General features: G+C 44.4%; 2 protein-coding genes across 3 annotated transcripts; both read right to left on the reverse strand.

Moving 5' to 3' along the window:
* Positions 1–1,198: 1,198 nt before the first annotated feature.
* On the reverse strand, positions 1,199–9,230 carry POLR2M (RNA polymerase II subunit M). Its single transcript, XM_087821265.1, has 4 exons — positions 9,045–9,230; positions 6,729–7,367; positions 4,139–4,343; positions 1,199–2,414 (listed from the first exon to the last, which is right to left on the reverse strand). Exons 1-4 carry the CDS (start codon positions 9,155–9,157, stop codon positions 2,268–2,270), a joined length of 1,104 nt encoding a protein of 367 aa, XP_087677391.1. The 5' UTR covers positions 9,158–9,230; the 3' UTR covers positions 1,199–2,267.
* Positions 9,231–23,049: 13,819 nt separating this feature from the next.
* MYZAP (myocardial zonula adherens protein) lies at positions 23,050–106,790 on the reverse strand. Of its 2 annotated transcripts, XM_087821254.1 has the most exons (13): positions 106,692–106,790; positions 94,936–95,022; positions 80,748–80,903; positions 77,063–77,155; positions 74,408–74,521; positions 71,247–71,399; positions 69,411–69,536; positions 68,155–68,283; positions 65,195–65,274; positions 63,387–63,492; positions 41,969–42,052; positions 32,130–32,233; positions 23,050–24,010 (listed from the first exon to the last, which is right to left on the reverse strand). In XM_087821254.1, the coding sequence occupies exons 1-13, from the start codon at positions 106,764–106,766 to the stop codon at positions 23,911–23,913; spliced, it is 1,407 nt and encodes a 468-aa protein (XP_087677380.1). In that variant the 5' UTR covers positions 106,767–106,790; the 3' UTR covers positions 23,050–23,910. The 2 variants fall into 2 exon arrangements, with proteins under 2 accessions (XP_087677380.1, XP_087677385.1); XM_087821259.1 differs by lacking the exons at positions 23,050–24,010; positions 32,130–32,233; positions 41,969–42,052 and adding an exon at positions 53,703–56,570.
* Between the last annotated feature and the right edge of the window lie 32,003 nt (positions 106,791–138,793).

Raw genomic sequence — 138,793 nt, forward strand, 5'->3', positions numbered from 1 at the left:
AAAAGTACTAGAAGAAATAAGGATGAATATGTATCTATCTTTGGGGTGAGGAAGGCATGCTCAAGCTCACCTACCTGCAAAGGTAGAATCCTAAAAACTTCTACATCGAAACACCATGAACTATATTAAAAGGCAAGTAACACACTAAAACAGTAACAAAAGATGGGCATCTTCATTTATAAAGAACGTATAAATCAATATATCACAAACTCTCCAAGAGAATATAGGATATGAATTTGCAATCCCCAAAAGAATGTATATAATGGTAAATAAATATGAAAAAAACCACTCAACCTTCATTAAGTAATCAAAGAAACACCAATTTTACAGGTAATCCTTTTCTGCAACTATTCAATTTGCAAATATTTGAAACAGCTATTTTCAATTCTGGTTGTTTGATATATTGCTAGTGGGAATGTGATAGGACACAATCTTTCTGATGAGTGATATACATCAAGATTCTCAAAAACTTACCTTTCACCTAGCAATTTCACTTCTAGAAAATGATCTTCTGGAAATAAGTCATTTTGTACAGATGTGATTCTTTTAAGATGTTGATAGCATCATTTACAGTTACATTATAATTAACAAACTGTTAAACACTAAGTTGATTTTAAGTTATAGTTCACCCATAAAATGCAGTATTCTGCAGCTATCTAAAATGCAAATCTCTTAATATGGAAAAATGTTTACAATATATAGAACAGACAATGAGTTAATGTATAGTATGACTGCACAATTGAAAATATAAATGGATAGCTATGCATAGAAAAAATATGCAAAAGTACATATATCCAAGTATTCACAGAAGCTCTCTCTGGGTAGTAGAATTACGGGGATTGTGTGTGTATGAATGTGAACCCTTCCACATTACCCAACTTTCCAGACATAACATATATCATTCCATTCTATAATAAAAGAACATCAAAATTTTATGTTGTGAAATCATTCACTATGAGTTTTAAAAACTGAAAATAATGAAACTGTTAGCTCAATAGTTTTAATTTGCTTTTCTGCGGGGGATGGGGGATGGAAAGCAGAAGCTGCACCTGGAAGTGCACAATACAGAACTGAGCCCTTCCTCTCCAGAAAATACATCTGACCTAAATGTATTTTCCATAAAATTACATATATGAAAAGTCTCTTTTAAAGTAAATTTAATTAAGCACCAGTAAAACATCACCCTTAATATTTTAAGTAGCTCTAATTAATATTTTATTCTTGCTTTCAACACTGTGTAAAAGCTCCAACATATTTAAGAAATCTTTGACAACGTAAGAGTTAATTTTTTCTGGAGACAATCATATAACCCTATAAACATGTATATATAGATTGAGGTTTCTGTAGCCTACGTATGTATGCTTCTTTGGGGGGGAAATGTATTGACGATAATTCAACTGTAGCTTAAAAACAAAAAAACTGGTTTTCTTACCAAACTGAATCTATCATCTGCTAAGAGCAATGAACTCAAGTCAGGTCAAACATAAAAACATCTACTCCCTTCACTTTCATCAGTCACTTAGGCTTTCCTGTATTTCATGTTACTCTGGGCAAAGCTGGTCATTTAGAAAGACCATCCACCCTCCAGTAACAACTAAAATAAGTAGTTATACACAATCTTGGACTGAGCAGGTTGGCATCCCTAACCCCCATGTTGTTCAAGGGTCAACTGTACTCCTTATTTGAAACCAGAAGATAGATAACATCCTTCCAAGGGAAGACAGAGGAAACAAACATTTAAGCATTTTTTGTGTCTGCCTAGGTATTTCACATCCAATACCTCAATAACCCAGGCAAACATGCATAAAATTCTTTAGACCGCTCCCTTCATTACTCAAAAGAAGAGGGAACTAGATCTTCCTAATTCATTTTAGGTGATGCCTGGGACAACTAAATATTTCACTGAAAGGGATGTAATAAATGCTACTTGATACAGGTAAAAAGAAGGGAAAAAAGCAATCACCTGCTTTCATTTGGCTTAGAGAAAAAAATGTGCTCTACTATATACTAAAATATCAGACAACACATAACATACTGCAAAACTTTAATACAATGTGGTTAAACACAATATTCAAATATTAAACTTTTCCAGTACATGAAAGTTATCTTCTGAAAGACGAACTATTTTTATAGCTACCGTTGTGTAACTTTATAAAATTCTTTCCCTCCACGTCTGACACTGATCTTGATACTTGTTAGAAAGTCTGATGTTAAGAAAAGGACATCTAAACAGGCAGAGAGTCAGGAGAGTATCCCAATGCCCATCTTCAGAATTCACCATCAGAGGACTGATCGTCATCTTCATCCCTTACTTCTCGGTATTTCCTCGAAGTCTCCCCTTCTGGATTATAGCTCTGCATTTTAATATTCAGTCTTTCAGCTAATTTCTGTGCTGCGAGCTTGGCTTGCATCTCCTTTAAAATAAAACGCAAGCAAAAAGTTACACACTCACATCTTTTCCCTACAATTTTTCAACGGGAAGTCATTTAAACAGAATTGGAAATAAAGGGGCATGCCACTGCACTTAGTGCTCTCCAGCAATGTAACCAGCCTGACAGCTGCGTCTACACAGACACAACAGGGCTATGCTGTGAGAGCTATCAGCCTGCTACAGCTGTAGTTACAGATGTCCATTAGTAAAGTGCATGGAACTATCCCACCTCTTCACGAGAAACTGAGTAACCAGCTCAGCACTACAAACAGTTATAAACATGGATATATTTTTAAGTATGTGGGCACACACGTGTGTATATACAAATTCACAGAATAATACAAGCTACCAAATGTCAAAAATCACTAATGCTGTGCTGATTCTCCAACTGACAATCATCTTTCCTAGATTAAATCATGGCTTCTAGGCTTATGAGTTATATTTCAATGCCACAATGAAAATCAAAAGATTAATACTAAAACGCTATCTTTCTCCAAATAAAGCCCCATGGAAATTACTATGCAGCAAAATGTCCAAATAAATTCCAGATATTGGGAATGTGCTTATACACACTGCAGGATACAACCGCCGACTGATGGTAGGTGCCAACTTCTTTAGGTCCATCCCCTCAGGTCATGAACATTATGGAAAAGTAGGACTGAAGTGGGAGCTGCTACTACTACTACTCTGCCAAGAAAGTCAACTTCAAACTGTAGGGTGCAATTCAACTTAAAAATGTCTTAGAACAGGCATTTTAGACCATACGGACCATTTAAAAAGCAATTCTTCAATGTTACTGTTGTAAGTAGGCAATAATTTTAATGCACTGAGAGGAAGAAAAAATGGTTTTAAAAAGGAGTGCCTTAAAAATGCCAACCGAGGCCAACTGAGCTTTTATTAAAAGCCAAGGCAGAACAGTAGAATGGTTTTGTATGAACTGGTGCGTAAGACCTGATAAAAATCTAACAGCAATATTAGAAAGTTAGGGTGTTGTTTTCCTGGAGGCTCAAATCATTACTAAATGTAACAAACCCTTTCTTTTCTCACTGTGGTTCTCACACATACTTTCTTCCATCTCGTTATTCTGTACACAAATTGTCAATATACATGTTTAAGGTTCTATGTAGAACATACAAATGTTTGAAGACAGTCCTATGCAAACTCAATTAAGTCACTATAAGTTGGCGATTCTTCTCTCTTCACAAGGGCCTGCAGATTAGATTTTTAAGCTTAGTGTCCAATTGTCCGTTGGCAACGAAACACTGTTCCCCCTCTCCTTTTATGCTCTCCCATGTACTGCAGGAGATGGGAACCAGAAACCACATTTCCATTTCTCTTTGCAAGGTTCTCGGTTAGATTCCAACACTGAGAAGCTCTCGCATGGGTTTTACAAGGTAGAAGACACCAGAAGTGATACTACTACTATCCTACCAGCATGGGCTTTCAGAGATGTGAAATTTTGCAGTGGTCTCCTCGCATTTCCTGGAGAATACCAGTTTGATATTGCAGGTAGCTGTGATCATCTCCAGCTGCTGCCTGCAGTTCTAGCAACTTCATGACTCTGAAAACACATCTGAGAGCTAATGGCATCCACCAGCCATTTCTCTAGCACCTAATCACTTCTGTTAAATCCCATCTTCCTGAAATAAATTCTGACTTATGTAAGCAGCATCCAACACACAGACAGGAAACAACCCTCTTCAATACCTCATAACTCTGTTGCTGTTGTTGCTGAAGTGCCAAAGATTCTTCTATGGAGAGCAGCTGTGTAGGCATATGGTGTAGTGGCAGCAGCCGAGCTGCTGTGATGTCATCAAGATGCTGCTTATCCCTGCGCCGCCTTTCCTCTGAGGAAACAGGAGGGCCTCTTCTCTGCTCATGACCAGATGAGTCATTCTGTTGTGATGGTAGCCTGAAGGAGGGAAAACTTACGTTATGCCATCTTTCTATAGACGTACATCCACCACACTCGCACACACAAAAGTGGCCTTCAACTGTAGCTCTTTGCCCTTTCCTTCTCTCTTCAAACCTTATACTTTAACTGAAGCTACCTTTTCATTCAAAAAACATTTGCAAAGGGGCTTACTATGTATTAGAGAGAAATAAACTTGTCAACTGTTTCAGTGCAATACAGGGTGAGGCAAAAGTAGGTTTACATGTTGTGAGTACACAAAAGTTTCTTCTTGTATTATTAATTATTGTACTATTTTCCATACAAACAACTGCAAACCTACTTTTGCCCCACCCATATTATATCACAGGTACCATGATTCACATCTATACTTGGTACATGGGAACATGAAGAAGGAAATGGCCAGTTCTAATGGGAGACAGGGAGGTTGTCAGAAAAGCTTCAAGGTGAAATCTGAGGAGTCCTGGAATAGTGCTCTCCAAGTAAGTGAGGGAGGAGGGCATCCCAGCTGGGAGTGAGAGGCACATGGCTACAGCACACAGGAAGTGCAAGAGGGAGAGAGTAGAGAAAAGGTAGACAAGCCTGGGAAGCAGGCTGGGTCCAGACCACAGTGAAGAGCTCTATTCTATGTAACAGGTTCCGATGTGCATTTTACAAATTTTACTCTCGCAGCAGTGGACAAGATGAACTGGTAAAGAGTTAAGACTGGAGACTGGAACAGACCATAGTTATAGCCCAAGAGAGAGAGGAAGAAGGCAAGAGTGATTAGCGACAAAGGTCAAGGAAATACATTACGCAGGTCTTCATGGCTAGACGATAAGGAGATGAGGAAAAAGGAAGACACCTTGGGGGAAATGAGGTGACACTAATAACTTAGAGAATATGGAAAAGGTCAGTTGGGGAAGAAAGGAGTTCCACTTTCCACATGATAAGCCTGAAGTGCCATGAACACCTGCATAGGTCACATTTCATAAATAACTGGCAGTGTAAATCTGAAGTTCTAGAAAGACCTGAGCTAGAGGTAGATGAAGGGCAGCCTCTGGCATCCAGGTAGTAATGGAGCCAGAAGATATAGGAGGCCAAGGGAAGAGCAAAACAGAAGCCAAAGACACTACCTTTCCCACTTTGCAACCTCCACGCTGCTGCTCATTCTCCCCTCAATCCTCATCGGCCTATGGCCTGCTAACTAGCAAGGTGCAGCCTTTCCTGACCTGCTCTAACTACAGGGGAGCTTTCTTTTCAATTTCCTTAACACTTGGTAGCCCTCACTGCTATTCCCTTCCCCACTCCCACTTCCAGCTGAATGGCCCTAATACAAAACTAGGATCAGGGTATTATTCTCTGTTGTATTTACTGACTAGATTATGCTTCTGGTTTCCTGTCTTCCCAGCAGTGAGGAAAGACACTTCTTTGCACACAAGATGAGAGTTAACTTAACAAAAGATTACTTTTTATTCCTAACTAAAAATTAATGTAACATTAATCCTGGTTTTCTGGATGAAAGAAATAAAATGTTTTGAGGTTAAATTGGGGTAGGATTAAACTTTAAAGTCTCTTTATAATAATAAAAATGGTTTTAGGTATTTTTAACTAGAGGTCTTCAGTTTTTCAAAGATAGGCAATAGTGGTTAGACTTTGTATCTGATAATGCTACATCCTTGTAAATCTAGACTGGTACCAGCGGCTATTCCCAGATTTGAATGTCACATTTGCATACAAGTAATAGTCTTTTCTCTTCAAAGAGCTTTTCTTTCTCTGGAAAGCTCAGAAACAAAACTAGGAAAAGGAATTTAGAAGCAGGGTTAGTTTGCCCCTCCTGCCCTCCCTAATCTGTTTTCACTTTTTTTTTTAACCCCTCCTCAGCTTCCTTCCCCTAAAGTTGTTACAGTTTAATGTTCTTTCAAGTGTGCAAGCCTTGGGTCCTCGCCTAGATCCTAAACTCTTTGATGAGCAGAATCTTTACTTCTGTGTCCCCATTGCTACATCCAGTGAACACACACATATTTTTTGCTGAGAAAGTCTATCAGCTCCTGCAATTGCTTTTTCTTTGGCTGACAGTCTAATCAAAGGGGGAGCTGTATACCAGAAAATGGTTCTGAAAAAAATGTCATAATAAATTCTGCTTATTATGAAAAACTGGCTAAGTATCCTCAATCTTAACACTCCATCTGCTATTTAAAATGTTTTCAATTATTTGGATAAAATATTAAAGTATTTTTCAACATGAATCCTCCGCTCCAGCCAGGCCAGTCTGTTTCCACAATACGCTCATTCCTAACTACAAGTAGTTCTCACTGAAAGTCCACTGAACTTAAAGCATTCTCCCAATTTTGGGGGTTTAACAAATATTATGTTCCTGTGACAGGTGTTTCCACGGATACTTACACATTGGTTTTAAATTTACGTGGTGGGGGCACTGGGTTTTTGGCTCGCATGTCTAGCACTTCCATGTAATGAGGTTTCTTCTGTGTCCCACTATGAAGGCCTGTCAAGTTCTCAGTCCTCATGTTTTCTTCTGTGCGTTGTTCATCTGGGTCTGCAATTGTGATCCTTTGTAACCTATCAACAAACAGGTTGTCGGAGCTGCTAGAATTATCTTCTGCTTGACCTGACACAAGATGCTGAGGGAGACGCTCACTGGCTTCAGGTGAAGAAGGCAGACTGGCTCTGCTGGTGGAAGCTGGGTACTTGTTCACTGTGTGCCCAACCTGGGAAGCCTCTTCATCACTTCTGTGACTAGAATGTACAAGTCCCTGTTGGGAGGTTGTTTTAGATGATGTGATGTTATCTACACAATAGCCAGGAACTAGTGATGAAGTATCAAGTATCTGGTCAGAATTCTGAGCCTTATCTGCGTCCACGTCAACTGCAATTGCTTTTTGCTTTAGCTTATAGTCTAAACTAACAGGATGAAACAGTTCACTTTTTCCTCTAACTTCTTCACATTCTGCAATGGCAGCTCTCAGTTTGGCAACAGAGTCTAAAACTTTTTTACCGTTGTCGGGCAATCTGCAAATGAATTTTCTGTCAAATGGAAAAGACATGAATACATTAGAGCCATGTTTTTAAACTTGAGATATAAAGACAAAGCCTTATTTTCAAAAAAAATCAATCTTTAAGTTAAAAATCTGACTTCCAACTGCCCCAAAGCAGGACTGTAATTACCCAAATACCCCCAAACAAGGGGATCCAGAGAGAATAGGGAATATGCGTCATGTGTCTCATCTAATTAGAATTTCAGCAAAAGTATTTTAAGTACCTAATACTTATATAAGATTTTCCAAAAATCAACAGTTTTTAAAGTATGATCTCCAAGACCTTCCTGGGCAGGGAGGTGGATGGGTCTGCAAGGCCAAAGTATTTCCATAATGCTAAGACACTACTTGCCATTTTCACTCTCATTTTCTCACATGAGTACACTGGAGTCTTCCAAAAGCCACAGGATATGTGATTACCATTGTTCTGCTGGCTAATAGAATGTGTGAGCTTATGTATTCTTGTGTTTTAAAGATTTCTCACTTGTAATTTCTAATACATTGACAAATATCAATAGATATAACACATAAAACAAGAGCCCTTCAGGATACTTAATAAGTCTTAAGAGTAGAAAGGGGTCCGTCCTGAGACCAAAAAGTTAATTTGCTGCTATAGATTAAAAACCCATTCTCACAAGGTCAAAATACTTGTGTCTACTAAGAAGCTCCCAAGGGATCATTTGTCCCTTTTGCTGACGGTTTCTTTTCTGATTCCCCTTGTGTTAGCCATACAATAAATGGGGAGGGAAGGTTACATCTCAGGCCCTATATTATCTCTGACACTACATTCATTCCCATAATTTCCACTATTAACATCCCCTCCAGGTGAGATTCCTGTATTTTCCTAGCTTTCTCCTTTCTTGAGCCTCCTGACCACTTCTCCAGCTCTTAACTCTAACTCTCCGGTCAACTAGGCTCCCCTAATTAAAAACCACCTCGGGTCTATTCCACTCCCCGTTTGCCTACTTTTATTAATGGCTCTCCAGACAGGCTACAAACCTCAGCCATCTCAGTCAACTACCTATTCAAGTTATTTCAAGCCCAATGTCGTTTCCCCAACCCCCTTTCCAGCTCACTTTCTTACAACCTCCTTCTTGGGAACCTCTACTGTCTTCAGCCTCTTATTCCTTCAAAGCACCCTGCACCAAGCTAATTGAGGCTCCCTTTTAAAATCGAGTTCAATATACCTTGCTAAAATCCACTAAGTCCACCAACTCAGTGAGGCTCAAACTTTCTCTGCCTAAAAAGCCCTTCTTTATATCCCACTCTTTATATCCCAGGGTTCCTGTAGAAACAGAATCTAGAGGTGAAATTGGCAAGATGTTTGGGGCACGGTTTAGGGTAGGGTTGGGCAGGGGGTGGAAAACAAAAGGATTTAGGTACAAACCCTCATTTTTAGCGAGTAAAGAAAACCAACGCGGCTGAGGAGGAGCTGCCACGCTCCGCCGCGGTTCCGCGCCCGAGCCAAGCCCGCGGGCGGCAGCGCCGGGCCAGGACGGGCGGGCTTGCGGCTATAGGCCGACCGCTCGCCCACGGGGCAGGACCGCAGCTGCCTGAGGCAAGGTCACCTTCCAGGCGACGGCACGGGGGTGGGGAAGGGAGGGACGCGTCCCAGGCCGCCCGAACCGAAAGAGTCGGGCGGTGACTCGGAGGGACCCAAGCTTACTCGTTGCGCAAAAGTCTCTCCTGGCGCTTCAACATCTCCCGCAGCTCCGCCAAACTCCGCTGCCCCAAGTCCTCGGGAGCTTGCGGCTCGAAGCCGCGGGGCAGCGAGGACATTCTGCGGGGGCTGAAGCTGGCGAGGCGGCGGGCACTCGTCTTCCTCGGCAGCCTCCGCTGCTAGCGCCGGATCCGCGGCCGGCGGGGACTCCGGGGCACTAGCGGGAGTCGCCATTTTCCCGGAAGGACAGGTCTTATTCGAGCCGAATCGAGCTTTATTGAAACGCCGGAAACAAACACAGACAAGGAGAAGGGGGTGTCGGGAGGAGCTCGTAGGGGCGGAAGTGACGGAGGGTGACGTCACTCCTGGCTGGGCGCGGGTTCACACGGTTTGTCACGTCTCTGTGCAGCGGCACTTTAGCTGTCGATTCAAAAAGTGTTTACGCCGTGCCCCCGTCACCCCAACAGCCCCTGCGGTTGTGGAGCTTACGGAGTGGTGAGGGGGCAGACGTTAATCAGGTAACAGTAAGACAATGTAGTGGTAAGGTGGGTGTGGGCGCCGGGGAAGGTGCGAACTGTAAGTCGAAACCTGAGTGGAGCCCGCCGTCGGTGAGGTTGGGGAATGTGCAGGACAGGGCTTGGGCCGCCCTGGCCGATGGTGTGGAGTCCTCAGATGTTAAAAACTGGAAGGATCCTTCGAGACCATCAGCTTTTCTTAATGGGACTCTGGCATGTGGACCATTTGCGGCCCTGCCTCTGGCATTGCGTGTCTGGCTTGAGAGCCTCTCTCTGACGATTTCAGGTTTGGCCTATAGAAAAACAGACGCAAACACCAAAGTAAATATTCCAGTGTGCTTTCAAACTCAGATGACCAGCTGCTCTTTCTACAACACCAATTTGAAAATCCTCTTCGCTTTATGCCTATTTCCAAAATGTTTAGAATTGCTGAAAGGTGTTTTGTTTTGTTTTAAGGCTGTTGAAAAAAGGAAGGCAGCATAATAAGCTAGTTCTTACCCTGCCTTTTTTTTTTTTTTTAATATATCTTTATTGATTTCAGAGAGAGGAAGGGAGAGGGAGAGAGAGCTGAAACAGTGATGAGAGTCGTCATCGATCGCTGCCTCCTGCACGCCCTTACCCTATCTTTATAGTTCAGCTACCAGAGCTATACCCCAAAGGAAAGAGTAGAAAGTATGCAAGAATCACAATAAATATCAATTGGGAGGGTTGAACGCCCCCATAATTTCCAACACGGCCTCTCAACTTTTTGAAACGGAAATTTTAACTTTCTCAATCCTATGTAAGGTGCTACAATAAACACAGCAATTCCCTCCTAATCAGAAGCACTAGGTAAAATCTGAAGCTACTCTGGGGAGCATAGTTGAAGCCACTTCTGTGTCCTCCCACACTCGTGCATTCTGATCAGATTAACTGATGTATCAAATTCTCAACATAAGCCTGCTTTCAAGGACTTTAATAGCCTGCTCTTGTCCTAGCTAAATAAGAAATACTTGAGTAAAACCCTTAGTTCAAGTAGTTGTCCCCAGGCAAGCTAATCCAAAACCTCCTTCATCTTCTGCCTGGGCTGCAGCTGAGGCCTTTATTACTCCACAGTAGTGAACCCCTTCTTCTGACCCTGGACCACAGGTGTGCTCAAGGCAAGGATACCTTTCTGTCAAGCCTCAGAATTTTGCCGCCAGCTGTTTCACTCTTGTGAAAGGCTGTCCCTTTTCCCCTAGCCCATTATAAATCTTAGCTCAAGTTTCACCTCCTCCCTAGATTATTACAACCCAAACTTCTCTCTTTTGAGCATAACTACAGCACTTAGTTGAGTCAGAACCTCACTACATGAAGCATGTTATACTTCTCCAGTTGTGTTATGCATGGTGATTTCTTTATCCTTTCTAATAAAATTGTAAAGTCAGGAAATTCTGTAAGGGGCTATGTTTGTACTTTCTGTCTCCCTAATGCATATTGATTCAATTTCCCTCTCATTTTTCTTTCTGCCTTTCCACCATATATCTCTTCCTCTTAATGAAATGCCCCATTCATATATACAAGTTTAAGCTTTTTATGTAAGTATTAACCATAATGACTGTGGAGATATTTTCTGTGGCATGGGATGGAATCTTTTATACAATCTGGCTTAGGACTTCAAGATGTCATAATAAATATCTGAATTCGTAACAACACCCATACACAAACTTTCTAGTTCTAGGTTTTGCATATATAATGATGAATGAGATAAGTTTCCTGCCACACTCAAACTTGCGTTCTGTCAGATAGTATAAATGCCAAACAGAGATTTAATCAGGTGATGTGATAAGGAGTGACTGAGGTTGGTTTTTCTTAGGAGGTAATTTATAAGCTGAGAGCTGAATGACAAGAAGCAATTAGCCATGGAAAAATCTGACATAAAAGCATCCCAAGTAGAGAGAAGAGCAACTACTAAGGCTCTATAAGGAAGAAGAGCTCAGCATGTCCAAATAGCAAACAAATAAAAGGACAGGGCTAGATGTTGCAGGCCTTTGTAGACAAGGATATGGAGATTAAATTTTATTCCAAAAGAAAAGGGAAGCCATCTGTCACTGGCAGCCTCTACGATAACCCCACCAGTCCTGCCCTGGTGTAATCCCCTCCCACTGAATATGGGCTGGACTTACTGATGTGCTTCTAACAAAGATAATATGGTCAAAGGGATACAAGTGGTAAAAGTGATGGAGTGTCACTTCAATTAGATTATAAAACATTTAAACAGACATTTCACCAAAGATGTACATATAAAAGTACACAAGAGGGGACCAATGTTATTAGCCATTAGGAAAATGCAAATTAGAAACAGTGAGATCCTACTACACAACTATCACAACGTCTGAAATTAGACTGACCATACCAAGTGTTGGAGAGGATGTGCAGCAAGTAGAAGTCTTAGTACACTGCTAATGTGAATGCAAAGCAGCACAGCCACTTTTGAAAACAGTTTGGTAGTTTCTTAAAAGCTGCCATATGACCCAGCCATTCCTCAGCTAGGTTTTTGCCCAGGAGAAATGAAAGTATGTCCATACGAATACTTGTACATAAAAGTTGATAGCAACTTCATTTGGAATAGCCCCAAATTGGAAAGAACTCAGTGTCCATCACTGGGTGAATGATAAATCATGGTGTGCCCAAATGATTGAATACTATAGTAAATGCAACTTCGGTGCATCTCAGTGATACTCAGTGAAAGAAGCCAGAAAAAAAAAAAAAAAAAAAGTACATACTGTATGATTCCATTGATATAAAATTCTAAAAAATGCAAACTAATCTGTAGTGACTGAAAGCAGGTCAGTGGTTGCCTAGGAATGAGGGGTGGCAGGGAAAGGCTGGAAGGAAGGATTACCAAGGGGCAGGAGGAAACTTTTTGGGATGATGGGAATGTTTATTGTTTTGATGAGTCACAACTTAGCTCACTGTACACTTAAAGTATGTCCAGTGTACAGCGTGTCAGTTATACCCCCAATAAAGTTGTTAAAAGTGCCCCTCTTCCTTTTTCAGAGATTAGCTACCTCAGAGCCTTAGCTATACTCTCTGCACCAAGGAGCAGTTTTTAGTCTTTTTCCTCCTCGCTGCATCTGACCCTATTGACCACTTTCTCTTTGAAATTCTCTCCTACCATAAAAATTTTGTTACCTATTTTTCCAGGATTCTCAACTCTGGAGTTTTTGTTCTGGGACTAAAATTAGAATCAGGGTAAGGGCCTGACCACCTGGCTCTCCCAATGATTTCTTAGGTTCTACTTGTCCAAAACTGAACTTATATTTTCCTCCTCCAACCCACTCTTCCTTTTAAAATTCCCACTGTTTAATGGCATTGCCATTCACCTAGTTGCCCTAACCAGAAACTGGGTTTTCATACCTATTCTTTTTCCCTCAACCCAACTGATCATGAAATCCTGCAGCCTAAACACCTTCGTCTCTGTATACTCTCCCTCTTGCCAACCTTTCAGCACCTCCCCATACACCCATCGCTGCCTCCATTGTCTCTGTCCAAGCCCTTGAGTGAACTACTATAATAGCTCCTAAAAGATCTCCCTACCTGTAGCCAAAGCTGCCCTGTTCCTCTGCTGTCAGATAGTTTTTTTTGCTTAAACCTAATTTTGCTTCCTTCACTTGAAATACTGACATGGAAAACACCAATATCAATGTAGCAGAGACTGTAAGTGTTCAATTCCACACTTGTTGGGCCTTTCAGCACACAGAGATGGTCTTGCCATCACGTTGGGAGTAATGGAAGGTGGGTGGGGGGTACTGCAAGGGGCCAGGCAGAAGCATGCCCAGTCTCTCTGCCTAGAACTGACCATAGTGGCAGTGCTTATGTGGCCATCGTGGCAGCGGTTTGTGAGGCAAGTATAAATAAAATATTTAACCCACCACCTGCCAAGTGGCAGGAACTTGGGCAGCAGAATGATGGTTAGTGGGAGGTTAGACCCAAAAGAGAATTTAAAGGAGTGGATAGTCAGATATGGAAATCAGACAAGGTCATTAGAAACAGTGATCACCAACAAAAGAGCCTGTGATGGTTAATTTTATGTGTTGACTTGCCTACGTCACAGTGCCCAGATATTTGGTCAAACATTATTCTAGATGTTTCTGTGAAGGTATTTTTTGGTTGAGATTAACATTCAAATCAGTAGACTGCAAGTAAAGCAGATTGCCCTCCATAATGTGAGTGGGCCTCGTCCAATCAATTAAGCCTTTGCCAGAACAAAGACTGACTTCCCCTGAGCAAGAAGGAATTCTACCAGCAGATACCCTTCAGACTGGAACTGTAACAGTGGTTCTTCCCTGGGTCTCCAGCCTGCTGGCCTACCTTGAGGTGATAATCACATGAACCAATTCCTCAAAATGAGAGATTCATTTTACAGAGTCCAATAGCATTAATCTGTTAGGAAAATCAAGGCTTGATTGATGCCTGGACCTCAGGGTGAGAGAGTTGACCAGGAGAGGGAAGGCTAGTTTTTGCTCTGCCCCCTGCTATGTGCTCAGCACGTGGAGCAGAGATGGGAACCGAGGGTCACAAACAAATTCAAAGGAAATTCTATTTTCTTTCCTGTTGTTGTTTTTTAAGCATCCATTTGGGAATGGAACATGCTGAACTTTCAAACAAACCATAGCAGCCATGGCTAATAAAAAATTAATAAAGAATGGTAAACCTAAGACTTTATTGAACAATAATAGTTGACATCTGCATACCATTTACCAAACCTCCTCCCAGTCACTCCCCAAAATGCTTTCTCAGTAGAGCGCTGAGGACTATGCCCATGTCACAGAGGGAGAGACACGTGCTGGGACCTGCTGACCCCTCCATCTATGGGTCGGTCTTGCCCTGCTGCCTCTTCTGTCTGTCCCTCAGCCCAGAACTACACAGTAACTGAGGAGCCCTGGCCAGTTAGGGAAGAGAAAGTAAGGGAGGTAACAGGGAGCTGGAACTAGGTATAAAAAATGGGGCAAGAAAAGGAAAAAGAGGGAGACAAAGTGGAAGGGGCAGTAAGAGGGATAATGTTTCTCTGCACAGGGATCAGAAACAAAGCTTCGTAGGCAGCTTTGTGCTGAGGAATTCACAGATAAATTCTTCATTTCCCTTCCAGCCCTAAAACTCTATACTTCTACAAAATGCCACATTTCCCCTCTTTGTATTTCACTGCAATCCCACTGCAACAAAAGGTTTTCCTCAGCTACCCAAGGGCTTAGGCTGTAAAGAGCGTGTACTCCACACTAAAAGTAAATTCTTGCATTAGTTATCCAAACTGTTTGAAATGAGGGACCAAATCTTCAGCTCCTATCTCCCTCTTTATCAGCAAATAGTAATTTAAAGCCATTTACCGGAGCTGTGGTTCCCAGCTGACAGGCTGTGGCCTAGTAAAATTAATCCTGACAGAAGAGCCTTGCAGCTTTCTCCAAGCACATTCAGGCAGCGGGTTTATGAACAGGATGGACAGACGGCCCATCCCAGAGGGCTGGGGGGAGGAAGCGCGTGAAAATGGCCGCCTACGTCTTTGTTTGCTCAGCTGCTTGGAAAAACTAAGACTGAGGGAAATGGGATTAATCAAGAGGGCAGTTGCCCATGGAAAAAAAAATAGGAAGACTGGTGAGAAAATCCCAGCCAAATAAGGTTCAAGTTGAAGGGAGAGAATTTTTTTCCTCTTCAGACTTTCACGTGGTGGTGGTTTGGTGTCAAATCTCCCATTTCAGGCCAACGCAGTGTTTTGTGATCTTTTTGATAGTGTGGGAAGAGATCATTTAGAAGAAAAAAAAAGTATTAAATGTTTGATTCTCTAAAATTACATGTTATTTTATTTTTAAATTAGATATGTGACTGTGATTAAATAACATCTCTATGCTTTTTAAAAATTGTGATTGATTTTTAGAGAGAGAGGAAGGGAGAAGAAGAGAGAGAAACATCAATGCGAGAAGGAAGCATCCATCCGCTGCCTCCTGCACGCCCCCCACTGGGGACTGAGCCCAAAACCCAGGCATGTGCCCTGACCGGGAATCGAACCAGCAACCTTTCAGTGCATGGATGACACTCAACCAACTGAGCCACACGGGCCAGGTCCTATGATTTTTCATATGAATAAACTCACAAGCCAGGAAAAAAAAGTCCGTGAAAGATCACACATATCTTTGGTACAGGTGATACAGACATTGTAGCTGAGGCTCCTCCTCTCAGTTTAGGAGACAGAATCTTGAACAAGATTTAAACTATCTTCTCCCCTTGATTTATTTCACTTCCCTTTGACATATTGGCTGAAATTCCACCAATAAGATGATTTGGCCAACAAGGATCTTCCTTTGAGACCACAGATCCTTCTAGCAGGGCTGTGGCCTATCAGTCATTTACACATGAGTGTGAATTTGTCCCAAATGGCTTTCTCACAAAAGCCTAGCTGAGGTAATAACTTACACTAGAAGAGTGAAATTTGATAGGTGGGAAAGGGAGAAAATGGAATTAATTTTGAGCAATCAGAGAGGAAGATAGACCAGAGAGAGTATTACAGCAGTGAGTTTAGGATAGCAGCAAGACCCCAGAATACTTTCTTGCCAGGATTTGGAAAATATGTAGGGCAGGCAAAATGGAAGGATGTCAAAACCGACTTAGAATTGGTTCAAATTCCATACTAGAAAGCAGAGCCTTCTATATGTAAATGGGCTTCATCTAAGATTTTTCATAAGATATCCAGGACATTGTATATCACAAGTCTGGTTATAAGAATTATTTCATTAATAAAATACTCTCAGATAAATATGCCTATACTTTTGTGTTTGAGGAAAGATGCTTTCACGTACATTTGTCAGAAAACAGAAAAAGAGAGCAAGAGAGGCAATTTGCAAAGTCGCTAAAGGGTGAGATTTCATGATTTCCTTTCCTTTCCAATTTCATCAGGGAGGGAGGGAGGAGTTGTGCCTTTGGTGCAGGGAAAGAAGAACCTGGTCTCTGGGACAATGTCAGCACACCACACATCTCACCTTTTGGAGTATGATGTACATCAGAGGCCATGAAATAAAGAAACTGGTGATCAGCAGCAGGATGAAGCTAGAGAAAACTGACTACTCGTCTCCTCTCACTAGACCTGGCCAGAATCAAGTGTCTAGTCCCCTTTAACTCCCTGCCTTGCATGAAAAACCACCAAAGCTCTGAAAAGCCTCAGCTAGGAGAAATAGGAAAGGACAAGCAAGGGTCCCCATAACATATAGTCAGAGGAATTCTTCAGAAAAAGAGTCCTTCTTGATTTTCTTCCCAGAAGTATGGAGGAGAGAACAGCCAGGCGTAGTGCAAAGGGCAATAATGGTGTTCCAGACCAGAAAATGAAGGGGTGCTGGTGATATCCGTCAACCCCCAGCTATGTTTTTTGGGGGAAAGGGGTTTGCATACCACTAACTTTGTGGCCAATTAACTTTTCTGGGCCTCAGTTTCCTCCTGTTTAAAATGAGGATATTGAACCAGACAGACTCCAAGATGCCTTTCAACACTTAAATTATATGATTCTAGGATGATTAATGTTATAATACATTCTTTGGCAACATCTGCATCTATTTAAGCTCATAAATGTTGAGAAGAAATATTTGGTATGTGGTAAACCAGGAAGCAGGTAGCTCCCTTTAAATAAATACTCATCCAACACTGATGATGTTTCAGGCTTTATCAACCTCTGCTCGACTCCCACAGTTGCCCATATCTTATGAGACTGGATAATGTTTTCCATCACCTAGAATTCTTGGGCTTAATTTAATTTTTATATCTAATGGATGACAGCTCAGAGTAATTTAAGATTGTTTATAGGGTTTTTAAAAAACTGAAGTTGTCAAAATAGCAGAAGACAAGCAAACTGTAATTAATGATGTGGGAGGAACATCGTTTCAAGCAGGCTGGAGGAAAAGGTGGTTGGAAGAAATAAGTATTTTCTTTATAACTCACAAAAAGAAAAGCAGTGCAAAATTATGAATTCGAGTGACTTTAAGATGGGCATGTACTTCAATCTGGGTGAGCGTCTGCCTCCCTCCAGCCACTCAGCCTTCATTATCCTATTCCAGACCCTCCCCACCTTTCTGCCGGCTTCCTGGGCACCAGGGCATTGGGGTTTGGGAATGTGGTGCAAGTATAAATGAAAACTTTTGCCCAACTCTTTCTTTTCCTGAGAGGCTACTATTTATACCACAAAAACTTCCTACATCACTAGCAGAAGATATATACTGGTTACGGAAAGTGTTCTTTACTTCTAAATCTCAATTTCTTCCTAAGACTTCTGCGTTTTAAGAATCCCCACAGATGTTTCTCAGATAAGTCATAGATTTAATATTCCCTCATATTATAAACTTTATTGATACTACAGGGTTTTGTTTTTATTTTTGTTTTTCCCCCCTGGAATCAAGTGTAAAAACTGAATTTTAATTCAAAAGAACAGTGTGGCGTGGCTCAGCAGTTGAGCATTGACCTAGGATCCAGGAGCACAGTTTGATTCCTGGTCAGGGCACATGCCCAGGCTGCCGGCTCGATCCCCAGTAGGGGGCGTGCAGGAGGCAGCTGATCAATGATTCTCTCATCATTGATGTTTCTCTCTCTCCCCCTCTCCCTTCCTCTCTCTGAAATCAATAAAGACGTATTTTTTAAAAAAAGAACTGCCTTTCTTCAGTGGTAGATGGGGACCAGTTTTCTTATTTTATAGTTCAGACTAGTAAGTTCTCTAGTCAAAGCATCCTATTATTTTGAACAATTCCTAAAGAACTGTTTGTGAGCATCTCAAACAAAACATAGGCATTGTTTACAAAGCTTGATATAACATTTTTATCTATAACAAAAGCCATTTTTAAAGGTCAAAGAAAATTACAGATTTTTATGATCAGTGCGGACATATTAGCATCTTTACAACAACATTTTCTACTCTAAATTCATATTGGAGATTTTGTAAGGAAAAAAGGTTAACTTGAGATGACCCTTAATTTCATTCCCTTCAGCCCCCCAAAAATGTTTAAATAAATTGAGGGTATAATAAAGACCTCTTATTTCAGGGTTGGGCCACAAAGTGACCAGTTAAGTTTTTTTCTGGCCAAATGTGTTTTGTTTAGGAGGTGGCGAGTTAAGAGGAAAGGGGAGAATTAAAATATTTGCAAGATGTCATTAATCTGCAGCAAGAGCCTAGAGTTGTTGTTTTTTTCCCCCCTTCATTTCAGAACTAATCCAGCTTTCTGTTATTTGGCTCAGAAAAGTCTTAAATCTGTAACAAGAGAGTAACTTCCTGTTCTCAAGAGTAAGGCTGCCAAAGAAAACATTTACAAGAAAAGTCCCAGGGCCAAAAAATTGCCTACTAATTATTTCTCAACCCCCCCTTCCCACCCCTAATTCAGGAAGGTGAATGCTGTAAATGCTGTATGTTAAAACTCGAAAGTATGTATTGAAAAATTAAGAGAAAACCCCCAAGAACTGTTTGCCATTTATTTATATTTTATTGCATCCAAATTACATCAGTTTTATGGCCCTTGGGCACACATTAATGTTTCTTATAAATTTTGTTCGGAATTCCACAAAGATTATACTGTACCTTTATCAAAATACATTATGGAAGTTTTTACCTGGTACCTTCCCAACTGAAGAACAGAGGAGTAGCTCCTGATTTCAGGAGCGGACCTAGTACTGCCAGCAAGGCCATGGAGCTGCTACGAGCTGGCCTGACACTCACAGCAAGGTCTTGGTGTTCTCCTTGGTGACCTATCTATTCAGTGCCATCTCACTCAAAATCCCAGCAGCCCTTTTGTGGAAACTGACAGACTGTAAAATCCATATGGAAATGCAAAGGACCTAGAATAGCCAAAACGGCTTTGAAGGAGAAGAGCCAAGTAGGAGACTCCCCTGGCTTATGATAAAGCTGCAGTAATCAAGACAGTGGGGTATTGGTGTCAAGATAGGCAACTTTATCAATAGAACAAAATAGAGTACAGAAATTGAATCACGCCTGTACGGCCAATTGACTTTCTACAATGGGACAAGGGCAGTTCCGTGGAAAACGGGTAGACTTTTCAACAAATGGTGCTAAAACAATTGCATATCCATATCTGAAAAAACTTCTTTCATTTATACTTCTCATCATGAATTAGTCATCTAATCCTGCCCAATCAAATTACCCCCAAATTTAGCAGCATCTATCTCTAGACTCTTTGCCCCTGGTCTCTCTTTCCAGAAATGCATTTCCAGCCTCCCTGATGGTCTTTTCCTTCCCTGACAAAGTCAAATGAGTTATTCTCAAATTTGTATATGAGGAAAAGGAGACTATTTAATCTCCCTTTTATCCAGCCACCAGCCACATTTCCCCCATACTTTCCTTCTGCACAACCCAAGTCTCTAATATGTGTCCAATAAGAGGGAATCCTTGGGTTTGCAAATATTCATGGTGCAACACCTCCTTCCCAGCAATTACTAGTAGTAATAGCAGGTATTGATTATTGGCATGCTTCTGATAAGGTGCTGGAAAATGTTTCCATGCTGTTTCGTGTGACGTGCACAGCAAGGCTATGTGGGTCTATGTGAGGGAGAAGGGGTGCAATTCCATTTACTTCCTAGGCAAAGCTGCTTGCTGGGGCACTGAGCTTCAGAGAGCTGAAGTGACTTGACCAAGGGGGTAGGTATTGCGATTCAGTGGCAGCCCAGGGACCAACTCCAGGCTTCCTACCTGTGTTCTGCAGTCAGAAAGGCTTTGAGTTGAGTTTCAGCTCTTTGAGTTTCAATTGCCTTATCTACAAAATGGTGGTGACATTTTCCACACAGAGCCATTTGTAGAGATTCAGTGCATGTATGCTGTGCTATCTCAGCAATCGTGGTCTCCTTTACTTCCCCCAGCCAGGGCACTTTCTGGATTCCTTCTCCTTTGTAGATTTCTTCATGCTCATCGAGGTTTGGAATGATCCTCTCCAAATTATGTGTGTCCTTTATGGGAAACCCCCCAAGGCCCTTACATCACTGGAGAGACAGAAAATGGATATGAGGATCAATCATTAGCTGAAAGAGTAGAAAAGAGGGGGCAGAGAATGGGTATCCCTAGGATACAGAGGCAGCCAAAGGTCAGGAGGAGCCCGACACATTGGGACAGGTTTTGGAGATGACAGGGTCTTGAGGTGACCTTTGTTTTCCTAGAACCTGACAGGAAGCACCTGGCAGGCAGCACCTGGCAGGCAGCACCTAGCATGTGCTGGTTGACCTGAACTGGGCCTCCAACTCTGGATGTCAAGAAAGCACCATGGTCTGATATAGCCTGAGCTCCCCACCCCTTGCCCTGAGCACCACCCTGAAGTTTCTAGAGCAGACAGACAGCCTTTGCTGGGGAGAAAATGGGTGCCAAGAGTAGACATACAGACCAGCTCAGGGTCATCCTTCGTTAGTGTGCCATCTAATGGGGGACCATGTCACATCACCCAACTCCAGGCACTTCCCAAATGTTGTTCTCTCCCTGTCTAGCTCTGAAATCTGCCCTCTGGGGCAGTTTCACTCAGATTCAAACCCCATTTTAGGCACATAGCCTAAAATTTCTGTCTTGTGGCTGGCTCTTGCTCTGGCTCACCAAGCAGCAGGCCCTCTCTGATTCCAGGATCCTGGGAGACACCTGCTCCTTCTGAGCCCAGTCTTGTTTCCTGTCAGCTGCCCAGGCACTCACTGGGCCATGGGGACACCTACAGGCCTGCAGATCACACCTGCAGTCCCTGAGGTCAGGTATCCAAAGGCAATATCCTGAAGGAACTTTTTTCACTGCCTGTTTGGGGTATGTGCATGTCTGCCCAAAACAAGCAACTTTATACACTCCTTCATTTCTCATTCCCAATGTTGGCCAAGGGGTCAGGAAACCACACTCTCATCCTGTTGGTGAGCATTTCAATGGATTCAAATTTCCAAAGGCCAAATTGGACCATGTGCACCAAAAGACTTAAAAGCACATAACTTTTGACCCAGCAATTCCTTTTCTAGGAATTTATCCTGAGAAAATAATTAGGCAAGTGTAAAGAGATGGTTCATCAGAATTGTTCAAAAGGAGTAACGATAATCTTCAAAATTCCAACAATACGGAATGGGTCGAGTGAATCATAGAACATCAGTAAAATGGAATCCAACTAATGATAAGAAACAGTGGTGTAGATATATATAATTATCATAATAAATAAAAGTAGTCACAAAAATATATAATGATAATAGGCAGCATTTATTGAGTGCTTACTGTACACCAAGCACTAGTCTAAGAACTTCACAGATATTAACTTGCTTAATCTCCACACCAACCGCAGTTAGGAAAGACCGTCACTGTCCCCATTTTACAGGGGCTTGAAGGGATTCTGTGACCTGCCCAAGGCACACACTAAGTGACTAAGCGCAACAGACTCCAGATTGTGAGTTCAATCCCCTGCTGGGACACATACAGGGGGCAGCCAATTGATGTTTCTCTCTCTCTAAAAAAAATCAATAAACATATACTTGGGTGAGAATAAAAAATTTTAAAAAGCCTCAGATAGAGACCACCTTTAATGCTTTAGAATGAGCCATGGTATTCTTTGAATATAAAATTACTCACTAAATTTTTCCCTTTTTTTCCTTCTTGTTTTAGGAAAGAGAGAGGAGGGGATGTGGTGGTGCCCACGGATCAGCTTTCATTTCTGCCTTGCTCCCATTGAAACTGACATTCTTTATGCCATTGCATTTCATTTAGAAATAGCTTCCAGACCAGCTTCTCTAGAGGCCTAGGGACCCTCTGCCACTCTGAGTCCAGCTTCTCATTCCTGTTCCCTTTGTCCAAACGCTTCTTTTTTGGGGTTTGCCCAGGGCCTGGTTTCTCACTGCTAGAACACCCCCATGAGTGAGAGGAACCAGGAGGCAGCAGAGCCTTGAAACAAACGTGCAGAATGAAGCAATCACTCCTGCGCTCAGTGCTCACTTGGCCCCTGCCTCTGCACGAACACCTCATTTGGCACTCCCATCACCCTACCAGGTAGGTGTGATTTTTTGGGTTCTTAAAAGACGAAACTGACATTCAGAGAGCTTTGATGACTTGCCCAAGGTCCTACAATCATAATTTAAACACAAGTTTGGCTTCAAAATACACATTTTCCTTTTTATACTATCCCGGCTCATGGGAATTTACCCAACTGAGTTGCTTTGCGTGGTTTCTTTGGTGCTTTCTTTTTTTGAAGTGGGGAAGTAAGGGCAGAGGGGATTGGACAAAAGGAAGGGTGACTTTTTAAAGTAAAAACTACTTTTGTATTTTATAACTTTTGTATTTTATCTTATTCTTTTCAGAGGAGAGTTAACTAGTTAAATTTCAGAGTTTAAAAATACACACACATACACACACACACACACCCTATCTTATGGTATATAAATGCTTCTATGGATTATGCTGATTGAAAGATCACCGTGCCCTGACCTTGACACTCACTCCAGAGTCTGATTCCACTCTCTACCCCTTGTACACGGTCATGGGTGAAACACAGAGACAGCATCAGTAGAACAAAATATATGGCATTTATTAAACTTATGTGACACCGGTTATTATAATATCAAAGTAGAGCATGCATGAACAAATTACTCATTCGTTTAACAAAAACACCGATCAATACTGAAAACTTGAAATGATTAAATTTCCACAACATACAAAATTCTCTTTCAGTTAAAGTGAGAAAGAAAAAGAGAAAAAAAAAAAATCACAGGTTGAATAAATACAGTGATTTCAGCTGGCTCCACAGAGGCATAAGGCACAAAGGAAACCAAGGGATCAGCAATTTGGAATGAAGCGTGCCTGCCCACACGAGGACCATCTCCAGTGGTGCCCGCAACCCTGCGCACAGCCTGGGCCCCGCGAGGAGACAGCCCCCGCGCTGGACGCCCTCCCTCCCAGGGACAAGCCCGGGCAGCCAGGCCCCGCGGACAGGCCTCTCTGTAGCGGAGAGCGCTGCCTCTAATACTTTATGGGTAAACAAAACCTTCATGCGGTAACAAATGGTCCTGGCGTGAATAACATGAAATTTCAAACGAATGCCCTTCTTCCTCCCAACTGAAGTCTTGTGAAACAAAATAAATTGTGAGGGAATTCTTCTGACAGGACGTCAGCGCGCACGGGAAACCGGCGACGGCCCAGGACAGCGGCGCTGCTGCTTCGGCGTCTGAAACAGGACCCTGTAAACCTCTCTCCTGCCCTCCCCCTCCGCCTCCACTTCCCTTCACGGGTTAAGAAATGGATCAGAACCGCAGCAATTTCCATTCTGGCTTAACCTGCGTATATGAAGAAGCCACAGGCGCCCTTCCCAGGCTTCAGGCTGCGGCTTCCAGGGCATCTGTCCATCTGAAGGGTGCACGGCCCTGAGCGCCTAAGTCACAGTCTTCTTCATGGTTAACTCCAGGACCCGGGCGTACGGGGCATAGCTCCTGGAAGGCATGGCAGAGACTTCACGGGTCCGATTTGCTTCTCTGAGAAACGAGAAAAGGCAGGTCAGGGAGATGAAGCAAAACTCTCTATGCTCTTGGGTCAGTCAACTGTAGGAAATGGCTTTTCAACACTTAAAATAGACTATAATAATGCAGTTGAATATTTCATTTAAATGTTGCAAAAGGGACCATTATTTGTAGCAAATTTTAAAGGTTTAGCACGTGCAAGGCATCGATGATTCAGAAAAATATAAAACATGCACTGAAGGAACTCATAATTTGGTGGGGAAAAGATATATATAAAGATTTTTAATATGATGTATTGGGCTCTACTATAATAGAGACACAAAGAGCTGTGCTGGATAGTCTCCACTGGCCCATTCAGATCTACTCTTCCCCTTCTCCCCTCACTCTGAGCCCTGGGAAGCTGCCCTGAAGGCCAGCATCAGTGGTCTCCCTCACCCTTTAGCTTCCAGTTGGTTTTGAGTAGTAGTAGGAGATGAGAAAACAGAAGGCCAGAAAGGTCAGGACATTTGTTCCCTCCCAGCCAGGTGGCAGGTGGCAGTTGGCTATACTTCTCTGGCAAAGACCACAGGTACAGTCCTACCCTCTGTCTCTTCCACCAGCTTTCACCCCTGCCTCTTCAGGTCCAGACTCTGCCACTGTCCCTTATTTATTTCCCTTAAAGCTGCCCAAATCTTTACAAATAGTCCCTTTTCATTTAAGTCTCTTCAATATTCCCTTCCAGCAAGAACACTGAGAAATACAATTAATATATTATGGGCAAACTGAGGGCAGAACAAGCTAGCGTCAATAGGAGGGCATCTGGAAATTTGCACAGGGAAGGTGAATCTTGAAGGATTCTCAGGCATTCCTCAAGTGGGCAAGGAGGAGATGGGAATTCCAGGCAGAAGAAACTGTGTGCGCCAAGGCAAAGAAGGGTGAACACAAAGGCCGCAGGTGTGGAAAGGAGCCACACTTGGTTCAGCTGGAGCAAAGGCTTTATGATGGAAAGTGGCCAAAGACGAGACACAGTGGAGAAGGGCCCTTTGTACTCTGCTAGGGAGTTCAGAAGGGGACAGGGAATCGCTAAAGGCTTTTAAGGGGGTTGGAGGGAATGATATGCTCACATTTTTATTCCAGCAAGATACCTTGGTACTGCTGTGGGTTGGCCACTGAGGGGTCAGTCTGGAGGCAGAAGGTTAGTTAGGAGATTTTTGCTATGTAGGAGGTGATCTAGAGAATGAATTCTAACAGCACTGGAGGTAAAGGAGCAAGGAAAAGTTAGGGAGATATTTGGGAAGTAGAATTAATAGGATTTAGTGACAAAGATAGAGACATATTTCATTTTTTCCTCCTGGATACATAATACAACTATATTTCCCAGCCTCCCTTACAATCCAGTGGGCCATGTGACTAAATGAGCAGAAATCATTTGCAGTTGACCCTTGAAGAACATGGGTTTGAACTGCGCAAGTCCACTCATATGAGGATTACACAGATTTTTCAATCTGCATATAAGTGGGCCCACATAGTTCATACCCGTGTTCTTCAAGGGTCAATGGTATTTTCAGTCTGCGGTTGGAAATCCATGTAACCTAAGGGCCTACTTGTTAACACTCAGATTTTTTACTGTGTGTGGGTTGGTGTCCCTAATTCCTGCTTTATTCAATAGTCAAGTGTAAAAACCTTCTACATAATTCTACATAATTCTCTATGAGTTCTCTCTTTCCTTTCATGCAGAAGATACAGTGGAGGACCCAGGAACATTCCAAAGCCCAGGCAGAGTCACTAGATTGGAGACTCCTGGGTTCCTGAATGACTGTGTGGAGCAAAGCCCATGCTAACCTGCCTTGGACTGTGGTAAGAAATCAATCTTTACTGTGCTCACCCCCCAAGATCTCTAAGTTGTTTGTTACAGCAGCTACATTCTTTATCCTGACTGTTGCAGTGACCAACTGTGTATATGACACATAAAGCTAACTCCCTTTCCCCTAACTTCCTATGTCCAATTACTCGCCAAGTGGTATGGAATCTACCTCCTACCTGACTGTTTTGCCATCTCTCTTCTCTATTCCCTCTGCCACTGCCTTAGTTCAGACTCTTCATAATTTATCTTTGAATATTGGAATAGTATCCTAAATGGTCTCCCTGACTCCAATGTTGGCAAAGACTTCCCCCTCCCCGAATTCACTATCCATTTTGCTATCAAGGACATCTTCCTAAAAAGACAATCAGAGCATATCACTGTTGTTAAAACTCTCCAAAAGTCATCCCATTACTTCCTGGGTGAAGTCCAGCTCCTCTGCCTGGTCTAAAGGTCGTCCCCCATCTCCTGTTTTACCTCTTGGCTGGCCTTGGAAACCAGCACGCAATCCTCATCATTCCCTGCGCTGCTGCGCACCTCTCTGCTGTTCTCACGCTGTGCCCTCCACCTGGACTGCTTCCCTAATCAAATCGATCTGATGAATTCCTGCCTGTATTTCAAGGCTCAAACCAAGCATCACTCCCATATGACAATTTCCCCGACTCCCCACACCAGTGATAGAAATGACCCTTCCTTTCTTTATCCGCTCACTGTTTCCTTGAGCAGTGGCACTCCATCTCCTGCTTCCCAAAGATTCACTTTTGCTAAACTTTCCCATCACTAACACCTCCCATTACCCTGCAGTGATTTTCAATTAAAGAGACAGCTTCTTAATGGGGTCTGTTAGAAGCTTGGGGGAATTTTAAACTTCACATGTCTCTCCCCAATTGATTCAATATGTCCTTTCCATGCCCTCCACCTTACCTTCCCCAGAACACCTAGAAAATGACTGTCACTCAGGCTTCAGACACACGACTGGAAGAACCCCATTACACCCACTGGTCTATGCATTTGTCTCCTCTGCTGGATTTAATTACTTAAAGGGTGAAAAACTGTATCTCACTCATCTTCATGACCCCAGAAGCTCACTTGGGCCAGGCACAGTGCCCTCACTCCGCATACAGATGACAGAGGAAACCAGAGGATGAAGGACGTTGAAAAGTGGTCAGAGTGTCACCTGCCACACAGAGGAAGTCACAGGATCTGGCAACTCAGGGGTCCTCAGTGACCTCACCAGGCAGTTCAGTGGAGTGCCAGGGGCAAAAGCCAAATGGCAATTTCTGCCAACTACTGTGAAAATTCCACAAAATACAAATAGTCTCCGGTGACAATACCCTAAAAGCCCATAAAGCGCAGAAATATTTATGAAGGTGGACCTTCTAGGTTTCAAAAACAGGCTCTTATATCCCAACCAGAAAGAAGTGAGGTATTTTATTTAGTTGATCACTAGGAAACAATAAGATTTCAAGAACACAAATAATTTTTCAACCACATGATTGAAATTCGACCATTTTGTTTAACACATTAAGGCTATTGTCAACCTTTTACAAATCCATAAAGGGGTCTTTCCCCTGGGGGAAATGACAGCAGAATCAGCAACTAAAGCTTTGACAAAAGCTACTTTGTGTTCTGGTCTCTGCAACAGAAATCTGAAAATGTAGGCATTTTAAAGTGCTTACTATGTGCTCGGCACTTATGACCACAGGGAATATTTTTCGTTAAATTGTACCTATTAAGACATAATTTATGAGTTTGCTGGAAACCAGGTTTTACTCGGGGCGGGAGAAAGAAGGCTCCTTCTTTTGTTTGTTTTTTGTTGGTTTCCACTTTTCTCTGTGAACTAAGGTTAGCTGACCTGAAATTGCTTTCAGTGGCTTTAATGAATATACATCAAACCTTTCAAATAAAGCTGTTCAATCTTATTTTAAAGATAGTTTAAAAGGCCCTGAAATCCCAGTGAGTACCTTCTCACCTCTTCCCCTTCTTGCTCTACTAAGAGATCCTTGCTCTCCAGGAATTTGTGTAATGCAGAGATTAGGGGAAGGTGGGGAAGGACCTGAAGAGGAGAACCTGGAGGCAGAGAGATGCTATGATTCGATGAGACAGATGACACTAACCTCAAGCAGGTTGGTGGCAGTGGGAAGAGAAAGGTATGAAGCAAGTCGTGAAAGGAAAAGAGCACTGCGTGAGTGAGTCTCAAAGGTGACTGCAGTAGATAGAGTTTAGGTAACTGGGAAAACAGTGGCAGCAAAGGCAAAATATGAAAATGTGGTTACTGTGCTGGGGACGTTCTGTCTCTCACTTCAGCAAGCTTCTGAGGGAATTACTATCAAAATCCTGCTATTCTGGGTGAGAAAACTGACTTGCAAAGAGGTTAGGAATTTTCCCAACCAAAGCTATAGATGGAGCAAGAGGAGGCATATCCAGGATCCAAACCCAGATCTAACTTCCAGCCAGTGTCCAGCCACTACTAAGAGAAACTGACTGATGAAAAATGACCGGCTCTGTGAAGGATCGGGCGGGTGTGAAGATCAAGCAGACACCAGCTGGGAGTGCCCAGCAGGCAGCCAGAAGTGAGGACTTGTGTGCAAGACACAGAGATTCAACTACCTGAAGGCTCAGCCACGGGGAGGCAAGAGGTAAAGTGAGACTGGATGCCACCTTCGTAGAAACTACTGTGGCCAAGATAGAGCCAGGAGCAGTTCCCACAGTGAGATCTTGTAAGGAAAGGGGGAGCCATCCAAGAAGATGAAGGGCAGGCCAGGGAAGTAGGAGAGAACCAAGAGAGCAAAGTCCTACCAGGGTAAGAAGCAGACATTCTTCTGCATAAGAACTGCCAAGTGCTACCGAAGGATGGCTCCAAGCAACAAATATTAAGTGCCTATTGCGTGCAAAGTACTAGTCTAAGTCCAGAGAGACTGCAATTAATGAAAGGGATCAAAACCCCTGCCCTCATGAAGCTTACAGAGAGATAATAAACACAAAGGTGTGAAATATAAGCAAGGAATGTTTTTCCAAGTCCTTTATTAAATAAATTATATTATCATGCAGATCAGCTGCCTAGGTCCCCACTTAGTGTATATCTTTCATTCATTCAGCCAACAAATGTGTTTTGAGCATGAAATAAATGTTGGACCAAGGGATGGCAGCCTAGGGTCCCCTGTCCACAGGCTGCCAGGTGTTGGCAGGAACGGGGGAAATGTGTGTGTTGGGGGGGGGGCGCTAATAAAGGGGGCTTGATGGCTCTATAAGTAAAGAAAAGGCTGATTTCAAATTTTTTCAGCAGTACATACATATAGAGCAGCTCTAATAGACCAATGCCATTAGCTGCAGCACAGCGTTCAACCTTTGCAGGTGTAAGGAGAAATGAGTTGTAGGTACTAGGCTGCTCTGCCCGGTGTCTGAGACATTCTGGGACCACACTGATGTCTCAGCTGACAGAACCGCATCGACCACTGGGCCTGTCTAGAGGCTTTCAGACCACTGACAGCTTAATTGAAGACCTCAATGCATACTATAGCACTACACACTTGATTAAGCTATTAATACATTTAACAAAAGCACTAATAGCCACCAATAAAAATTAAGTTAAATAAATTGTCTTAGCACGCACAAATTCATTTATATTTGAGAGTGTCTTACATGTAGTCAGAGTTTTTGCTCAGTTAATAGTAATAATAACTATTATTCTTTAAGCTCTTAACTTCAGTCTAGTCACCATGCTAAATACTTTATACACATTTTCACGTGTATACACGTACCTCATAGCGACCCTATGAGATTTGATACTGCTATCTTCACTCCCATTTTAAGGTTGAAATAATTGAGGCTTAGGAGAGATTACGTAGGTTGCCCAAGCAGTGCTCAGCTGACGGCTGGCTGGGCAGGGCACCCCTGCAGCCCGAGGTCCCCACCTGGACCACACTGCTGACTTCTTTGTGGAAGAAGGACAGGAAGCGAGAACAAACCCTTCTGCATCATTGAGGCTTAATACTTTCACTGCTCTAAAACACTGGAAGAGCCTGTTTTTAAAATGTTCTGGAAAACACCATGGAATCTTGTATTGGTTAGACGCGAGTTTGAGGTTCAAGTAAGAACCAGGAATTTTGTTGGAACATACACAACACAATTTAGTAGCTCTATTTATTATTTTTAAACCACAAATGTACCACACCAGGACTCAGGAGGCCTGGTTCTAATCCTGGCTGTGTGGCTTCCAGTCAATCACTTTATCTCTCTGGGCCCGATTTTGGTATTTATAAAACATGGGATTAAGCTAGACCAGGGGCTTCCAATTTGTTTTGATCATGAACTTGTTATTCAAACAAAATCTTACTTAGAATCCAACATATAAAACACACTAAAAGCGGAGTTCTTCTCAGATTATTTTCCTTTGGTGATGGTGCACGGGGGTCCCCAACAGGCCAGCTCCTTGCTAACACCCTGGCCCCAGAGCCCTAGCACACAGCACAGTGGTTCCAAGAAGCACAGGTGGAAAACTACTGCCCCAAGTTATCTCTAAAAGGCCCCGTGGTCCTCGCCACCCGGACTGGCATGGCGCCTGTCACATAGTAGGCACTTAATAAATATTTGTGAGGAAACGAATGAAATATTATTCTGCCTTGTCGGAAATGTGGATATGTAGTTTTCATTTCCTCTGCTGATTGACCTAGGTAGTTAAAGTGCTAAGATGGATCCTGGGGGAGAGCAAACGTTACATTTATGGAAAAGCTGCTTTTAGATACTAAAGTGGCTTCCAAGTTCACCGTGGCCATAAGTTAAGGGTCTGTCAGCACTTCCATTATGAAAACCGCTTTGTGGTTTCATAACTTCACCGTAAAAGTTTGCTTCAGGCTATCCTTCGGCATACAAATTGAAAGCCGTATTTTAAGCCAAAATGTGGGAACTAGAAAACAAACAACTGATTGGTTTCAGACATAGTTTTGTACTGGTCCTAGCCAAACAAGATTTATTATGTGGGCAATTAGAGTGGATTAAGCCACTTGGTTCTTAAAAAATAAAAAGGAGGGAAATACCCTAACTATATTTCAAAAAGAGTCCCTGGATATGATCAATCATTCCTTTTGGCTATATATATTTTTTAATTTTTTACTAATTTATTGATTTGAGAGCGAGAGAAGAAGAGAGAGAGAGAGGGAGACAGAAACATCTATTTGTTGTTCCACTTATTTATGCATTCATTGGTTTATCTGTGTATGTGCCCCTACCGGGATCGAACCCACAACCTTGGCATATTGAGACGATGCTCTAACCAACTGAGCTACTTGGCTAGGGCACTTTTGGCTCTATTTTAATCATGTACTTTGTACCCCGCAAGGATGAGATCTGGAGTCTATTTACATATTCTTTCCCCCCTTTTTAATTTATTTTTTTAAACATGTTCTATTAATCATATCAGAATGATGAAATTGCCTTGTTTTTACCATAAAGCTAGCAATTAAATGAGAACAACGTGACTTTGGTTACCTAAATCACAGACCACATGTCATCAGCATCCTTCTTATAAACTTCTTGTATGTCCTCTTTGGGCCAAGCACAGTTTTGGGCACCTAGAGCTGGTGGGCTAGACACTGGTTGCCAGGCTCGAACCTTGCTAGGGGGAGACCCAGGCACGCGTGTGCGGAGCCCAGCATGGAGCGCGCCGGTCCCCTGGCTCAGAAACGCAGCTGGGCGCAGCAGGTGCGGTGACGGCGGACCCGCTCATGACCCAAGCACGCCACTTATGAGTCTCCTTCAGCGCTTGACAACCCCGCTATGGGCTGGGGAGCAGATGAATTCTGTTTAAGATTTAGGCTTCCCCTCCTCTGCATAACTGCGAAGCACCTCACAGGCCCTCTCACACTGCTGTGAAATGACTGCCAAATATCTGTCCCCCCTTCCAGGCTGCACCCTGGGACAGGACCTAAATCTCACTGTGCTCCGGCCTGTCTGGCACAGGGAAGGTACTCAGGAGATGTCTGAGAAAGGAAAGAAAGAGGGGGGGGAGGGGAGGGGAGGGGAGGGGAGGGGAGGGGAGGGGAGGGGAGGGAGCCATGCCCTCCCTGACAGGGCTGGTGTCTCTGAGGCGGCTTCCCAGGTCCCTCCTTCACCTCCCCTCCGCCTGCACAATGCCCCCGTCCCACAGAAACCAGTCAGATGCTTCAGCAGCCACCACTTATCTTTGCAGAAATATTTTTGATAGAAAAAATGCAATTCTCATCATAACAGCCCAGGAAAGTATTTTCTTAAGTCAAACAAGAATTTGAGTCAGAAAAACAGGAAATTCCTAAATACCTGGGTAGAAGATCACAGCCCACTCCGACCTCTCTGGTTTCCACTTCAGGTTTGGGCTGCGTTTCTGTTAAATAATAATCCAACTTGCTCTGTAGCTCATTATTCTAGAGATGAGGGAAAAAAGTGTTTTTAGTAAAGGTATGTTTCCCCACAAACAAACATGATATCATTTACATGTGTTATCAGATCTTCCCCGCGACATGGACACCCATCACAATGCAATTACTGATCACCTCTTACACAGCAGGGATTGAAGAAATACACTTAAGGAATCCTTGCAGATAGATTTCCATGCATGTACATACATATGTATCCAATTTTACATTAATGGAAACAAACAAAATATACTGATCTATCATAAATCTGTTTTTCACTTAACAATTTGTTGTGAATGCCTTTCCACATTTATTAGTTTGCTTTTTTATGTCAACAAACTCTGTTAATGCATTCATAGCATTCCATCGTATAGATGTACATTATTTATTTAACTAGTCTCTTATTGATGGGAATTTAGATATTTAATGCATTTTTTGCAATTATAAATAAGGTACAGCTCAGCTTTTAATACTCCCTTATTAAACTATAAAATGAGTAAGTCTATTAATTTAATTTAATGGGAAATACCTCTATAACTTAATAATTAGTATTTCATAGGTGTGGAAAATTCAGAATCTCAAACATATAAAATAGAACAAGCTCTTTGGGATTAAAATTAGCATTCTAATTATTTTTGTTTTCAGGCCAGGGCCAAACATTACGTAGGTTGATGATCACATGCTCAGAAACTGGAAATTTGCCCCATGGGGGAAATGAAGGAGAAAGGAGAAAAAAAGCTGAGGATATTGGAATGAAAACAGCTGAAGTGATGGTGCCTAAAATCTAAAGGGTACAAACATACACAAAAAATTCAGAAAGAAGTTAACAGTGGCCATCTCTGTATATTGAGGTTTTTGGATGTTTATTTAAAAGTTCTACATATTTTTCTATAATGCTAGACTAACTTTTCATGAGGCAATGACCATATCTATCTTACTGGTTATATCCTCAGAGCATGGCATGTAAGAGATGCAAGATAAATGTTTATTGAATAAAAAAATGTGTAAATGCTTTCAGACTGAGCATATTATTTGCATAACTAGAAAAAACATTACATTTGTCTTTTCTTCTCTTTAAGTTGGAGCTGAAGCTGGGGCTCTATTCTAAGGCACTAGATAGCACATAAAAGTTTAAAAGTTCTATGAAATAGAGGCTCACTTGTCTGAAAGAACGAATGTGGGTTACAGCTCAGTAGCTCCTGCTCTGAATGGGCGCTGCCAGGAGCACAGCAGCAGCCCTGGTACAAACTCATGTCCTGCAGGATATGAAGCACTATGAATTCTTTCTAATAAGTGGGAAATGGTGTAAAGGAAAAGAATGCATTCCAGATTCCCTAGCAGCTGACAAGCCATGACAGATCTGCAGGCTCCGGATCTATCCCCTGACACTCAGCGTGGGAGAATGGTGCTGGCTCACTGCCAGGGTACGTCAACAGATTCTCTCTCTCGCTCTCGCTCGCTCGCTGTCTCTCTGTCTCTCTCTGTCTCTTCCCTGTTCTCTCATATGTAATTAGATTAGATTATAAATACTTTTGTACTTGGTTCTTTTCATTAATATGCATTTCCTATTGTAATGGTTGCATTATATTTTCTCTTAATCTCTTTAAAATACACATGATTTTTAAAGCAAAAATTATAGCAATGTTATTGTGGGTTTATAATGTATATAGATACAATACATATAATAACTGCAACAGCAGGAGGGGCAAATGGACCTATATCATTGCAAGATTTCTACATTTTATGTGAAGCGGTACAATATTACCTCTAAGTGCACTGTGAACATTTAATGATGTATATTTTAACACCTAGAGCAATCACTATTAGAGAAAAGGCACACAGCGAAATTCCAATTGATACATTGAAATGGAATTCGAAAAAATACTGAAATAGTCCAAAGGAAAGGGGAAACAAAAGCAAAAGCAAAACAAAGGGAATAAATAGAAAACAAATAATAAAATGGTAAATCTAAATCCAACTATATCATAATAGTTATACGTCAATGGATGATAAACTCCAATGAAAAGAGACTATTAGAATGTATTTTTAAAAAGCAAGATCCAACTTCATATTGTCTATAAGAGATGCACAGATGAATTGAAAATAAGTGCATGGAAAATATATACTATGCAAACTCTAAACATAAGAGGGCGGGAATGGCTACATTAATATCAGATAAAATAGACTTTAGGACAAAGAGTGGGAACAAACATAGTGACCAACATTTCATAATAATGAACAGGTTAATTCATCACCAAGATATAACAATAAAAAGTGTGTATGTACCTATTAATAGAGCTTCAAAATATATGATGTCAAAAACAACAGAATTAAAGAAGTGGACAGCCTAAAACCATAGTAACAAATTTCAGTACCTCTCTCAGCAATTGTTAGGACAATTATACAAAAACCAGTAAAATATAAATAATCTAAACAATATTATTAACCACCTAAATCTAATTGATATTTATAGAACACATACAAAAACAGCAGGATATACTCTTTTCACAATATTTAACCAAGAGAAACCATATGCTGAGCCATAAAACAAGTCTCAATAAATTTGAAAGAATTAAAACCATACAAAGTATGTTCTCTGACTATAACAATTAAATTAGAACTAAAAAACTATAAGATATCTAAAAAAACAACAACATTAAAACCCTCAACTATTTGGAAGTTAAACAACACACTTCTAAATAATCCATATGTCAAAGAAAACTCTCGAAGGAAATTAGAACATACTTTGAACTGGATGAGAATGAAAATACATCATAGCAAAGCCTGTGGGATGTAGCTGAAGCAGAGCTTAGAGGGGCATTTATAGCTTTAAAGGCTTATATTAAAAGAAAAGAAAGGTCTATAATCAATGTCGACCTCAAGAAGCTAGAAAAAGAAGAGCAAAGTAATACCAAAATAACTAGAAGGGGGGAAATCATGACTATCAGAGCAAAACTCAGTAAAATAGAAAACAGACAATAGAGAAAAATCAATAAAACCAAAAGCCATTTTAATTTTTTAAAACCAACAAAATTGGGAACCCCCTCGCTAGACTAATCAAAGAAGATGGTGGGGGGGGAGAGGGTGGCACCAATGATCAATATCAAGAATTAAAAGAGATGTTGAGAGGAAATAGTAGAGTAGCTCTATGTGGGGAGAAAAATGATCCATCCTTACTTCATACAAGACGTAAAAATGACTCCAAAACAATCAGAGATCTAAATTACAAAGCAAAAACTGTAAAATTTTTGGAGGAAATTGTAGCAGAGTATCTCTGTGACCTTGTAGTAGGCAAAGATTTCATAGAATACAAAAAGCATAAACCATACAGGAAAAAAATGATAAACTGAACTTTATAAAAACCTAAATAAAAATATCTTCAAAATGTATCAAGAAAGTGAAAAAGCAAATGGGATGAGAGAAAATGTTCACAATACGTATGTCTAACAAAGACCTGGCATCCAGAGTATAAAAAGTACACTTAGCTCAGTAATAAGAAAACTAAAGACTCAATAAAATAATAGGCAAATGAGACCCTTCAAAAAACAAGATATCTAAATGGCTAATAAACATTTTTAAATACATGGGTTTTTTATTTTAGAGAGAAAAGAAGGGAGAGAGAGAGAAACATCAATCAGCTGCCTCCTGCACGCCCCCCACTGGGGATCGAGGCCGCAACCTGGGCAGGTGCCCTGACCGGGAGTCAAGTCAGTGACCTCCCGGTGCATGGGGCGACACCCAACCAACTGAACCACCTTGGCCAGGGCAGACAATAAGCATTTTAAAAGATGCTCACCATCACTAGTGACCACAAAATGCAAATAAGAATCACGACGAGATACCAGCCCATACCCTGTAAAGTGGCTAAATTAAAAAGACTGACAACACTAAGTCAGGGAGAGGATGTGGAGAAACTGGAACACTAACTGCGGGGGGAATATAAAATATTGCAACCCCTTTATCAAGCTGTTCATTCGACCTAGGAATTTACACAAGAGGAATAAAACATGTCCATATGATGACTTGGGCAGCAATGTTCAGAGCAGCTTTCCTCAACATAGCCCCACACTGGAAACAACTCACATGTTTATCAACAAGCGCACGGGTAAATAAATTGCGATGCACTCATACACTGGAGAACCGCTCTGCAATACATCTGAGATCACTGTGCTGGTGAAAGCAGCTAGACACAAAAGAGTACGTACTATTTGAGTCCACTTACATAAAATGCAAACAGGTCAGAGCAACTAAAGTGATAAAAGTGACCCATCCTTGAAAAAAAAAAGTGGTTGCCTAAAAAGAAGGATTGCCAAGGGAAACAGAGAGTCTCTGGGGAGTGATGGAAATGTTCTGTATCTTGATTGTGGTGGTGATTTCACAGGTACATACAACTGTCAAAACTCATCAAATTATACACTTTATTTTTTTATTAAAGTATAATTGACATATAACGTATTAGTTTCAGATATACAACATAATGATTTGATTTTTGGATATATTGCTAAATGATCACCACAATAAGTCTAGTGAACATCCATCCCTATGCACTTTAAGTAGATGCAGTTTATTTACATAAATTAATGCACAATAAGGTTGGCAAGATGAAAATAAAAGACGGTGAGAGCCTGAACACGGGTAGTACAAGGAAAGTTAGGAAGGGAGGGACAGATTTAAGAACTACTTAAAAACTAAAATGGACAGGCCTCGATGCAGGAAAACAAAGACTACCTGCTCTCAGCCCTGCAGCACAGGACTGAACCGGGCTGACAAAAAGCAGCTCAGGCGCCCGGCCTGTGCCTGCAGGAGGCTGCTTCTAGGCCGAGCCAAGCTCAGGGCTCTCCCGCTTTCACATACCACCACCTTGTGTCCTGCTGTGAAATGCACGCCACGGTGGCTCTAAAGGCCCCGTGCCTTCCAGGAAGGAAGGACCCGGTAGGGCACCTTCGGGGAGTTTTTTTGGGAAATTATGTCACAAATGTCTGGCAGCCACCACCTCCCCCTCCTCCCTCAGGCCCAGGGAACGAGCAGCAGAGCTGTAACACATGCGCTAAACAAGAATGTGTGTCCAATAAAGTGCGTCCGTGGAGCCCTGGTGCCGGGGGCTGCTGCCCCAGTGTTACACGGGGAAGTTAATAAGAGCCCCAGGAACGCACCACAGACATGTGGAGAGGTTTATGGACCACACAATACACATTAAATGCAGGATGGACCAAACCAAGACATTTGAAGCCTTCCCTCTGACTTTTAAATTGAGCAGTACATGTAGGATTTTTTCAGCAGGAAAAAAAAATAAAATGGGATTTATGTAGAATTTCAGAAAGCTTATCAACCTTACAAAGATACATGCTTGGAATTTTATTTTAAGAACATCTTCTATATCAAAAGTAGGAGATGGGATATTTGTTCTTCAAGAGGTGAGCAAATAAAAATTCATTTGGAAAAAAGGAAAAAGAATGGGCACATTTTTGTATCAAGAAGGTTTTGACCAGTTGATGAAAATGCAATCTGATGGGACTAGGCTAGACAAACTTTTGGGGACCTAGTGGTGGTGGGGAATTGCAAAATCAAATGAGTTCAAGCATCAGTAAGTACAAATGATGAATTCAGGGCCCCAAATTATCCACCTTTCTCTATTTAAAAGAAGAAGAGGGAAGAATACAGAGGCAGGGGAGGAGGGGGAATATACATCATTGACAATGAAAGGAGGCCCTGGCAACTAGGCAACTGAAGAAATAATAAACACAAATACATTTCTAATCACTTAGTATTAAATAATTTAATCTTTATAACAACTCAGTGGAGAGAATAACATTTTAAAGAAAGGACTTCAATTTATAGATGAGCAAACCAAGGCACAGAGCCACTAAGTAATTTGCTCACGATCACATAACCAGTAAGTGGGCAGAGCTGAGATTTGAATTCAGGCAGCCTGGTTCCGGAGTCTGCAATTAGGCCCTTAAAAGAAGGTAGTTTATTAATAAGATGGAATATAGAAGGTTACCAGATCTATCCACCAAACCTTTCCAAAGAGATCTGAAACACTACTATTGGCATCATTACGGTTTAAGGCAGGGGATGGAAAATCACAGTATAAAAATTACTGGTATTAGAACAGGTCAATGTAATAGAAATTCTTAGTAGCCAACAGAACCTTGTACTATAAAGCAATATAATTAGATAAATCTGGAGAACATTGGTGTGACCTCGTGGTCTTAAAAAAACACATATTTCCCCCAATTCTGTCACTACTAGAATTGGCACAGCACATGAGCCCACTACTAATACTCATGCCCATATAGTCAATCTTCATGTGGTTCCCCACTAAAATGAACCCAGGCTGCTTGGAGATAAGCCCGTATCCTATCTTGAGACAGGACAGAAACGAGGGCGGGTCTGCACCCCTTTGTTGTTGCCCTGTGTTAAGAATGACTCCGAGGCCACCAGGAACCCCGCTCCCTGGGCAAAGCAGTTAAGGTAGGAGAACTCTCCCCAGCTGAGCTGTAACAATTTGAGCAACAAAACAAGGAGAAGGAGAAGGGAATAATTAACATGGAAACAAGGAGAGTCTAGAAACGCCTTGTGTTCATGTCACTCAAAAGGAAAGTTAATATAAAGTGCACGAAAATATAATTTTAATGGAAAAGGAGGGTGAGTATAAGATGTGACAATTCGCATTGATTTTTAAAAGTAGGTTAAGGCAATGTAGTTTCTTTTACTACAGTATTCGTTACATGTGTGTTCATTACATTTCTGTGTTAAGTAGGAAAGAATAACAAAAGGGCTAATTGTAAATCAGGTCATCCCAGGACTTTAGTGCCCAGGGAAAGACTGGTTGGCCTCAGTAGTCATACAACTCGGCAGAAAGAGGGGCAGCAATTCACGGGCATCAGAGGTCACAGTCAGCAGTGTGTCTCTAACATGATAAACTAGTCACACAGGCCAAAGAGGAAAACCCAGTGCTCAGGCTCAGTCTCTCCTGTCCTAGGAGATGAAATCTCTACATGGTCCAACTAATTAATTATTGGTGAAATATTAATAAGGGATGTATTCGTTTCTAATAATGCTAACAACCAGGTCAGTGCATCACAATGACAAGGGGTCCTGAGTGTGAATCACCCTGAAGCCACCTAGGAATCAGCAGGGTGCCCACCCACATTCTCTCCCCTTCGCTATCAGGAAAAGCAATCCTATCTCTTTTGGATCTGGCAGATCACTGCTCCTGTCTCGAAAGTGCCCAAATGACATTAAGTCTAAGAAAACACTGAAATAAGTAAAATAGCCTTTGGAAACCAGCAGAAACAAGAACAGTAACAATGAAGAAATAAATTAGACCTGTGATATTTAATATTTTAGAACAGATTAAAGCATAAATGTATTATTCAATTTTGTCATTAACTTATTTTGTACCTGTTTTGTCTGCTGTTTAAGGTGGATGTTTGAAATGGTCAAAAGGAATTAGCCATACTAACTAACTAACTAAGGGAATTTAATCTATCAAATTTATAACCAATCTTTAAATGCTCAAGAAAAACTGGTTCAAAGTCTTGCTTGTTAGCTATACACAGTAGACACTGTCAGCCCCACCCATATGCTCTGGGCACTCACCATTTCTGACACACCACTGTGACTCTCCCTGCGGCTTCCTCTGACCAGTGGAGTCCAGGTCACTCTGCCCGCAGCAGAAGGGCCACAGCCCCCAGGCTCAGGCCTTAACCAATGGCTGACGGCAGTTAGTGGATAAAGGCCCCAGCTTTCTGAACTTTTGGGAAGGATAACTCAGAGCCAGTGGCACACATCTCCTAGAGACCCCACAGGGGTAACCCCCTCAGTAAGGCACCCAGTACTGGCTTTAGGCCCCTCCCTGTCTCACTTCCCTACCAGGGCTTCCTGGGATCACCTCCCAAATAAACTGTGTGGACTGATACCCACATCTCAGGATCTGGGCAACCCAAACTAGAATAGGAGAGGAGTTGAAGAAACCAAGCATTAAGCAAAGTACAAATAAGTGTATGGGCTTCTCCATGCACATTATTCCCTAGGACAATTCATAACCTACCGATAGGAGGGCCGGCTTGAGTAGCCCCACCAGGGAGGAGGAGGGGGAAGGGCACTGGGCACTGTCTCGGGTGACCTTCTGTCTCTCCTGGCAGCATCTCCCTCCTCTCTCCTGTAACCACCCTCTCTCTAGACCCATGAGCATCCTCTGCGACGCTCACTCTCTGACTCCCACTGGGCACAGTGTGATTCCCCTCACCATGAGCTACGGCCTCAGAGGGCAATCTTCAAGACAGAAATGTCCAGTCAGAAGGCAGGAGCTGGGCCCAGTGACTGTGCAGAAGACGGGAATGGCACAGGACAAGTATCTATTTACACAGCTGTCAGGACACTGAGACTCTTGGGCCTTGAATCTGCTACCAGGGCCCCATGGGCAATAAGGGACTTCTGGTTATGACTTTTGTAAGCAGTCCCTCAAAAAACGGAGTAAATGAAGACCTGGCTCACCACTCCCACAAACACAGTCGTTAAGAGCTCAGGCTTTGAATCCAAGCTTACCCTTCTCCTCTGCCACAGGGGGCGGGCCCTTAGCACTTGAACCTCGATTTCCCCATCTATAAAATGGGGGAACTATAATCTAACTCATTGGGCATGCTCTTAGTAAAGAGGACACCACTAACAAGTTACACGTTACTGAGCGCTCAGTACCGGCCAGGCACTCTATGTTCTCACTGCCGGGCACACACGTAGATGCAGTTAACAGCCTCACTGTTTGTAAGAAACTTCCCCAGCTTCAGCCAGCTAACACGAAGCACCAGTCTGATTCCACTCAACTTCCACGTCATACAGAGGATATGGAAAGTCATTAACAGTGCCCGACGAGTACTAGGTGCTTGATAAATGTCCCTTCTTTCCTGGCCCCTTACCTCACCCTTGTCTCCTGGGCTGTCCCTGGGGAGGGACTACAATGAAGAGACAGGCGAGGAGGGATTCAGGGGACTCGGAAGGAAGAGGCTCAGTGCCAAGCTCTTACTAAATACCCTTCAGAGCAAATAGTTTGGCTTCTCCTTCTGCTAATACCTCAGCCCTTAAAGTTCTTCCAACTCCATAATTTCCTTCTCTGGAACCTACACAAAATCCCCAAAATGACTTTCAAAAAGCCAGAAAGTCAGGAGTACTAAAAGGCTTTAAAGTTTCAGGTGAAAATTAAGTCACTGCCAAAGCACACTGACTCGGTGTCACAGAAGAGCAGCGACTGGGAGCCCGTCTCTCCACCTGGCCCTGGCATTTGCCGAGCTGGTTGTTCCTGAGCAAAGCCACCTGCCTTCTCTGTGCCTCCTTTATAAAACTTGGTTAATACAAAGATAACAATCCTTGCCTTGCCTTTCTTAAAGTTGCTGAGAGAATCATATGAGGAATGTATGTGAGAATACTTCGCAAATTATGAAGCACTACACAAATGTTGGCAATGATCAGTATTAATCAAAAGCTTATCAGACTTGCTAGGAAAATCCTTGGACACGAAAAACAGCCAAAATCAGGGGTGAGCGGCAGGCTGGGGTGAGGAGAGCCAGGTGGTAAAGAAAAACTAGCTGTCAGAACCTCATTTTCAGTGTTGGCAGTTAACCTTCAATCAATTTTATAAGGCCAGGAAGTAGCCATATTTTTAATTAAGTGTCGATGGCAGGCTCAGCAACATAAAATTTAATGGTAGGGAAGACACCAGCTTAAAGAGACACGGCTTCTTACCTCTCCTTCTAAGAAAGATATCTTTTCTAGAAGCTGCAGTATTAAGAGCTGTTTCTGTTGCACCTTTTTCTTTAATGATTCAATCTAGAAAGAAACAAATTGAAAATGGTTAGTCAAAAACACAGAATTGTACAAGTTAGTCAACTGGTAGAGACGCCTTTGATTTCCATTTAGACAAAACCTACACATTTGGTTCTTTGTGGTTCATGGGACAGGAGTAATATGAGATGCTCTACGGAAAGGGGATTCCATGCCCAGGTAAGCCTGGGACATCAGACATGATTTTGGAGTGATATGTCATTAGGCTTATTTAACCTAATCTATCCACACTGATTCTTCCATGTGACCTTCATTACCATCCCACAGGTGTCCAGAGAACATGTTTTTGGAAATGCAGACACAAGGAACATGTTTTGGGAAATGCAGACACAACTCTACATAAAATCATTATTCAGTCTGAGGCACCCAGCAGATCAAAGATTCAGCTCTGTGATTCCTGTTAGTACATTCATATCTGTTCAACCAGGTGTCAAAATTTTTGGTCTGGGGAAAGGGTAATTGTCACTAAAAGTGCTAATGAAATTCAGAGGACTGGGGACTCAGTGGCCTGGGGTGAACAGGGAAGGCTCCCTAAAGAGACAGACTTGAGCTGGGCTCTCACCTTAGTTTTTTAATACATATATTCTACCTTGGACTCCTCTTTGTTCTTCATTCACATGTCATGTTTCCATAGACAAACTGTAGATGCCCTAAAAGCAGGAACCAGGGAACTCCGTACCAGGCCATGTCTCAGATACCAGCCAGAATAGTGTGTAGGTTCATTAAGTAACTCAAGATTTTAAAGACTGCACTAAGTTTCCAACAATCTTGTATATTAAATGTGAACATTTGAAAAATCTTTTTTAAAATCCCTCTCAATGCAAAATGGCTTAATTCCTATAAAAAGTACAAAAATGCAATTGCATTTACCCTTTGACTGGGTGACTCCATTTCTAAGAATAGATCCTAAAGACACAGCAGCCAAAATATGAAATGACTTGAACACAGGATTTTGGTTTTTTTAGAAAACAAAGTCTCTCAATAAATGACTGGTTAAATAAACCATGGCACATCTTAGTAGTGGACGTCTATCTAACCTTCAAGAAAAAATGAAGATCTCCAAAACACTGATATGGTGTGTTTTATGGCACGCTAGCTTTAGTGTAAAACAGGTGAGGACATATGAATACATATGTATTTGCAAAAGGAAATACTGCAAAAATAAAAACAAATCCTAATTATTAAGAAATAGTTACCAATAGGGATGGGGGGAAAATTTGATAGAGGAGACCAAACAAAAGAAAGACTTTTCTGATAAGACTGTATTACATAGGTTTAATTTTGAAAGAATATTTTACAGATTCGAAAAATAAAAGCCAAAAAGGAAAAAGTAAGTAAATCCTAAAACTTGAAAATGAACTGAAATAAAGAAACTTAACTGTATATCAAATCAGTGAAAAGAATTAGTTCAAGCATTGTATGAACAAGGTAATTTGACTATATTTTTTAGTGGAATGTATTCTAAAGGTAAAAAGAACTGCAAAAAAATCTCTCATTCACCAGGAAAATTGTTAGTAGTAATATCAGCATTGTTATTTTGAAACTATTTAATATATTATAGTATTATGTTTGGAACCAAGGTTTTTAGTGTAAGAAAAAGAAATGTAAGTATGAAATCAAAGAAGGAAAAAGAGTTATATTAAATTTGAAGTTAAAATCTCAGTATAAACTCATAATCTTTCATTTTCTTTTGTTAAATACTCATTTCCTAACTCTGTCCACTGAGAAAACTTAGAAACAATAACAAGAAGCACATACTATATCCAGATTGTGGTCTCTACATACCATTCCTCACCAAAAAGACACAGGACATCTTGAAAGAATGGCCCATTTCAAGGGGCAAAAAATATACTCAATAAACCCAGACACCTAATCATATTCAAAAACAAGGACATAAAGGGTTTTCCTTGGGCCAATCTGAGCATCAAAAAGAATAATAAATGGAATTGAATGGAATATATAGATATAAAAAACCCTGAGTATTCTATGATTCTTCAAAAACAAGAACAAAACAGCAACAACTTGTTGGTTTTCAACTCCAAAACCATTGGAGGTGAAAGGGCACAAACCCCTTATTTACCAACTGGGCAATTCAGAGGAAAGAATGAAGCATTTACCCTGCCTTTCTTGTACAAACTGCATTTTGAGATGACTAAAAAGTCCTAGTTTATGAGGGAAAAAGTTTTACTTTTCAGAAGAAGTCCAGTTAATAAATGGGGAAAGAAAGATACATTTAGAAAACCACCATTGTGCAATCCGACGAAACAACTGATTCAGGCCACCATCATTAATAGACGAAGCAGCGAGGGGCAAAGCTGGCAAGGGACTTTACAACTGTTTGGGGTTGGCGGCATCTGAATCCACGATCAGCCTTAGCATCATCGTTATATGGGAGGGACAGTCACACACTGTGTGCCCTAGAATGATGCAAAGTGAATCACACAGCACCACCATGAAGTATTCTTGCCTCCCTTCTCAACACACACACACACACACACACACACACACACACGAGTTGAAACTGCATCTTGTAAAGCTTCTAGAGCTAATAAGGAAAGAAAAAAGTCAGATCCAGAATTAGCAGACTTTTATAGGACAACTGGCATAGTTTCTGCAATGTCACTGGGTGGGGGTAAAACTGTAGATTAAAAGACTTAGAAACATAACAACCAAATGTAATGGACCTTCTCTGTGTGCTGATTGGAACAAAGCATCAGTAAAAGATATTTCAAAACAATGTTATTACAGGCTGGTTATTAAATGATACCCAGGAATTATCATTAATTTTGTTAAGTGTGACAATGGCATTATGATTATATAAGAAAAGGCCCACGTTTTAGAGGTGAATAGTGAAGTATATAAGAAACATATGCAGAATGTCCAGGACTTGCCCTAAAATAATTACATGAAGGGGGGAGGAGAGGAAAAGAAGGGGTAAATAAAGCAAAGATCTGGCTATTTGTTGAATCTGGGTAGTGAGCCTTCAGAATGTCATGGATTATTCTCTCTGTCCTAAGTGCATTTGACATTTTCATTATGAAATATTTTAAATTCCACCTGGTGTCAAAAAATATAACCCTCCAACATGAAAGCAAACCATACAAAATGGAATATAAGATATATGTTTAAGAAAAATGTCCAATGTTGATAATAATTGAAGAACTTGACAATTTAAAACGGTAATGAGGTATCCTTTAATACCTGTTAAATTTGCCCCAAACTATTGACTGAAGAAATTAGTGCTGGAAGGGGTGGGAGAGACAGCTACTCTCATGTGTTGCAGGTGGCATTGTAAATTAGAATGACCCTTTGGGCAATTTAGCAATAAATATTAAGAGCCATAAAGCTGTTCGTACCCTTTGACCCACTAATTCCACTCCTGGGAATTTATCCTAAGAATACAATTCAGAAGTAGGAAAAAAAGCTATATATACAAAGATGTTCTTGCTCCTATTATTTATAATAGAGAAAATGGAAATAACCTTAATGTCTAGCACTAAAGGAATGGGTAATAAATTATGGAATATCAATGTGATGGAATATATTACACAAACACTGAAAACAAATATATTGCAACATAGGAAAGTGTTTACAAAGAGCCTCAGGGGATAGAAAAGGGAAAGTTTACAATGGCGAAGGTAAAAGCTAGAAGAGAAGTTAGATAAACTAAATCAGTCGGGGGCTGGGGTAGGATTATGGGCAAAACAAAAAAGTTATTTTGTTTAAATTTCCTTCAACTTTTGGAGAAAAAAAATTTTCAAAAATTACCCTTATATTAGTGTTCTTTTTTCATTCCTTCCTATAGAGTCAAGATCTTTAGAAGTTGACTTGAAAATTTTTAAATGATAGGTAAAATGGGTACTGAAATTAACTAAAATGTTCCAAGAAGGTCGGAGGCAATATTCCATCAAATAACATAATAGTTTCGCAACACGTTTCACTGTCTCTGAGTAATCGGAGCGGCTGGTGAGTCAGGAGGAGGCTGACCTGTGGTGAGGGCTCCCTAATGAACAGCCCATGGGAGCATTTTCATTTTAAAAAGAACGAAATACAAGGCAAGATGTCACCTGCGGAGAGCTGCGGGGAGGATTCGGGGTGTTCTCAGGAGCGGGCGGGTTGAAAGAGCGCAGGGGCCCCTCTTCCAAGGGGAAAGGCCAGGCTCGGGAGGATTCGGGGTGCTGCCGCTTCTGCCCGGCTCCTGTTCTCAGCGGCCGGTGCTTCAGGGAGCGACGTGCTCCTGTGCTGGATGAGCACCGGGCGCGCACGTTGCCCGCCAGCCTGGAGCGTGTCTTGCAGAAGTGCCCCGTGATTGTGTCGGGGGGGGGCTTGCTCGGATTAGGGAGGAAAGGACAGGAAGGCTGGCAGGCGGCCCATGACTGCCTTCTCCCTATGGGCTACCAATGCTGAACCCCAGCTTAGTCTCCCCTGGAGCGCATTCCAGGCCTTCTCCCAAGTGAGGAGATAAGTAAGTTTCTAAAATAAGCTGAGGTGCACGCTTCTGGGTTTGATAACCTTTTAGGTAACATCTGACTGCCAAGTCTGGTTCTTCATCCACAATGCTAACGCACACGTTTATGTGGAAAATGGTGTTTTTTTCACTGCCCACTTCAAAGGGCCTTGAAATATTGTCTCTTATTGCACCTAGCATATGATAAACACTAAAAAACAAACAAACAAACAAAAACCCAGCTACTACTACTATGGTATTACTGCAGTTTCTCCCTCCTAGACTGTGAGCTTCTTGAGAGTAAAGACCTTGGTCACTTTTATATTCTCAGACAATGAATGAATCCATCCATCCATCCATCCATCCATCCATCCATCTATCCATCCATCCATCTCTGAACAATCCATCCCTTAGACATCAGGGAACAGACTCTTGAAGAGACCTTGATGGACCAAGGTGGACGTGTCCCCACAAGCACCCCTCAAAATCAGGGGTTGCCCAGAATCCATGGTACCGTGCAGCTTGTAAGTGAAATTCATATGGTACCTTTGCTCTCATTTTTTGACGTGTTGAAGTTTATAACTTTGACTGTCAACAGGTTTATGTGCCCTCCTGGAGCAGCATTTCCGTCTACCTGTCACCAGGTGGTGGTAAATAACCCAGGTTACCAGGCTCCAGTCAGGGCAACAGGAAGGGAGAAATCAGAAGCACTCACTTCCCAGACCTAGCCTATTTTATCTATATAAGAACATAACCTTGTTGCAGCAGTTAAATTGAAACATCAAATCGTAGACCCCCTTATAGAGCAAAGGGAAGAAACCCATCTTGGTAAAATCTGGAAACTTTTTACTGATGTTAATAGGATTTTTTATAATTTTCATCTCCATTGGCATGGTTTTTGGTGACTCATACTGAATATGTGTCTTGCGGGCTAATTGCTCATGCAGGATATTAGGTCTCTAAGACTATAGGCCAGTTTGATATTTAAGGAGGGGAGGGAGGTCTTCAAGTTTCTTAGAACTGCCCATGGCTTTTCCTCACGTCAGTCACAATTGAGTGGCCCACATAGGTGGTCCGAGCTAAACAATCCCTCTTATCCAAAGCCAACCCCTGGAATCACCTGGGGGGAGTGTTTACAAAATACCAACTTCTAGGCTCTACCTACAGGGGCTCTGAATGTATCACTCTCCTACTTAAAAAGCCACCCAAGCTTCTAATATTCAAACTTCCTCGCGTGGACATAGGCCCTCTGCTGTGGTCCCACCCTATCTCCCCAGTTTCGTTGCTTGCCTGTCCTGTCTCAGAATGAACCCTGCAGAAGAGCCCCTCCCTCCTCTTAGCACTCCATGGACACACCACGGTCCTGCCTCCAGGTCTTGGCACAGGCCGGCATCTCCACCAGGCATGCCCTCCCACCCTCCCTCCCCTTCCCCACCAGGAAACCCCCTGCTGTCATGAAGAACGAAAAGGTCACCTCCCCGCTGTCTTCCCAAGTCCCTCAGGCTGGCCTTGTGTCTCCCTCCTCAGTTCTACCTCAGCCCTCCCAGCAAACCCGTCAGGAGACACCACTGCCTTCACCACCCTTTATGTACATCTTGCCCTTGCACAATACAGCAGACCCACCTGGAACAAATGTATAGCGTATCAACTATCTTATAAGAAAGAGCAGATCTCTGAGGAGGTGAAATCACCCTCATCAATCCACACAGGAGAGGATTCCTCTCAATCTGTTTCAAAAAGAGCTTGTGTGTCAACCAGACCAAAATGAAATTGTACAGAAGCTGAGTGAGGTCCTGTTGTGTATGGATTCATACAACCCTGGGGGCTGCAAGGCTCTTCAGCTTCCTGGAGGTTTTTCCATTAGTGACGGATGCACAGCACGCGGATGATCTTGTGTGAGACGACAGAATATGACGCAGCCCTGGAATTAGAGCTATGTGACTAGGGCCCAGCTATGCAAAGCTCGTGAACCATAACCCACCACTGAGGCTGGGAACGCAGACGGAAATGAAGGGATGTAAGACATGGCAGCAGCAAATGAGTGTTCAGTGCTAGGCAGCACTTGATGTGGTTTTTAAAGAAATGACACTTGGGATGTTTTCTTTTACCAGCTGCCTAATGATAATATGCAAGTATCTGAAAAATGCCTTAAAAACAGGAAAAAAAATGCCTTAAAAACAGTTCATTAGCTCCCACATATAAGTGAGATCGTGTATTTGTCTTTCTTTGACTGGCTCATTTTCCTCAGCATAATACTTCCCAGGTCCCCCATGTTGTCTCGAAGGGTAAGAGAACAAAATAAACTAACAAACAAAATAGAGTCAGAGACATGGAAGCACGCAACAGGCTGAGGCTTCTCAGAGGGAAGGCGGGGCGGGGAAAGATTAACCAAAGAGCTTATACGCATAACCCAAGGACACAGACGGCAGTGGGGTGAAGGCCTAGGGAGGGGATGCGAGTGGGGAGGAGGGGGTCAGTGGGGTGCTAAAAAAGGGGACATCTGTAATACTTTCAACAATAAAGATAAATTAAAAAAAAAAAACAGGAAACACTGAAACAGAGTACAATACTAGAAGGTATGTTATTTGTTTGCTTGCTTGTTTACTAATAAGTTATGATATTGTTTATTTTCTTTGAAATTACATTTTATTCTGTTTTCATTCTAATTTTTTTAAAAAATTTATTGACTTTATTAGGGTGACATTGGTTGATGAAATTATGTAGGTTTCAGGTGTACAATTCTTTAAAAAATCCTCTGTATACTGTATTGCGTTCACCATCCCAAGTCGTCTCCTTCTATCACCATTTATCCCCCCTTCACCCTCTTCTACGTTTTCATTCTAATTTTAAGAATAACCAATTGAAACCACAGACGCTTTTATTCAAAACCAGGGTAGGAGGGCTGTGTGTGGTGGCAGGAAGTTTCCCAACCTCTGGTCACCAACACCCCTGCTTGTGTCACTCCTTCCCATGGGCCCTCACTTAAAAAGACTTCCTGCTTTAAACTGCACGGTCAAGAAACGAATCATTTTCCCATTGCAAAATATATCAAAGATGAAAGACTGCCAATCAAAGCTTCAAATCAAAATGAGATATCCAGGGTTCTGAATTCTAGGTCAAAGTAAAGCAATATGACACTTTATTGTGAGTCCCAGTAGACTTTTCCCAGGAAATTTATGCTGTGAGATGACTTGAAAATGTCAGAAAAAAATAGCTTGAAGATCCCCATTACTGTTTTCAAAACACCTAGAGATCCACTGAACCAGTGAACTGATCAGGGCAGGAATGGAACAGGACAGGCAAGAACCTTCCAGAGCTCACTCAGGGCTTTAGCCACCCTCTCCCTTCGCTGCCTCTTGTCCTGACAGGGCCTTGTGTTCAACCCAAACCTCCTGTGATCTGGCAAACAGTTGTCTCCATTTCCCTCAACAAAATAGGAAGCATGCTTGATCCCCACGTACCCACCGTGAAAAATGAGAATAGCCGATATTTTACATTCTTTCTCTGAAAGGGTTTTTTTTAAATTTTTGCTACAGTTTCTCTTAATCCTATTTTACAAGTCTTGTAACACTGTCATTTCATAGTTATGCATTTTAAAGTGCACTCTCCTCGATAAAAACCACCGAAGTAAGAATTTTAAAAATAATAAAGTTACCCTCTTTTCCTGAGAAATAATAAAGCATCGAGAAATACGGCCAGATGGGCATCCGGCCTGCACTAACACAGCACGCAAGAACCGCTTTAAAAGGACACAGAAAGGGTACATTATCTCATTTTGGGGGGAGCGAAGGAAATGAATTAAGGCCACAACAAAACGAAACTGAAAAATTGCTAAATGAAGCCCTGAGTGGGGAAAATGAAAAATCAATGAAGGAGCGGAGGGGAAAAGGTACATTTTTCATCTTCATGGGCTTGATTGGGTTTGCAAAAATTCATTTTCAATTAATGTGTCTTGTGGCATTCAGCCAGGCTAGATATGAACAGGGCACATATTTTAATCAATTTTTCCTATTAAGTTTGAAGTTATATATCATAATAGAACTATACCATTCAAAGGGATCCGTTGAAACTGGCATCTGAGGTAACACAATCTAATTTGGTTTGATTTCTCTCTTAGACTAAAGGGAACTCAACTTCTCCTGGAGAAGGGCAGCGGCCTGAGTCTTCGGAGAACGAATAAGCCGGCTTTGCAGCCGGCGCACAGCCACGGGGAGGAAGAAAGGGGGGCACCGGGCACCGGGGCTTCTGCTGGGTTCTCAGCAACAGCCCTAAGGGTGGTCATCCCCACCGAGGTGCAAACTGAGGTTCCTCGAGTTTCATAGTCATTCATCCCTCAGCAATCACCCGCGGTCACCTCTGCCTCGGACCCAGGGTTAGATGCCGGGAGCACAGTACTGAGCAAGGAAGGCCTGGTCTCCACCTTCACGGAACAAACATCCCAGTGGGGAAGGCAGGCAGTAAATGGAGAAAGAACTGCACGAGCAAGCAGAGGGATGCTCGCTACCCCCGAATACAGGTTGCTGATGGGGTGAGGGAAAGGGTCAGACCACACGGCTAATGACCAGCTCATCCCTGCTAGCCTGGGACATCCAGGTCTTAGCACGGACGTGTCCCATGCCAGGAACTTCTCATTCTCAGACAAACCAGCGCAGTGGTCGCCCTGGAGCTTGATGCTGGCAGGGCTGAGATTCAAACCCACATCCCCCTGATGTAAGGCCCAGGCTCCTTCATTCGCACCACACTGATGTTTATAGGTTTGCCCCCATCCGTCCTGGGTGACAACCGATCGCTGCGATGCTGCCCAGGAACTAGGCAAGGCTGGGAAGGAATTCTGGGGCCCCACATCTGTAAGGCTCTTCTCTCTCTTCTGTGACTTTGGAGGCGGAAGGTGGGATGGAGGAGAGGGTGCTCTGAACTTCTCCGTCCCTGTGCTTTCCTCGGTGGATATGGGATCAGGGACAAAAGACCATACATTGGACAGGAATATCCAGGGAAAGAATCATTTCAGATGAATGTACTGAGATATGTATATGGACGTACCCAGCTCCACACCTGGCACAAGGCTGGTGCTAAAAATAAAAGTTCCTAAAGTTCCTGAATATGGACCCAGGCCTGCACCAGCCAGGACTCCCCTGGGAGCTTCCTAGCTGCCTGTCCTGCCCCTCTCCCCTCCAAACTGCCCAGCACCCCCTGAAGAGCCATTAAGGAACTGAGAGCAAAGTAATAAAGGACATTCTCTTGGCTTAGTGCTGATAACCCACCACAACTGGGCTCAACCCACATTTCCAGCCTCTTCATTACGATTCCCTCCCACAGTCCCGTCAAACTAGGTTAGTGCTCCCTGAACTCGCCCTGCACTTACTGGTCTCCGTGTTTTGGGGTTTTGTTTATTCCATATCTTGTCTGGCATGTCCTTTTTCACCCACTCCACCCCTGCCCAGAATAATCCAGTCCACCCTGCAAGACGGGGTCAAATATCACCTCCTCCCTAAAGACTGGCCTCCCACACCGACTAGTGAGCGCGAGTTCACCGGCCACTCCTCATGGCAACCTCTGCAGCACCTGCTGCTGCGTCATTTCCATTTTGTTGATAAGGAAACAGTGTTGGAAAGAATGAGTCACTCACTAAACATATAAAGGCCAGGCAGGAGCAAGGGCAAGATGCAAACTCAGGTTTCATTTGCCACTGAGTCTGTGAGCTTAACTACTGGGGGCCTCGGCACCCAGCTCACGCCCCTGCGCAAGACTTACCGCTTTCTGCCTTAGTTCTAACAGGTTTTAACGTCAACCAGAAAGTCCTCCGAGGGCAGGAACTCACACCCATTTCGGCATTTGGTTCATGAAAGATGCTTCTCCGATGTTCACTAACTGGCCCATCAGAGAAGAGCTCCCCGTGAACTGGACCTAGCTCATCACCCCTATTCCCGCTCCTAAACCTGAGCACTGGGCTTCCCGCGGACGTCAGCAGGGGGGCAGGAGAACAGGAATTCTTAAAGGCAGTGGCACAAGGGAAACAGCCCCAGCTTGACAAAGGTGACGTGAAAAAAATCAGTGGGGCAAGGATGGACCATTCAATTAATGCTGTTAGAGAAACAAGCTTTCCATGACCTCCCACCCCCACCGCAAAAGCGTGGCCCTATTCGTATCACATATACAAACGAAAAATTCCACATGGGTTATTGTTTATTTGTTCCATAAATATTTATTGAGCACCTGTTCTAGGCCAGGGACTATTCCAGCTGTTAGAGATACAACTATGAACAAAGCAGACGAAAGCCACTGCCCTCGGGGAGCTTACATTCTAGCGGAGGGAGACAGGCAACAAGGAAATAAGCACAACGGGTAAGTGTAGGACGAACTACAAGGTAACAGGACAGACAGCTGTGCAGAAAGCACGAAAACGGACAAACGTGCGAGTTGGGGTGGGAGGCTTGTGATGAAAAACCTAAAGATAAAAATGATCTCTAAAACGATCGCAAAAAATATCCTTATGGCAAACAAACAAGACACACAACACAGCACAGAAACACTGGTAACTTTATATCAAAATTAAAAACTTGTATATTACACAAAACACCATAAATAAACAAACACCACCGACTGAGAGAAGATAATGGCATCGAAATATCTTTTGATAAATGATGAATACTGATAGTATACAGAGTTCTTACACATCAACAGGAAAAAAAGATAAACAACCAAAGGGAAAAGGCCGATTCAGGCACATGGAAGCCTGAATGGTCAACACACTTAGGAAGATGCTCAACCTCAACAGTCGTAACAGGCTGGACACAAATTACAATCCAAACAAAGAGATGCTATTTCACAAATGGCAAAAATTATAGTCCGACATGCCAAGAGGTGTGGAGAAATCCGCCTTCCCACACGTGATGGGTGGAAGTGTATGTCTACTTTGGAGAGCAATGGGCAGTATTGGCAAAGGTGAAATGTTGCCAACCCCAGGCTCTGGCAATTCCCCCTCTAAGTGTATTCCCCAGTTTGAGAAGCACAGAGACATGTTTGGCGTTGTTTGTAAAAGAATAAAGATTTGGAAAAAAGCTAAATGTCTATCAATAGGATACATTATAATATATTTGCATAATGGAATATTACACAGCCATTACAATGAATAATTTAGGTCTATATGTAACAACATCAAAGACAGATTGGGGAAAGAAGTTGCAAAATATATACAATAAATTTTACTTATTTATATATTATACATAAAGATGTACATACTTTTTTAAACACATTAACTGAGCATATACTGATAATAGACACTTATGTAGGTGGTAAGAGCATCAACACATGGTCTGCATGGAGACCAAATTGCCTCTAAAGAGGGAGGGAGGGAGGGGGAAGAAGGAAAAAGATCAGAACTGGAGAGGAAGAGAGAGAGAACCTCCTCTTTGTCTGTAATGTTTTCTTTTATTTAGAAAAAATATGAAACATGCCAAAATGTTAACATTTGACAATCCTAGAGGAAAGTACTGAGGTTTTTGTTCTTATAGTTCTCTATAATTTTTTGTATTTAAAATTTTGTTCCAATTAAAAAATAATTATAAGCAAAGAATGAATGCTGGTTTTGAAGTCCATGAACCCAGCACCAATACCATTTGCTAAAAAGAAGAGTGTACTTATTTTTTAAGACTCAGCTTCCTATGCTTAAAAAAATTAGGCTAATAATACCTCCCCCAGAGAGTTAAGGTGGAACTGTGAGGTCACCCATAGCCTTGAACCACGAGAAATATCCACTAGCTGGTAGTTATTTGGAAGGAGCACAGCTTCACATACTCTCTACAGGCAGACCATGGGCGCGCAGCCTCTAAGAAATACTGCAGAGCCAATTAGAAACAATCTCAACAAAGAGAAAGTGGACTCAATGACATTTACAAAGAAAAGACCTTCTCCCTTGAAAGGATGATTTGTATCATGAACACTCATCAGTACATGTCACACAATGAAACTGCAATACTCCTTTCAATAATGCATAGAGAAAAGAGGCTCACACACATGTGAGCTTTCTGATACCTTCTAAAACCAACATTTTTTATAAAGTACCTAATATTTTAAAATAAAAAAGTGAATAATACAATGTTGAATACTAGAATCTGAAACTGTAACATTTTTATTTACTGTAAATACATTCTGCCTCAAATTTTTGAGTAGCACCTCCTTTGGGTGGAAGCCTGAGTGGCCATGAGACAAAGCTGTAGCCTTAAGAGACGAAAGCTAAAGATCCAGTTAAGGGGAGCAACAAGGGGTGGGGGTGCAGCAGAATTTGAGCACCTAACTCAGGTGTGACAGGCAATAAGTGAAGTCCACACCATGGAAAGGGTGAACTGGACACAGGCAAAGGCAGGAGCAGATGGAGGGAGGTCATGTCAGGCTGGGACCCAGATCAAGGAGATCACCAACTAGCTGAGGACCCAGTGTCAGTTCCAGGGGAGGCATACATGAGGCACCGAAGGCATAAAATTTTGGAGGCACTCTCAGGATCCTGCAGACAACCTCAGCACCTCACCCATTCTCTGAACCACAAAATAAAGTCTATCTGACCTCCAAGTACTATCTGTAGTCAAGGGAGAAAAGCTCACCTTGGTGACCCACTTTCTTTACAAGTCATTACATTTTGGTTTCATACTATTTCACTTTTTTGAAGCTGGGTAATGAATCTATTTCACTAGAACAAATGCCAGGAACTTTCCCACCAGAGACTTAGAAAAACATGAGGGAAATGAAAGCATATATCCCTGTAAACAGTTCAGGTCACGACACTAGAGTGACACCTAGGTTAGCAATTCTCAAATCTGACTCAAATCTCCCTGGCAGAAGTCTGGGTACCCAGCAGAGTATCTGAGGACCTGCACTTAAACAGAATGCCAATGCAGGCTAACTGTGCTAGCAGTTCATTACTAATATGGAAATCTATTCATCTGCTTCCTTTCCCATCCAGTGCCTACATGCTTATGCTAGGCAGAAGCATCTCAATGAAAGACCAAAGGCAACTACTGACAAGAAAGCATCTACCTGCCCACTTGCCATGAAGAAGTGGTGGGAGTGGAGAACTACCCAACGTCTAATTGACCTTGTCCCCTTAATGAACTCACTCCATTAGCCCAGTCCATTAGCTCACGTGGGCTAATACCACCCACTGACTAGTACTACCACTGCTGCTGCTACTACTAACTAGATTAAGGAACACTAAGTTTTGATGAGATACCAGCACCTGTGGCTCTCTCCAAAAGACCCCCATAAAAATAAAGCAGGCGTGAAGTATATTTCACTTTGATATATTTCAGCCGAATCTATGTCTCTCTTCACCAGATACACTCCTTTTCATGGAGTTAGTTGAACTGTCTATTCAGGCAAAATGCCTGTGGTACTAGAAGCCAACCAAACCTTCTTAAATAAAGAGGAAGGTGCTAAGTGGACTAGTGCTGTTGATCTCCATTCACAGGCCATCCGCAGAGCCACCTCTCACACAGAAACGTAATCAAGCTACATGGACACTCGGCTGCTTCTGCATTTTCTGGGGTGGGATCTGGTGGGAGCACTTCCTTCCCGGAGCCCTGGAGTTCGTCCAGCCCACTCCCCGTCTCCTTAGCAGGTGTCCTCGGCCGCGTCTCCATACGTAAGGCTCCATTTTCCAAGGTCTTAGGACCAGCCTCCACCTGGCACTTTCTGAATTATATTTTAGTGCTATTTTTTCATCGCAGCTCCTTCTTTGAGGTCTAGGAACCCAAGTTTCTAAAAGTACTCTGGATCTTTGAGCTCTCTTGACTCTGCGGTGTGAGGCTGTACAAGTTGAGGTGAAAGTATGTGGTGTTTTCACAAATAAGAGCCCTACATGGTCAAGTTTTCCTTTTAATAGCATGTCCTTCCTGTTCTGTTCATCGGCTCATCAGCTACATGCCACCTCTTCCCAGCAGAGAGTGCAAGTTCTTCTAGTCTCGAACAATAAAAGGAATCGCTTCCAACCCGGGGCAGGCTACCATTTTATCATCTTCCAAAGAACCGGAGACTAAATCTGAAGAAGAGCTCGTGTGACATGATCTGGAAACAGTTGAATTGAGTCAATTAGGGTTGTGGGCTCAGAGCTATGGCCTCTTCCCCCTACCCCCATCTGGCTAATCATCAGTGCTGGAGATTACACTGAATCCTCTATACACGGGGCATTTGGCAAAAAATGTACTTTTGTGTTGTCAATTTCAGCACACCGCATAATAATTTCAAAATAAATTGCTAATAAATGGCTGAGCCATTTAAAATGGAAGATTCTGGGGATGCAGAGAATTGTTTTAAATTGCTTTGTTCATAGCCCTGGCTTGTGCACCTCAGTTGGCTGAGCACTGTCCCATGCACCAAAAGGTTGCCCGTTTGATTCCCAGTCAGCGCATGTGCCCAGGTTTCAGGCCCGATCCCCGGTAGGGGGTGTGCAGGAGGCAGCCCATCGATGTTTCTCTCTTTCTCCCTCTCCCTTCCTTTGTCTCTAAAAATTAATTAAAAAATCTTTTTTTAAAACTGTTTTGCATATAAATATTCTACTCAAAGAACAGATGGCTAAGCTAGAACACAGCCCAAAGCACGGAAAGAGGAAGGTCACCCAAAGATCCCATTTGGCCCATAAGATTCCCAAGGAGAGAAGGGCAGCCCTGTGTATTGGTCAAAAAAATCAACCCAGTGGCTTTTGCTTTTAATGCATTTAACTTTACTTTGGGTACACACAGCAGGAACCGACCCATCAGTAGTAATAATAATAATAGCAGCTGAATATTTATTGGGTATTTCTTATGTTCCAATTAATATGCTGTAAGTACTTTCTATAGAGTTGATCCTTGAACAGCACAGATTTGAACTGTGCAGGTCCACTTATATGAAGATTTTTTTCATTAAATACTTAAAATATGTTTTCTCCTCTTTATGATTTTCTTAATAACATTCTTTTCTCTAGCTTAGTTTATTGTAAGAATACAGTATATAATACACATAACATACAAAATATGTGTTAATCAATTGTTTATGTTATTGGTAAGGCTTCCAGGCAACAGCAAGCTATTCGTAGTTATGTTTTGGGGGAGTCAAAAGTTATACACGAATTTTCAACTGCACGGGGTAATCTGTGTTGTTCAAGAATCAATTGTACATCATCTCATTTGACTCTTACAGAAAATCCTCTCAGGTAGATACTGCTATCAACCATGTTTTTCAGGCAACAAACTAACTTACTGAAGGTCCCCCAACTAGTAAATGCAGGTATGTCTGCTTCTAAAAAGTCCACGCTTATCTCCATTCTAGGTACCTTACACTGTAAACCCATAAGGCTCTCTATCTATACTTCTCCCGGGTCTCTAATTCAGGGGGTGCATACAGATTCGGGGCCTGGGGGATAAGTTATAGGGACTTGCAAAGAGAAGCCCTGCTTTGCCAACTGGCTCAAGAGCCAGCAACTAGTAACTGAAACCTCAACTCCCAAAAGAGTCACTTATCATCTATTCTCCCTCATCCAGTTTGTCTCCCCCAAAACTGTTGCATTTTAACAAGAGATTCACTCTTTAAAAATCTAACGGATGATAATTAAATACTTTCAAAACCATTTCTTAGGAGTTGCAAAAATGTTTCGCCTAGTCTTGCACTTGAGAAGTGGTCATTGTTAATACTACTATTTCAACAAGGTACTGTGTTCTTTTCTTTCTAAGACAGGTCAGTGTGGCCAAGAATAAGGTCTTCTGTGTAGACAGAAATGATTGATTCAAACCACGGCAAGGCCAGACACATGCACACACAAGCACTGGGGGGAGAGGACTCATGAGAACCACTTTTGATCTCTTTGTTAGTGGTAGGCTCTCAGCTTCCACTGGAATTGGATTCTGTCCCTTTAAGTCTCTATCACCTGTTTAACAAGTGTGCCCAAATCTACCTGCCTTAGTAACAACTTCTCTCTAGGTGGACATGGGTCACCTCTGGGAAGTTTTATTATCTGGACACCACCAGGCCAATAGAGTTGTTAAGAATGAGCTTTCTAGATGGAGCTGTCTAGATGGGCCTGAGGGGACCTTCCGATGGTCACACACTTGGACCAGCCTTCCACCTCAGTGCTCCTGGGCCCTGCTGCCTGGTCTCCCGGGCTTTGTTCCCTTGAGTTCTTCCTACCCCAAGTTTACTGCCAGCTTTCCACCTCAGGCACTGCAGCTCCTGAGAGAGGCTGGCTGAATTCATTAATGACCTGAAAGCCCAGCATGGAAACGCATACCACTGTTCTAAGAATCCAGAACATCAGTTTTCAATCCTGGCTGCATACTGGAATCTTGTGGAGCTTAAAAAAGCCAACCAACCAACCCCCCCCCCCCCCCCCAAACCCAGTCCCTCCCTCCTACTCCCATCTGCCAGGCTCTGGAATTTTTTAAAGCTTCCCGCTGATTCTAATGTGCCGCCTACATGGAGAAGCACTAACAAGAAAATCAATTCCGGGCACCTTTGCACTCATTAAACATCTAAATTATAGAAAGGGGTAGGGGATGCAATTGCTTTCTTCAAAAGAAAATTCTAAAAAAATAATGCCTCCTCTGAAACTGAAAGAAAACCTCTTCAGACACTTTCTGCTGGAAGAAACATTTCACCAGTGACAAACACAATGGGAAAGTAGGACGAAGTGATAAAACAAAAGGATGCCTAGGTTTGAAACGGAAAAGGTAAAAGAAGTCTTATGAAGTTACTATATATTCAGCTGAATAATATCAGTGCCCACTGGCAAAAACATAAGTCCACCTTTCTGAGGGCAAACCGAATCAGATTTTTCCTCCAGCCAATTTTCCCCGTGGCAGAGAAGCCACTTAGGCTGGCAGGGGACCCGGCCTCGGTGGGCGCAGGCAGAGGCGTGAATGGCCCTGCACTGCTCTGGCCTCAGGTTCCTCCCGGCCTTTTCCTCCTCCCTGAGCCCGGGTTTCTTTGACGGCAAGCTCAAGAATGCAATGCCATCTAGGCAAAGGACCTAATCCCAGTGCAGCTTTTCAACAGAAGCATGACATCCAAGCACGAGGTTTACTCTGGAACTCGGATGACACCAGAAGGAAGATCCCCAGCCACGCCTGCGCCACTCCCTACTCTGTCCCAGCCCTGGTGAATGATGGATGAGTGAATTTCCCCACAGGTGCTGTTTTTTTCAGTCCCTCTCTATTTTCTGGCAAACCCTTGAAAGTCTAAAGTAGCGATTGTGGGGCTTGTTTTTTTTTTTATTTTTTGTCAGAGCTAGAACCAGTCAGAAGAACAACTGATGGAGGGAGACAGAAGTCCCTGACCTCCACTCCAAAAGGAGACTAATTAGGAACAAAGATCTAGCCCAGTGGGGATATTTGTCCCCACACTTCACACAAAAATCTTTGAGTTGCCTTTTTCCAATGAACTTGACCCCATAAGATATACACTAATTCTTCGTTTCTAAAAGGCCCATGCTGCTCTTTTGTTACATGCACAAGTCCTTGCTGAAACATGACAAATGTCCCACACCATGACAATCAAGCCATTATTGAGCTATGGATTGCAAAACCTAGGCTGGTTATGTTTTATTCAGATTTTTATTATTATTATTAAGAAATTACATCGTACTGAGGTGGAAGGAAATATATTGCCTAACATTTAAGGGTTCCAAGAAACTCAGTAATAATACCTGAATGGTTGGAGCTGAAAAAAGCAGCACATTATTTTAATAAACTGAGTTTCCTCATAGACATTAGGACTAAAATGATACCAACAATCAGTGGAAACTGGATTCCTACAGGTGGTGAATATGAAGCTATCTCACTGACAAGCTTTTAGACTTCCTGGGAGGGAAGGAAAACTGTCCGGGACATTTGCTGTCTCTGTTTTTAGGTCAAATTTGTCTTAATATTTGGGTAGCTGGAGTTCACGGATAAAAATATATTTCCCTCCTAAAGTCAGAGTTCAAGATTCCACAAGTAATTAATTCAGTAGTCTGGGTTTTTGTTTTGTTTTTGTTTTGTTTTGTTTTTGTTTTTAATCTTCACCCGAGGATATGCCTTTCATTGATTCTAGAGCAAGAGGGAGCGAGACGGGGAGAGAGACGAAAAAAACCCAACATTGATCGGCTGCCTTTCTCATGTGCCATGACCAGGGATGGAACCTGCGACCTGGGTATGTGCCCTGACCGGGAATCAAACCTCAGCCCTTCAGTGCAAGGAACAACACTCCAACCACTGAGCCACACCGGCCAGGGCAGTAGTCTGGGTTTTTTAAAATTTGGTCCAAATGCCTTAAAGTGATTTAATTATAATTTTGTGGATTTTGGTCATTGTGTAAAGTAATGATAGTGCTGAGATCATAACAGCAGGCACAGCCTAGTAAACAATAGAGAATTCTTTATTTATAAGGAGCTTCTATCTCAACTTCTTATGTCATTAGGAATGTATCCAGGGTGAAGGGCTAAATACCTTCCCAGGGCCTCCAGTATTAGAAATGTTTTCCATATGTTGAACCAAGAGCTGAAATTTGCCTTTTCTCAGGTGCCACCCAGTGGTTCCAGCCCAGCCTTGCATTGCAATACAAAAGATATATTCCCTCTTCTCAATGACCGTTATCTACGATGTTAGTTCAGCTCTCACGTCTCTCCTTGGCCATCTCTTTCCCAAGGTCCTTGACCATTCCCTGAATTACTAGAGTTCTCAACTCCTTTCCCACTTGATCCTGCTCTTCTGAATGTGCTCATTTGTCAGTAGCCCTTTTTTCATGTTTCTAACTTTTAAAAAAAGGTATTCACATAAATGGCTACAGCAATTAAGATTCTAAACCATCCGTTTGTTGTATAAGTTAACACAGTGTAATGGATAGACACATTAATTCTTACTACCTGATTTAGATGTTTAAATTTAGAATAAAAAGGCTTTTTCTCTCTCTGTTTGTCTCCAACCACTGCTGAAATCCAGCAGGCCTTGGGTGGTGCTCCCTCTGATGGTGCCATCCTAAATTTCAGCCTGTGACCTCACTCCAGTGCCTGGGTCCTCCAGATCGCATCATCAGGACTCAGACAAGCTCACTGGGGAGACACTCAATCACAGGTAGAAAAGCAAGGCATGGACAGTGATCTTTACATGCTTCCTTAGTTTCATATATAGATATTCCCCCACTCCCTACAATCTGATAGGTCCATTATGTCCCAGAAGTAAATTAGAAAACAGAGAATCCTAAACTTCTTTGAAATGTCTTTTTAAAAAGTATCTCCTGATTTTGGTATCAATCATAAACGTTACAGATAATAACTGAATCAGAAGCCAACCAGTCTGAGGCTTGGGTCCCTGGTTCTCTAATATTAGAACAGAACGATACAGAGCACCACCCTGTGGTGAGGAGGGGGAAGTGCAGTGTTCCACAGCAAGGAGCCAGAGGCGGGACAGAACAGCCCTGCCCCAGACTTCAAGGGTGTGAAAGTCAGGCGCAGGAAAGCTGTGCTCTGACAGCCATGGTTCCTCAAGATGCTAACTGTGACAACATGAGGCTCTTCCTTGGGAAACACGCTCCTGACGCGACCTAGTCCTGACATCTGCCCATCACTGTTGCTGGCAGTGCTCCTGCACATGTGAGCAAAGAGACTGGGAAGGCACGGATGCCTCGCCTGAACCTCCGCTGCCCTTTCTGCTGCTCCCGAGGCTGGCACAGGAGCCAATATAATCCTCATAGGATTCAACACCATATGACTGGGTTCCTTGTTTGGGAAGCAGATTTTGTCTAACATACATGTTTATCCTACACATAAGAAAAAAAGGGTCCCTCCCCATCCTCACAATTCCCTGGCTTTAACCCCACTCCTCTGATATCTCCAACAGTTTATAGATTAATAAGAAATATAGTTTTAAACTTCTATTTGTGTCATGTGTATAAATTATTTATTGGAAGTAGAGATACTTTTAATTTTAGTAATGCATTAATAAAAGAGATAATTTCATCTAAGGAAAAAAATTTTTTTCAGCTTTTCCACTGCCAACCAAATGTTTAATTAAATTGAAACCTTTTCTTTTCTTTGCAAGTTAGAGAATTAAGCTCTAGGGAATTCTTATAACCCTGTCAGTACTAACTGTTCTTTTTGCTGTCTGATGTTTTAATTGAGCAAGAAAAATTACAATAATATGTTATTAGCTTTACTACAGCATAAACTTTCTTTTATTGAGCAATCCCCACAAGAAAGAGAGGTTAAAAGAATTGCTTTCCTCTTAGAGAAACAGAAATATTCAATTTACCAATTTTTTCATTTAGGAAATAGAATAATAAACTATGCCCAGCCTATAGTAAACCTATGGCATGGTTCACACTACGTAGACAGGTAAGGAGAGAGAGGGTGGTGGAAAAGCGAAAAGATGAAGGAGAAACAGGAGCAGGAGGAGAGAATGAGGGAAGAAGGCAGAAGAAAGAAAGGGGAGCACACAGGAAGAAAGAAGGAGAGAGACACACCCAGAAACGAAGAAAGGACCCCAGTGGTAGCCTGGGGAGGCAGGCGGGGGCAAGCGCCAAGGCCTGAGCTGAATCAAACTTTCCTTGTCAAACTTCCCCTTGGTCCCTGAGCTGCGGGGACCCAGGCAGGGTACAGGGTAGGGTATCACTGTTCTCTGAGAGTGAGTGAGCTGTGCCCTGCACCATGCAGCTTATTAACTGTAACCCTTTGATCTGGAGAAGGCCTTCTTTTAGGGGGATAATCCCCACGGGGGACATAAGAGGAAATTCTCCTCTGAGCCAAGGTGGCGGTGATCTGAGCACGTCTACTGTGAGCCGCAGAAAACTGAGCTCAGAGTCAGATCTGGCGCTAGGGCTGCAATGTCCCCACCGCAGGAAGCAATCCCGGGCCCACGGCCTCTGACGAGGGCTTACCTCCTCGACCATCTGCTTGACCTTCTTCTGCTGGCAGTGCACCATGTCATCCAGGTGTCGGATCCGCTCCCGGAGGCTGGCGGACGCCTCCTCCAGCTGCTGATACCTAACACAACGGGAGAGAGAGCGCTGAGTCCCACACCGAAGCAGTGGCACAGCACGGAAAGTCACCGCTGGGAAGGATGCTGCCAAGAACAGGACGGGGACTCCAGGGTGCACTCTAGCATCGTGTGTACCCTGTGTGATCACCTACCAATCAACCGCCCTACCACAGAAGAGAGGACTCTTTCCAGTTCCCACTTGTAGGTTTTACCCTGTGTGAGGACAGTTAGGACACTTTCCAGGCCCTGAGAATTTGTTAGTACCACTTACAGGTGTGAGAGGCTCTCTGTTCTGGAGTTAATACAATATTAGAACATCCAGTAAATTACCTTGATTAAGAGAACAGAGAAGGAGAGGCATCCAGCAATACAACAAAACGTCTGAAATGAGGGCTCCCAACAGAGTCCTGGGAAGTCTGGAATTATCATGTTCTCTATATGATTACTTTGGGAAAGTAGGAAACATGTTGAAAGGCCTTCTCATCACCAAAACAGAGTGAACCACATCGTAAAACATTTTACACTTTGGTTTTAAAACAGCAAAAATTATCCTCTGGCTTTGCTGGTTTCGAAGAAACCAAAGGATCCAGTAGATGGGTTCTTTAGTTCTCGGGGGCCCCTAGACCGGAGCACTGATGGGGGGCCTGGCGGTGAGCTGACCACTTCCCACCTCTGCCAGGTCCCTCCTCAGCACTACATCAAAGACCAGGGAAGATTCCTATAACATTGCAAACTCTGGAATTGCATAAGAGGAAGGAAAACAGGTATTTTTCTAGCAAATGCCATGTGGCAGGCAGTACACCCAACAACTCCCTCATAATAATAACCCAAAGAGATGGGCGCTTTATAATCATCATAACCCCCTCCTTTAAAAATGAATTCCCACTTTCCAGATGGGCAAAGATCCCAGAGAGGTTAAGTAACTTGCCCCAAATGCTTAAATCATCCCAACCTAGCTCTCCTTCACTAGGGAGCCATGCATAGTCTCTCGGCCTTTTGATTTCTAGAGGAGACCGTGTACTACTCCTGCATTTTCCACACGGGGTTTTATATACTCAAAGACAGGGGACAAGGCAGGGTTTGATTGAGCAATGTTTGGAAACAAAGAAAGACATTTAAAAAAAATATGTTTTTATTGATTTCAGAGAGAAGAAAGGAAAGGGAGAGATGGAAACATCAATTATGAGAGTCATTGATTGGCTGCCTCCTGCACACCCCCCACTGGGGATCGAGTCCACAACCCAGGCATGTGCCCTGACTGGAAATCAAACCGAGACCTCCTGGTTCATAGGTCAACACTCAACCACTGAGCCATGTGGACCAGGCCAAAGAAAGACATTTTAAAATTAGTTTCCATGGCAACAATATTAGTCATAGTTGATGTTTTCTCATCAACAAGCAAGGTGCATCCTGCGGAGTTCAAGGTTACGAAGAGCATTGGTAGACTGAACTTTTGCACTTGTGACAGGGCAAAATTAAAATGTGTTCCACTGCACTGACAACCAGCCACAGCTGTAGGATGTGGCTGTTAGGCTCCTAAAGAAACCAGCTCCACACTGAAAGCTCTCAAGCAATGTTTCTGCATGTGTTAAATCTGCAGGAAGAGACGACCAGATGGGTGAAAAATGAAAGGACCCAGTGAGCCCACAAACACACAGCGTGTCCACCATCAAAGTCCATTATAAGATAAAGGGCATTGCATCTTACCTTTCGTTGTCAGCATCAGTGATTTCCCCGGACATTTCTGTTTCGTGTTCTAGGAGTTGTAGCTGCAGTTGATGGCGTTCCTAAAGCAGACAGACACTGACATTTTCACCAGTAGATTAAACCACATTGGACAGAGAACGTGTATTATCTCTGTCAACTCCAGCACTGATGAGTTCAATTCTATATGAAACACCCTGTGGATTTTATACACCTACTCACCAGAGTCCAAACAAAGCTCAAAAACGTCAGATTTGTTGGTGTGTGTTTATAGGCATATTTATGAGTTAGAGACAAATATCTTGGATAAAGCCATTCAAAGTATTCCACCAGCCCAGGCTCAGATGCCTTGTGACGTTCATAGTTCTAAATAATAATCAATACTCTATATCAGTGCCGGTGATCTTGCAAAATTCTTGATTCTTTCCTGTATCATCAATGAAAGAGGCTCTGGAATTCAGGTAATAGCCTACACACTCACCTGGGGTGATGTTTACACAGGTATGTTCACTTGTAAAAATGTACTGTGGTAGTAAGAACAGTGGCTCCCAACAATGCCCACATCCTAACCCCTGAAACCTGCGAATGTATCAAGTTACATGGGAAAAAGAACTTTGCAGATGTGATTAATGGAGAAATTACCCTGGATTATCCAGTTGGGCCCTTATTGGAAGGAGGGTTAGAGTCAGAGAGAAGCAGAGATTGGAAAATGCTGCCTGCTTTTCCAAAGCTGGAGGATGGGCCATGAGTCCAGGAATATGAGAGTCCCCAGGAGTTAGAAAAGGCTAGGAAACGATTCTCTAGAGCTCCCACAGGGAACCCAGCCCTGCCAACACACTGATGTTAGAACTTCTGACCTCCAGAATAGTAAGATAATAAATTCAAGTTGTTTTAAGTCACTAACTGTGGTAATTTGTTACAGCAGCAATGGGAAACTGATACATAACACAAGCTGTGCATTAAAATGTGTCAACTTTGCTGTTTCTATGTAAATTTAGAAGTTTACCCAATAAAGTAATATAGAATCTGGACAATTATTTCTTTGGAGAGAGTGGGAAAGTTAATAAAGCACAGTGCCCATCGTAACCAAAATCATACTAGAAATACATTAGCGATGTTGGTATAATAAATTTCCTTAATGAAGTTTACCACATTGTGCTCCCTAATTGGGAGGAGATGGTTTTACTTTAGGCCCTCCTCTAAGTACTACTGTGCCTCATCTTTATTCTCAGAAATGCTCCCTAACAAACTCTTACTGGTTATATAGATTCCAAACCCCTTTCCTGTCAAATTACTAAAAGCAAATCTTTGAAAACTTAAGTCCCACAACTTCTGAAGCTGTAAACCAAGGTAGACCACGGACCAGACGCAAGAAGTGGGGGCCAGCCACCCTGGCAGGAAGAGTCTGTCACCATCAATGTATTAAGTCATAAAAGAAAACCCACTTCGGGTGGGGTTGTTATTATTTCTCAATCTGTGCAGCGAATGCACGTTCTTGCTGCCCAGCTTAGGCAGGATGACCCCCTGTCCCCATGTGGTAGGCCATGGGCTGGAAGTTTACATTAGCCCTGAAATACCAGTGAATTTTTCACAGGTGAGCCTCCCCTTCAATCCCCTCAAAAGCTGTCATAAAGTAGGGCAAGGCCTAATTTATAGCATACTTTAAAAAATGCAATATTGCTATTGAGGTAAAACAAATCTTAAGTGTACACTGCACAATCATTTCTTAGGTTTGTATATACCTGATTACCTGGTGAAACCACCACCCAGATCAAGGCACAGAACATTACCTGTTCTGCAGAAGGGTCCCTAAAGGATTGTTACTGACCAAAGTGTTCCAAATACAATGCTCAAAAAGAGAAGACAGTAAACTGAGGTATATATCGTAGAGAAGCCATTCAAAAGCACACGGTCTGTCCTCGAGTGAAATCTAGAACTCAGTGCAAGCAGGACACAAACCTGCCACGGTTCATGCCTATGGACACGCTGTTCACACAGTGTGTGACACAGATTTGGCACAATTCCTGCTCTCAAAGATTTATCCCTGAAGGGGAAAGAGCAGTTGATCAGTTTATCTAACCTTAGTTAAATAAAGCAAACATCTCTCTAGCCTAAATGGAAAAGAAGATTTAGGGCAAGGGCAATAAATTTTCAATTACTAAAGAAAAAGTCATCAGGACACAGGGACCATTTTGAGTTACACAAATTCTGGCAGGACCACCTCCCTGTCCTCCACCCATACACCCCGCTACTGGCTCCACATGGAAATCAGGGTTTGGAAAAGCCATTTTCCAGAAATCAGACCCAGCCTTGGCCCTCAGCTACCACCCCTCCCCCACAAGTCAGCTGTCACCTGCTAAAGGTCACCCTCCGCTCTTTTTTCCCTCCCTTCCTTCCGTTTCTCTTTCCTCTCTCCACCCTCTCTCCCCTTTTCTCCAATTTGCACTACTCTCTGGTTCCTCCCTTTCCCTAGGCTAGGTTCATTATCTCCCCTGAGCTCCTGCCTTCCTGCACAACCCGGTCCCCACCCACAGAGAATCGTGGTGTCCCTCTCTGAAATGTGGCCTGTCACAGAAAAGTCAACCCTTCAGAAGCACGGCCCAGAAGCAGCAGGCTTGGGGTGCAGAGGTAATGTCTAAATAGGGCTTGACCACCGAACAAGAAAACTAAGTTCATGCTTGAAACCCCAGCAAAGCAGGGCCACTGAAATATTGACTTTTTAGGTCACTTTACATGTAATGTTTTTTAAAGCATCAAAATAGTCATCATGGAAAAATCAGAACTTTCTTCGACTTCCTCATACTTCGATAGTTTTGTCTTTTTTTTCTTTTGAACTCACACATTGCAGGGCTGAAAGGTATCAGTGTTGAGGGCGTCTCAGGCCCTCAGACAGGCCTACAGAGGGCTGAGGAAATGCAGGGGCATCTGGGTAAGTGGCAATAGACAGGGGCAGTGTCCGTTACCTTTTCCATGCGTTCGATAAACCTGTCCAGCTCCCCAATCCTCTGGTCTTTCTCTTCTAGGCTGATCTCTGCTGCCTGCATCTTTTTATTGGCTTCTTCAATCGTTTTCAGGAAACTATTGGTTTCTTCCTGCAAAAGCAACAAACTGTCCTCAGCAGAGCCGCGGAGTCCCTAGGCTACCAACCAGGGTCTTGCTGAATCCCAAGGCCTCTTTAAACGCATGACCTTGGGGCCTAGATGTCTCTCACAAATCATGAAATCAACTTCCACGATTCTGGTTCTTATCTGGAAATTAAGACGCATAACATGGCTCTCTAATAAGCCTAGTTATTTTTCTCGCCTTTTTTGCTTTGAGTCCTCATGTCTAAAATGAGCCTGTGAATGTTATTTACCCCTTCACTAGATGCTCAGAATGTCAATGTGCCAACAATGCAAAGGGATTAAGGCCAGATCTGGAGTTGAGTGCAGAATGCCCACTTCTCTCTCCTTTATTGCAAAGCACCAGCTCAGCCAATCATTAGGCACATTTATTATGCCTGTAAGGACACAGGTTAAGGTAGACACGGAGTCCCTACCTTCAAGGAACTCATGCTGTCCTAGGGAAGCCAAGACATGAAACATACAGCCCCACTCTGATAACAGGGACAAGAGAAGGCCACAGCAAAGAGTGGGAGAGCGTGTGGGCTTCCCAGGGGCAGGGATACTGCCAGCTGTGGGAACGGGACAGACTTCACTCACGCAGAGGGTGGCATTTTCAAGGCTCCTAAGGAGCTTAGGCAGGATCAAGGACAGGGAAGGAGGAAAGTTCGGATCAAGAGGAGCAGTGGAGGGAGGGAGGACACAGTTTCAGGTAAGCCCAGGACCTGGTTGGATGCTGGCAAATGGTCAGATTAGCTAGAGAAAGGGGTGTATTTAGAGCTAGAGATTGGGGGCTATCCCGAGAAGGGAGGGGAATGCAGAAAGGAAGGAAGGGAGAAGGGAAGGGAGTGAGAAAACAATAAATTCCTTGACCCCTCACCCCATAGTCAGTCACTAACTCACCTCCACCCAAAAAGCCTACCACCGGGTGGGGCAAAAGTAGGTTTATTGTTGTGCGTACGCCAAGCACAGAGTTTATCCTTGCATTATTATTTATGAATTATTGTATTATTTTCCATACGAGCAACTGTAAACCTACTTTTGCCGCCCCTGTACTTAACCCTGGCCGACAACACTGAACCAAAACCTCTGCTGTTTCCTGTGCGTCTGCGCCGTACCAGGAGCGCCGCCCGCTCGGCGCTGTGTCGCTGCTGCTCCTCGCGGAGCCTGTCCTCGTACTGGCTGTACAGCTTCTTGGTCATCTCTCTCATCACCTCGGCGTTGGCTGCGTGGGAGGACTCCACCTGCAGAGACACGCGTTTCAGGCGACAGCCCTTTCCACTCTGCATGTGTCACGCGTGGACACGCAGAGGTGGGGCCCCACGGCCAGGGCTCGGCAGAAGACAGAGGTGGCAGGAAACAACGGGCAAAGGGGCAGAAGGCAGAGGAAAGGGGGCGAACAGGCGCACAGGACCTAAAAAGGTGCACTTTATACTAACTTACTCGATGTCGTCAGGAAGAGGTGGGAATGTAAAACGGCGCAGGCATATCTCTAGATTACCTTTCATATTGTTTTACTTTCCCCCCTATGTACATTTATTACTTTTAAAAAATTATGCCAGAAAAGCAGGGAGGCCTTTCAAGAGAAGTCATCCACATGGAGTTGAAGCTGTCCCACTGGTTGCACCACCCGATCAATTACCAGGAAAGACTTAATTAAGCTCCTGTGAGAAATGTGGACTCATCCTTTCCATACCTTTGTGCTTTCCCAAATGTTGCATTTGGAAACATTCCCACCTGGTAGGCAACACTAAGCTGGGGGCTTCTCGTGGCTCAGGCAGACCTAGCTTAGGAGATGAGGAAAAGTCAGCAAAGTTGTGGGCGGGTAGGGCTTAGGGTGGAGGTGGCCCTGGCCTTGCCTGTGAACTTCATGCTATCAATTTTATGCTGCTGTGGGTTTGTCTGTGTCCCATCCTTCCAGCTTACTGCCTGTTCCAGAATGCTGAGTAAGCTATACATGCAACCCTGGATAAGTGAGCTGGACTTCAACCTCAGCAGGCTACATGATGTTTACTTCAAAGATGCCCTCTAGTTCTCCCTTCTTGTCCCTAGGCACACTTTGGTACCCAGAAGCCACAAAATGGAAAATCCTGAACAGAGGTTATTGTCAGGTGAGAGAGACCTAATGCGTCCTGCACCCCATTTCCACTGCAAACACAGACTTCCAAAAAGGGGTCTTCTGCCGAGCCCTGTTTCCTCTGCATCCAGGTCATGAAACACTCTGAGTCCTATAACTTTTTTATTTTGGGGGTAAAGTAAAGCATTAGTCTCTCAAACAGGCAACTGTATACTGGATTTAGGGGCTTGGTCTCCTTGGAAGGAGCCAGACTGCCAAACTGCCTAATTATGTACCCAGATGCCTGATGCCAACCCTGGGACAAACAGGGATATCCAGGACAGACACAGAGCAGACACTCCATACGGGGTGCGGCAAAAGTGGGTTTCAAATTTGGGAGGGCATTAGGAGCCCAGCAGTGGAATAAGTGCAGCCTGGTGGGCAAGAGGGACATTGCCCAGAGTCCTTGATCAGCATCGATGTGCCTTCTGTGTCCTTCAGCTCTTTATTGTCAAACTGCACCAGAAGGCCTCGGGCCTCGGAGAAAATTCGAACAGTGAAGCTGCTGCAATCCCAGACCTAAGGGCACCCCAGTGCCACTCAGTAGTAACAGCAGCGCCAGGGTGGCTGTCTCAGCAGCCCTTGAGGCCACTGGGTCAAGGCAGGGGTGCCCAGTGGGGGGTTATGCGGCACCCCCAATCTGGACTGACAGTGTGAACACAGAAACCTCCTCAGTGCCTTCAAGCCAAGCCCTGTGGGGCTGGCCACAGAGGGTGAGAAAATTCAAAGAGGAGAACAGAGAAAAGGAATTGGAGGAGTTGAAGATGGGAGGAGAGAGAGGAGAAGGAAAGAAGAGAAAGGTTAATAGGAAATCTACGCCCCCCTCCCCATACTCTACCTTCATTTTCAGCAGCTGGTTTTCAACTTGTGCTGCCTCTAACTGCTTCTGCTTCTCCCGCAGCTTGTCCATGGACGCTTCATATGTCTGCTGCAAATTTCTGATCTGATCCTTAATGCTGCTGTTTTCCAGAGTAACATCCACAAGCGTTTTCTAATGGGGTGAAAATAATTAAAGAAAAACAATAATAATAAATAAAAACCACAGATCTCGTGGTGTGAGAAAACGTGACCAGAGTCATGCTTGCACTGGGACATCTTTGTCATCAACCACTGAGGAAGAGGTCAGGCCACAGGAGACACAAACCTGAGAACCTGGTATTTGTGGGGCTGAGGTCCCCACAGCGGTCAGGAGCTCTGCTGCCTGTAGTTGGATGGGCCAAGAACCTCCCCCATAGCACCCCACGGCTGCCGCCAAGGCCACCTGCCACTGCTCAGGCTGGACAGAAATGGAGTAAGATGAAGGCTTTCCACGGAAAAGTGTTCATAATACATCATTTCACATAGGAAAAACTTGGGTTTGAAAATAGGAAGTATAGAACAATCACATTTTGAAAAAGATGTATAAGCATTTGTTCGAATGTGTTTATACAGAGAAATTTTTAAAAGACTAGGAAGAAATTCACCCAAATCCAAATAATAGTTTTCCCTGTGCGATAGGATTATGGATGATGTTTATTTCCCTCTTTGTGATTTCTTTACTTTCCAAATTCCCACAGTGAAATCAGAAAACAAAACATGTGTTTGGTAGGGTAGAGGTGTTTTCCTATTTTTTCGTACAGGAGCCCTCACTCTGTACCCCTAGACTGCGTGCCGGGACAGACAGTGGAGCATGGCTGAGGCTGCTGGAACGCCTGCATGGCTTCACCTTCCTCCCTCGGGCAGAGGAGGGTGGTGAAGGAGGGAACAGAGTTCAGTGACTCAGACAAGCGCCTGACAAGTGTCAAACGCCTGTTGATTATTGCTCCAGGCCACCCACTGGGGCAAGAATGTTTAAATGAATAGTGTTGCTACTTATAGAACCTAGAATTCCTACCACTGGACACTGGGTCTGGGCACCTTCCACCACCTCCCCCAGTCATCCACAACTGTAAATCAGGAGATTTGGGAACTCCGGTGTTGGACACACTTTCTCATGCCTATGTCTTCCATGTAGATGATCAGTCTCTGAAGCTCCCCCAAACCCTGAGTCTCCACTTTAAATAAAAAGCCTCATTCCTAAACATACTTGAACCAGAGCCTCCGTGATTCCATGCAGCCATTGGAAGCATGGAATCACAGAGGCTACAGAAACCACGTGGCCCAGCCACCCCTCTCCATGCCCCACGGGCTCTACAGATACTACTCTGTGCTCAGGAACCTAACTCTGGACCAAGAGACCAAGGTTCTAGTCCTGGCTCTGCCACTAGCTAGACACCCTGATAAAGTCATTTCCCCTCTGTTGGCTTCAATCTGTTCATCCATAAAACAAGGGGGTTGGAGATCCTCTCAACAGTTCTTTCCAGCTCTGATGTTCTATGAAATCAAACCAAGGGTCTGGTCTCGCTGTACATAATAAAGAAAGTGGGGCAGAACAGACAATGGAGGTCGGGGCCGTGCAGAAATAAGCCAACTATCTTCAGGCTCAGCTGAGTTTCCTGGCAGTGAGATGGTCTTTCTTTATTGCCTTTTTTCCCTCCTTCTTTTCCTTCCTCTTCCTCCCCTCCCTCCCGTTCTTCTCCTCCGCCTTTTTAACAATGGTTTTTACTCTTTTCCTTATTAGGTTCCTCTGTCTGCCCAGGACTGAGAGGCTGGACCATAACTAGGAATCGGTCCAGGTACCTGGGTCATGGCTGACCCTGTCCTAACAGCGGACCTCTGAAGTAGGAGTGTCAGCTGGAGCGTCAGCATGACAGCAAATCAGAAGTATCATGGGAAAGAAAACCCAGAAACTTAGCACAGATACCGATCAGGCGTAAACTCAGGTGAAGTACAGGGCACACCACCTCCTAGCTGGCCAGGAGTGAGATCTCCGAGAGGGAAGGAAAGGAGGCCTTGGCGAGCCTGCCTGATGGCAGGAGTCGGGGGAAACAAAGCCTGCGGAATAAAGTGGTGCTTGGCCCGCTGCCAGGGGCAAGGGCATGCTCTGTGGAGAGCCAGGAAAAGGGTGGGACACAGAAGCTTCACCAGAAATGGGCCCCCAGACGAATCCAAACAAGGGGCCCACCCAGGCCCGCTGCGCTGCGGGACAGTGGCCTGGCTTGGTCTGTGGCACGGCTGCCCCGGCGGTTGTTATTAGAGAATACCAGGCTCTAGGGGAAGTGGATAACCTTAACGTAAACATTTGTTTGCTTATCTGATAAATTATTTATATAGAACCAGAGAGGATATGGAATAGCCTGTGGAACTTTTAAGAGGAAGGTAAAGAGATAAGAGCCAAATAAAGTTGGAGGTGGGGCAGGGACATTGTTTCAGGTGGCTGTATGCTTCCTTTTGGTCATTTTCAAGTTAATTTGCATACTAGATGAGGGAGCTCCGTTGGAAGAAGAGCAATGGGCGGCATCTGAGGGGTAAACTCCCAGCAAAAACAAATTAATTAAGAGAGCAAGCCCCTTGCAGGGGGCGGGCAACACACATTTGCACAAATGTAAGATCCTGAGGCAGCTTTCTGCTTCATTGTCTAGTACTAAAAGAGATTCTTTAAAATGCACATGATTTCTTTTCATGCGAAATAATTTCTAAATTAAGAAAAAGTGCTTATCAGCCTTTGGGGGTCCCCTGCCACGAATAAACACAGGTTGCCTCTGTCCCGTGATTGGGTGGAACCTCCTATAACCCAGGGCTGCGGGGCTGGGGGCTGACACACTGTTTTAGACACTGGCACTTAAGACCACTTGGGGACCTGGGGGAGCAAGTGACATCTCCAGCATGAAACTGAGGATCTGAACCCCCACTTTAACAAGGGCATAACAACTGCAACACAAAGGCTTAGCGCCTCGGCGTGGAAGCGCTTCCTTCATTGTCTTCCCTGGCGGACTTTGCTGCAGCCACGCTTAACGGGTTCTGAGTAGTGACGTGAGGACTCCCTGTGACTCATGTTTGTTTCTACTAAGGCACAGGCCACCCTCGGTTAGGCCTGTCTCCACCACAGCAGATGGCACCCCACGAACAGCGAGAGCGTACCTGCAGGTCAATGGAGTCCGACGCCAAGGCCGAGTTCACGGCGTTGAAGCTGTCCAGGGCTGACGACTGCGCTTGGATGTGGTTCTCCAGATAGTCCTTCTGAGCCTGTGAAACCTGGACAGATAGAAAAGACAGTTACACAAAATCAATCCATACACACCCCCGGTAACATCTGTGTAGGCTGGAACTGTCTCCTGAGAGTAGCCACATCCACCTCGATGATATTTCATGGACAGCTTTAAATGAAAAAGTCAACACCTGCACGGCCCAGAGATCAGAAAGGCAAGGCTCCATTTCCTTTGGATGTTTTTACACATTCATCTGTTGGGCTCAGTCCTCACAACACTATGCGGCAGCCAGACATCGCCCTTTATGGGGAGGAGACAGAATCAGAGAAGGTACAGGATTTGCACCCAAAGAGCTAAGAAATGGCACACCGGGGACTCGAGCCCAGCTGGAATGCCCGCCCGTGCCCTTTCGTTCTTTCTACCCACCAGAAGGCATATACTTTGGGCTCACCCCATTCTCGAGAATTGTTTTATGGCTGCTGCTGCTGCTGTGTTGTCTTTGGTGGGTGTGTGTGTTTGGCACATTTGAGAGAGTTCATCAGAGGCCTGTCCTGAGCTAGACCTTGAAGGAGGGCTGGCTATAGATAGAGAGGCAGGGAGGCAGCAGAGCCAGGGGAAGGGTTCCGGGACGGCTCAAGGGGAGACCCCTGTGAGAGCCACGGAAAGCAGCCGGACACAGCGCTGAAGGGGTGCACCGGGGGACGGGACTGAGCGCTGAGGCAGCAGGCCAGGCCCCGAGCAGGTGGCATGTTCTTGTTCAGGGGCGTGCGCGCATTGCAGTCATTAGGCAATCAGTCTGGCTGCGGTGTGTGGTATGCCCTGGAGGAGGGGGGGCTGTAGGCACAGAGAGGAAGCTCCTGTGACAATTTGAGCATGAGAAAACAAGGGCGTACAAGACTTGTTTATGCATATGTTGCAAATCCAGTCCTCTGACATTAATTAAAGTTGTTAGTGTCTGTCACTGGATAGCAGAGTGAATTTCCATAAGTAGGCGAGAATTTCACACATCACTTCGTACACGCCAGGGAGAATGGGCTGGGTGGATATGTTTATAAACCCCTAGCCCTATAATCAAAGCAGTAGGCTTTACTCCAGCAGATAATCTCACAGCCAAGCCATAAAGTGAACTCTAATGTGTGGCTGTTGTAACTGTCCTGCAATGATTAACTCTTAGGAGAGTATGACATAGATACATGGGCTTTTTTCTTCAAGATTATTAATCCCAAGTATTTTTTTTTTTTTTTTTTTTACAAGCATTAGCTTGGTTAAGTCAGAGGAAGGTTGTCTTTTCTTAAATTTTTGAGTAGGTAATACAGTCGCATAGTTCAAACATTTAAAAAGTATAAAAGGTATACACACTAAAATAAATCTCCCTGTCCCATCCGCTCGGCTACCGCCTTCCCCACTTGGCCCCTCAATTAAGAATCACTGTTAATTACTCTCTTCATTATCCTTTTAGCAACTTTTTGTGCACACACAAAACAATATAGATACACCTATTTTCCCCTTCTGTTTCATATAAGCGGTAGCACATTATATTTTCTTGTGTTTTCCTTTTTCATCATCTACTCTCTAATCTTTACAATCTTTCCATATCTCCTTTTGAAGAACTTAATCACTCTGATTCTTTCTTTACAACTATGTACTCTGTTGTAGAGATATAATGTCCCTGGAATTTATTCACATATAATTCTGTCCCAACAGCATAGAAGTGACACAGCACACACTGACTGGTCCGTTTCCCTCCTTTTATATGAGATGCTACACTTGTCACACATTGAGGTACATCTCTGGGTTTTTTCACTGATGTCTATTTATTTATATGCCAGTACTATACTGTTTTAATCTCTGAGGCTTTTTCAGTTTCTTCTAATATTAATAGGGCTAGTCTACCTCATTGGTATTTTTCCCCCAGAATTTCCCCAACTCTTCATATTTATTTTCTGTATTCCCTGAAATCACCTAGTCCAGTTGTAGAAAAACAACATAAAATAAAAATCTGTTGGTACTTTGGGGTTATATGACATTTGTTACAGTTTACTCCTAGATATTTGGTAGTTTGTTGTTGTTGCTGTCATTTCTTAGAACAGGTTGGTTTTTATACATTGAAACCTCTTTGTTTGTATCTATAAATTTTTTACCTTGCTACTTTACAGAATTATTTTATTGTTTTCAGTCCTTTTTTTCATTGGATCACTTGGGCTTTCTGGGTTTACTACCATATAGTTTATAAATAGTGATAGTTTTATATCTACCTATCCAGCTTTCATACCTCTAAATTTATTTCTCTTGTTTAGTTCCATTGGCCAGCACCTCAGACACAATGATAACTAATATGGTGACAGCTGGCTTCCTTGTCTTGTTCCTGACTTTGGAGGGAATGCTTTGATATAAGAAAGAGTATTCTTACTATGAAAAAAATCCTTTAAATAATAAACTTTATCCTGCAATAAACTTCCCAGTTCATTTAAAATATGATTCCATTCATAAAGAACATCGTAAACTCAAATATCTCCACTACTAGCCCCCAAGAGGGAGTTCTAAGCTCTATCACCCCTATTTCCATGTCACTGAGACATTGACTTACGGACAGCTCCTGGGTGATCTGCCAAATCTTCTGTCTCATTTCATCATAGTCTCCGTACATTCGCTTCCGTACTTTTTCCAAGGTGGCTCTCACCTGAAGCCCACAAAGATGCTGGTTAGAGAGCAAGCAATAACATTTTCATGCGAGATTTCCAAATCTTTTAAGAAACCCTAACAAGAACAGGGCTCCCCACCCAAAAAAATCTTAAGAACAGGACAGTTTGGGAAATTACAGAATAAGGTCACTCCTGATATCTAGTTAGAAACCAAGGGAAATATATTATTATTAATAATAAACATATTATGATTCTATATAATTATAATTACTAATGAATATTAATTATCCAAATAATAAACTGAAGAGAAAAATGCTTTGTTAAAATTCACCCATCACCTTCAAACCACAATTCAGGCAAAGTTTGCCCCTTTTCTTATCACACATTTTTTACAAGTAGACAAATTTTAAAATTTGACTGCAAACACATGGATAAGAGGACCAACAAGCAAAAGCAACCTCTAATTTTCCTTATCTCTGCTCTGACTGCCAAAGAGCAATTAAATGTCTGGAATGTAATGCAGGGAAGGATGAGCCCTGGAGAGCCCGTAGATTTGGAAGCCAGTTCCTCAATCACCAGTAATACACGAGGCACCAAATATGGCATCAGGCAAGGTGATCTCCAAACACCTGTTCACAAAAACGCTATTCAAGATTCTCTGTAGCAGCACTTCCAGAGGAGTAGTGGGGCCTTAAATATTTTTTTAAATAAAAACAAAAAAATCTTATAAGCAGTCCCTGTCTCCTCCCTCCTTCTGGTGTCCCTAGGATGGACAAAGAGCTCAGGGATCTGCAGAGAGAGCAGGGAGTCTCTGGAACTTCTCCCACAGGAAGGGCTTGAAGGAAACAGTTTGGTTAAAACGACCACAGGCATGTAGGGGACAGCATGGGGTACTTAATCTTGAAGTTGCGTTTGCAGAATTAGCACATTTTAAAATTAAGACTATATATTTATTAGAGGTGACTGGATATTGGTGGGGATGGGGGGGTGGGGGGAAGGCAGTTAAGATGTCAAGCCTTCCCCAGACAAATTCTAATAATAATATACTTTCAACAAAATAGACACAGATTCAGATGCAGAGAACAGACTGACAATTGTCAGAGGGGAGGGGTTTGGGGTCTGGGTGAAAAAGATGAAGGGATCAGGCAGTATAAATTGGTAGTTACAGAAGAGCCACAGAGATGGAGATCACAGCACAGGAAATACAGTCAATAAGATCATGACAACTATGTATGGGGCCAGGTGGGTCCTTGAAGCAGCAGGGGCACCACACTGTAAAGTACATGATTTTTTAACCACTTTGCTGTACATCTGAAACTAATACAGAATTATATTGAATGTAAACTGTAATTGAATAAAAAATAATAATAGTCTACGTTCCTGCCATTAACTACAAACATATTGGGAAAACGGAGCTAAAATCACTACTTTTCACTGTAGGCAGGAAGAATGTCTTCCATCGGTGGCTCCAAGTTGGCTTCATGCTGCTCACCAGTGGGGAGTGGACGAGATCTTTAGCTGGGTGGCAAATACTCAAGAAGCAGCGGGACCAGAATCACTCACAATGAGACAGAACAAACAATCGCATAAACACACTGAGGAATGAGCAGGCCAGGAAAGGATTTGATGCCAGCTATAAAAGGGGGACCTGGAAACTAGTTTTAAGTGGCAGAGCACAGTGGAGGTTGGCAGCTCCGATCAGAGCCACCCTGTGAGCTGGGCTCACATCATCTTGATCCACAGCCAGCCTCAACCTGCTGTCTTTGTCTTGATCGATTTGCAACTCTCCACTCTGCTGAGAAGGTTTACCGCGGAAGCAGTGCCATGTTATCTGGGGCGTTTAAATGAAGGACTAAGTATGTCCATGAGAAAAATACAGACTAGAAATGTCCAAGCTGCTCCTATTCAGGAAAAATAAGAATGAGATACTCTGAAAGTTAAAAATTATGTTTAGGGACTTGGATGACTGGGGATTTGAGGCTGGTGGTTGTCACACATGTTCTGTGCATGTGTGTATGTATGTAGCTTTTTTGGATTTTCTCTGTTAAGCATTTATTATTATTATTTTTAATCAAAACAAGGTATTTTATTCCTTATAATTATACAAGTATTCGAAGCTTTCAAGACACATTCAAGAAGGTAACTAAAACACTTATTTTTGATATTCAGTAAGAGATGTCCTTTTAAAAACCCCACACAAAAGCTGACAAAATGACTTCGTGTTTTATCCACAAACCCACCAAATAAAATGGGGTACACAGAGATGGAGGTTTTGACTTTTGGGGTCCCTTCCCAGCCCAATGACCTATGCATGAGAAAACTAAAGCCTAGAGAGGGAAAAAGTTTGGCTGGGCCAGACAGAGAGCTGGACCTTGAACCAAGGCCCATGGTGTACTCCATGGTGCCACAATGCCCTGCTGCTCACGAGCACCTCTAGTCCACAGGTCAGGGTTTGGGGACCATCAATGTCACAGCAGCTCATTTTCTCTCTATGTAATCGCTCTGGCTTGGTCAACAGAGGCATTGGTCAATCTAGAGAGACCAAAAGAACCAAAAAGGAATGGAGATATATGATAGATGATGATAGATAGATGATAGATAGATAGATGATAGATAGATAGATGATAGATAGATAGATAGATAGATAGATAGATAGATAGATAGATAGATAGATAGATAGATAGATAGATAGATATGGATAGATATAAAAAATTTAGAAGGAAGTGCTCCCAAATGCTAACAACCACTCTGGTTGAATGGTGGAACTATGGGTGATTTTTTCTTATTATTACATTTTTGTATTTTCCAAATTATCTCAAAAACACCCCACATGATTTAAACAAATCAAAAATGTAATATTAAATACAAAGAAATGGCATTGATTGGCCTGGGTTTAACAATGTCTATTGTGGTTGACTTCTCAGCATATGTTTCACATCAACTGACTGGTCTGAACCAGCCAGTCATTCCATTCCCCTCACCAGTGATGGATTTGGGAATGGGCATGTGACCCAGTCTTGGCCAATGAGACATAAGAGAAGCCTAAAGGAGGGCCTTTTCAAAGTGGCCAGAGATGAGTGGCTCCTTTTCTTCCTCCAGACACTGTCACGTTTTCAGACAATACTATGAGCCTGAGGCTGAAGGAGGAAAGAACCAAGGGAAACTCAAAGAAATATATTGGAGCCTGGACATGTGGAGCCTGGAACCCACCTACTCCTAGACTAATCCCCACATGAGACAAATTTCCTTTCTGAGTTGGCTTTTCTGTTATCTGCTTCCAAAAGCAGCCAAATTTATACAGTTGTCCAAACTCACATATTAAGAGTGTCCAATATAGTAAGCAAAACCACTAAAGAGCCGCAATATCATACACAAAAGAAGAAAGCCACTGGTCTCCTGAGTAGTCCTACTTAGTAACGCCCAGAAGCTCAGTCTGCACCTCACTGCAGAATTACATCTGTACTCTGAACAAGACCATAAAGATATATAGAAACATTTCCATCCAAAATGATAATGCTAAAAATTCTTCCAAAATGCCTTGTTACATTCACATCGATGCTTCCAACTCCACCCCGTTACATGCTACAGAAAGAGTATAAACCAGAAACAAAAAGCGCTTAAATGACTCACATCCTTGATGTAGTTCATCTCTTCTTTCAGCTGATTGGTGGACCACCCATACACCACCATTTCTTTCTGCTGATTTTGATCCGATCTTCGCACCACGCCATAGACGACACCCTGAGGAAGTTTCCTGGTTGGCTCCCCATTGCTTGGGTCGAGATGCTGGAAGAAGGTAAGAAAAAAGGAATAGTGACTCTTTAGGCCGTGTGAAAACAACTGTAATAACAGGCCCACTGTATATGGTTATGCAGGTTGTGCCCAGCACTGGGGTGCCTGGCCGCAGGCAGGGAGGCCAGCAGAAACCCAGTCTCTGCTCGCTCAGTTGCACCAGCCATGGGCAGAGCCTGCCTTTACCCTGGAGGAAGAGTATATTTCTCTAATTTCCACCAGGGCCCTGTCCACCCCCTTAGAAGTGCATCTGCAGGGCCCCATCTTAACAGAGGGGGCAACTTTTTCTAATTCTCACAAAAGGGCAAGATAGGCTTGTGCTGTCCCCAATAACAAGAGCAAGTGCCTGAACTCTGACATTCCTGGTGATGCTGTCTTTCCCCTCAAACCAGTTCCTCTGTGTGCCTTCAACCTCCTCACTAAATATGTGGCCCGAAACGCATGCGATTGACATACTCGGGGGGAAATGTTGGTCACTACCTGGCAGCCAAATTGTCCTCTGAGGTTAGGACCGATCCTAGGACCAGCTCAGAGAAAAGGACATGGGGTGAGTACACAACCTGTTGTTACCATTCATGAGATATTTCTGAAAAGCCAGGCAGAGAGGTGTGACCACTGCAAAAGAATCTTCCTACTCCTTAATTTCTTCAGTTAAAGCTTTGATCAGTTTTTGTAATGCAAATACCCCTGGGAAGAGGTAACATGTCCAAATTCTGACACACCTTCCTAGAATGAAGGCTCAAGAAGTAGGAGAAAAAGAAAGTAGAACTTGTTGAGCCCACACTTTAAGCTAGAAATGTTCCTTGGCACATTTAATCCTCACAGCTACTCTCAGACATAGTGATTTTCCTCTCTATAGCTGGGAAAGCTAGAGTTCAGAGAGAAGTAACTTGCTAACAGTCACACATCTAGATTTAGGCCCAAATCTGTCTGCACTAAGTACACCTCCCCAAGTGCAGGCTTTGTTGCACATAGGGGGACAGAGTAGGGGCCTCCACGACATCCAAAGGAAGGGGCAAGAAAAAAAACAGGACCAGGGACTGAGTCTTCATAGACAAACTGGCTGAGCCCGTTTTCCCTGGGGCTGACCTTGGTACTTCCACAATCACAGTGCAAAAGCCTGAATTCCATCCACAATGGCCATGCTGCTTTCCCACTCATCTTTAGATCACCTTTGCATAAGTACTTCCCATGCACTTGCAAAATATTTTTGCAAACAATACTGTAATTTGCATTTTAAAATCATTCATTTGTGGAAGAATAATGAATACTTTATGATCCTATTCAATTCAAAGTTTAAAAAAGTCTAGAGCCCTGGCCGGTGCGGTTCAGTGGTTAGAGCATCAGCCCATGCACCACCAAAGGGTTGTGGGTTCAGTTCCTGGTCAAGGGCACATATCTAGGTTGCAGGTTTGATCCCCAGCCCTGGCCTGGGCATGTGCAGGAGGCAACCAATTGATGTGTCTCTCTTACGTTGATATTTCTCCCTCTTTCTCTCTCTCTCTCTCTGTACCTCCCTCTCTCATCCTTTCACTCTCTCTAAAAATAAAAGCAATGGAAAAAAATATCCTCAGGTGAGGATTAACAAAACAAAACAAGTCTAGAAAGATACGTGATAAATTATTAACAGTGATGACCTCAAAGGAGAGGACAGCAGGGTGGTACAGGGGTGCTAGAGTTCAGGAGAGCTGTCAATTTTTTTCTTTATACCCTTTCATATCATTTGTTTACAATGCGAGCTTTTTTAAAAAGAAAACAGCCCAGCAGGGCATGGCTCAGCACTTGAGCATCAACCTAGGATCCAAGAGATCACGGTTCAATTCCCGGTCAGGGCACATGCCCAGGTTACAGGCTGGATCCCCAGTGGGGGGCATGCAGGAGGCAGTCGATCAATGACTCTCTCATCATTGATGTTTCAACTCTCTCTCCCTCTCCCTTCCTCTCTCTGAAATCAATAAAGATACTTTTTTTTTAAGTAAGAAAACAAAACATTCACCGCTTCCCACCCTTGTGTACATATTTGGAGAGAGGTGGGATATGAGGAACTGTGACACTCTACATTTGATTCTGGAAAATGCTTCCACTTGAGTCTCACACTTGTCCCACAGGTACTGATGGAACTCTTGAAATTGTCCATCAAGTTGAGGTGAATGGTCTGTTAAATGGGTCTCGATGGAGTGACAAGCTGGGATTAGATAATCCCTGCTTTACTAGGCATGTAATTAGGAAGAGGAAACACACTAATGAAACTCCCCCTGTACCAGGAAACATAAGCATGCTCTTTCAGCCACGGGCTCCACCCAGTTCCTGCAAAACAAGCTGATGACATAAGGCTTTGGTGAAATACATTTCGGCAAAGCACAGGCTTCACAGGTGGATTGGCCTCCAGGAAAAGGCTCAGGTGGCTGCACACAGAGGACTCTGCCTCCCTGCCCAGGAGGGGAGAAGAGGGCCACCACCATGGAGAAGCACACAAGCCAGGCCAAGGACAATAGGGTTGTGAAACACTACCCTAGAGGTCGTGGATCTACAAGTTACACACATGGAAAGATACCGAAGATCCATTAAGTAAAAAATAGCAATTTTCATATTCCTATTTTTTTGTCTTAAAAATGTGTGTTTGTGTGTATAAGACATCTAGAAAAATGGAATCCAAACCTTTAATGCCAGTTTCCTCAGTAAAACTGGATTTCATTTTTCCTTGATACTCCTTTATATTCTTTGACTTGGGGGGCCAAAAAGGCATTATTTTTGAATTAATAATTTTTATTTCAATTTTCAAATACTTGAAAAATTATTCCAAAATCAGGGTATAAATGAAAGACCCACAGGGAAGGAGCCAGACCAGGACCCTGCTCAGGCGCAGGGCCACCCGCACAGGCCACTCCACAAGGAGAGGGTTCCTGAGGCAGCGTGAGGAGCTGCAGGGCTGTGACAGGGAAAGGGAGAAGGGATATTTATGAAGAAAGAGAAGGGGAGAAATATTTGTTGTCTAGCCATTTTATTATACATATTTTTAAATCCTCACAATAACTCTACTGTGTAAATATTAGTTCTTCCAAGGAGGCAGCATGCAAGTGCCTGTCCATGTCTTGCCAAATGTAAGCTCCTTGTTTGACTAGAATGCCTTCAAAATAGTCAAGAGTCAGGAGAGCAACTGGAACTCACATCTCCATGTGGCAGCCCAGACCTCAGGGTCCTGGACCATTGGGAAGAGGCAGGCCCAGGATGGGGAGGTTCCTCTAGCCTCCTATGATCCATCTCCCCCTCAGCCTCTGCCCCATTCCTGCCTCACTGTCTCCTTTCTGCTCCTTTATCAGCCACCTTCCTTTTCGCCTCAGGGCATTTACATAGAACATTTGCTCTGTCAGCAGTTCCCTGAAAGTCCCTCCCTCAAGGACATCTTCACTGGCCCTTCAGCCTGCTTGGGTCTCCAGGACATTCACCACAACCATAATGAAGTGACTACTAGTATTGTTATGTATGTAACGCCTGCTCCCCTATCAACTGGAAGCTCCAAGAAGTCTAAGGCCCTGTTTGTCTTCTTTTCTACCATAATCCTTGGCATCTAACAGTGATAGACACCCAATGAGTTTCTCAATAAATATTTGCTGAATGAATAGGGAGCTTTGGAAGTTGGGAGAGGTTCTGGGGAATTACCCAGAATATGTGTATACAGGGTCCAGCTGAAAGAAACATCCTTGCTTCCTCTTAGATGGAGGAACAGGGAGCTGATGGTTTTACCCTAATCATAAATTTGATATCCAGTAAAGCTGCAAAGGAGCCGAGAGTGCTCTCATTTTTACCAAATGTCAGTATGCTTTTGGTCAAAACTGGAGAACATAGCAAAGAATGAAAAGAGTAACTTTTGGCACTACGTTTGTGGATAAATATTCCTCCATTTATATCATTTAAAATATCTCCCTATAAGATAAATATTAACTTTTTAGGCATGATAATAGCATTGTGATTATATTAGGAGATAGTCTTTATCTCTCAGACAAATGCACTTAAATAAATATTTATGACATCTGGGTACAGGGTGGAGGAAGTAGATAGGATGTAGACAGAACAGGACTGACAACGGGTTGAGGGTTGCTAGGGCTGGGTGAAGGGTCAATGACTCATTACACACTTTAGTCTCTTATTGTTTATGTTTGAAATTCTCCATAATTAACTTTTTAAAAACTTTTTTATAATGCTGCTTAGTATTAAAAATTAATTTTTAAAAAAATGTACACTAGGCCTACTAACAGCCTCCAGGGCATGAAACAATACTAGGCAAAATCTTCTTGAAAACAAAAACCCTAATAAATGCATGGAATGAAAAGAAAGTTATTGCCAAAAGGGAAAAGGAAACCACCAATAGAAAGGCCATCCCAGAATCCCTACATGAAATGCAGCAGAATTAACAACAGGCATAATCAGTAAAATAGAGACAGTTCCCTGGGATGTACTCATAGCTTTAAATTTACTTAAAGGCTCATGATATGGCTGTTTTCCCAGTACCTCAGAAAGAAGGAGAAACCACAGAAAAGTAACTCAGCCTAAATTCCTCCTTATAAGGGCTTTAGTGAGGCCAGTGATGGGTGACCATATTTTCCAAACCCTAAATCAAAGCATGTGACCTTACAATGAGATAAGCTCTATCAAGGCAGAGATAGTATCTGCTGTCCCCGATACTCAGCATAAATAGATGCTTAATAAATATATTTTGAATGAAGGAAGACAGCAGAATATTTAAAATCAGGTCTATGCCAGAATATTTGAAGTGTTTGGTCATCCTGGACACTGATCTGTGCAAAGGGAAGAAAGTCGCTGGGACAAGAAGGGTTTGGGGGGAATGCAGAAACACAATTTAACATAAATCCAAGCTGACGGTGATACACTGCCACAGCCGGCCTACAGCCCCAGGGGCCAGGACAGGCAGCTGGTCATTCCTCCAGGCTGCCAATACAACAAAGATAGACCACAACATGAACTGAATGACTTGCAAACTAGAAGCTGAGCTATTTCCAAAGCGTCTTGCTTTGGACCTCATTTTCCAGCCAGAGGGCAGCAGCTGACCCAGAGATAACTGAGTGCTGAGCCACTGGGCATACTATCCATCCTTCAGTCACTTTCAGGAATGTGTCCTGACCTGTCTGACTTGTGTGTCCATCTCAGCAAATTACTGGCCCCTGGTCATTACTTACATTTGACATTGTTTTGCTTCTTGTGACAAAAATGAACAAGACAGCTGAGCCACAGTCTATTAGAGAAATAGGGAGGGATGGGCAGCCCAGGATCCTCAGAGAAATGGAAACCTTTGGCTTATTAAGGTATTTTTTACTATCTCACAGACTGAATAGAGAGCCCTTCCTAAATAAAATCATACGTGGGGGAAAAAAACCACACAATAATTTTGAATGCTTACATATGAGAAGAAAAAGAAAAACCAGCCACGCAGAAATCCCAAAGAGAATTTAGTTCTAATGACAGTATCCTGATAGGAGGTAACTTCTTAAAGATATTACTTTATAGCTCTGAGCAGACAATAGGTGCTCAGGCCTAACAACCCCTGGGAAAAAGAGAAGAAAAAGGGGGGGGGGTGGTCAGGAACTTCTTTTCTGGAACCCAGTGGTACAGTAGACACCTTAGGTAACCTTGACTGATTGATTAAATATCCTAACCAGACTTTTCCTGATAGGAGAAAGTATGCAAGTTGGCGTTCCCATGGCAACATGGCTGTGTCACTGAGGCTAGTTGGAACTGCAAATTCACTATGTGCTAGCTGTGTGGCCCTGTACAAGTTACTTATTTCCCTGAGTTTCAGGTGGTAAAATGAGGATAATACCACCAATTTCAGAAGGTCATTCCAAGGAATACATAAAACACCTAGTCTGCTGCTGGGCAGAGAGTAGATGCTGACAGATTCTATTATTAGTGGTGGTGTCTTTACATTTCTGAGGATCTGGGTTCCGACATATTTGTCTGGATGCTTCTGTCTGTCTGTCCACCTCTCTCTTCTTGGGTCTTTTTGCTGTTCCCATCACAGTGATCAAATTTACTCACCTCTTAACCTGCCTTGGTTCCTCTTCCCGGGGAGAGAATCACCGAGTCTCGGGTTAGAAAAATGGAAAAGAGCTCAAGAGTCCAGGGGAGTTGTAACCTGCCCCTGCTCAGCATCTGATAAAGTTGGGGGGGGGGGCACCGCTGGGGCAGCTCACCCAGCCCTGACCTATGGAAACCACAGCCACTGCACTTTCACTTTTATTGGTGGCACTTTCCCAGATATTCACTTGAATAAAGAGTTCCACAGCTGAAGAGGCTGGGGAGCATGGTGGCTCTAGGCAAATGCTTCCTGTTGCTAGAAGAGGAAACGGGGGCCCTTCGAGAGGTCTTGATGGGCCAATACTACCTCAATTGGCGAGGGAGCCAGGACTAGAACCCAGGCCTCTCTCGGTCCTCCCAGGGCCACTCTCTCTGGGACGCATGTAGGTCCTGCATGCTCTCAGCCGGGCAGCCCCAGCCCCACCTGAATCCTGGCAGCACACTCCCTCACCTGGCAACAGCCCGGGATGTTGTATAAACAGTCACGCCAAGACAGGAACTCCACAGGCTTATTCATCCAGGGCTCTTAAGGAAAGGGGACTATAAAACCCAAGGGCAAGGTTTCCTCCTTTTAAACATTTTACTGGGCTATGAAAATTCCTGACTTTTCATATATATACACATACACATATCTGCTCTCTCTCTCACTCAGAGTTCTCAAAGGTCTAGATTCTTTAAAAACACAGGTCACTAAAGGACACCTACGATGGCGGGATGTTATAGCTACTGCAAATATCATCAGCTTCAAACTACTCTGTCTACTGCAAAAGGCTTCACCATCACATAGACTCTAAATCAGCAAAGCTGAGATCCTATTCTCAAAAATTCAACTATGTGGTGAGACGTAGATCCAACACAATGAATCTGTAATAGCTGGTGATGCGTCGGTCTCTTATTTCTCTATGTGTGAGTGTATGATTACCTAAGAATACACTGCGAATAGATTTGGATAGAAATATGGATGCATACATTCATGAAGTTCTTTGAAAATGATAGAGGTTTAATTTCAAAATTATCTACTACCAATATTAATTTTAATGTTCAACAATTTTATAAAGATTATATTCCACATTTATCAATTTATGAACATGAAATGTATGCCTACAAAATAACCAACATTTCCTCCCCTTATTATTACTGATTTTTTAATAGACAAATAAAAGTCCATGGCTAATTCATCTGAATTGTTAGTACAATGTAAGGTGATTATATTCTACAAAGAACTTACTATGGGTTGAATTGTGTCCCACAAATAAAGGTGTGTTGGTGTCCTAATCCCTGGTACCTCAGAATTTGACCTTATTTGGAGATAGGGACAAGTTAAAATGAGGTCATTAGAGTGGGCCCTAATCCAGTATGATTGGTGTCCTTATAAAGAGGAGAAAAATTGGATACAGAGACAGATACACATAGGGAAAACACCATGTGAAGACTGGAGGAATGCTGCCACAAGCCAGGGATTGCCAAAAGCCGCCAGCAGCTGGAAGCGGCAAGGAAGGATTCTTCCCTAGAGCTTTCAGAGAGAGCACGGCCCTGCTGACACCTTATCCCAGAATTTCAGCCCCAAAACTGAGCCAATAAATCTGTTATTTAAGCCATTCAGTCTGTAATCCTTTGTTATGGCAGCTAACCTAGAAAACTAATACAAAACCGAATCATCATAATCAACAGTCATGCGTTAAACACCTACTATGTGCAAGGCAGGTACTAGGCTCTAGGAAGAAACAAAGAGACCACCTCATTTCTATACGTGTGTGGATATGCATAAGTATATGTTGTACACAAATTTTGCAGGAATATGTATAGCGACATGTGGGAGTTCTTAGCAGCAGGTGACTAGATGCCAGGTGAGAGGGGCAGCCTGGGCACCTGCAGTTCAGGAGAAATAGTCACCAAAGCACAGGCAGTCAGGGAAGGTCTCTGGGAAGCAGGCCCAAGGGACAGGGAAGGCGTGGGTAAACTGAGAGACAGCTGAGAAGAGAGAGACTCCAGGCCTGGGCTAGGGCCTTAGCAAGGGTTCTGAGGAGGAAGTAGATGCCGTGGGTTTAGAAGGTAATAAGTGAACCTGTCCAGTGAGGGTAGAGCAACCAGGAAATTACAAAGGAGATAATACTGAGCTGGTTTCAGGTGTGCTGAGTGGTCATTCAAGAGGAACTGGCCAGCAGGCTCTGAGTCCTGCAACCCACCCAGGGGAGCCACACCGGAAACAAATCAAAATACTGATATTTGGACTTTTTTTATTGTAACAAAATAGTTATTTTATTTAAAAGAAGATATATCATTAATTTTTTTCTTCTACCCTTTGTCTTCATTTGTAATTTTATCTGAGAGGGGGCCAAGGCCCAGAGTTGAATCTCTCAGGTACGTTGTTTAGGGAAGAAAGTTCTAGAACAATTAAATTATCCTAGAGAAGGAAGGGTCGGGCTCTAAGAGAGAAGGGGTTTGACTCTGGAGGAAATACAGGGAGAGATGTGGAGGCTAAGGGAGACTCCAGTGAAGGATAGGGACTTGGGTGCTGGCACCTGCCTCCCCCATTCCCTCTCCTCTCTCCCCCTTGAACTCCTACACATTCTCTTTGTATTCCCCTTAAAGTCTCTGCTCCATTTCCAAGATGACTACAGCAGAGTCCACTAGAAACAGATGAGACCCAAATGGCTCTGTGGGAAATACATATGATGAACAAACATAAGACAGGACACCCATTCTCACTGGTAACCAGAGGATGGGAATGGAAGATGCCCTCCCTGGGCTGCCTGTTCTGACAGGGTCCATTCAGAGTTTTAATGAAGCCTAGAACTTTATGGACAAATTTTTTCAAATAAAAATACAAAATCCAGATTTTATATTTTTAATACTAAAATAATGGTAAAACACAATAAAATATCTGTATTCTGTACATAAAAATGCCACCATGTTGAGAACACTGAGAGCCAGGGTGGCCACCCATAGCACAGGGCTCAGGAGAGCAGAGCTGGTGGTGCGAAGGGCGTGCTCCCCAGAGGTGGCTCTGAGTCATGTAAGTAGTTCTCCGCGGGAAGGTTGTGCAGAGGAGGTGAGGCCTGGTGGTATGGGCAGGGGGACACTCAGATTTATGGAAAGGGACAGAATGACATCAAGACTGTGCAGCAGGCACAGCCCAACATGGGGGAGGAGATGTGGGACAGGCAGTTCCAGGAAGGGGACTGACTCCAGGAGGATCCAAGGGAGGAAAGCAAAGAACAAGAATCACTGGGTCGGGCATCGAAGGAAAACAATTTGGCATTCAGTCAGTCACACCTCTGTAATCAAGTTCACAGGCCAGACACCGAAGTGGGTCCTCTACCTACAGTAGCTCGTTTGCTTCTTGCAACCAGACATTATCGTCTCTACTTGAAAGACGAAGAAACTGAGGAGCAGAGGAAGGATTTGGGGGCTCCTGTGAAGCCTGAGAAAACAGCCTCAGGGCAGTTGATATGGTCTGTAAGACAAAGGAAAGGAGCAGACAGCCTCCCACATCCACCCCATAGCCCCACGACTCCAGAAAAAGACGCTGCCTCTGTTCTGATCGTCCCCAGAAGCCTCCAGACACACCACCATGAAGCTAGGCAACGTGTACCATGTGCCACCCCCATCCACCGCGAGTAACCCTTAATCCTGTCTCTGGTGATGTGGGAACAGTGACAGAATGGCCCAACTGGTAGTGGCATCTCTGTGTGGCCAGCTGCTCCATGTCATCTCAGGACCTCAAAGTACACTAAGCATCTTCCACAACTGTGGAAAAGAAGAAGGCCCAGCCCTGCCCTCAGTCGGCTGCAGTTCTAACAGGGCCTGGAAATCCTCCAAGAAGTTTCGTTTCATCAGAAGCCACTTGGGCCATTTACATCTTCCTGCTTCCACATCCCAGCCAGCTGCAGTCCCCAGCCTTTGCACACAGCAAACTCCCTCCAAAACCACCAAAGTCGTCTCACCAGAATTCCTGGCATCTTGCAATTGTGTGGGCTATGATGTCCCAGGGAGGGGCCACCACATTGAAGGTACATCAGAGGAGGCGGCAGCCCCAGGGCCTCCTCACTGGTGCCTGCCTCTGGCTCTCAGTGTTTAAGACCAGGAACCCTGCCAAGACTAGTGATGAAATCACCCAGAACAGCTTCACATTCACCAGACGTGCCTTCAAGTGCTTCCACCACCCAAGGACTTCAGTCCTGGGGAAACAGCCAGCTCCACCCTCCTCCTCTCTACCCCAGTTCCTCTGCAGTGAGTCACTGATGCATCACAGACAGGCACGCCGGCTGCACACCTGGCCCACCCAGTGCCAGCGGCATCACGGCACATGATCTGCGCTTGTGGTTTCTGCCCTGTGCTCCCGGAGTTCTCAGGCAAGAGAGGCTTGGAGAGCAGGGTCAAGGGAGACTGGGAGGACCCTGGCCTTCACCATCACCACTTTTACCTCAATTATATTTATGAGCTCTGGATAACATTTTGATCAAAAGAAAAAAAAAAGAGGGCCCTATTGCTTTAAAAAGTTTGAAAAGCACTGTTCAAGACTAACAGGCAAATCTATATACAGCTTGGTTACCAACTCCCACTTGACACGGGGCACATGTGCCTGTTTCTTTGGGAAGGCTCAGTTCTTTAGTGGTAATGTGCCTTCCAGAGCTTCTAGCACCCACTGTCCCAGTGTCGGCACTGGGAGCCCTTCACAAACATCTCCCCAGGCTCACAGCCCTGGTCAACTCCAACACAACAAATCCCCCACCTCCTCCACCATGCATACAGGGACAGACACCAAGGCCCTGTCCTGTCATTCACTCCAGCTTGGGCCCCTTCTTCACAAAGTGTTACTTCTGAGTCCCTGTGTGCTAAGCTGCCCATGTGCCCCTGGCCAGAGCCCAGGCCCAGCTCTCTGACAAATCTATCAGCTCTAAAAGGGACAGACAGGAAGGGAGTCAGTGAGGCAGAAGGGGACACACACACTCCAGCAACACAGAGCCCCACTCAATCCTGGTCACCAACAAGGGCCCAGTGGCTGAAGCTTGGCCGCTCCCGCTCTCTTTTGGTTATAAGCTTTTACACCAAACATTTTCTCTGGAGAATATTCAAAGCTACAGAGAAGCAGAAAGAATAGTTCACCTATATAATCAAAGTACCATTATCACAAGAAAGAAAAGTAATATTTATTCAATAACATTTAATATATGGTTTATATTCAGAATTGTGCAATTATCCCAATGTATCTTTTACAGATTTTTTTATCCAGGATCTAATCAAGGTTTACCTACTATATTTGATGTCAAGTCTCTCTCTTTTTTTTTTTAATTCTCACCCAAGGATATTTTTTTCCATTGCTTTTCAGAGAGAGTGGAAGGGAGAGAAAGAGAGAAACATCAATGTGAGAGAGACACATTGATTGGTTGCCTCCTGCACGCACTCCTACTGGGGCTGGGGATCAAGCCTGCAACCAAGGTACGTGCCCTTGGCCGGAATTAAATCTGGGACCCTTCAGTCCAAGGGCCGATGCTCTAACCACTGAGCCAAACCAGCTAGGGCATTAAGTCTCTTTTATCCAACAGATTCTCATTTTTTTTTTTTTTTAAATAACACTGACTTTATTATGAGGTTCTGGCCAATAGTTTTGCAGATAGTCCCAGGTTTTGGCTTTCTCTATTTCCTTACTACTAGATTCAGTTAAACAAATTTGGCATGAATATTACCTAGGTAACACTGTGCACTTCTTACTCAGATCACCTTAGAAGTCACACGACATCAGGCCTTCCCACTATTGGTGGCTAAATTATATCACTTGGTTGAATTAACTGCCAGACCGTGCCACTGTACCTTTAAGTCAGTAAGCAATCTGTGAGGTATTCCTTTGAGACCATGTGAACATATGGTTCCACAATAATCACTCATCAATTCATTTTTGCATCCATTGATGCCCCAACCTAAGGGTTACAAACTAGAGGTTTTCTAAATGTATTAGTTGATGTTCTATAAGGAAGAGGCCTTGCTCTTGCCCTCTCCCTCGCCCTTGTCTGATTATTACTATAGACTCATGAGGGCTGGTTTTATTATTCAATGTGTCATAACCCACTATGGTGATTATTCCATTTGATGCTCCAACTGTCTCAGGTGTGCCAGTGAGAGCCCTTTCACACCAGCTTCTGGGTCGTTTGATATGACCCCATTCACCTTTGAGTGCTGCCTTGCTCCCCAGAAGGAGATGTCCCAGGCTCACCCGGTACTCTCCCTGCTCCAACCTAGAACCAGATATTTTACTGGAGACTTTTAGTGGGACTCACCCTTTCTTTTTCAGCAGATAAGCAACTTTACATCCTCTCACCAGGCTCTAGTCATAGCCTCATTTTCCCTCCTCCCTACTTCCATTCCTGGTCATTCAGCATTTGCATGAGCACAGATGGCTCTTTGTCCTTGGCAGCAAGTGGGGAGAAGGGTGTAAGAGAGGGAAAGGAGAGACAAAGACCTACAGTCAATTTGGGGACATTATCAACCATTTACCAGTCAAGGAAAAGCTTCTTCTTTTATAGGTCACCACAGGATTGGTTATTTCCAAACCACAGCTTGTATTTTGAGAAGGCATTGTCTTATGATTTCATGTATAAAATTTCTGCTACATCACAGTTTATTGTTTTATTTTATACTTATATAAAATACATGCAGAAGAAAAACTACTACCTACCCCCTGGTATCCCTGTCCCCTTTGCTTGCTTTATTTGTCTCCATCAGTACTTACTACCTTCTAAACTTTATAAATTGTGCTTTGTTTTAAAATTTTTGTTGTCACCCCAATAGAATACAAGTTCTGTGAATGACATGCTTTTTTTTTTGTTAATCCCCACCCAAGGATATTTTTTCCATTGATTTTTAGGGAGTGGAAGGGAGGAAGGGAGGGAGGAGAGAGAGAGAGAAAGACAGACACTGATGTGAGAGAGACACATCGATTGGTTGCCTCCTGCACGTGCCCCAGCCAGGACCGGGGATCGAACCTGCAACCCAGGTATGTGCCCTTGATCAGGAATCAAACCAGAAACCCTTTGGTGCACAGGTCAATGCTCTAACCACTGAGTCACACCAGTCAGGGCAACAGGCACTTTTTTGTTTACTGCTTTGTTCACTCCTATACTCACAGCTTCTAGAACAGCGCCTGGAACATAGCAGGCGCTCCATCATTGTTTGTGAATGAGAAAAGTGACTTGCCTAGGACCACAGGCCTAGAGGTGGGTAGGATCTGCTATGTACCCTTTAGGCCTCCGCTTCCACGTCGTCCCCCAAGCAGTCTTACTCCCTTCCCAGTGTTCCCGGCGGCCTTCTTACACTCCCTGGTGCTAACACCTGAAGTATCACATCATCACTGTTTACGTACATGTCAGTCTCACTCAAAACACTGCAAGTTCCTCTAAGGCAAGGACAAGGTTAGACTTATCTCCACGGCCCAGCACCTAGCATGGCAGCTGGCACAGAAATGTCTGCTCCCTCGTACCTGCAGCCAAGTGCCCTTGCCCCTGCCCCACACCCCAGAGTCCTCTGGGCTTCTCTCCAGGTGGCCTCTCCACAGCATGAAGCTGGCTCCAGCTCCAGCTACGGAGCAAAGCTCAGGCCCCACCAGCAGCTCACAATGGGCCCTTTGACTCTACCGGACTGTGCTCTTTCAGGAAAAACACGTTCCCTGCCACAGCACCTGTCACTAAAGCCAACACAGAGCCAGTGTTCATCGAGAAACAAGAGCAGGGGCCCAGGGCCAGCAGAGCCAGTGGTCAGAGCGGCCTGACTTCTGGGGGGAGGGAGATGGGGTGGCGAGGCCAAGAGGGCTTCCACGCAGCACAGCTGCTGCCACTCGGGCTCTGCGAGCAGCCTGCAGAGAGGACCAAGGGGCAGGGGTTAACATAAGAGCACAAAGAGGAGGACTTGTTGGAGCTTTGCCTGGGAAATGCCTTACTTGCTCTTTTCTTTCAATCTTCTTTTCACTTCCCTCAGAAACTGGACTCTCCGGAGGTACGGTCAGCCGTAGTCTGCAGACATTTGCCTAGAAGACAGAGAGGAGAGGCCAATTATGAAATGCATTTGGGGCAGAAAGAGCTGGGTGATCTTGTGCTTTCAGGACCTGTTTCCCTACTTTGCAATGGGGGTCATTGTACCACCCACACAGGAGTCTCTGAGGGAAGGCCAGCCTTAGCCTGCCCATCGCCGACATTCGCCACATGGCTGCCCAAAACAGGGAAACCACTGAGGGATTTCACAGTGTTACAAAGAGCTTTTTTAATGGCCCAGGTTCCCAAACAGTACATAAAGAATGATCTTATTTCACATGCATAGTCCAAAATACAGCTAGAGGGATTGAGGCCAAAAACACACAGCGGTGACTAGGGTGTGAGGGTGCTTTCTACTTGACTATATATTGAATTTTTACAATAAACAGGTAAATGTTCAATCACAAAGTTTTTTTTAAGTCTATACGCCCACATCCATAGCAGCATTATTCACAGTAGCCAAAAGGTGGAAACAACACAAATGTCCATTGATGGATGGGGGTAAATAAAATGTAATATGTACATAGAAAGGAATATTATACAGCCTAAAAAGGAAGAAAATTCTGACACATGCTACAATGTGGATGAACCTTGAGGGCATTATGCTCAGTGAAATAAACCAGTAACACAAATTCATAGAGGCAGAAAGTAGAATGGTGATTTCCAGGAGCTGAAGAGAGAGAAATGAGCACTTACTATGTAATGGGTATGGAGTTTCAGTTTGAGAAGATGAAAAAATTCTGGAGATAGATGGTGGTGATGTTTGCACAACAAGAATATACTTAATGCCACATGTTGTCTATCACCCTAATGTCACAGCCAGGTCCTGCTGTGACATCTCCCAGGGAGAAGTGATCCTTCCATAAAAAAAATCCCAAAGAGGGCTCCAGCAGCACCCAGAGCACCGAGTCCACAGCAGCGTGGACTCAACTTACAGGGGTGCTGCTTGCTCCCTGTTATGGATTGATTTGTGCCTCCCTAAAATTCAAATGTTGGAGTCCTAACCCCCAGCACCTCGGAAAGTGACCTCATTTGGAAACAGGGTCTTTACAGATGTATTAAGTTAAAATGAGGCCATTAGGATGGGCCCTAATCCAAAATGACTCATGTCCTTATATAAAAAGGGGAAATTTGGAGACAGACACCCATGCTGGGAGAACACCATGTAAACATGCCGAGGAGAGAAGCCTGGGACAGATTCTTCCCTGGCATCCCTGAGAAGGAACCAACCCTACCAACACCTTGATTTTGGACTTCTAGCTCCAGAACTGTGAGACAATAAGCGCCTGTTGTTTAAGTCGCCTGGTCTGTGATACTTTTTTCAGCAGCCCCAGCAAACTAATTTATCCCCAACCTGGTTTGCAGGGTGGCAGGTCTGCATTGATCCACAGGGTGGTCTCTGAGCTAAAATGCCCTGCAGCCAAAAAGCCCAGGGTGGGATGGGATGGTGAAAGACCACTTAAGTCCAACCCGCCCGCCTAGGAGGAATGAGTGAGGAAAACAAGATGAAGTCAAGTAGAGCTAAGCTGACTGAAATGGAGTCTGTATAGTTAAGCTGACAAAACTGGTTTGGACCAAATGGGCTGAAGCATTAGGAATAGATTTTATTTTAACTAGCCTGAGGACTTAAACTTTTGAACTTTCCAGTTGTGCATCAATGCCTAAAGATACAGATACAGATACAGATACAGATACAGATACAGATACAGATACAGATACAGATACAGATAGATACAGACAGATACAGATACAGATACCTATCCTATAGCTAAACCTCTGATTACTCACCTGAAGGACTTAATAATGTTCACAGATCCAGACCACCTGACATCTATTATCCAGACCACATCTGGAAGATTATCATCTCGGACCAATCCAGAGGCTAAGATTGCAGGGCTGGATTCTTCTCAAGAATACACTTTTTACCAAAAAACTCTTAACTTGTCTTTCTTCTTCAGAACACTAGGTATTGCCTAGTCGTTGTTTCCAGTTTGCAAACCCTAAGACCCTTGAATAAAACTTTGCCATTTTTAACTGTAGCAAAGCATCATGATTCATTTACACCTGGTCGGCACTATGAAGGAACCCCGACACCTAACAATGTAACTGGCAGATGGGTGCCCAGTCTGGGGGTAAAATTTTCCTCGCACAAGCATTTGGGACACGTGTGAGCACTTTTGCATACAGCATCACCTCCCTCCAAAGCATCCCACTTTGCTACCCAGCACCTCTAATTTCCTGATAATGAACTTACATGTTCCCTCAGAACTCTTACCTAATAGACACAGCACTGCCCTTGGGGACTACCACAGAATCCCCTTTCTCTAAACAGGCTTCCTGTCCTCTGAACCTCTTTCCCTATGGATCAAACAATCCCTGTTCTTTCAACCACATGACTTGATTTCAAGTTCTCTCACCATCCCCGCTCGCCTTTGATCAAGCTTCATCCCCCAATGGCCCCAAAGCTATCTGCCTCTTATGTGGCTAATTTTGTACCAAACCTTCAAAACTCAGTGCTAGTCATTTGGGCCAAAGAGAAACCAACTATTCCACAGGTAACTCTCTTAGCTGACAGGCAACAACATTGATGGGAATCCGAGTCCCTCCAGAGAAAGGGAACCCTCTGACTTCAAGCCACCTGAACTGGGTGAAATCAGCTGGCATTTACACAGACATCTAAGAGAACTCGCACCAGGTAGGCAATCCAAGTCTGAGATGCTCAGTAATCTTCTCTAAGAGGCTGGATCTAATCCACAGCATAATTCTGCAGAGAAAAGAAGGTACTTTTCTCCTGTAACACATCCCACACACACACACACACACACACACGTGTCTGTGCACATACACATGCATCCATACACACACACTTGCACAGGTGCACACATGCACATACAGGTTCCAATACCCACTAGCTGTGTTGACTATGGGACAGTTATTTGAGCTCTCTGAACCCCAAGGGCAAAATGTGAATAAAAGAAAGATGTCTGGCACACAGAAAGCCTCTATCAATGTCAGGTATTTTTATTATTCTCTAGGTAGTCTTATCACCCTACAAGCTTCAAAATGAAATAGGCCTACTGGTTTCATGGCTCTGTTTTCCATGGAAATGACTATTTGGTCAATGATCTAGTGGGCATTAGAACGGTAAGTGATTTTTTTTTTGGTAAGTCAATTGCCCTAGATGGGTAATCCATAATGGTAATAAACTAAAAAAAAACTGAAGAGGAGACAAGGCTCAGAAGGGTCCCTATGGGTCCAACTGCTCAAAAGTGAGATGTCCCCTTCCCTGGCTTGAGCCCATTTTTCATCTGTCCACCCAGAACTTTGATATTCCTCAACACACTTCCTACAGCTCTCACTGAGCCATGTGCACCCTGGGTATACAAAGCCACAGGATATATAGAATGCAATTCCCTAAACTATCAGTTTTATCTGGTGACAGATAATGAATTAAAATGAAATGAACCTCCAAGATATCTGGCAGATGCAGTAGGTGCTTGAGGCTACACCCGAGCTCCTGTTTTGTTGACTCTTGTCATGAGAGGGGCTCCGATGGGAACACTAAGGATCCCTGTTCGCATTCTTTAATCAAGGCTGACCCACTGATGACCAGCTGTACAGAAGCAATTTAAACCCAGGAACAATCTGATGCCTTCCTAGTAAGATGGCCGAATGTATTGTCATGTGAAAAAAAAGAAGCTGCAAAAAAATGTTAAGAATAATCCTATTTTTGTTTTTTTGTTTAATCCTCACTGGAGGATATGTTTTTTATTGATTTTTAAAGAGAAAGGAAGGGGCTGGGAGAGAGAGACACCAAGGGACCGAAATGGCAACCTAGGTATGTGCCCTGACTGGGGGGAATCGAATCTGCAAACTTTTGGTGTACAGGACGACGCTCCAACCCACTGACCCACCAGCCAGGGCCCATTTTTGGTTTTTAAATACACTCTGATCATTTGTGTAGATTTATACAAAAGTGTCTTTTTTTTTTTAATATGTCTTTATTGATTTCAGAGAGAGGAAGAGAGAGAGAGAGATGGAAACATCAATGATGAGAGAGTTATTGATTAGCTGCCTCCTGCACACTCCCTGCTGGGGATTAAGCCTGCAACCTGGGCATGTGCCCTGACCAGGAATCAACCGCAATCTCCTGGATCATAGGTCAATGCTCAACCTCTGAACCATACTGGCCGGGCAGGAAAAGCATCTTTAAGGAAACACAACCAACTGGTGATGGTAGTGCTAGTCTCTAGAAAGTGGGATTTCTGCATTGTTTGCAACTGTTCCAAGTTTTTAAATTAAAATAGTAACAGTAATATTAATAGCACTAGTAAAATTTGGAAGTGAATATATCAGAAAGATAGGAAGAAAGAGATATCAATCCTTCCTAAACCCACAGAACTGCCTCAGGAGCAGCAAAGAGAACATCCCAGTGGTCTGGAAGATACTCTGAATTCCTCAACAGAAGCACTAAGAAAAGTAACCCCTGAACACACCCACTAGGTAGACCCGGTACTGTTTGCCTCTCCTTATTCCTTCACTTTCAGGAATCCCTCCGTGGTAAAATCTCCCATGAGTAAGATCAAGGCAAATCTCTCTCAGCATGTGGTGATGCTGATCTCGATGGTTTCCTGAAACTCAGATACACAATACCCAGAGCAATCCAGGCGGGGGAGTACATGAGGGGCAGGTAGGGTACTTTATTCTCCCACAGTGGCTGGCTCAGCCTTGTTTTCTGAACAATGAGGAATGCTGAATTTTACCGACCCTGAACACCAGTACTATCAGACCAGCCATCCCTACAGGCAAGGGTCCCCTCAAGTGCATAAAAGCAGATGGACTCAGTATATTTCATCACTCAGTTACTGAGCACCCGCTACTTATAAAATACTTTTAAGGGCTCTGAGGGTCCCAAGATGGAAAAGAAACAGCCATGCCCCCCAGAAGCTCAGAATCTAAAAGCACACCCAAACAAGGCAATCAAGAACACTTAGTGTCACCAACACAAGGTCCTGAGAGACAGGGTAGATTGGTGGAACTCCACTTCCTGGATTCTAATATTGGCCCCGACACCTGCTAGCTCTGAAACCTTTGGAAAGCTACTTGATCTTCAGCTTTAGTTACCTTAGTTGTAACACAGAGCTAACAATAGGGCAGAACAACTCTCTTAGGATTGTGGTGAGGATTAAATTAGCTAATACATGTCAAGGGCTCAGAACAATTTCTGGCACATATTTAAGCCCTCTGTAAGTGTCCTTTATACTAAAGGAAGGAGAACAACCATGTTACCTGGCAGTAAGAGTATATGGGAAGGCTCCTAGAGATGACACTTGAGCTGGGTATAGAAGTGCAGAAAGAACTTTTCAGGTCAATGAGGTTTGAAGAATCCAATGTCAGAATAGCAGACAACTACCAGGCAAGGTGTTCATTCTAGGCTGGCCAAAGGCACAGAAGCTGGCCTGTTCCAAGAATGGTGAGTGAGCCAGCAGCCTAAGCTAGAGTGGGAGAGAAAATGGACAAAGAAGCACTGGCCAACCTCTAACAATCTACAAATGCCTGCTGCAGAAGCAGGCCTCTAGTGGAAGACTGGGGAGCCACCTTTGGAGGAAGGGGCTAACATTCAAATCTGAGTTCAGTGATTCCATAGCAATTATTGAGTACCTCTTGTTATGTCCACACACTACAACATGGACAGAAAGGGAAAAAGAGAGGGAGATACTGAGCTAGCTTTGCACCTTAATTGCATTGGTAGCCCTTACAGTGATTAACATAGCATCAACACAAAATAGGCAGTTGCTCAGTAAATGTCAGTATGGGTTTCTTTTTGGGTTGAACTAAAACACAGTAAGGAGAATATACCTGAAACTCCCTAGAGAGCCTTCCACATTCTTCAAACTAACCCCCATGGGAGGGAGAGCATGGGAGGGGCAGATAGCATTCAAGCCACCACCACAAACATTCAAGCCTTTGCCACAAGAAAATACAAAAGCAAGCCCTTTCTGCAACTCAGGGTACCTGGGAGCTAAGAGCACTCTCTGGGGTTTGTTTCTGACCCCTTTGTGGAGGCAGAGGGCTGGTCTCCATGTAGGGGGAACCCTAGGGATCCACATGCCATCAAGTTTTCAGCTATAGGCACCTGGGCTCACCTGAGGAAAACTATCCATCTCAAAACGGGGTGGAGAAGATGACTCTGAGACAGGACAGGGGTTGGATTTACAAAGATGGACTTCCCTAGGGAAATTAGACAAATGCATTCAAATTTCTCTCAGCCCTGGTCTGCACTGTGACTGTGAGGCTCTTGCCCAGCTCCACCTAATAGGAGAAAGTGTAGACCCTGTGGTTGTGGCCAGGAGGATGGATCTCACACTCTCTCTGCTCAGCACAAACATAACCTCTCCGGAACGCTCGGGCCAGGCTGTGTGGAACAGAGCATGCCTGTTCTGAAGTAGGCCTCTTATCTCTGCTGTGGCCCTGAACTTGAAGGGCTGATTATCTACATCAGGGTGGGGCAAACTTTTTCTGTAAGGACCAGAGAGTAAACATTTATGTTTCTCAGGCCACTGTAAAAACCATGCTTAACGCAAAGTATACAAAACAGGCCGAGGGCTGGATTTGGCCCAGAGACAATAGCTTGCTGACCCCTGATCTATATACCTGGACACTTTTTCCAGCCTCTTTTTCTGTGTCAGTGCTGGCTCCAGACAAAATTCATAAATAGGAGGATGGTGACCTCTCCTTCCCGTAGTGCTGGCTCACTTCTGTACCAGCACACAATGTGCGAATGCCAAGATCAGGGAGAACACACAGGTAAATGAATGCTCAGAGATACCAGTGTGACCTGGAGTGTATGACTCCTCCATAAGCCCCTCCCAACAGCCTTGCCCTTCCACAAGGCCAAAGGGGCCTCCCAGAACACTGTCCCAGGAGTGTCTGCATTTCCACAAGAGCTGTAAGGGGAGAGCAAAACTGGAAGGAGCGCTGATTCTTGGCTGCACATTGGAGTCACCTGGGGAGCTTCCTAAACAATACGGATGTTATTCTCCGCTTTCTGAAGTTCTGGGGTGGCACCTGGGCATAGATATTTTAAGCCTCTTGGTGATGCTATGTGTAACCAGGGTTGAGAATCACTGACTTAACCAAAGGAATGAAACTCCAACTGTGCAACAGGATGAGGTAACTGCAATATCTGGAGGCCTTCCCAGAACTGTCAGACTCCTCACCTGGGCCAGCACTCCCATCCATTTGTCACCTGCTTCCTGCCCAGGTGGGCCAGAGGTGATGGGCTGGCTTTAATCCCAAGCTTCTCTTTTCCCCTTTGCCAATTCAGTGTTAAACATGGCTCCTTTAGGACTCTGGTGACACGTCTCTTTTTAAGCACCTAGCACAGCAGGCCTGGGGAGGGAGGGTCCCTAAAGTAGTTAACCATGGATGATGCAAACAATGACAGGGTGCATAGGCCTCCAGGGGAACACGGAAGAGGAGAGTTCAGGGCAGGCTCCCTGGAAGAGATGACCCTTCATGGGAGGAGACGTACAAAAATGGCAAAAAGGCAAGAACAGCATGGAAAACCTGGGGAATGGCAAGTAGTTTGGAATATCTGGAAAGAGCATGCATGGGGAAGGGGAACAGGGAAGGCAAAGCAGATCAAGGGGCCTAGATGCTAAACTAAGGGGTTAGTACTTTCTCTGGCAGTGCTGAGGGGGCTCCCAAAGCAGAAGTCGGGTGACTGAATTTTGCATTTCACTCTGGCCTTAAGGAACAAGTACGAGTCAACAAGGTGACTGACATTTAGGAAACATCACTCATCTAAAGAATGAAAAGCAGTACACACCACTGTGTTGCTCTTCCGTGTCTAGGGGAACACCAGAACTGTTTTGGCCTGAGAGGGATCGCCACAGGAAGCTCTAAGACCACAACGCACAGAATCACTGAAAGCGCTTTAGATCAAAACATTTCAACATGATCTCTGGTTAGTTAGCATTGGATCCACAGCTCCCTGAACGCGATGAGACAATTTCTGAGGCCCTGCCCATGCCCTCCCTGGTGGATGCTGCTGCCAACTTCCCCCTGGACACTGATGTCCCACAACACCCTGTGTCCCTTCCTCAGAGCCTGTAGTACAACACAGAAGTTATGCACACAATGTTTCTGTGAAAAGGAAAAGGAAATGAGGTAAATACCTGTCTGACCCATTCACTGTTCAGCTAAAGAGAATTTTTTATTTTGAGCCAATCGCACAGAAATGGGACCCAGGAGAGTGGTGCATTCGCTAGGAAGTGATGACTGGCAGGCCCATTCTGATATTTAATAGAGGAAGTCTTTGCCAAATAAACAGAAATGTGGGCAAGAGCAGGCTAGGAGACAGTCCTATCCTTGTGGCCTTCTTGGGTTTTGTTAATTTTTTTTTAATTGATTTTAAAGAGAGGAGAAAAAGAGAGAGAGAGAGAGAGAGAGAGAGAGAGAGAGAGAGAGAGATGGAGGCATCAATTTGTTGTTCCACTTATTTATCCATTCATTGGTTGATTTTTGTATGTGTCCTGACTGGGGACCAAATCCACAACCTTGTGTACTTGGTCAATGCTCTAACCAACTGAGCTACTCAGCCAGGGCCAGGGTTTTACGCGCCACTGAGGGGCCACAATAACAGTAACATCAGCCATCAATTTTTTATTATCAATAGAAGATATTCATAATATCTAATGGTGTTGGAGGAAACCCTTGACGGCTCTCACGCCACCCTAGCTGGACTGCTTAACCAAAAATATTTGGCTATACAAAGCAACAGGTGACTTCCCCCAAAAGTGCACAACCTGGTGACACAACTGACCTTTCACTTCAAAGGCTCATTAAGTGGGATCAATTGCACTTACAAAATTCCTTTCAAAATCATGAAGCAATGTCAATATTTTAAAAAAATGTTTTCCCCATTCTCCAAGGTCATCTTTCTGCCTACAGTTATTCTCCAGCCAATTTATCTTCCTGCTGTTGCCATAGATAAAACTATTTTTAGAGCACAACTGGTTTGGAGGAAGATTTTTTTTTTTTTTTTAATTTCATAACCCCTGCTGGTTGGCATCCATAATGCCTCTTAAAGCTTTGTTTATCAGCTGACAGAAATTACTCTCCCACCTGTAGTTGTTTTTTTCCTTGAGAGATGATTTCAGATAAGAAGGAAGTATAAATTGTAGGTGACAGCCACTGAAGGAAGGATAACTGGTGACAGTCTGGTCTGGCCACACCACCCTTAGCAGCTGACTCAGAGAACGCCCTGCTCAGTGTCAGCTGTCACCACCATTTCTGGTTGGCTTGAATGTCTACACCAACACAGCCTGGTTCCCCTGCAGCCCCTAATTTGGAAAGCAATGTAGATGAAACAGAAATGTTATTTTAATGGCCAACGTTATTGTTCAAGACCATCACTTGTCCGACATCAGAAAGGAAAGACAGAACAATACAGGGTTTATTGAAAAACTTTCAACTTCAGGAACATGTTTCATGATCACTTGTTTGGTCTACAATTTTATGTCCAAGACATCTTCCTCCTGTTTTCCAAAAATCAGTAAGTGTTTTGTTCTAAAGCAGGTCCAATATGCCACTATTATACAGTATATGTCAAGAGTTCCATTTAAAAGAATGATAGTTCCTCCTTTCAGCATCCCAGTAATGTCAATGGCCCTGCAAACTCTTACTCATCCTGAACAACTAAACTTAAATGTCTCCTGCAGAGGGAGGCCTTCCAGATGCTTCTGGAAGAACCTGTCCTTGTAGCTTCCACCTGACTTTGTCAACACTCTACCCCACTGTAACAGCCATCACACTGTATGACAGCACATTGTATGACAGTAGTCTGTGACAGGCAGAGTGAAGCCCAGGGCCTAGCCCTGCATCACACAGAGGAGATCTATAAATGTTGTTTAATAAATCAATCAATCAAAGGATCACAGCCTCTCACCACACACACACACACACACACACACACACACACACAGTACTTGTGACATATGAAAATCATGAGCAGAGTTGGAAATCATAAAGGGAATCCTAGAAAATTTAGCTATCTTCCCAAAACAAGTACTCCTGTGCTCAGAACAGCCCTACCTGGTTTGATTCAGGGCCCTGCCCCTTCTCTGCAAAGTATTTCTCTTACTCCAAAGGCAAAGCCTGCTCAATAGTGTGTCCACTGTGTCAGATGTCAAAACACGTGTAACTCAAGAAATGCTTGAAAGTAAATATTTGAGAAAAAAATCTTCAGAAAGGTTAACTTGTCTGCTAATCACATTTGCATGCACCCACATTATCACTCCAGCTGCTCCCATCAGGTCCCATCTTTGAAGGGCGACTTAGACAATGCAATTCATGCAATCTGGTTCATGCATGACTGTCGTGGCTCAGAGCTAGCTTTTTAGCAACTCCATTCATTCTCAATCATAATTATGTTCCAACTGTGAAGGAGCTCCATAGCAAAAGGCAAATACTCATCTTGGATAAGGCTGGAACTATGGTTGGAAACCCATCTGGACCTAATAGGGATCTTGCTTTATGAAGCTAATGACTGAATAAGCAGAATTATGTCAATCCTAAGTGTTTGGTATATGCACACATGCATGTGCACACATAAGAGTGCACACACACACCTGCACACAAAACCCATTATTTGGCCCACACCCAAAAGTAACACGCCTTTCTTCTAGAGCTAAAGAAAGATAGCATATAAGGCAACTGCTAGTCACTTGGCTGACATATATAAAAAGCAAATAGGCATTTCTGCAAGACTAGAACACAACTAGAGTACCAAAGGGAGCCCTGACTTGGACTTAACCACCCACTTAGCTAAACCTTGGGGAAACACATTAGAGATGTCTCATCCACAGAAAAGAGGCACCAAAACATAAGCACTAAATATCATGATGGATAGATGGACAGAAAAGCTCAAGCGAAGCCCTGGCAGTGTGCTCTGAGGTGCTGATCTGGGAACAGACAGGGAATGGGAAAGATGCAAGCTGCAGGTGCCCAGCGTTTCTTTCCCAGAGCACCTAGAGAGAGGAGAGAAGATGCAACAATGATGGCTGAGAAACAGGACACTTCCAAAGGGCAACCTCCCTGGAGATGGTGCGCAAGGCTACCAGGGCTGTCTCTGTGCTAATGTTTAAATCAGAAGGAAGACAGTGGTTTGCATAAACCCAAGTCACAGGCAACTGGGCTCCAGCTGCTGGCCCCTACTTTATCAGGTGAAGCCTATCTTGGCTAAGCCCACTCCAGTACAAGCAGTGTTACTCTATCACCAGTGGGGACAAGCGACCCTTTTTTTTTAATCGCTGGAACGAGGGAAGTTTGTATGTTAAATAGGTTCTTTACCTTTGAGTTTCAAAGTAGGGATACTGCAGAAATGTCTCCCTTGCTTTTTAAGCTGGTGCCAATAAACTTGGCTTCACAGAGGAGTCAGGAAGGACAGGAAATCTCTGGGAATTCCAGAAAAGTCCCCTAAACCCTCCCAGCCTGGGGCGTCGAGAAGGGTCAAGGCTGGATCTGGGGCAGGATCCTTAAGCCCAGGGTGGGGCGTCGGGGCCACGGACCGGCTCCGGGGCGTCCGGGTCCCCAGACCCCTACTGCCTGGCGGCTGGGACCGGGAAGCTGGACGGCGGCGGCCGCGTCCGCAGCTACTCACCCTCCTACTGGGCGCCGCGGGCGTCCTGCCGCCGCCGCCCGAGAGCAGGGTGACGGTGGACGTGGAGCGCAGCATCCCGCCGCGGCAGCCGGCGCGGGCTCGAGGCGCTGCTCCCGGCGGAATGAGCGCGCCGAGCCCGCCTGCGTGGGGGCGCCGCCAGCCGCCGCCGTCGGGAGAGGGGCGGGGCCCGGGGCGGGGCGGGGGCGGGGCCCCAGAGCGCTCGCCAGACCCGCCCGGCTGCATTTTCTCCCAAGGGGGCAGACGGGCCAAAGTTGAAAGGCAACCTACCCCTCAGACGACGCGCGCCCTCCCGGGGTCCATTCCGAGTCGGGAAGCTGCCCTAGACCCCCTGGACTCCCGGGCGCTCTCTGCTGTCTGCAGTGTCAAGGTCCATCTGTCCGTTCATCCCCACGGTGCTCTGGTGGCCCACTCTCACCCTGGCTGCCCCAGGAGGCTCTGTCATACCCCCAAGACATTCATTCAATATTTATTGAGTGCCTACTATGTGTCCCTCCCAGCAGCCAACAATCAACTGTCCCCTGTCCTCATGGAGTTGGCTATCTGGTGGGGACACAGAGATGACAGGTGTTGGCAATTTGGTGGGAGAGGAGATGCCATGGGAGCATTCAACCTGGCCTTAGGAGTTGGCCTGTGTAGGAAAAGCCCCCCCAGAGGAGGTGATGACTAAGCTAAGACCTGAAATACAAGTAGGAGCAATTCAAGCATAGAGTGTTCTCCACAACTGCTCCAGTTTTGTATTCAGTGATTACTGTGGTCTGGCAAGCACTGGGCAGCTATTACCTCAATTAATCCTCATAGCCAGCCTTTGAGATAGGCACTACTATTATCCTGTATCCCCATTTTGCTGGTGAGGACGTTGACTCACCAAGAGATTGAGTAACACAGCAGAACAACCCCCCACCCCCATCCCACCCCAGGTTGGTAAATGGCAAAACTAGGATGGACTCCACAGTTTGACCCTAGTGCTTTGTTCTCCACTAAGCTTCCTCACCCCCACCCCCAGCAGAGGGAGGAGTTCCAGGCCCAAAGAATTGGCATGCGCAAAGGTGGGTGGAAGGCAAAAGAAGGTATGGTCTGTTTTTGAGGAACCGAAAATATCCCAGTGGAAGGGCTAATGGTAGAGAAGTAGCAGAAGGGAGTCCAGGCAGATCATGAAGAACTCGATGTGTTTTTCTTCAAGGAAAGACAACCTCTCTCTACTCACCCTTCAAAGCCCAGATCAAACACTGCCTCCCCACCGAGCTCTCCAGGACCCTCCTGCCCTGCACACCACACTGGTGAACCTAGCAGCTCTTTGGGACTGTGTATTTGTTAGAGGTGTGTGTGTGTGTGTGTGTGTGTGTGTGTGTGTGTGTGTGTGTGTGTGACCTCTTCCCCAATGGTGAGCTTCTGGACCATTCTGAACCCCCAGTGTGGCACCAATGTGGAAGATGCTCATGAAATGTTGCTGAACAGAAACTCACTCCTTCTGCTGAAGAGGAAGTGAGCCCTTCGTCATCACTGCTGCTGTGCCTGCATTCTAAGTGCTTAATATGCATTCTCATCAAATTCTCACCATGACCCAACAAGGTGGATACTGATGTCATCCCATTTGCAAATGAGGACACCAAGGCCCAGGGACATTAGGTTAATTGGTGAATAGTTCAGACTAGACTTCTAGTCCTCTAATTGCAGGTCTACTGCTTCTCCCTGCATTCTCCCAACCAACCACTCTTCTAAAGAGGTCGTTCATGAGATGTGTCTTTCCAATGTACTTCCACACAGCCCCTACTCTTGGGAGAATTTTGTAAGACTAAAATCTGGGTCTGCTTTCAGTAAAAAGTGGTCAAAATGTAGCTGTTGAAAGCCAACATGGGTTAGAAATATCTACATGGCTACCTCAGCAGAAAAAAGCTAATGATTACTGTTGTTTTGTTATATTGCCCTGAGGAGAAAGGAAATGAGCTGCTGTTCAGACAGAGTCAAAATAACATGGCATCATCCGTGTTTATTTACATTATGTCAATCACCCAAGATGGAGTCAGCTTTCGAGAGGAAGTGTGGCCCATGGATTCATTTTCCCCCCATCTACCCAAGTCTTTTTATATTGTTAATATAATATTTTCCACACTGTGTTATGGTTCATTACAAAAGCAGCAGACTGCACACCTGCTTGTGAGATCTTTGTGGAAACCGGATCTTGTTTACAACTCTTCCTGCCCAGTGCTCAGAACAGTAATTGGCATGTTGTAAGTGCACAGTAAATGTTGAATGAATGAAGAAATGACGTTACAGAGCAATATTTCAACTCACCCATGGTCAAGCAATACAGAAAGCAAGCTCCTTCTCAACCCAGTTCTAGGATGTGTGAGGGTCTCCAAGCAGTTTGTCAGCTGAAGTAGCCAAAGCCCCAGGATGGTCCCAGCCAGGAAAGTTCCTTCCCCATACTGGCTGTCACTGAGGGCTGTGGGTGATGGGATTGGGCAGGTGCCAGGCTCTGGCTTATTCCATAGCCCCTCTCTGCCAGGTATCACATAAGAAACTGCACAAGGGAGGAGAGTGGGGAGCCCCAGAAACTAGAAAAGTTGGAGAAGATAAAAATGGAAAGACAAGTAGAGATTGAGAAATCAACGGCAAGGTGGATCCAGAATGAAAAGGAAACGTCAAAAATAAACTCATAGTCACAGATTTCTATGAGCAGTTCAGGGAGAAGATAAAAAAGGAAGAATTGGCTCTTTGAAAGAGGAATCAAAGGCTGAGTACTTCTGCCCCAGGCAGAGTCCTCCACAGTCCACAGAACTGAGAGTCAGAAGGGGCACACTTGAGAGGGACAGGGACAGGGCTCTGGCGTGGAAGGTCACCCTGTTCCCCTTCAACACTGTCCCAGTCTCCTCCGGGCCCTCACTGAGCACTGGTGACAGAATTGCCCCTGTTTGGGCTGAAGGGCACAGGAGCTATGGCAGAACTGCCATCCCTTTGTATCCACAGTAACAGCTGCGTATTCCTAACAGCTGTCCAGAATGTCTCGGCTAAAGCACAGGCCTATAGAACAATCTAGAGGTCTGTGTAAACGCCCTTCGTTTTCTTGAAGTCAGGCACTGGTGCCCCTCCTCCTAGTTCCCTCCTAGATTTCTCTCTCCTACCCTTCCCCCCCTCCCTTCAGAATTGTCCTTGCTGCTCTCTGCTGAGCCCTCTCCGAATTCTCTATTGGCATGTGCAGCTGAGGGGCTTATGATGGGACTCATTTCTCCAGCAAAGTCCTAAGCAGCAAAGGCCATCGTTGTTTCTTGGCAGAAAATGATCGGGAATTGAGTGGCTGGACAAGGACCCAGAGTAGGCGAGCCCAAGCAGAGCCAGGCTTCCGGTTATTTCATGGCTCCTTTGCTCACGTTTCTCAGGCTCCCCTTTTCTCCCTCTTCCATTCATCCGTCACGACATCCCGAAGTCCTGGCATATTCTCCTGTTCTGAATGTCAAACAGAGACCAAACTGTCAGGGTGAAAAACGGACACATTTCCAACCCAAGGACAAGGGTATTGCATTACAAAGCCTCTTTGGATAAAGCAGAGCAAGAAACACCCCGTATTCACGGGCGTCTGAGAAGCAGAGAACAGGGCCTAGAGATAAGGAGAGGAGACTGAGAGGAACCCTATACGCTGGCCGGGTCACCCAGATACACAGCATTTATAAACCTGTCTAGACTCAGGGCCTGGAGCCTGCTGCTGGCCCGCTCTGGGGAATACAAGCTCATTGAAAATCACCCTGCGCTCACCGGTTAACCTGCGAACAAGTGAACAACTGGCAGAGTAGTAATAAGCCAATTCATTGGACAAGTATGACCAGGCACCTACTGTGTGCCAGGCACTGGGGACACAGAGATGAGTGAGACAGCCCCTGCTTTTGAGGAGTTCACAGTCAATTTGGGAAGAGAGACATGTACTGAGTAAAATGAGAGCTAACACTGGACAGCACTTGCTTTGTGCAAAAGGCTGAGAAGACATCAATTCATTTTACCTTCCTAGCAACTCATTGAGGAAGATGCCACTATGTCCCCTATTTTACAGATGAGAAAATCACGCCCCAGAGAGATGAAGTGACTTGCCTGGGGTTCCAATATTTGGAAGTGGTGAAGCTAAGCTTCGGCCCCAGGCAAGGTGGCTCCAGAGCCTGGGGACTTGGCTGTTCACCTCCTGCACTGGGTCAGGCGCAGACTCAAGGCATGTCCTAGTGGTGGGCACAGGAGGGAATCTCCTGGGTCTGTTCTCTGCAGCTCCCTGGAGAAGGCGGCAGGGGAGCTGGCCCTGGAAAATGAGGAGGGAGAGACCTGGCGTTAGGGGGTGAGGGGCCGCAGGAGACGGTGGGGTCAGAGGGTCTGGGGAATGCACGTTAGCCAGTTAGCTGGAACTTCAGGGCAGGAGCGTGGAAAAGATTGCGAAAGGCCTTGAATAAAGCTGAGAATCGATTGGCAAGCGATGGATAGCTATTGAAGATTTGCAACCAGGGCGGTGATGAGAGGAGTACAGATGGAAGGCAGAGACTGCAGGACAAGAACAGTTAACCCTTGAACAATGAGGGGGCGAGAGGCGCCTTCTCCCTCTCCCCCCACAATCGAAAATCCGCGTATAAGCTTTGACTCCCCTAAAGGTGAACGACTAATAGCCTCCTGCTGACCAGATGCCTGACTGATAACATTAACAGTAGATTAACACATGTTTTGTATGTTATATGTATTATATACCATATTCTTACAATAAAGTAAGCTAGAAAAAAATGTTAAGAAAATCATAAGGAAGAGAAAAAGACATTGACAGTAGTTTTTGAAAAAAATCCATGTGTAAGTGGACACGTAGTTCAAACGCATGTTGCTCAAGGGTCAAATGTACTTTGACTTCTACTAAAATAGTACTGATATGAGATAAAGAGGCTTTGAGCTAGGGCAGTGAGTGGTGGTAGGAGGGAGGGGAAGGATGCAAAAGGCAGAAAATCGACAGAACTTAGTAACCAACCAAACATTGGAGGATTTTTGTGAATTGTAAGTCGCTTTATCTCAGGATCCTCTATAAATCCTGATGTAAGGGGAAGCAGTCGAGAAAAACGGTGGAGCCCTGGCCACTGTGGCTCAGTTGGCTGATTGTTGTCCCATACACAGTGGTCAATGGCTAGATTCCTGGGCAGGGTGCATGCCCCAGTAGGGGACATGCAGGAGCAGCCGAGTGATGTTTCTCTCTGTCTCTCTACCTCTCCCTTCCTCTCTCAAATCAATAAAAACATATTTTTAGAAAGGAAAAAAAAAGAAAAGAACATGGGTGGAGTGAGGGATGAGTGATTCCTTCCTCAGCCCTGGGGCATTGTCATGCATTGAGCACACAGGGGCAAATCTGGACGTCCACCTAGAGGAAGGCATCCTTCTGACTTTTCCAAGTAGCTAAGTGGGCTTGTGGTAGAAACTTGCAGATGCAAAGGCAGTAATAGTATGTATTTATTTTTTCAGGAAGACATCCTGGTGACTGTCTTTACAAGGAAGTAGGCTCCACCCAATGTCAAAAGAAAATAATCACAGAAGGAAAGGAGTAAGTCAGATGAGAAATGTTAAAGGAATTAGGGGCCTTCCTGAGCAGTGTGGTACAAAGAGCACCACCTTTAGGCACCCAGGTGCTTCCTTGAGTGATTTAGGAAGTTCCTTCTGAAAGATACTGGCCAGTAAATCTCACTTGGACCACTTAAAATATAAGTAATGCCTGTATTTGAGCTTATACCAAAAATGGAATAGCTAATCTATAAAGGGAAATTTTTTGGTTTTTAAAAATAAAAACTTCTGAAATGTTTATATATGTATATCCACATGAAACACCTGATATGTCTTTTCATGCTGTGACTCCCATCTTAGGTCAGCTTCTCCCAAAAGAGACCCTGCATCAAAAATGCATGTGTAGGGGATTTTTGCGAAGGTGCTCCCAGGGGAAACCAGGAGGGGAGTGGATGTGCAGGAAGGGGAAGAGGTGAGCAAGGGCACCATGTTACACAAAGTTCCAGGTCCAGCCTCCGCCCACTGGCTGTTGTAGGGTATAAGTGGCACCTCAGTCCAGTCTCCAGACACAAAAGCTGTGTGTCTGTACTTCTGCACTAGTCAGTCATTCCCTGGTACAGGGCTGGGGAGCAGGGGAGGCATATCACTCCTGGGCACTTGTGGCACTCCATAGGGGAAAGGGACCTCTATGGCCATGGAAAATCCTCTGAAGGTCACAGGTACAGACTATTAGCATCAAATCACACAAAGGCTGGGAAACAGACACACAGAATTGGTAGAAGACCAAGATTTGGGTGGGCACCAACTGTTTTCACTACATCTCTATATTATATCTACATAAAAACTGGACATGCACACAGCTATCAAGGGATATGTAATACGTCATTTTCAGAATAATGATCTCTGGAACAAGAATGACCATAAACCACTGTGTGACCTGGAGAGTCTCGTACAAAACAGTCAGTCTGAAAGAATCAGAGGAAAGAACACTCGATCAACTGATGGAAGAGGCAGGGTCCAAAAAATTAAGAGTTTGGCCCGGCCGGGTGTGGCTCAGCGTTTGAGCATCGACCTGGGATCCAGGCGATCAGGGTTCGATTCCCGGTCAGGGCACATGCCCAGGTTGTGGGCTCGATCAATGACTCTCTCATCATTGATGTTTCTACCTCTCTCTCCCCCTCTCCTTTCCTCTGTCTGAAATCAATAAAGATATATTTTTTAAAAAAAAAGAGTTTGGAGCAAGGAGCAGAATCTAATGAGATGGAATCCAGCAGGGTCCAAAGTCAATAATGGTACCAGTGGAGGATACGAGAAACCTGTACCAAGGATACCTGTGAAACTCAGCTTGGCCAGTAGCTCCACAGAAGCCCACCCTTCCGTGACCCAGGACATCTCACTCAATTCAAGCTGCACTTAGAGAAAGGTAGGATCTGGAACCAGAAAAGCAAAACTCTCTACTATGCTGTACAGTTCCCACCATGCCTGGAATGTGGCCTTTGGATCTGGATGCCCAGTTTAAAAGGACATGGGTTGCCCAAGTGATTTCAGAAGAACATGACACAGATGGTATAAAAACTTGACACTAAATAACGGGAGAGGTAGGTGACAGAGCTGGGAATATTGTTTCTAGAGAAGAAAAGACCCAGGAACATGTTAGGTGACTTTAATTCTTGAAGGACTGTCACTGTGGTTAGACTTGTTCTGTGAAACCCAAAGTGTAGAATGGGGCCCAGTAGGTAAAAGCTACTTGGAGATGGAGTCCAGTGCAATCTAAGGAATATTTTAATCGTCAGAGCTAACCGAGGAGATGGGATAAAGAAAAGAAAGTGAGAAGGGTAGAAACAATGGGCAGGGCTAACACGGGTAGGCAGGGCATTCCCCATCACTGAAATGAGGCCCTATCAGCAGTTCCTCAAGCCCAACTCCACACCAAAGCCACCTGGGGACTTGCTAAGATTACACTTCTGGGCCCCAACCCACAGATATTCTCATTTAGTAGACCTGGGATAACACTCAGGTATCTATAGTATTCCTAATCGGCTTTCCTATGCATCATCCAGCATTTACACTCTGACCAGGGTCTGGGACCACCGGTGAAGACATCTCATCAGGAATGACTAGAGAGAGCTCAGGTATCAGATGGAAGAGGGAGTATGGAATAGATGCATTTATTACCTACAAATTCCAAAATCTGAGGTCCTGGGACTGTGGAATGCCAGGTTTCACATCGGAGCATTCAGTCTGAAAGACACTGTTTAATAGAGATTGTGGGCTTTGGAGCCAAACTAACCTGAGTTACGTTCAGGTTCTCCCACATATTAGCTGAAGCATCCTGGGAAAGTCCTTTCCACTCTCCAACCCTTAATCTCCTCACCTGTGAAGTGGGAGATCATCGGCCCACCTCTCAGGCTCATCATGAGGCTTATGAATGTATGAACTATATGACTACGGTATGTTGTGAGGAACCTTCTAAAGGAAACTGAGGTTTGGTCACTTTTTGGGCAGTGTTGCGTGTGGAAGAGAATGGAACTCTTTAGATTTAGAGCAACTTCTTCAAAGCAAATACTCTGTGTTCCATACCAGTGCTAATGGAAGACGTTCAGAAAAAAATAAAAGCCATTCTTTTCCTAAATTTTATTTGCTTCATTAAGAGATTAATATAAAGAACTTATCTGCTCTTATCATGTAAGGGAAGACGATCATATAACTTCAAAACAAAAGAGCATTCATTTTTTAATCCTAAGAAGACCAACAATACTTCCTAACATTATTTTCCTGCCTTTATACCTCTAATGAGCTCATGCAAACAGACTTCCTTTATAGCTGCTGAGCAAGTATAAAGTTTCCTATTAAACATGACCTAGGGACATGAACAATTATTGCTCTAAGTTCAGTTTGTTCTGTCCCAAGTATCCATCTGGCCCCAAACCGCCTGCAGGGGTCTTTCTGATATGCTGGTCCCGTCAGGCAGAGCCTCTTCATGTGGTTGTAAAGGTTGTTCACAGCACCAGGGCTTCTGGCTGGAAGAGCTAATGTTCCCCTTGTCAAGCTGTGCCCCCAGCAAGGGGCTGTGTCTACTAGAGGAAGGGATGCCGTTTCTAATGCACACACAACTGTATGGGCTGGTGGCCCCTGCCTGGAATCAGGGGCATGGGAGCTCTGATATTTCTGTGCATGATCACCTTCCTCCTCTCCCCCAAAAGTTTCTGCCACAGCCTTCCCTGGTTCAGCTGATGGACACTCCATTCTAGTTCAGGCCAAAACCCCTGCAATCACTCTTGATTCCTCCTTTTAATCTCATACCCTACATTTCCCTATCTGGCTTCACCTTCAAAACATGTCTCAAATCTAAGCACTTTTCATCACCAACATTTAAGCCATCATTGCCTCTCCCTTGGATCCTAGAAACAGCCTCCTAACTAGTCATCCTGCCTCTGCCCCTGCCCCATTAGAGTCCAATCACAACACACAGGCTGCCATGATCTTTTTAAACCCATTCCTCTGCGAAGACCCTTCCAGTGGTTTCACAGCTCTTCAGATAAAAGCCCAAGTCTTTTGCCTTTAGTTTGTGCTCATCTCCCCTCACTAAGATCCAAGATCTACAAGGTCAAGAGAGTCTGTTTGGTTCATTCCTCTAATCCCAGAGCCTACAACAGTGCCTGGCACAGAATAGACATCCAGTAGCTCATTCTCGAATCAATGAGTGAGTGGTCCTTTGCCATGGTCCCCAGGGTGACAGCAGCTCAAAGCAGTCCATCCAAGGTCCCAGTACCTTTGGATGGGGGTGAGGGGGGCGGGCTCCATTGCTCACTGGGCCTGGAAAAACATCTAGTTCTGATCCAAACCTCCCTCTGATATGGCTATTTCTGCCTCCCCACTGCAACAGGTCACCTCATCCCCTCCCCTTTGAGAATAATTGTCACCAGTCTCTGAATCAGTTAGGGCTTTAATGAACACAAGGAACTCCTGATATGGATCTACAGAAAGGCCCTGGAACAAGGGAATGGAAAGGCTTGAGCAAGGACTAGAGAAAAAGGAAAATTATTTACAGCAGTTAAAACAGGGATAGATCAATCACTCTACCAATTGTGCTCTGACAAGTCGTAACACTAATTGCACTCATTTGCTCCCCTGCTCTATCACCCTCCACAACCGTGAGGGAGCCCTTGACATCAGAGACCACTCATTCATCAGAGCAGAAATCTGTGTGGCCCAGACACACGCAGTCATCCGTCCCCAATCCCCAAACCCTGCTTAATGTGGTGAGAAGGCAGAGGCTAGGGGAGGGGCTGGGAGGCTGCAGCATCTGTTCCCTAGACACGGGGACTCTCTGCCTTCCACACAAAAATGTCTGGGCAGCCCCTGACCCATCAGCTTCCTCTCAATTGAGGTTATCCCAGTGACCCCTCTTGAGAGCCACTTAGCTCCCCTTGTGCGTGTCAGAGGCTGGGGGTGGAAGGGGGAGGGTACAGTGGTGCTGTGATTACTCAAGTCCACTTGGGGCACGAGATGGGATGGAGTGAGGTCAAGCTCTGCTCAGAGGGACAGCAAGGGGATGTCTGGATCTGCCCCCACTGTGGGGTGATAAGGAGACTGAGTTAGCTGAAAGGCAAGGGAGGGGCTGGGCATTTAAGCAACTTGTGGTCACAGCCCCAGACCGTTAATCAGGAGCAGGGAGTTAAAGGTGAAATAGCTGTGAATTCACCCAGGTGGGCTGAGCCCGGCGACAGGGAATCCCAGGAGAGGCCTGGGAAGCCCCAGAGTGGCTGCAGGGAGCTGAGGGACTGCAGGCACAGAGCAGGGCTCAGGATAGATGGCCAATATGTCCGTGTTGGCCTGGGATTTTCTCGGCGTTAGCAATGGAAGTCCATATCCCAGGAAACCCATCAGTCCCAGGTAAACCGGAATCAAGAAACAGGGAGCCAAGCCACTGAACAAACCCAGATCCCAATGTGCAGAAGGGACACTGGGGAGATACAGAACAATGACTCCACATGAGTGACCCAGGCAGAAAGTCCAGTCATAAGAACCAGGACGGGGGAGAGAAACTGAGCTCAGAAAGAGGTGAGGTTGAGTCCCTTCAAGGAGGTTGAAAGATGTTCTGTGCAAAAAAAGCTTTCTGTAATCAAATAAAATTGGAAAAATCTAAGTTAAACAAAAGTACGCAGGTTTAAGATAAGACTTACTACCCTAAGGTACATGGAGCATCTTCCAAAGATAAATAACTGCTTCTCCAACTTTAATGACCACAGGACCCTCCCAAGCCCATGGAATAACCAATACTCCAAGCTCATAGGAAGCTAGCAAAGCGCAGATCCCAGAGGGGAGACACTGCTCTAAGGCAGCTTTTCGGGAATGTGCTTAATCTGGAAAGAGAAGTTCACATGGAGTCTGATTATGTGGGTTAATAGCTGTCAGATCCCAAAGCCAGATGGAAGGACAAAGTCTCAGTGCCAGATCTGACAGCGAGATGGAGCACTGCTGTCTCCAGCACAGAGATGGGTCTGGAGTCATCCATTCATCAGAGGTTAATGTACTGCAGCTAGGGACTGTTATTGGTCATAATAAGTGCTGGGGTGGAGGTCAGCTTACCTGATAACACTTTCCCCAGAGCAGGAAGGGGCCAGATCACCCAGGGAGCGCGGTGAAGAGGAGCCACTGAGCCAATGGCCAGAGCCCGCACTAAACACACTAAACACTGAACAGGTGCACCAGTAGGTAGAGCAGCTGTCATTGTGATTCCTAAATGTGTCATTGTTGCTTCCACGTTTGTTTTGGCCGTGGCTGGAGAAAAAGCAGCTGGATTCGATCTGACAGAGAGTAGAGGAAGTACAGAAGGTTCTAGAACAGCACTGAGCCTTAATTTGCCTGGCACCAGCAATGCAGGCTCACTCCGGGGAGCCCTGGGGAGAACTGCCAAAGCCCTTGGGGAAGCTGGCTGGGTGGCAGTCTTCTTCAAGGGCGTTTGCACTCTCTGGACAAGTCACTGTCAGAGCACCAAGATGTGTGGACCTTCACGGGCTCATGTCTAAGTTCTTACTAGGAATGAGGAATGGTGGGAAGACCAGTGAGCTGGAGGCCAAGAAACGCTTCCCGTGGAGGCTCTGACACCATCTGTGCTGTCACCTCTCTGGGGCTTCACACTTCCACATGATAGCTGAGGGCCTTTGGGTGGGGTGTGTGTCTAAGGCTGCTTTTCAGTGACTTCCAAAAGCATTGACAAACAGAAGTGATTCCCAAACATGTCTTTGTTGTTATTTACTCAGGTCATAAACTGCCACTTCCCCTAAATTGTAAGATGTTTACTTGTAAGATAGGTCAGGCCCCTGTGGCCCTGGGCAGAGCTGCAGGCCAGGTTCTGGAGAAAACTACACACAGGCCCTTCACTGGCTGCTCAGGAGGAGCTGCCTGCACAGTAAGCCCTACACCCCACAGCCTGCAGCCCGGCAGCCTTGGACTGTTTTTACTTTCTGGAATATACTATGTACCCTTACACCTCCATGCTCCCATGTATTTGGGTTCCTTGGGACACACATCTGAGGGTGGCCTAGGTTCAGAAGGGCCCCAGAGTGAGGGACGCAGGACTGGTAGAGGGAGGCTGGCCTGACATGCAATCTCACCTGAGGCCTTGGCGGGTGCCACGGGGTGCTCTGGAGCTGGGGTGGCCCTTCCAAGCTGTGCTCAACTGAGGCAAGGAGGCTGGGCCTTTCACCCAGCTTCCCCGGGATAGGGGGCCTAACGTTGGGCAACTTGGGGAGCCATCAGCGTCCACCCCCCCCGCAGCAGGAGCAGTGAGAAGGCTGTGAGTAGCATCCGCCACAGAGCCCTGCTCATGTCCTCCCTCACTGTCCTTTTTCTCCCCCTCGTCTCCCTCCCATCCCTGCTGGTCTGTGCTCCTCCCAGGGTTTCACCAGTTCTTGTGTAACCCGGGACTCCTCAAGGGCAGGGCTGCCTTACGCACCTCTGTTGCCTCAGATATTCACGCGGTGCCCGAAAGTAGCAGGAAGGAAATCGAATGTACTGAGTGAGAGGGAGGCCTCTGCATCAGACTCTGAGGTCAAATCCCCGGGGTTCCCATTATGGGGGTAGTCAATTTCCTTCCCTGAGCCTCAGTCTCTCAACCTGTAAAATGGGGAAGCTGGTTATTATCACTGCCTTTTACAGTGTTAGGATTCAATGAGTAATATAAGTAAAACACACGCACGTGGCAAGTTCTTACTAAAAGAAGAGGAGCAGCCCCTGGCCGGTGTGGGTCAGTGGTTAGAGCGTCAGCTGGCGCACCGAGGGGCCTCAGGTTTGATTCCTGGTCAAGGGCATGTATCTGGGTTGCAGGTTCGATCCCCTGCCCCAGTCAGGAGGCAACCAATCAATGGGTTTCTCTCACATCAATGTCTCCCCCCCCCCCCCCACTCTACAGAAGAAGAGAGGAGCAGAGAGGGAGTCTCCTGCAGCCCCTTCCCCCTGACCTATCAGGGAAGATCTGATTATCCAGGGTCTGGAGCTGGAGGAGAGAAGGGGCCGGGGAAGAGGAAGCCACAGTAGCTGTGGCCTCGAGAAGGCACTAGGGGGGAGCCATGGCCCTGAGCAGTGCAGCGGCGTGGGGGGAAACGAGGTCTGAAGCTGTGGACGGGGTAGTATGGGGAGACCCCGAGACCGAGGGAGGGAAGCTGAGGGGAGACCGGGGCAAGCTTAGCCGGGCTGCAAGATGGGCTTCGGAGGTCTCCCACGCCCCCGCCGTCTGTCAGGACGCTACAGTCCAAAGGCCTCCGAAAGCTCCGTCCACTCCGCTCGTTATCTCCCCGACCGCCTTCCCAGGCCAGGAGCAGACAGATAATCATAAGCGCCAGGCGTTTCCTCCCGCCCCAGCTTAGATCTCAGGACAATGCGTTTATCGCTGTTGCCTCACAGGGGCCACCGCATGTACCTCTGGAAATAGGAAATGGTCCGAGAGCTGGCTCCCTGCATCCTGTCTCCCACGGGGCCTGGCCCTGGCCGGCTGGCGGGTACCCCACCGGAAGGCCTTCCGCCCTCCCCATTCCCTCCCTCCCTCCCCATTCCCTCCCTCCACAAAGCCATTCGGGGGAGAGACATTTCCTGCCCGGCAGGGGTGGCCTCTGTCCTGCCTCCCTGCAAGGGGAAGGTCCGCTGCCACCGGACACTTTAGCTCTCCAGGTTTCCTTACAGATTTCCACACAGCCCCCTCTAACACGCCTGTTCTACGTGTTTATATTGGACTATGGGTATTTTATTTTATGCTATGTCATTTTATTTCATTGTGCTTAAAACCCTACAGGGTGCAAACAAATCCAAACGTGCCAGGAATTAAAACTCCATAGGACAGGGCCTGGCTAGGTAGCGCAGTTGGCCAGGGTGTCATCCAATGAATGCATAAATGAGTGGAACAAATTGATGTTTCTCTCTCTCCCTTTCTCCCTCTCTCTCTCTAAAAAATCAATGAAAACATATCTTTGGGTGAGGATTATATAAAAACAACATAAGATACTACTTTACATACTATACTAGAATAGCTATAGTAAAAGAAAAAACACATAACAAGTGTTGACAAGGATGTGGAGAAATTGGAACACTTCTACCTGCCGGTGTAAATGTAAAAGAGTACAACCACTTTGAAAAATAGTTTGGCAGTTCATCAAAAGATTAACATAGACTTAACATAGAATCTAGTGATTCCATTCCTAGTGATACACTCAAGAGAAATGAAAACATATGGCCATCCACAAATTTGTATACAAATGCTCATAGCAACATTATTCATAGTAGACAAAAAGTGGGGGAAAAACAAATGTCCACCAACTGATAAATGAGTAAACAAAGTGTAGTATATTCATACAATGGAATATTATTATTTTATCATAAAGTGCTAATACATGCTACAGCATGGATGAGCTTTGGAAATATGTTAAGGGGGGGGGAGGAAATAGTAAGGAAAGACCACATATGGCATGGCCTCATTTACATGAAATGTTCAGAATAGGCAAATCTAAAGAGAAAAAAAAACAAAGATTCATGTTTGCCTGGGGCTGGAGGAATGTGGAGGAAAAGGGAGATTCACTGCAAAGGATATCGGGTTTCTTTAGAAAGTCATGAAAATGTTATTAAATTGATTGTACTGATGGTTGTGCCACTCTATGAATATACTAAAAACCATAGATTTGTACTCTTTAAATGGGTGAATTATATCTCGATAAAGCTGTTACCAAAAAAGCACACTGACACACATATTTGTGGATAAAACTTTTACACACATACATACACACACACAACACATTGATGGCCCGGCTATGGGAGGTCCACTTGGGGAGTGGACTCTGAGGCACAGACAAGAAGTCTGATTCTTGAGCTTTCTCTGAGCAGACCTAGTGGCCAGGTAAAAAGACAGAACCAATCATGACGAATTAGATAGTTCACCTTTGCTGGGAGCATCTGTGAACTAGGCACTCTGCTCCCATTATCTCATTATGTATACATACACGTATATATATATACTTATATATCACATCCTTCCCCATGAGGTAGGTGCACTCATAAACCCCAGTTAACAGGTAAGGAAACTGAGTTCTGGAAAGATTCAGTAACTTGCCCTCGGTCTTACAGTCTGTAAGGAAGGTGTGGGGACAGAGCCCAGGCAGCCTGACCCTGAGCACACGCCTTAACCCCCGGTCCAAGCTGCCTTCCCTGTGGGTGGGGCTGGAGACGTGTGAAGGTCAAGGAGAGTGGGATGCGAGCATGCCGGGAGGGCCCAGGCACCTGTGGCCTCAATGAGGGCGAAGAACTGGCTCTGTGAGGATGACAGTGGCGTGCGGAGCTGCAGCATAAACTGAGGGATGTGTGGTTATGACTCTTGGTTCTTAGAGAGGGGACAGTTTAAAGCCTGGTCCGTTCCAAGGTGTGGAGGAAGAGGGGCTGAACGTGGAGCATGGAGATTGTTAATGGGGCTTGGACAGCGATGACAGATGGGGAAACGACAGGAGTCTTCCAGGTCTCAAAATTCTATGAATTTCAGAGGGATGCACATGCCAAGGACATATCCCTGGGGGAACATCAAGGCGAACCCTGTCATTTACCAACCAAATGTGAAGACAAAACATGCAAGAACCAGAACTCTGAAGAATACGACTACTTCTGTCAATACAGCTACTTCTGTCAATGGTTTCAAACTCTCCACCGATTACATCTTAATGAGTAATTAAATTGTCTTCAGCATTTTCATTAATCAGATAGATTTACAATTGTAAATTAGAGCTTCTGATCAGCTGAGACCACCTACCTTACCTGGTGGGGTTGCTAGAAGCCCCACGACAAGATCTCATGGGACAAAGCAGCAGTACTTGGGAAGCTGTAGAGTTTCTTTCTGTCAAGCCTTCCAGAGCAGTGGAACAGCCTGCAGGTCTCCAGAGTACACCTGCAGGCCCCTGAGGGTACACAAGCCTTATGTCAGAAACATTGTCCTCACCTTGTCCCCTATGGCTAGGGGTGGCTTGTTGCAGAGGGTTGAGGCAGCTGTGGACTGGGCCAAGGTTTGAGATGCTAGGGGACAAGGTGCTGCTGAATTAATTTACTAAATGAAGGCTAAGGCATTGAGATTGTATTAACACCCCTCTTCAGCTTTCTAGAATAGTGCCAAGTCTGTGTGATTTTGTTCTTTCCAATAAAAGCAATGAATGCCTTAGGTTTAGAGTCCATTGGTGATGTCCAATCAAAATAAAATGAAAACTATCTTTGTCATTTTTAATTTTTTTAAGCCACATTTTTTAAAAGTAAAAAGAAACTAATGATATTAATTCTAACAATATTTTTATTTAAGTCAAAATATCCAAAATATTATCATTTCAACATTAATATTAATGTTATTACTGATAGTAAAATAGTAATGAGATATTTTATATTTGGGGGCTATTAAGTCTTCAGAATCCAGTGTGTATTTTATACTCACAGCATATTTCAGCTTGAACTGGCTCCATTTCAAATGTCCAATAGGCCAGCTAATAAGAGGAGGAGCCAGAACTGGGATGCCTTCCTCAGACCTCAAGCCAGTGCTGTCCCTGCTACTGCACAAGTCCTAAGTTTGTTCCAATGCAAGTGACTGACTTCTCCATAGATACCCTTAAAGATCACCCAGTTCGGCACCGCCCCCCCCTGCCCCCAGTCCCGGGTGTGGCTGCCTGTTGCTGCAGCCTAGGGCCTACAGGGACATCCCAGCACAAGACAAAACTCCTCAGGGAAGCCAGGCCCACAGACCTAAACCCCACTCACTAGATGAGCCCCTTTGAGCTCCACAAAGAGTATGTGTTTCCCACTGGACCTCCCCTTACAACTTTCCAGAACTTGGCTCTCATGTTGGGTTTATGTCATCTCCTCCCAAGTGTCTGTCTAGCTGCTTTGTCAGGTGCAAACTCAGTGGCTATTTTCTACTTTGTTTGGGAATCAGACAAAGTGGGTACAGACAGTGAGGAGCATAAAGCAGCAATGGAAAGAAAGATCTTTCCAGGTTCCCTATGGTGCCCCAGTCCCCGGTTCAAGTTCCTTGCCCTTGGGCTCTGTGAGGCATCCTCCAACCCTAGGACAAGTTCTCCTTGTCACTTACGGTCATCCCAGTGGTAATCCAGCCCAGCTTCACCCGGAAGCCGCGGTCACATTTCTTTCTGGCAGGAGCCACAGGCTCCGGGAACCTGCCAGCTTTGCTCTGGTTCCTCTCCGATGGCAGTGGGGTCACTCCATATTCTCCCCAACCCCCTCGACCTTCCCAGGGATTTTGTAAAGTCTTGTTCCAAGCCCATTTCAGGGAGCAGGGCAGAGAAGAGCAGGCAATCCCCCTCTGCATGGTCTGCAGAAAGCCTGGACTCCTTGCTCCCGCTCTCTCCTCTGCACCGCTGTTGAGGACCCGAGGCCTCTGTGTGACTCTGTCCTCTGTCCTGTCCACCTCACACCCGAGCCTTGTCTCTCCTGCGAGCCCTGAGCTACTCACCAAGTGTCCCCTGAGGCCAGTGGGTCTGCTGCACCCCCCGCTCTGCATCCCTGCTCCCTCTGCCAGCCCCATGCTGAGCTCCTCCGTCCTGCCTGCCTCTAGCTGGGAAGCTGGCCGATGCCCGACTCCTTTCCTTGGTCGTGAGTTCCTTCCTTGAAGGCCAGGACGGCGTTAATTGCCTTCTTTTCCCCTCCAGTTTCTCCCACTCACCCCCTCCTTGTGCCTAATAAGTAGTAGGTGCTCAATACATATTCATTGAGGGAAAGAAGGACTTGGCGGAAGGAGAGAGGTAGGAAAGGAAGACAGAAAAGAAGGATCCTTAAGCCAGTCATTTAAAGTATAACTTAACATCTAATCACATTAAATTCAAATACTAATTCTGTATCTACTACCTATTGACTTTATTAAAAAGAAATCACAGTTATATACATACATGATTTTTAAAAGCCCAATGGTTCTACAAGCTTTGTAATGCAAATGAGCATTCTCCTGCCCCATTCTCTACACCCTGATTGCCACTCTCTAGACATAACCACTTTGAACTCTTTTAGCTATTTCTTCTCTTATTTATCTTTATAAGTAGGCCTCCCTTCTCCACAGGGGATACTTTTCAAGACCTCTAGTGGATATCTGAAACCGATAGTACTGAATCATATATATATATATATATATAATGTCTTTTTCTATACATACCTATGATAAAGTTTAACTTACAAATTAGACATAGTAAGAGATTAACAATAATGATTAATAATAAAATAGAACAATTATAATAATATACTACAATAAATTTATGTGAATGTGGTCTCTCCTCTCTCTTCTCTCTCTCTCTCAGCCAATCTAAATAGAAGGACAGCTGTTAAGTGACTAACATGCACGTATACACACAGATGCGATGGACAAAGGGATGAATCGTGTCCCAGGCAGGACAGAGTGGGGGGGAGGGAGGGTGAGAATTTCATCACGCTACTCAGGAAGCAATTTAAAACTTATGAATTGTTTATTTCTGGAATTTTCCTTTTAATATTTCCAGACCACAGTTGACCAAGGGAAACTAAAACCATGGAAAATGAAACCACAGATAAAGGGGGACTGCTGAATATTCAAACAGCACACTTATAGGGCTTTATTTAGCTTTTACTTTAGAGCTTACCTATTGACTTTCCATCTGGAAACTGACGTGTTGGTCTCTTAAATCTCCCTGCCCACTTCCCCTCCTCCATTCTGCAAAGAGAGCTGTATGATAATTTTGGTTAAATCAATAATCAGTGCCTATACCCTGCTGCCTGCGATCATTAGGCCGTGAAGTGCACTATATAGTAATATTTTCTTTCTTGTACACCTTTAGGTTTTTCCTGGAGTTAACCATTATCACGTTCTCTTCATCATTTAACTTTCTATGTACTTATTACTAAACTCATCACTAACTTTCCTTCCAAAGTAGCAGTCTCTCACTGCGACAAAACTCCTTGGGTCCTGTATCAGTGGATCTTTTTCCGGAGACAGCGCCCACCGCCACCTGCCACCCGCCCCTCCGCAGAGCCCTTCAAGCTCCCGCTGCGGCCAGAGCTGCTTGTCCCCCAGGCCAGCTCCACACCGCCACCCGGCGTCCACCCTGACCAGCATCCTGGGGCTCCTCCAGTGTTTCCCTGGCTTCCTTTACTTCTGTCTTCCTCTTTCTTGGATAATCTCCTAATTTTGGAGGAACACACCCAAGGGTAAACAGGAATTAAAGTTTTTAAATTTTTGCATTTCTGAAACTGTCTTGATTAATGGTTTGGATGTGCAGAGAATTCTAGCCACACACAAAAAAATCATTCTCTCTCTGAATTTTGAATGCTTTGTCCATGGTTTTCTAGTATCAAGTGTTGCTTTTTTTGAAAAGTATGATATCATTCTGACTCCTGGTGTCCTGTTCTCCACCCCCCCACACACCCCAAAAGCTTTTAGGGTCTTCTCACTGTCCCTCATGGTCTGAAGTTTCACAATTGCCTGCCTTGCTATGGGTCTGTTTTCGTGGATTGGCTTGGCACTCTGTGGACCTTTGCCATCTATATAGATTCATGTCTTTCAGCCATAAAGAAACGTCTTGAATTATGTGTTTGGTACTTTTCCCCCCTCCATAGTTTCTCTTTCCTCTCTGTGGAACTCCTGTTATTGGATGTTAGACTGCCTGGACAGATCTTGTAATTCTATTATTTAATATAATCAAATAACCTTATTATTTCCCATCTAATTGATATTATTGTTCTACTTTCCATGCGACTTCCTTAGCTTCATTTTCTAACTCTTTTATTTATTTTTTTTCTTTCTGCCCTCAGACTTTGAGGTTCCAAAGACGATTTCTGTTCTCTGTCCCCTTATTACAACTTCCTGCCCTTGAGTATGTGTTCCCTGGGATCGACCAACCACAGGACCATGTTGTCCTTGCTACAGTGGTTGTTTCCTTCTGCTGTGTCATCTGTTAATTTCCAAATTCCTCTTGGTTGTTTTTTCTTTGTTTTTGTCTCTGACTCTGTTGCTCTCAAATGTCTGCCGACCCTTCCCAGTCCACTCACACTTAATGGTGGGGCACTAAGTAGCTCTTGGGCTACTTTCTGTGGCAGCAGGGTCCGACTGTGGGACTCACTGGAGTGAATGACGGGGCACTTTCACTGGTGAATTCTGGACCCTCAGCACCATTATGTTTTATACCCTGAGACAGTCATCTTCCCCAGAAAGGAATCCTTCAGGCTCCTGCCTGAAAGGCATCCACCTGGCTGCCAGTGCCCCGGGAGCCAGGGGGGAGGGACCAGTGCACTTGCCGTTCAGTGCAGAGCACAACGCCTGGTCCTCAGCTGTCACTGCCCAAAGCCCGCAGGCCCAGGGAATCAATGTCTAGACTCGTCTAGGATGAGAGGGAGAATCTAGGGCATCTCACTCTGTCATATACAAACTTTCAACAAATCCTTTAGCCCAATCTGCACCCCTTTTGCAGAAGATGCTGCATACTTCAAGCTTCTTTCACTGTCTATCTAGGCTACACCATTCTCTGGTCTGCTAAACTGACACTTGGTGTCCATTTTACAGGAGTCTGTTGCACAGGCTATTCTTTTAATGAAGCCATGATTGTGAGGAATGTTCTCTCAGGCATAGAGAACTGGCTACAGACAAGGAGGAAGGAGGGTTCATAAACAGAAATTTCCCTCGTGGAAGAACTGTGAACCCCAGAAGCTTCTAGATCCTGGGCTTAGCACCACTCTTTGGCTTCTTTCAAAATTTTTCAGTTATTAAATATTCAGTGTTTAGGAAAATTTAAATGAAATAAGCAAAAAGAAAAATTCCTTGAAATCTTGCCACCACTTAGCTTTTTCATACATGACCTTTGCATAAGAGGAAAGATCTAGAAAAAGTTGGCTTGAACATGGCACCACATTCTTACAACAATGCCAAGCTTCTGGCCTATGCACAGAGAAGGCATTCTCTAGGGCCAGCTTTGAGAAGGGCTGAAAAGCTAGTTTACTCTGTTGTAGGGCCTGGCATTCTTGCCAATACACATTCGATCATACTAGGCAGATATTAGGACTCAGTGAGTCCCCTGGTAAAAGGCCGATGTCTTACTGGCCATTAACACACCTTAGCAGGTCTTACTTTGCTTTAATAAGGCCAACACAAGGCTCTGAAGGAAAAGGAAGTGGTATAGTGCTTTGTAGACTGCAAAGACTTGTACAAAGAGAGTGTTACTATTAGTCTTAAGCAATGGGATTCCAGGTAAAAGTGTAACAGAACCTCTGCACTGAAATCATTGGACTCATCAGTCAGGTATCAGAAGGAAACTATGAGCCACCAGAGACGATTGTCTGAACAACATATGCAATCATGAGACATGAAGACCTAGCATACCTGTCAGCTTGTCTCGCAGAAAGATAAGAAAATCACAGCTGAGTTGGGAATTTCCTCTGCACCGTGGAATTGTGAGCTGGGAGCCGTTGGGCCCGTTGGCTTGTGACTGCCTGGCCTGTAGAGACTGCCACGCTAACTTCAATGAAAAATGCATGCAACCTGCCTACAAGGCCGGTGTGATTATAACATTAGGCAGCCACTTTGGAAAATAGTTTGGCAGTTCCTCAAGAGGTTAAACACAGTTGCCTTATGTCCCAGCAATATCATTCCTAGGTATATACCTAAGAGAATTAAAAACAAAAGTTCACACAAAAACAATATCCATAATACCCAAACAGCAGAAACAACTCAAATGTCCATCACTGATGAATATGCAAACAAAATGTGGTATATCCACACAGTAGAATACTATGCAGGCATAAAAAGGAATGAGGGGCCAGTACATGCTCCAACATGGATGAAGCTCGACAACATGACGCTCAGTTGAAGTCAGACGCCAAAGAAAACCAGAGTCTAAAGGTAAATAAATATTAAGTATTTATTTTGAGAGGCAAACATTGAAATTATAGAAAGAGATTTGGCCTCAGACAGAATTGGGTTCAAATACTGAATCTGTAACTACTGTATGATCCCATTTATATGAAATGTCCAGAACAGACAAATCCATAGAGACAGAAAACTCGTTAGTTGTTGGGGGAATGAGGAGTGACTGCTAATGGCTATGGGGTTTCTTTTAGGGGTAATAAAAATGTTCTGAAATTCGATAGTAGTGATGGTTGCACAACTCTGTGAATGTGCTAAAAACCAATGAATTGAATACTTTAAATGGGTGAATTGTATGGTATGTAAATTAAATCTCAATAAAACGGTCATTAAAAGAAAATATATGAAAACCCAAAGACTGCTTATTTTTTCCTGTCCACTTCCCGATAAGGCCTTGGCCTCCCTCCCAGTGCACCGAATATACATCAGTAAACAGCCCACAAGAAAGGGCGGAGATCTAGCAGGGCGGAGTGGCCTAGTCCATTGTGAAGTGGCAGATGCCAATTTTCTTTAGTTACTGACCATGACACGTCCAGGCATTTTCATCACACACAAAACAGCAGAATCAGAGGCGCAGAACCAGCCCCAGGCTGCGCCCCTGGCTTTGGTGGCCTGGGTGAGGGTGGAAGAAGGCCAAGCCCAGGAGGCCGCGCCCTGGCAGCCTGCGGAGCAGGAAGGGGCCCGGGGAAGTATCGGGGCTGATGGAAGGGACGGAGCCTCACGCAGCAGGGCTGCCAGGGAAGCGCCGGGGCCCCGCAGCAGGCGAGGGGGCAGGAGGGACGCCCGCTCGGACGCCGGGAGCCTTTCAGAGGGTCTCTCCCCGCCCAATCCCGCCTTCTCCTGACAGCTTTACCCCTGCATACACAGCACCTAGCAAAACACCCAGCGTGTGTGGGAGCTGAATGAATATTTGCTTAATGAATTAATAGCAACATCACTCATGACAGCAAACAAACAGAAACAAATGTCTTACAACAGACTATTGGTTCATGATACGTTTATGATATTCCTATAATTAGGCCAGTTATGTAATCTTACTATGCCTGGATTCTTCTTTTTTGCTAGAATTCAGAGAATAAGGGTACCTATCTTGTGAGGATTTAAAGGAGCTTAGATATGTAACCTCCTAGCATATACTAAGCACAAAATAAATGTTAACTATATTATTCCATGGAATGTTGTGCAGCTGTTAAAACTGTGTTGAGGAAATGCGTTTTTATACATGGAAAATGTCATGATAATTTGAAAAGCAGGTTATGGAATAGTACAAACAGTATTATTACTGATTTTATAAAATAAGCATACATCTAGAGAAACAAAAGTCAAGACAATATACATAAAAATATTTATTTCTACATAGTAAAACCAAGGGTGACTTTCCTCCTCCCACCCCTCCTCTTTTCCCTTCTCCTTCTCATTCGTATTATTATTATCATCACTCTTTACTTCTCTGTATGTTTTTTAACAATGAGCAAATATTATTTAAGCGAAAAAGTTAACGATTCCACTTGAACACACAAAAAAAGAGCTTGACACAATTCCATTTTGGGGATACTATTCCAAGAAAGTAATCCCAAATACCAAAAAAAAAAAAAATATTGCCTATAGAAGTAGGTAAAGTATAATTTCTATACATTATAGAATAATAGATACTGACTTAAAAAGATGTTCAGAGTGTTCGAAAATGTTTTAAAACATTCGAAACATGCTTTAAAATATCAGAATATGCTATCAATGTTAAGTAACTGAACTAGGATAAAAAAACAGGTATCTGATCTCAAGCATACAACAAAACAATAAATATCATAAACAGAATAGACTAGAAAGAGCTAGAGAAAAATACTAACAGAGAAAATAAGGAGTCATTAGTAGGTGGCATGTTTGACTCTCTGTCCTTTGTTGATTAAAGTTAACTCCACTTGTCACCTTTTGACCAGAATAGGGTGGATTATTTTTCAATGATTCACAGATTAACTTAGAAACCTCTAGATTTATTAGACTTACTAGTCTTCCTTGGGTGTGGGTTGCCCTATGATGTAAAAGTAAAATCATTAAATCCACTCAGTCTAGGAGGAGAAAGGCCCAGAGGAAATATGCTTTCGGTTTACTAAATCATAAAGTTTAGGTAAATATAGCCCTGATCATTTGTCAAAATGTGAGACAAACAAAAGCCATCTCAATTCCATCAACATTTATGAGGTACCTCCTATAAAGATGAGTAATGAAAGGCAGTCTTTGCCTTGGAGGAGCTCACCACCTACCTGTAGACAATTAGTAATCGACTAGCCACAATCTGGGAAGGGCTACAATAGGACAAAGGGTGTGAGCCCAGAGAAGGGAGGGATTTGGATTTGAGGATCAGGGAAGGTTTCCTATGGGTTCATATTGGTGGTGCTTAGTCTTGAAGCATGGGTACCATTTTGGCTATTGGTGGGTTAAATAGATCCCAAGCAGGGAAGACATCCTTCATGCAACAACTAACAGGCGGTGTGTGTGGCTGATTACTTTTAGAGCTCTGTGTTATTCCTGAAAGGATTAATGTCAACCAAATGGCCATTGGAGCTGCTGACAGGGACAATCCTTATATAAAGAAGTAGGCATTGCAGACATCTGGGGGGTGGGGAGGTGGCAGGATGCCATCTCACTCAGTATGACACGTTGCTTATTCCAGCCCTGTGTCTTGGTCAGGGTGAGTCTCTGCTGAAACACAGTGGGCAGTGCATCGTGAGGTATGGTTGGAGGACCTCAGGAAGACCCCACAGCCACAGCCTAACCTGCCCGTTCTGGATGAATCAGTTCCCTTTCCAAGTTCTGGCTCACCTTGCACTCAGACAGAAACCTTGTTGGAAATGACCTTGAAAGTTATCAAATATACTCCGCTTCCAGTTGAGGAGGGTTCTGAGGGCCTAGGGTGTTTAGGATAGAGTTAGGAGCGGGGACATCCGGGAGAAGGAACAAGATCTAAGTCACCAAGCGCTCCCTTCCACATGTTGGAAAGCTTGCTGTTGTGGTTGGTTTGCAAGGTCATTTGGTAGCAAAGGCCCTACATGGAAGGCTCACAGACACAGCCCTCCCTGCCTCCGCCCGGGGACGCGGGTTGGCCCAGGGTGAGGCCCGTGGTGCTCTCTGCTGCCACCAAGTGGATCTACTGAGAAAGGTCGGGTAGAAAGTTAAATCCAAAGGTTCTGTACTGTTCCCAGACCAGCAGCATCAGCATCATATTTTTGGCAGTCCTGGAAATTCTGGAAGTGAGGCTAGCAGTCTATGTTGTAACAGGTTTTCCAGGTGATTCTGTTTTTTTTAAACTCTCATCTAGACTAAATTGCAATTTGCACCCTGGAATGTTTAAAATGGATAATCAGAGAATTCTCAGTTGGGAGGAGCCGGTTCTTCTTATTGATGATCAAAGAACATAACCTAATTTCACCAGCCACTTTTTTAAAAAAGTATTCATCTCCTCAAAAAGGACAAGAAGGCACACAACCCAACCCGTCTGTTTTCCATCCAGAATCTCCTGCTTGTCTATTTCTGGGAGTGATATTCAAGATCTTCCAAAAATATAGAACCAAACCTATTTTCCAGTTATTCCCAAACTCTAATGCAACTGACTCGTTCTCTGAACCCAGCCTGCATCCACGTGTTCATTCTATTCTTTCTATTAGCCAAAGATGCACCGTCTATAAGATTAAAATTCAAAGTCAAAAGGTCTAAAACACTGCACCCACTTTTAAGGCCCGCTCAAACACCTTTCCTCCATGAAGCCTTCCCTAATTGCCCCACCAATAGCGATCTTTCCCATCATGAACCACCATCAAGCTCTTTTAGAGCTTTAGACTTTGTCCCTTGTTTTTAAGGTCTTGGTGGACATTTCTTATCCCTTTTGAGTCCAGGGACTGAGTCCTACTCATCTCAATGTGGGCCAGTGCTGAGTTGGTGCACAGTGAATATTCTTTGAAAGGTGGAAATGAATAACCTTGGGTCTCTCACAAAACAGCAGCTCACAAAGAATGTTGTAATTAAAATCAGTGCAAAGCAAACACTGCAGCATAAGGATAACTTAGGAGCCCCCAGATGACCTGGGCCAGGCTGAGAACACAAAGGTTGGTATTGTCTAAAGTCCTCTTTGGGACTCCTCTCCATCAACGGGCGGGGCCCTGGATACCCAGTGCCCACTAACCTACCACGCCAGGTCAGGGCCAGAAGTGGCCACCAACTCCCCCTGCTGGCCACCACCCCTGTTGTGCCAGGACTCACTGCATGCAGCCCTGCGAAGCCTTCCATCCTAGCAGCCCCTTAGTACCTTCAGGAGAGCACCGGAGAACCCAGGAGCCCCGGGAAAACTCCGCCTTTACAGCCACCACTAACACCTGGTTGGGAATGCTGCCTCCCACGGACCCCGAGCCTTTGGGCCATACCTTCTGTTGCCATCTCAGGAAGATGGGGTCAACTGTAATTTCTCTACCCCCCAAGCCGCTTGCCCCAGTGCTCCCCATCCTTGCTGCCTTCCCCAAGAAGTGTCCCTATATGTATGGCTTTGACCACGTGGACTTGCTGGGGAGAGAGACCCACCAGGCCTGGCCCTGAAGCTGGCGTAGAGGGTGCCCTACAAAGAGAACCTGAAAGCCAGCGGGAGGTCAGAGAGTAAAGAATCCAGGCTCCACCAGAGAGAAATGTGTGAGAATCAGAAGATGGTCACCAAAATAGGGAGCAAGACAGAGGAAGCCTGTGTGGGCGAATAGGAAAGGACAGTCCACCATGCAGTCTGAGGATGACATGGCCACGGCCTGGGGCTCGAGCACATGGAGTCCTGGGGATGTCCAGGCACAGGAACGTGGGTGCTGGATCCCTTTAGGCGGAGGCCTCTTCAGGCAGACCCTGGCCTTTTAGTTTGAAGCTCCCTCATGTATGTGACACTACAGTCCCTGAAAAAAATCAAAACTCTGTGGCCAGCCTTCCTTCAGGATCACCTCACTGGCCCATGAGTCCCAGACCTAGATGTAACCCTTCTGGGGAGCAGTCCCAAGGCAGGCCTTTATTGGGGAGGGGCAAGGAGGAGTTGGCCTGGGGGAGGGGTGTTCCAGGGCCCACACTCACCTCACTGTCTTTTATAAAGCCCCTCAAGTTGCTTTCATTTGCTTTTCCATGAATGTGTCCAGTGGGACACAAATTCTGGAGCCTGGATGAAACATCGAGAAGGGGACTTGGAAGAAATAAACAAAACCGGGAGTGGTTGAGTCTGGGTAGAGACTGGAGAAACTGGGTCAAGGATGAAGGAGTCATTTTTCACTGTTTTATTCTATTATATTATTTGTATTTTTTATTGATACTTAAAAAATACACTAGCCTTACAGATAAAAATTAAAAGGACAGGAATGGACAAGTCACAAAAGGACATCTTATAAAATAACCCGCACTAAAAATGCAAAATGAGGTTAACCTGATGAAGGAGGTTAGTCTATTATTCAGGAAGAGAGTGAATTAGAGTGGGGCGGGGGGGACCTGAGGAACTGGCACATTTTTATATTGTTGGTGTCCGTGAACATTGGTAAATCCTTTGGAAAAGCAATTTGGCAACATTTATAGAGACAAAGTGTTTTGCTTTTCTCACTTGATAACCCAGTAATTCCACTTCTTGATAATCTAGTCAAAGCAAATAATTTGAAATATGGAAAAAATTACAGATAGAAAAGTATTCATTGTAGGAAGTCAACATTTAGAATTCTAGACATCCAGTAATATAGGGATGGTAATTAATAGATGGAATTCACTCAATGGTACCTTATGTAGCATTTTTTAACATAATAAAGATTATTTAAGCTTATTCTAATGTCAAGTGACAACAAAACATACTTAAATCACATAAATACTGTGATTGTTGTTATCTTTTAAAACTTCATAGGAAAAAAGACTGGAAGGAAATGCACTAACATGCTCTTGACGGCTGCATTTGGCTGGTGGGGTTATTTTCCAAATTTTGGTGATATAGTTGCCTTATTTTATATTAAAAAAATAAACAAATAAGGCCGGGAATGAGGGATAACAGGAGAGTCTTCAACCTTATCCCTAATATTTTATTTCTTTTATTTAAAAATGTGAAGCAGACATGACCAAATGCTAATCACTGTTCATTCTTGGTGGTGGGGACACAGATTTCTTGACAGAACCAACCAGAAGTCCTTCACTGGCATCTCAGAGACCCAGTGCCATACTGTGCCACCTTGCCCAGTCCTGTCTCCCCCATCGTTGGGGCTCCCTAATTATCTTTGTTGCTGATGTTAGCAGCAAAGTCACAGGGACTAACTCCACAGCTGGCCTCTTAACACCTGGGAAGCCAACTCTGGATATGCTGACAGTCCTCAGAGAGCCCACCTCCCATGCGATGACCAGCGGAGAGTGCAATGCTTCCTGCCTGCAGACCGCTGACCATCGCAGGAGCTGGCCAACCCAGTCATCTTGGGCACACCTAACCTTTCCACAGGGCCTGGGAGGGCCACGTGATCCTAGTAAGCCCACAAGCATTTTGTACTTGATTTTAGAATCCAGCAACAATGAAACACACAGACAAAATTCTTAAATTGGCATGAAGGGGAGGAGGTAGTGGCTTGAGTTATTTGTGTCAGAAGACGAAGCTGGATTAAGAAGCTGTGTGTGAATTGGGAGTAAACACTATACGGGAGGGCCAGCGTTGGAGGAGAGAGAGGCCAGATAGGGAGCTTCAGGCCGGTGACTGCAGGCCAGCTTTGTTTTCTATTTCTTCATTATCTAAATGCCAGGAGAAGTCTGCCCAGGGAGAGCGGACAGAGACTGGACTGTCTCCTCCTGGAGCAGCCAGGAGCCAGGAGTCACTGTCCTGTTCAGATCTCACTTCCTTTACCCAGCTCTGCAGGGACCCCTGTGCCTATCTCAAAAGAGCTCCCATATTCATGCCCAGCAATAGGCCGGGGGCCACTGGCACCCAATGAAAAGCCAGGCAGCCTCAGCCCAGAGATGAAATTGAGTGAACTGAAGGGCTGGACTGGCTGGCTTACCAGGTCGATGTTTTCAAAGGCAGGAGGACATTTAAGCAGAGACACCTGCTTTATCTTAATCTCGGAGTCCTTTCCTGGAAAACAAGCTTGTCCTGGAAGGACCAAAAAGGCCAAGGCGGTCGGGATGAGGCAAGGCACACTGGCAGGACAGAGCTTGCAGATGGGAGGGGCAGGCTGTCTGTGTTCCTTTCGTGCAGGCCTCATGCTCCAAAAGCAGACTTTCCATCCAGAGACCAGTACTGTGACCTGACAAACTGCCCAGCCTTTGTGCCCAGTGCCTCGGCTGGGGAGGTCAGCAGTGACTATTTTGGAAGGGCAGCAGGGAGAATGGCAAGGTACAGGGAACCTCTGGGCCGGTAACAGCCGACCAGGACAGCAGCCTGGTCCCACAATTTACTAATTGCTGACTTTGGATAAGTTATTTCTCTTTCTGCATGTTGTTATATACTGTTCTAGAAGAAGATTCTCATCACAAAGCAGTCTGGGGATTGGGAAGGTAAACGTCCCACCCAACTCAGGGACTTGCTGATGTTGCCCAAAGAGCACCTTCCGTACAGTGAGACAAGCGGGGAGGCTAGATGACCAGCCAGAGCAGCCGTCCCACCCAGCTCAGGCCAAACGAGTCAGGTCAGCACAGCTCCAGGGGGCATCAGAGGTGAAATGAGAGCCCCAAAGACCACAGCAGCCAACGGCACCTCAGGCAGCTGGGTCAGAAGAGCAGCTAAAAATCTGTGGTAGCCACGTCCATCAGGTGTGTGGCTTCAAAGGTTAACCTTGATTTCCATCTGCCTTTGATTGCAGTGCTCAGAGTGGGAGCAGGGAGCAGGCTGTTGAGTTGGATAGAGCCCCACAATTGAAGGGAAGATCTGAGAGAGGAAAAATTAAGAGGCCTCATGACCTGGGTGGTGTGGCTCGGGTGGTTGGGCGTCATCCCAGGCACTGAAAGTTTGCGGGTTCAATCCCCAGTAGGGGGCGTGCAGGAGGCAGCCAATCCAGGTTTCTCTCTCTCCCTAAAAATCAATTTAAAAAAACACATATTTATACTGTTTAAAGAGGCCTCAAGCATCCCTAATACAACATCCAATCCAATGAAAGACCTTTGCCCTCCCGGGCAGTAATGTGAGAGGAAGCAGAGCTTCCTGGTGCAGTGTGAACCCCAGAAGGAGACCCAGACTCCAATCCTGGCTCTTCCACCTCCCACCATGTGACCTCAGACAAGGTAATAACTCCCTCTGCCTGGGGTGCCTCTCTTGTCACAGCAGTACCTGCTCAGGGGGTGGCTGGCTCAGAGGAATCAACAGGTAAAGGGTTCAGGACAATGCCTGACACATGGCAGGTAAGTGCTCAACACATATTAGCTATTGGATTGTATATGACCTCAGGGAAAACGCAGCACTGACTATACAGTGTGAGCTAGCCAAGCAGAAGGGAAAACAGACAAATTTGGTATGCTATAAATCTATGACTTATATTTATATCTAATTTCCACTTAGCTTAATACTCTCCATTTTTATAATTACACTGGAAGCTTGTGAAGGTCCTAGACTGCGACTTCAATCTGCTATCTGCCTCTGCACCTGGCTCACGGTGGCAGGTTCTACTCCCGGCTATTTACTCCAGATGTGGCTACAGAAAACACCCAACTTCCTCCAAGCCTCAGATTCCCTACCTGCCAGTGCCTGCCTTTCTCATAAAACCGTTTAATTCTGTTTACCCAGAAAACCTCTGGAGTCACGGAGGAGTTGTTGACAATCTGTTGTGAGACCGAGTGAGACTCCGCACACCGGGAAACTTGCAAACGTCCCCCCAAAGAATAGGTACTATTGTAAATGTCATCTGGAACCACACTGCGCACTTTACAACCATCATAAACCCAGCGTGCGGCTCACACTTAATCCTTGCTTTGCTGATGGAGACAGGCTGGGTCTCAGGTTGTGTGTATAAATGACTGTGATGATTTTCAGCACTGTGTGTTCAGCAGTTCTGAGAGCAGGGCCAGGTCAGGCTGATATCTCTGCAAAGACTGGAATTTCTGGATTTGGGGGTTAAGCCCCTGATAGGAACTTATTGTCGAGTCATTTTCCCCTATCATTTGAAAACTTAGAACACAAAATTATCTGGCTAATAACTGTCTCCAACAAAGACAGGATCCTCAATTTCAAAGAAAAAATGCCAAAAAATATGAAGGAGAGAGCTGCAGGCCTGGACAGACTTCCCTTTGATTCTGGGCTCCGGAGGAAGGGGTGAGCTCTCAGAACTCTTCCGCCCACGGCCCTGGCAGAGGGGCCAAAGAGAGAGGCCTAAATACAGCTTCAAAGTAAATAATACCAAAAAGGGCCCCTTTTACTACAAGCAATAAAATGATACCTCAATAAACCCAACTCTAAAAAAAAATAATGCAGCCCTGGCTTGTGTGGCTGTTGGTTGAGTGTCATCCCATGCACCGAAAGTCACTGGTTGGATTCCAGGTCAGGGCACATGCCCAGGTTGTAGCTCCATCTCCAGGAGGGGGACAACCAATTGATGTTTCTCTCTCAAATCGATGTTTCTCTCTCCCTCTCCCTTCCTCTCTAAAATCAATAAAAACATTTTTTTTTAAAGTATTGCCCTGCAGGGCAGGCAGAGTTGTGAGAACCCACCAGGGCTGCTGAGGGACCCAGAACAGCAGCAGGAAGCCATGACCATCCGGAGAACTGGAGGCGGGAGGAGGTCTGGTCACCCACGTTGTCCACGTCAATGGAAGCTGCAGGCCCGAGGGAGCCCAGAGACAGGAGCCACAGCCTGAAACGCTGCACAAAGCAGGGGAGTGACAGCCGAGGAATGCCCACCTCCATCCACCTGCTCCCATCAGCTGACCCCAACCACAGCAGTCATCAGTCACGAGGGACCCTCCTCAAGAGGACAGGCCAGAAAATGGGTCCGAGGACAGAGAGTGAGCAGTGTAGGTCCTTTCCACAGAGAAGTAGTTTCATTTCCTATAAAATGGAGACCATGGTACCTACTGTCAGCCTGCTGTAGATCAAGAGATTATGGGCAAACCGTGACAAGTTTAGGAACAAGGAATGAACAGGAGCTGCCTCTTTATTCTATTATTAACACACTTCTCCGTTTGCTGGAAATGGACAGTTTGCAATCTC

The sequence above is a fragment of the Miniopterus natalensis genome, chromosome 1 (assembly GCF_054644295.1).
Source record: "Miniopterus natalensis isolate mMinNat1 chromosome 1, mMinNat1.hap1, whole genome shotgun sequence".
Taxonomy (NCBI): Eukaryota; Metazoa; Chordata; class Mammalia; order Chiroptera; family Miniopteridae; genus Miniopterus; species Miniopterus natalensis.

Bases quoted from the DNA above. Each gene is read 5' to 3' on its own strand.
- MYZAP (XM_087821254.1), bottom strand. From the start codon at position 106,766: ATGCTGCGCTCCACGTCCACCGTCACCCTGCTCTCGGGCGGCGGCGGC. The intron at 80,904-94,935 runs GTAAGGCATTTC...ACCTTCTTCCAG, and splicing joins AGATTGAAAGAAAAGAGCAA to CATCTCGACCCAAGCAATGG. The intron at 32,234-41,968 runs GTAAGAAGCCGT...CCTCATCTCTAG, and splicing joins TATCTTTCTTAGAAGGAGAG to AATAATGAGCTACAGAGCAA.
- POLR2M (XM_087821265.1), bottom strand. From the start codon at position 9,157: ATGTCCTCGCTGCCCCGCGGCTTCGAGCCGCAAGCTCCCGAGGACTTG. The intron at 4,344-6,728 runs GTAAGTATCCGT...TCCCTCCTTCAG, and splicing joins CGTAAATTTAAAACCAATGT to GCTACCATCACAACAGAATG. The intron at 2,415-4,138 runs GTATTGAAGAGG...TTTATTTTAAAG, and splicing joins AACAGCAACAGAGTTATGAG to GAGATGCAAGCCAAGCTCGC.